Source organism: Triplophysa dalaica, chromosome 1, assembly GCF_015846415.1.
Source record: "Triplophysa dalaica isolate WHDGS20190420 chromosome 1, ASM1584641v1, whole genome shotgun sequence".
In the NCBI taxonomy this organism is placed as follows: domain Eukaryota; kingdom Metazoa; phylum Chordata; class Actinopteri; order Cypriniformes; family Nemacheilidae; genus Triplophysa; species Triplophysa dalaica.
Genome location: NC_079542.1, coordinates 1,491,408 through 1,635,146, shown reverse-complemented (window position 1 = coordinate 1,635,146; position 143,739 = coordinate 1,491,408). Strand labels below are relative to the sequence as shown.

Here is a 143,739-nt window from a genome sequence, read left to right as displayed (position 1 = left end):
TGGTTGAATGTTTTTTTTAAACAACGAATAAAGAGTATCAACACAATACCGCTATCGTTGTTTAGTATCACGGTTATTGCCGGCACTGGTATATCGTGACCGGTGTTGGGTGTAACTGGTTACTAAGTAATCAGTTACTGTCATCGAATTACTTTTCCCTTGAAAAAGTAAAGTAAGGGATTAGTTCTCATTTTTTTACTTCTGATGTAATTGAACAAAATACTGTATGATCTATTCAATTGTAGAAATTACGTCAAAATGATAAGTCTAACTTTAAAATGTATCCTTTTCACATTTGTTATACTTAATTAATGTTAAGTTAATAAGAATAATGTATGCAGCTATTTAATATTTATTTGAATGAATTAAATAAGCCGTTTCATGTCTATCCTTGAATCAATTCTAATCAAGGTTGAAGTAGGATACAGAAAATAATTAGCAATAAGTAATTAAATACTTCTTAGAGAGAGTCATTTGTACAGTAATCTAATTACACCGTTCAATATGTAATTAGTAACCAGTAATTAGTTATTTTTTAGAGTAACTTGCCCAACACTGATTCTGACACCCCTCAGTGATTTTTGCACACTTAAAAAGACCAAATAAACGGTGACATTTTTCTAAAGATTCGAAACGGTACAACAACACCTTGTTATTGAAAAGTAATTCATCTTTTCTTCATATGTCTCGGTTAAAGGTTCTGGTAAATGTTGGGAGTCATTTCGATCCAGCTCGCAGTATTTTCGTGGCTCCGAGGAAAGGAGTGTACAGCTTCAGTTTCCACGTGGTGAAAGCTTACAACAGACAGACAATACAAGTGAGAGGATTCATCAGTTCTGCTTAAATATATCAGTTGTGCTGTGAATTAGTAAAACCCTTTTCATTTCAATAATGCCTTACCACTAAAAGTGGTTCTAGGCACGCAATCACAGGGGAACCACTTTAAACCATATCTTGTTGCTTCAATGGTTCAATATAGCAACTCAGTTATCCCAAAAGAACAAAATATGGTTCTATATAGCGCTTAAAGTGGTTCCCCTATGATGACGTGCCAAGAATCACTTTTATTGCTGCATAGCACCATGTAGTGTGATGACATCTATTTTATTTTTCTGGTTCTTCATCCAGGTGAGTCTAATTTTGAACAGTTGGCCGGTGATCTCAGCCTTCGCTGGCGATCAGGACGTCACGCGAGAGGCGGCGACTAACGCGGTATTGGTTACCATGGAGAGAGGAGACAAAGCTTACCTCAAACTGGAGAGAGGCAACCTGATGGGAGGCTGGAAATACTCCACATTCTCTGGCTTCCTTGTTTTTCCTTTATAGAGCGAATGTGAGAGACATGCATGCAGACAGACATAACAAATACTTGTTTATTAGTTATAGTCACACTGACGATGAAAAATCATCGTTACATTATTCAATATTCAAGCAGATTTGTGTAAAAACTGAAACTGATGAATTTTGTTGGACAATATGTCAAATAAATATTCTACGTTACTTTTTGGTTATTTTTTTGGATAACATTCTTTTCAGGTTTTATTTTTTTGCAACCAGAAATAATGTTCCGAAAACGTTGCAGACGGGTTTTTTTTTAAATAACCAGTAAATAGCGTTCCCTTACGTTTTGGTAATTTGTTTGAAACCATTTATGATTTATGTAAAATGAGATTCTCACTAGGCATTTTTGTCTTGATTTCAGGTAGAAATATCTGAACCTTCTTAAATCAAGACACACTTTCTCGAAAAGAAAAGTGAGCTTACACATTTAAACTTGTTTTATGAAAACTAAGAGAAGAATTATGTACATTTATGGTAAAAAACAAGTAACACTGTTCTCTATTTTATTTTGCTTTAAATATAAAATTCCTTAATTATTTGTGTTCACATTTTTATTTCTTTTAATAATTTATTTGATGTTTCATTACTTGTTCACTGCTAATTATTATAATGTTTAAAACATAAATTTTGTATCATTAAAACAATACAAGAATTTTGTAATACATCTCCATAAAAGGGAAGGAAGGAGTCGGGAACCGGAAGACATTCAAACGTTTAATATACACAATAACAGCCGGCGGCCCCTCATGGACGACCGCCGGCCAACAAAACATAAATACAAAACACTAGAACATAAATACATATACAAACACTTCGGGCCCGGACCTCTCTCTTCGACGGTCCGGTCGCTCGTTCCTTTTATATGCTCCCTATCTCCTACGTGATTCGAGGCCGGTGTGCGCACAACTGGCGCTCATTCACAATTACTCACCGGACTCGAACCACGGTCTCGACCCGCCTACTCTACTACATATTTATTGATATTAAAACACTGCTGTTTCATAAATTACTTACGGCTTGAAGTCAGAATTAGGGCATGTATATCCGCTCAGGCTTCGACTGGAGGTGACGTATTCCCCTTTTGAGAGGAGCTCCACTTGCCCCATCGGCTGCAGCCAGCCCCTATTGTGTGAACCGGACGTTGCGACCGGTTTTACCTCCGTATACTGACACGTTTCCTAGTGAAAAAAAAATTCAAAGGAGAAAAAGAGTGGGCGTGGCTTGTGTTTTTTACTGCGAAATGATAGGATGTGCAAATGCAGCTGTTGCATTGATTTTGAAATGAAGCTGGCAGCAGACAGAGCCACTGGGAGAGAGAGTCGCGCCAACTCCGTGGAGTCCAATGGAACAGTTTTCTCACAGCAATGGGGGTTCATGGAGGCTATCATTAGTTACCGGACGTTACTAGTAACGCATGTACCTGCGACTTAACAGACCAATTTAGGTAAACTTACAGCCCATTCAAAGACGAAAGCCATTTAATGAATAAAAAATGAAAGAAATAAAGCATTTAAAGAGAAAACATAACTTCCTGGAACTATAAACGCTGCAATATTTCATTATAATACGAATAATTTCACTGGGACTTTAATTCTTTCATTATTTTTCATTAAAAAAAACTAATTCTACATTGATTCAAGACATTTAAGATATTTTTAATAGAAACAAGACAGTGTTAAAGGTGTAAAAGGCCAAAATCATCATTTCAAATGAGGAATGTATATGTTATAGCTTAGATTATTGTAAATCTTATTTGTTTAATCCCTTATTGTTAAATAAGGGCAGTGTTGTCAAACTAAATTCCTGGAGGGCCACAGCTCTGCACAGTTGGGCTCCAACCAAATCCAACCCACACCTGTTTACAGGTGTTTAGTAATCCTGAAGATCTTGATTAGCTGAATCAGGTGTGTTTGATTAGGGTTGGAGCTAAACTGTGCAGAGCTGCGGACCTCGAGGAATTGAGTTTGACACCTGTACTTTAGGGGTTTCACAGTTCTTTCACAGTGATGACGCATGTGAACATTTTCTTTCTCGTCACACGCATCAATATTGGTTTGCACACGTGTGTCCATCTCCGCATGCTGTTCACTCTTGAGACACGTGTTGAATGGTCATGTTTCTGCCACACGCGATTTCTTCAAGACTGCAAGGTCAATAATTGTCAAAAAATGAATGGTCAAATATATGTACTATTATGTTAACATTTTATTGACTAAAAATGTGTTAAACACGTTCATCTCGAACGAAAACAATTTCGTTCAGAATCAGTTACTTAGGTCGGCTGACTCGATTTCCTTCTCATTCATTCCCGTAGCGTACAGTGCATTACTCTGTTGAAGCCCAGCGTCCATTGACTTCAATGGGGCTGCTTTAAACTGTTTTTTCAGTGCTTAGAAACAAGACGGTCATTGGATAATGCTGCGATTATGTCCCGCCCACGGACGCTCAGCGTCTCTGGGATGAATGGAGGAGTGGGCTGGCCCGGAATCCGAGCGTCTGCGTGATGATTGGAGGGTCTGTCATCTCTTTTTAATCCACTTTTATGTCCTAAAACGCTCGTTTTTTGTTGTCGACAGCTTATAAAAACGTATATATTTTTTTTTAGCTTGTTTGCTATACAATTTGTCACATATCAGCTTTTAGACATTGTTTTTTGTTTTGTTATAAATCATAAATGACAAGGAGGCGGCAGCTTCTCGCAATGCAAAGAGACGGTTGGTGTGGGCGTGGTCTTCAGATTATGACGCGTATCACTCTGTGTCTCCATTTCCAACTCAGTCCCATCACGGATTTTGCATGTGTAGTCGAAAGACAAACTGCTGCAACCTTCATCGTATATTTCACACAATTTCACACCACATTCATTGTTTCAGTTTAACATAATTCCCACATTTCCTCCCGTTGAGTTAAATATATATATATATATATATATATTAGATCGTTTGTTCATTAATTCATATAGTCTGAACTAGCCAGCTCGCAAACTGCACACGATGGCAGACAGTGCTAATATTGTCGACCTGATTTTGGCAAAGCCATTAGAAAGTCTTCCTTAGAGGAGAAACTTAGAATTAAACAGCGGGGCAGATCAACACCTAAGATTGATTTAGTGCAAAAGATAGGGAAAAGTAACAGGTCTTTTCAGCTCTCCTGCTATGACAAAGTTAGCTGGCTGACTGGAAGTGCTGTGAAAAAGAAAATGTACTGCTGGCCATGTCTCTTGATGAAACCATCTCATGGATGTGTTGTTTGGTCAAAATTGGGGTTTGGAGATCTGTCAAACTTTGACAGGGCATATAAAAGGCATGAAAACAGCAATGAACATGTGAGTGCATGTGCAAGATTAAGTTGCATGGGCAGGATCAGGGTTGAGCATGCAATCAATGAAGGTGCTCGCATTCAAGTGGCTAAACATAATGAAACTTTTAAACAAAACAGGGCCTTCCTAAACCGCCTTATTGATGTGACATCCTTGCTTGGCCGGCAGGAGCTGTCATTTAGGGTACATGATGAGAGTAGTGAATCATCCAACAAGGGGAATTACAGAGAGTTCACAGAAACATTAGCTATATATGAATCTGTCCTGTCCACACAATTCGAGTCCTCAACTGTGTTTTCTGGTATGTCACACACTATTCAAAATGACTTGATCTCTGCTCTTGCAGCCACCATTTCTGATCAGATCAGAGATGAAATTCAGGATGCTCCCTTTTTTGGATGGCAGGTGGATGAAACCACTGATATATCCTGCCGTGCCCAACTCTTTGTTCGTTATATGGATAGTGCAGGTAAAATTCAGGAGCGCTTCATTGGATTTTTTGATGTGACAGGGGGGCAAGATGATCAGTCCATTTTTTATGTTTTAAATGAGAACATTCAGGGCTACAATTTTAAGGATAAGCTTGTGGCACAGACCTATGATGGGGCTGCTGTCATGGCTTCAGCTCTCAATGGTCTGCAGGCCAAAGTGAAAGCAATAGCCCCCACTGCAATGTTTGTGCATTGCTATGCACACAGACTGAATCTGGTGCTGTCACAGGGGGCCAAATGCTTGCCTGAGTGCAGAATGTTTTTTGCATCACTCTCTGGGTTTGCCACATTTTTCTCAAAATCCACAAAGAGGACGTCTTTTCTGGAGTCTGCAGGCTGCTCAAGGTTGCCCAGAAACGCTCCTACTTGATGGAATTTCACATCACGGATTGTGAGCACTGTGGCAAACAATTATGATGGTATCCTGCAGACATTTGATAACATCATTGCAGATACGACAATGGATGATGATACACTGGATTGTGCCAAATGCTTCGTGAGGAAACTGGAGGATTTTGAGTTTGTGTTCATGTTGTACACATATGAACAAATCTTCTCTGAGACTGATGTGGTCTTTGATATTGTCCAGCAGAGAGCGATGGATGTTCTTTACTGCAAGAAAAGAGTCTCTTCTTTCATTTGTCAAAGAGAAGAGGTCAGAGGGGGCTTTCCAAGCTGTTTATTCCAAAGCAGCAGATCTCACATCAGACCCAAGAGATGAGCCCCTGAGAAAGCGCCGTCTGACCCAATTGCAGGATCCCCAAGAGCGCTACAGAAATCTGTACAAGGCAATCCTTGATAACCTCTTGGAGCAGATTCCTCAACGTTTTTCAAATTTGGAAAGTATGCTTTTCTTAGAATTAGTCAATCCAGGGAAATTTGATGACATGAGACCAGAGGAGGCCTTCCAAAGTGTCCTGAAAAGTTATGGCCATCACTTTGATTCAGGGAGACTGAGGTCTGAACTTCAAGTCCTGTATTCAGATCAGGACTTGCAGAGTAACAGGGGAAAGCTGTGTGATTACATGGTGTTCCTTAAAGACATGGAGTTGGACAGTGCTTTACAAACTGTTCTCATTAGTGGCAACAATTGGGTGTAGAAAGGAGCTTCTCCTGTTTAAAGCGGCTCAAGTCCTACACCCGTAACACAATGGGCCAATGGGTCCTTCTGGTTTCAGATGTAAACATGGGACACAAGCTCGGAGGGACGCACTTGTGCTCTCTTTGCTATTTTAAACTGTATAGAAATCTCAGGTTATAAAACCACTATAAACTGTGTATATTAATGCAGCAGGTTGGATCGATGGCAGAATTGTGTATTTTGATTATTGTGGAAAATAAACACATTAGGATGACCTTTATATTCTAGTGTTTGCCAGTTTGTATATTGAAACACGAGCTGAAAATTGTGTTTTCGTGTTAGATGACTGCGTATTAACAAATCATCGCCTTGAATTTATACCGTTCAGACATTTTGTTTTGCCAAAATTGAGTTGTCCACATTTTCTCATTCAATGACACCTTATTTACATCATGTGATGTTTTTACTTAACATTGTGTTCAATTTCATTCACTTTTTTAGAAAACAAAAAAAATTCAAAATGGAATGTGAAGTTCGATATCTCAAAACTGCTCACCATTCCGACAGAACCATGACGGTAGTATGAACAGATGTTTGATTAAAAAAACTATTAAATCAAACCACACTTGGGTTAATGAATGCTGTTCACGGTCAGTTCATGGTAAAGTGCCATTTCCCCCAAAAATGAAAATGTTATTTTTCGAACAAATGTCAACAAATGTAAATTCGTTGTAGTGTTGCCAAATTGTTGGTGTTGAATGGATTCTTGGATTTACTCTACATTGTGTATGAGTATGTGAACTGGAACACGTCCTACCATCAGTGTCTATTATTAAATGGGAAATGGGCCGAGCGTGACACGGTGCGATCTGTTCCATTGGGTTCCGGGTGACAGATGGAATGTTTGGATTTGGAGTGTTGGGAATGCCAGATTCCTGCTGACTACCCCACACACACACACACCGACACTTCCGATCGGCATCGGTTCTGTGCATTACACCGTAAAAAAACAACTTTCCAAATGTTCTCCCTACAAGGATAAATGAGTAACTTGAACAGCATTTTTAGTTAAAGGAGTCAAATGATTGTTTTGCATTTACTAAAATTTTTTGCCTAAACATGTTTCTAACAAATATTATTTTGTTGACAAGACTTAGATTCTCAAGTTCTTGGCCAAAATGCGTCAGAAAGTTTGCCCAACTTACAAAACTTACAAGTGTATTCTGAACAAACAATATTTCAAGAGTTTGAAAGTTCCCAAGATGCGTTGCAGCATGTTCAATTCGGTGTTTCTTATTTGTTTTTCTTTTAAAGATGAGTGGTTTAGTTCTTGCGGGCTGCATTTATTCTTTAATATCGTTGTTACTGTTTGTTATTTGTTGAGTTTAGAGTTATTTTAATGAATGATGGTTTTTGATGGTTACCATGGTTAAGATTTGTGTGTTTAATGACAAAGCTGGTAAATAAACAGTTATTTTTATCAAAGTTTGGATGTGTTTGATACAGAAAACATTTTCAACTGTAGTAAAAGACAAATACATTTGTTTATTTTTTATATTTAACAGTACGTAAAAAGTACTTGAAGTTTTCATTTGCTAATTTAAAAAATTTCATACACACCACAGAAATATATAAATTGCCTGAACAACAGTAATTGTTGCGACAATAAAATCTTTAAAAAAATGAAGACAATCAGCATTACATAAACAAACAAATTTAAGTTGCCCAAACAAAGTATCATTTCTTTGAAGAATTAAATAATATACGTTGAGTCGACACAAAAGTCTTACTGCATCAGGTTGCCTCATTTTTTTATGTTTGTTCAATTCTTTTACGGTGTACAGACCTACTGCTAAGAGTTTTCTTTTAAAACAAGTAAATGAACATAGAGGATCGAGGAACAAACCCATCAAGAACGCCACGGACACCTACAGTATACTGAGAAATCCATTGTTGAAATGTTAATTGTCTTACGTCGGATATCTTTCTTTCGAATCGAGTCACCCTTTAAAAGCTTAATACGGCACTCGAAAGAATCCACATCAAGGGACGAGGAGCTTCCGAGGAGGACGAAAGAGGATGTTTGTGAATGTCTCTCTTAGGGGTTAAAAGTGTCGTTGACGCTCGAGGGCGCAGTCGGGTGCCGTCGGCGAGATCTCTGGACAATATTCATGCAGTTTCCGTTGCCGATCTGAACTCCACAAACATTAGACATGTTGATGCGGACGCCGTCTATGAAAAGACAAAAGATATAAACTTGAATTTACTGTAAAACAAACCATAATAGCAAAATTCCTTATTTTAGCACGTTCAATATATTACACAATATGGAATATCCCCCAAAATATTTCTGTTACTATTAAATGATCATTCGATGATCCTTTTATCTTTTTATGTCATGCTTTACGCTTACTGACCTGGTGTTGATGTTTGACGCTGTAAAAAACACGAAAAAAATAAAACACAAGGTTACACACTCAATAACATATCGTTGTTTTTTGGTGATTCGTTTTTTTTCAGACCTGCAGGGTTTTCAGAAGTTTTTTCTCCCTACTAGCAGTCGGATGAGAACGAGATTCTGTGAAACAAAAAACATCGTATACAAGTGTTTGAACAAATCATGAAACACTGTGTCTTGTGGGTTACGGACCTGGTTTTCTGGACTCTCTGTTGTGATCCGCCGTGGTTTCCTAATGAAGAAAGACATTCATCTTCTCTTACTAACGTCAATAGCTGCAGATTCACTTTTTATTTCATTGGATTGATCACGTGAACTATTTCTTTAACTGAATCGAATATTCAATATATGTGTAAATATTGCGTATTTAGCCTCAGTGTTATACAGAAGTAGTCGTTTAAATAAAACTGTTTTTTATCTGGTCACTTTCTTTGGACTGTAAAGAGGATATTTACCTGTTCGGGAGGAGCTCCTGTGACACAGGACAACACCTTTGGACCTCCTTCTAAAGGGCCACAAACCAAAAACATAAATCGCTTAACACTAACATTTCATTTAACGATAATATTTTCAAAATCGAAAAAGCAAATCTTTACTATAAGTCCAAATGATAGAAATCTGTGACTGTGAATGAGGGTTTGAGACGCACCGTTCGGATGTCTTGGAGTTATTTTGATTGATTTCAAACTAGAACAGACTTCTTCATCCTGCACATGCAAAGAGTGAATAAATTATCAAATGAATGTATAAAAATGAGAAAAACCCAAAGGTAGGTTCACAATATCTACAAATGAACTTTACACACTATTCATTTTTGTTGATTGGTATTTAGAAATAAGATTGTTGATCTTAAAGCAGATTCTCAACAAGGAAACCCAGAATGAAAGTTAAGGTTTCATACCAATTTCTTCAGGACGTCACCGACAGCTTTACTCACTTCACGCTTGTGCATCTCAAAGATCTTTTCAGTCTCATCAACACAATCTTAAACCAGAGACCGAGATAAATGAGTCAGAAAACAGACACTCAAAAACGGCCATATCTTAAACGTTTGACCCGTCTTCACCTTTGAAGGACGGCCTGGCGCTGGGCTCCTTAACCCAACACCTTTTCATGAGCTCAACAATATCAGCCAACCCGTCTGCCTGACTGCAGTCTAATGACAGGTCAGGTCTGTCCCCGCAAGGGACACGAAACCGCACCAGACTGGACGGAGCGTCTAGAGGACAAACGAGAAAAGACCATGATCACTAGTATACATCAGATTAGTCCAAACACACTAAGGTAGATCAGATCAGACCCAAACACCACCGTTAATCACTAACATAATCAGATCAGCTCATGAACACCAGCGTACATGAGATCAGATCATTAACACTAGAGTAGATGGATGGATGCTTACGGCTGTAAGGTTCCTGACCGGTGATGATAGACCACAGCAGCACACTGTAACTGGAGAAAAGAGATACAGATCACAACATGTTAAACAGATTGTAAAGCTGAAGTTTCGGAATGTTGTAGTTTCAGCACCCTTCTGAATACAAGCTGGGATTTCTGACCACTCATTGTTTTAAGGGTCATCATATTTATTATGGACCGACAGACAAAAAGTCACGACTCGTTTTGATACCTGTAAATGTCAGAGGCTTTAGATGGTTTGTAATTCAAAGACTCCAGTGCTTCAGGAGGCATGTAACTCAGGGTTCCACCCTCCATCTCGTCTTTCTTTCTGACACTTTTAGAAAAGCTATGAGCCAATCGGGACAAGCCAAAATCTGTCAGCTAAAGAGAAAATATGAGTAAAAAATAAATCGCCAGAACTGTTTCACACATCGCAGACTGGAGCGCCTATAAATATGTGATGCTGTTCAGGACACAACATGTACACTGTCACTCCATGTGTAAAACAGGCCGGGGTAACTCACCTTGGCATTAAGGCTGTCATCCAACAGCACGTTACTGGGCTTCAGGTCCAGGTGTAGGAGAGGAGGCGACAGCTGATGCAGGAAGTTCATTCCCAAACCAATCTGATGAATGATGCGGAAGGTGAGCGGCCAGCCGGGAGGTTCGCCCAAATACTGCAGGAGATCTGCTAGAGAGCCCCTCTCCATGAACTCCATCACCAGGCCGTAGCGACATGGGTTTTGTGTGCTGCCCAAGTTACCCTCGTACAAGCCGAAAACTCTGAGGACGTTGGGATTCCCACCCTGAAACATAAGACTTGCTTCTCTCTGAAGAGTTGACAAACATCTGACCAAAACAGGATGAACATGTGGGCTTAGTTGATATTTCGGTAACACACAATATTTGTTTAATTAATTTAAATAAAAACACACACGCAATACAGTTCCCTTTCGAGAGCGGTCACTTCGACATTGCGGAGACCGCATATGAAACTCCTCCTCTTTTTCACTTTTCCTGAAATCTTATAGGATAACGCCAGTAAAAAAACTGGCCAATTGTCGCAAGAATGCAACCGTATGCAAATACTGACGAATCCAGACAGTATAAATACAGTGCATGTGACGACAATCCTCAGAATCTTCTTTTTCACGCTGCCATCGTTGAAGACGCAACTGGATATTTTTCACCGCATCCGATGGCTTCATACTGTCGTCTTTGCGCGGGTCCCATTGACCCGCAGGATACGCACGAGCACTGCATTGCCTGCCTGGGCCTGGCTCATGCGGAGGCTGCATTCTGCGAGTCCGATTGCGCGCACTGTGCGGACCTGCCGGCGCGTGTCTTGAGAACTCGCAGGAACATCGCTCGTGGAAATATAGGGTCAAGGCTCACTGCCACCAACGAGTCGCTGGTGAGTCTACCCGCTCCAAGGGGGAGCGGCGACGACACGGCTCCGGGCCGCTGTCCTCTGCCGTCACCCCATTCCCCAGTCCTCTACGCCGACGAGAGTCTTCGTCCCCCGCCTTCCGTCTTGGGCGCCGTTTCCTTCGGCGCTGAGGAGGACGACGACTCCATGTCCATCTCGGCTTCAGACAAGGACTGGGCAGGGTCGGAGCGGGATCGCCCCGACCTAGAGAGCACCCCGGACCTCCACGAGGAGTTCATGAGGGTCCTCGAGAAGGCCGTCAGCGAGCTCGACATCACCTGGAGTTCACCTGAGGAGCCGGCAAAAAGTAAGCTCGACTCGTGGTACCTTCAGGCGGGCCGCCGTCAGGCCACATCAAAGAGGAGTGCGCCATTCTTTCCAGATGTCCACGAGCACGTGGTGAAATCGTGGTCTGCTCCTCAGTCGGCGCGCGTTCACGCCGCTACGCAATCCATGTTCGCCCACGTGGTCGGAGCGGAGGCCCACGGTTACGTGCGCATGCCACCCGTCGAGGAGACCCTCGCCGCTCATTTGTGCCCTTCTACCACCTCGCTGGGCTCGGACCCAGGCCTGCCGTCGAAGCCGTGCAGGTTTACCGCTCATCTCGCCGGTAAGGCTTACGCATCCGCCGGAGAAGCCGCTTCCGCCTTGCACGCAATGGCGGTGCTGCAGGTGTTCCAGGCTAAGATCCTTCAGTCGCTGGGTAGCGGCAGCCTGGAGGCGGACGCCACGAGGGATCTGAGGGCAGCGACCGACTTCGCTCTGATGGCAACGAAGCGGACCGCACAAGCTATCGGCCGATCCATGGGGTTCATGGTCGTCCTACACCGTCATCTCTGGCTTACGTTGGCGGACCTGAAAGACGCTGACCGTAAGTCTCTCCTCAACGCCCCGATCACTCCCTCCGGCCTCTTTGGTGACGTCGTGGAGTCGGTGGTGGAGCGCTTCGGGGAGACGCAAAAGCGCGCCAAGGCCATGAGTCACGTGCTCCCGCGACGCTCTTATCAACCGTCTCCTAGAGCCCGTTCTTCATCCGCGTCGCACTCCGCGCAGAGGCCGACCAAACAGCACGCTGCTTCCGCCCAGGCTTCTCGAGGTCGTGAGCCGGATGCACGGCCTAAACAATGGTCGGGCCCGCCTAAGAAGAGGTACGGGCCGAAGGGAGGACCGCAGAGAGGACCGCCGCGCCACGACGGCGGAGCGTCATCGTCTGCCAAGCCGTCATCCTGACGGACCTATAAAGAGGAGGAGAGAGTTTGTGAGCGTTCCGGTGGCCCCCAAACGCCGCTGTTTGCATCAGTTTTCCCCCGCGGTTGCGGGCGAACATTGCAATGTTGTAAATGTCTGTGTAAATGCAATAAAAACACATACCTGTTCACAAAAAGAGCTCTTTCCCCCTCACACGACCAATGCTGCGTTCCTTGCCCTGCCACGGTGCAGCGCGAAGCCGCAGTTAATCCCGACTATAACCAGCCTTCCCTCGTCCACGGTCTTTCCCGTGGGCGAGAGACGGCTGGAGTCTCACGCACGGGCTATTTCCCCGCCAGTGCAATTAGCCTCGCTGCACCAGCGTGCTTCCCTAAACGGTCCGCTGACGGTAACGCCCGAAGAGATTCGGCCATTATGTCTGTTTCTGGACGCGTGGAAGGCCATTCCGGACATTTCTCATTGGCTACTAAATGTGATAGAACACGGGTACACCCTGCAGTTCAGACGAAGACCTCCCCGCTTCAGCGGTGTGGTTCCGTCGCTTACGTCAGCGCAAAATGCGCCTGTGTTGAGGCAGGAAATCGGCAGCCTGCTCGCGAAAGGAGCGATCGAGCGTGTCCCTCCGAACGAGCGAGAAAGCGGGTTTTACAGCCGGTACTTTGTAGTGCCCAAGAGAGATGGTGGTCTGCGTCCGATTCTGGACTTGAGACCCGTCAACCGAGCCCTTCACAAGCGAGCGTTCAGAATGACAACTCTAAAACAGATCCTGGCACAAGTGCGTCCCGGGGACTGGTTTGCATCCGTGGATCTGAAGGATGCGTACTTTCATGTTCAGATAGCCAAGCGCCACCGAAAGTTTCTGCGATTCGCTTTCGCGGGTTCAGCGTACCAATTTGCCGTACTCCCGTTCGGACTGGCATTAGCACCGCGCACATTCTCGAAGTGCGTGGACGCGGCGCTTTCCCCTCTCAGAGCGAGCGGTATGCGCATTCTGAATTATCTGGACGACTGGTTAATTTTAGCCCACTCACGGGAGGCGCTATCCGGTCATACGCAAATGCTGCTTCGTCACTTGACATCCCTGGGGCTACGCGTGAACATGCAGAAAAGCAAGCTCACTCCGAGTCAGTCAATAACGTATCTGGGGGTATGTTTCGACTCAGTGGAGATGCGCGCTCGCCTCTCTCAAGAGCGGACGGAGTCCATCTCTTCAGCTCTACATCTGCTCAGGCCGGGTCGGTCTGTTCCACTGAGGGAGTTTCAGAGGCTTTTGGGTCTCATGGCGTCAGCCTCGGCGGTCTGCCACCTGGGTCTTCTGCACATGCGACCGCTACAGTTTTGGCTGAAGGCTCGTGTTCCATGGAAAGCATGGTCCTCGGGTCGAGTGCGAGTCCCGGTTACACTCAGTTGCCTCAGTGCCCTGAGCCCATGGCGCGACCCAAGCATGTTCAGTCGGGGAGTTCCCCTGGGGCTGGTTACGAGACGCATAGTCGTTACGACGGATGCGTCGTCCTCGGGATGGGGTGCAGTGTGCGAGGGCATGCCGGCATCCGGCCTTTGGACACAGTCACAGAGAAAATGGCATATAAATTGCTTGGAGCTGATGGCGGTGTCTCTAGCTCTCCATACTTTCCAGTCGAGACTGGAGAAGAAACATGTCCTGATTCGCACCGACAACATGTCCGTGGTTTCGTACATAAATCGCCAGGGAGGAGTCCGCTCAGGAACTCTTTTCAAACAGGCTGCGAGTCTCCTACTGTGGGCAGATCGGCATCTACTCTCTGTCAGGGCAGCGCATATCCCCGGTCGTCTGAACTGCGGAGCGGACATGCTTTCGAGGGAGGGTCTTCCGCACGGAGAATGGAGGCTTCATCCAGACTCAGTGCGGTCAATTTGGGAGCGCTTTGGGACGGCGGAAGTGGATTTATTCGCGACGAGCGAGAACGCGCACTGCCCGCTGTATTTCTCGCTGACCCATTCCCCCATGGGGAGCGACGCTCTGACGGTGCGATGGCCGAACGTTCGGCTTTACGCGTTTCCTCCGGTGAAGATTTTGCCCCTGGTGCTGTGCAAAATCAGAGAGGAGACGGCGACGGTGATCCTCGTCGCTCCGTTTTGGCCGAATCAACCGTGGTTTCCGGACCTAAGCGAATTGTTAACGGCACCGCCGTGGCGGATTCCCCTCAGGAGAGACCTGTTGTCCCAAGCGAACGGCACGATATTTCACCCCAGCCCGCAGCTGTGGAGTCTTCATGCCTGGCCTCTTCGGGGGTTTTAAATGCACTTCCTCAGCGTGTACTTGACACTATTTCGGAGTGTCGAGCGCCTTCCACCAGGCGTTTATACGCTCTCAAATGGGGGGTGTTTGTTAAATGGTGCAGTAATAACAATATCGACCCGATGTCCTGCCCCGTGTCTGATATTTTATGCTTCCTGCAGCACAGGCTGGACAGCGGCGGACTCCCGTCAACACTGAAGGTTTATGTGGCTGCTATCGCCTCGTTTCGTTCCCCGGTTGATGGGCAATCCATTGGAAGGCACATGCTGGTAGTCAGATTCCTCAGAGGAGCGAGGAGACTTTTTCCACCGCGATCCCCTTCGGTGCCGCCTTGGGACTTAGCGCTGGTGTTGAAGGCTCTCTCCTTTCCCCCATTCGAGCCTCTGGACGCGGCTTCCCTAAGAGAGCTCACTCTAAAAACCGTTCTCCTTCTTGCCCTTGCTTCGGCTAAGCGCATAGGGGATTTACAAGCGCTCTCAGTCGGCGCTGATTTCATTCGTTTTGGAACCGGCGACTGCAATGTCACTCTCCGGCCGAAATCGGGTTATGTGCCAAAGTCTATGTCTACCCCATTTAGAGCACAGGTCATTTCTTTGCCCGCTTTGTTTTCCGAGTCGTCAGACTCGCAGAATGCAAACGCTCCGAGAGCGGTCTGCCCGGTAAGGGTTTTGCGGGCTTACATTGATCGCACGGCCGGTTTTCGGCAGTCTGAACAGCTCTTCGTCTGCTATGGTGGGGGAACTAAAGGTCGGGCTGTTTCAAAGCAGAGGCTCTCTCACTGGGTGGTGGACGCTATTACCTTAGCGTATGAGAGTCAGGGACAGAACTGCCCATTCGGTATCAGAGCTCATTCGACTAGGGCTATCGCCTCTTCGTGGGCTTGGTCTAGGGGCACATCTATTCAGGACATATGCTGTGCGGCTGGCTGGTCTTCGCAGAACACTTTCGCCAGGTTCTACAGATTGGACGTGTCCTCTTTGTCGTCTCAAGTCCTCTCGGTGAGTGCTGATGACTCTTTATCTTCTACTTTATAATCCTTATGCTACACAGTGGTTGCCGCGTTGCTGTTTATGCTGTGCTTGGTGTACTTTTATATCTCTGTTATATCCGCCCGGGATACCGTGCTGGCTCTTACTGTTGTGGTGTCTGCCCTGTTTCAGCGCAGCCCGCTGCATTCGTTGGGTTTGGATATGCAAATTTGGCAGGAGCCCGATATAGCAGTTCATTGGCCGGTTCAGTGATTTAGCAGTTTATTGGCCGATTTAAGCCAATCAGCTGTTGACGCTTAGCGACCTCGTGAATGGTTAAAATAGTATGCTTCCCATGCTTGTGTGTTTTAACCCAGTTTTTCTGGCTGATTTTGCAAGCTCTCACGGCGGGATTGTACTACCGTTCCATATGCGGTCTCCGCAATGTCGAAGTGACCGCTCTCGAAAGGGAACGTCTCCGGTTACTTTCGTAACCTCGGTTCCCTGAGAAGCGGGAACGAGACATTGCGGAGAACGCCGTGTTCGCCGCTTATCACCGTGCAGGCGTTCTCTCGTAGATTCTGAGGATTGTCGTCACATGCACTGTATTTATACTGTCTGGATTCGTCAGTATTTGCATACGGTTGCATTCTTGCGACAATTGGCCAGTTTTTTTACTGGCGTTATCCTATAAGATTTCAGGAAAAGTGAAAAAGAGGAGGAGTTTCATATGCGGTCTCCGCAATGTCTCGTTCCCGCTTCTCAGGGAACCGAGGTTACGAAAGTAACCGGAGACGTTTTTTTTTAAATACAGGCGTCATATGACACGGCTAAAACAAATATTATGGTCTGTTTTAAATGTAATGCAATGTATTTATGGTTAATTGTATTTCCCACATACCACGCATGTTTGTATCTCCTCTTTGCCCCGCCTCATCTAACTCTTTAAAAATTTCTATCAATTATTTTGTAAACAACATGTATGTGAAAATATTTCAACATTATGAAATATTATAATATAAAATATTATTATAGCTATTTAGATCCAGTTCATTCAATTTGTGCTGTCCACCTCACGTGAACACAAGCGTGTGGTTTTACAGTAGAAACTCTCGTCATTATTTTAACTTTTGAATTGTTCAGTGATTATTTTCTAAACAACATTTCTGTGCCTAAAATGAAATTAAAATATTTCAGCATTATACACTATTATAATATAAAATATTATTAAAGCAATTTAGATTCAATTCAGTAAAATTTGACTTTATCCACCTCACGAAAGCACAAGCGTGTGGTTTTACAGTAGAAACATTATTTGAACTTTTTGTTGAGTATATGTCAAAAATCAACTCATCATTACCCGCCATTACTAAATAAAGATTTTATGGCAACATCTGTTCCCCATTTGGTGTGTCTGGCCCGGTAAATCTGTCCAAATCCACCGGCTCCGATCTTCCTCCAGCAGTCCAGATCTTCATCACGAATCGGATCATGTCTGATGCAGAACATGTCTGATCTTTAATTTATTTATCTTTAAACAAAAACGACCATGTTATACTGGAGGACATTGTCAAACAGTCGCAGTTTTTTCTCTAAGTTCCTTGTTAATGGCGACTGACATTGTGAAGTTTGTTTCACTTCTCCTTACACACGCACACACACACACACGCACACACACACGCATACACACACACACACACACACAGCGAGGAAGGATGACGTCATCCCCACACCTGATATACTCTACACATCTCTGGTGAAAAATACATGTTAATAAAATAAATAAATGTATATTCCAACATATTCACAGAGGGGATGGATAAATCGCTATAACATACATTCAAATATTTAATAGGTTATACTATATATTTTCCTAATTTAAAACAGGGATGTTTTCATAAACAAGTTTCACAAAATTTCTATAATGATGTATATTTAGGGTGGAGATTTAAGTTTGAGTTGGTATATAATATTTATATGGGTTGGTAATAGTTGTCGATGTGTTTACCTGTTGGTTTCAAGCGGAAGTAGTGGCTCTGACGTCAGTGGAAATTCCCACAGTTGCATCAGTCTGTGTAAAGCACGTATGATGTGACAAAACAGCATCTGAAATGTAATGTAAATCAAACTAATGCAACATAAAACGATGCTAATTTTACGTCGGCAACCCCGTGTGCTCGTGCACTTTAAAGTAAACCAAATTTGTAAATCTAATGGCGTAAAAGAATCCCGATGACCGTCCTTTCTGTTCATTACGGTAAACGATCGACACAGTAAACTTTCCCTCAGTTTCATTTTATCAGCAATGATACATACATACGTGATCAGAACAACGGAGAAAATCACTCTGGATCCACGGGGTCGGTATAAACGAAGAGAAGCGATTATAAGCCGATATCAAGCGAATGTGAAGTCAATCTGATCATTATTTTGCGCTCCGGAGTGTTTCAGACTGCGGAAGTCGGATCGCAGTAAACAAAAACAAGGCGCGTGAGGAGTTCACGCGATGTTGGTAAATACGCAACTTTACTCCCGCATTCCTTTATTTCTTTCGCTTCTCGTTTTTAAACATATCGAGATAATTCCCTTTGGTTATGAGCTTCTTCTCAGGATGTCAAACGATGAGATTTTGTTTTCGCCTTTATAACACGGTAACTAAAGTTGTTACTGTAAATCTGTTTTAAATATCGTGATCTGAGCGATTCAGAAACGGGTTTAGAAGAAAAAATAAATGATTAACAATAAACTAAATATTTGAGGACAAATGTGTTTTATATGTCACTTTTGTTATCGATCTTGATTATTTACATGATCGATATTGATCACGACTAATGCGGTTAATTTTAAGGTGGCAAAATATGAGGCGATATTTATTAACACGCTACAAGTATCTATCATGAAAATGATCTCGGTTTAATCGTGGTACACGTATAGGAACCGTGTTCGTTTGTAGTAACACCATATGCTAGTTATGGGTCGATATGATATATTCTGAGTGTTTGATAACATTTAGTGAATTATATACATAAAATATATTTCTTTGTGATAGCCCATATATTCTGCCTAAACATCAAACATTGCGGTACACAACTTATTTATGTATTTTGTCCTAACACAGCTATTGCAGAAATGTAGTGGTTTTGAAACCTTGACTCTTTCAAACCTTGAACAGGTATTCGGCCCATGGCTATAATGCTTTAAAGTCTGTTTTTAGCCACTGATCGTTATCATAATAAATATTTTGACCGAAAGTTAAGTACCTAGTGTGCTATTACAGACGTTCTGGTTATATTTGAGATGTTTATTTTCTGTTGTTTTTTTGGGGGTCGCTTGATACATTTGTGTTTTTTCCTCAGTGAGTTTGCTCTCTCATGGCCCTCTCAGCTCTTACAGCAGAAGGCTTGAGATCTCAGCGGATGGACGGCGAGACCGAAGAACAGCTGCTGGAGGATGAGTTTGCCTGTCCAGGTGTGTTGAGGGGGGCGCTGGGGTCCCTGCGGCCCACCGTTCAGCAGGTTTTTGGGGTGACGCTGAGCATCGAAGGAGAAGACGCGTTCTTACAGGATGGACAGATGTGGCTGCGTCTGCGCGGAGCCGGCAGAGACGTGCAGGCAGCAAAGGTGAACTGACACTTTCGGTTTCTCTTGGCGTAAATGGAAACACAACTTCATGGAACAATTAACACGCCGATGGAGATGTCAGTTGTGTTATTCTCAGATGTTTCTCCTAGAACTGCAGAACAGAAACAAAATGGTTGAAATGATATATGAATTAATAGAAATGTATATGTGTGCTCCTTCCATGACAAATGTTTGAGTTGGTGTTGAGATCTTTGAGATTTGTGCGCACTGCTTTCAGTTTGATGTCTTGGAGAAATAACCAAACCTCATTTATGGTTCGTATTTTCTCGCAGGAAGCCAGATCGACACGTCTGTTAATATTTTTTGGTGTAATCCAGCGATGCTCTTTGTTTTTGTAGGTTTTTGTGAAAGGTGTTGTGAATCAGGAGGTGCAGAAGGAGTTTCCGTTTCCTGAAGCTCTTTACTGCGTGTTCTGTGGCGCTGAAGGGCTGTTCATGGATTGCCTGATTAAAAACACCTCGGCACATTTAGTGGTAAGAACACGTCGTCATTATATGGGCTGATAGAATACTGTGTGTTATATATTTATATATCTGTTTTTTGTTGGACATTAAAACTCTTTGAACATCTCCACTCGAGCAGGAGGCAGAGTTGAAGTGTTGAGAGAGTTTCTTGAGTCATCTCAGTTGGGTTTTAATGCTTAGACTTAACTGACCTCACTCACATGGTGTATTAAAACTCTTACCGTAGAAATGGTGTGCTTCTTAACACTGTGAAAACCTTGAGACATTCCTGTTATCTGCACTTCTGAAGACAATACAACAGCTGACAGAACATTAAACAACAGCCACGAGAAAACATATCTATAAAATGACATGAATAATGAATATAAATGAGGTTATAACAGTTCATATGCACACGTATAAGAATCTATGAAGTTATATCTACCAATTTTTCAGTGTCTCTCTCAGGTAACACAAACTGTTATGAAAGTCAAATCTCAAGATTTCGAGGTCTGAGATAAGATATGTGACCCTGGACTACAATACCCGTCATAAGGATCAATATCTGGAAATTGAGATTTATACATCATCTGAAAGCTGAAGATATAAGCTTTCTATTGATGTATGGTTTGTTAGGATCAGACAATATTTGGCAACTATTTAAAACTAAATAGTCTAGAGAAAAATGGCCTTTAATGGTGTCCATAAGAGGTGCTGTAGCAGGCCGTTGTTAGGTGGAAACAGGTTTGTTATGGGCTCACCACTGTAATGACGTTGTGAAGAATAGACAAACCCAAAGTTGAAATTCTAAGCTCTACATAGATACCAAACTTGAGTGGGTCGCTCCCAAAGAGTTGTTTGTACACGTGTTTCTGGACATTTTTGTTAGCGATTTTGCTGCATCCACTCACAAAGGTCAAGTTTTGATATTTTTACGGTTAGAAATTTCCAAAGTATCTTCATGGAACATGATCTTTACTTAATGACCAAATGATTTTTGGCAATTATAGATTTTTGGAAAAATCTATAATTTTGACCCATACAGTGTTTTGTTGGTGTAAGATTATTACTTTTGTCAAGATAGAAGGTCGAAGAGTCTAGTCAATGGAACAGAAAAAAAGTTTCAGGCCTGGGGACCAAGAATGACACTGACACAGAAGTGTAGGTCAATCACACTTCAAAGTTTATTGAGTATATGTCCAATACTTATATTCATAAAAGAGAAAGTAAGATATGTCATGGAAAGATACCAGACCTCTTTTAATAATATTCACATGGTTAGTTCCTTGTTCTTAGAAATACCAGACCTCTATTAATATTGTTAGCAAAAGGCAACACAATTGTTCTTAGAACATTGAAACTTTCTGGAACATTCTGTTAGCTTCATGGCTTGGTTTGTGCTCTGACATGCACTGTTAACCGTAGGGACCTTATATAGAAAGGTGTGTGCCTTTCCAAATCATATCCAATCAACTTAATTTATCACAATGTTGACTCCAATCAAGTTGTAGAAACATCTCAAGAAAGGTCAATTTTGAGTGTCATGGCCAAGGCTGTGAATACTTATGTACATGTGCTTTTTTCGTTTTTGATTTTAAATACATTGCAAAGATTTCAAACAAACATCTTTCATGTTGTCATTATGGAGTATTGTTTGTATAATTTTGAGGAAAATAATGAATTTAAGGCTGTAACATAACAAAATGTGGGAAAGGTGAAGTGCTGTGATTGCTTTCCGGATGCACTGTATGTCCTAGGTACCTGTCAAGACTGTTTCACATCATTCCAAAAAAAAATGCATTTTCCAAAAAGTATTTCTTTGCATTATGTGACAAAACAACAAAACAACATTTGTGGCACTTTTTATGTGTCATTCAGGTTGGATCTCAAAGCTGTCTACTCATCACAGGACTGGAGGAACCGGTTGTAAAAGCATATTCGTTTATGACAGATCTGATAGAGAAGTATGAGAGCAGTCAGGGCCGGTGTTCCGATCATGGATCTGTGAACACGGAGGAGGCTATGGATTCACTTCAGCGCTTCAAGTCTCTGGTGGAAGGCCGGGAAGATCGGCACACCGTCAGCCTACTGGTGTTACCTGTGACTGTAAAAAAGGTTTTGCTGGACTTGGTGAAACAGTCTGGACGGGATGAAAAGCCAGGCCAGGAAGATCCGTCTCGAGTAGCGCAGAGGACTGAGACCGAAGTGATGTCGCATAAACGTCCGGTCGACCCGAACCGAACGATCGTGACACCTGGGATAACACATCACGGAGCAAATGGGACAGTATGGACAAGTGATGTCTCCAACGGTTTCATTCCTGTCTCACTGCGTACAACTGGCTCGGAGAGTCTGGAGGAAACCAAACGAGATGATGAATCTGGACACAGAGATGAATTCCAGCACCTTCTTAGGTTCTTCACAGTCATGGGTTTTACAGAAGAGGTGGTTAAGAGGGTCCTGGCTTGGACCGGCCTAAAAGAAGCCTCGCAGCTTCTGGATTTGATTCAACAAGAACAAGACAAAAGCGGCCTGCGCAGAGGAAACACCAAGACTCTGAGGAAAGACACTGATAAGAGCGCTTCAGAAGAACAGAACGCCAAACCAGATGATTTTGTCATGTTTTTTACAGAAGATGTGGATCAGAGGGTCGTGGCTCGCACAGGCCCAAATGAAGACTCGCAGCTTCTGGATTTGATTCAACAAGAACAAGACCAAAGTGGCCAGCGCAAAGGAAACACAGAGGCTCAGAATGAAGAAAATGACCTTCTTATATTCTTCACCCACATGGGTTTTACAGAAGAGGTGGTCCAGAGGGTCCTGGCTCGCACAGGCTTCAAAGATCCCTCGCAGCTTCTGGATTTGGTTCAACAAGAACAAGACAAAAGCGGCCTGCGCAGAGGAAACACTAAGACTCAGAGGAAAGACACTGATAAGAGCGCTTCAGAAGAACAGAACGCCAAACCAGATGATTTTGTCATGGGCGTGCTAAAGAAAGCAGCAGCCAACTGTGGATACACAGAAGAGGAAGTTGAGCAGGTGTACAGCAGTATGACTGGGCCGAACCCACATCAGCTTCTTATGGAGCTTCAAAAACCAGACAAAAGACCAGGCTGTGACACGACAGCGGATCCAAGGACCGGTGTGGAGGAGAACGCCATGACGAGGCGCGACTATATGCTGCAACCTCTCGTTTCAGTCAGAGGTCCACCGCAAACAACATACACCTCGAGACCTGGCCTTGAGAACTTAAACGTACGTGATGTCAGCCCCTACCAACAGCCCATGAATTCGCCCCTCCGACCTGTTGGGTCGCACACAAATCACAGCTTCCCTAAAGTACAGAAGATCTCCGGTGTCCAGCGACACGACATGCAGAGCAAACCGAGAGCGAGCCAAGCCCCTGCTTCAACCGGGGTGACGGGACGTCAGAGATTCATCGAGGGTCTCAAGACGCCCTTCAGACTACAGCTGTCGGACAACCCAGGTGATGATAAGCTGCGTCAGATCATCGTTGATGGAAGCAACGTTGCTATGAGGTAAAACACGCATAGAGAGGTTAAACAAATTTATATTGTAATCTATATTCTCTGTCAAAGACATGACAGGAAAACGTGTTGAAGTGAAGCTGGTTTGTGTGCAGTCATGGTTTGGGGGTGTTCTTCTCGTGTCGAGGCATCGCTCTGGCTGCACAGCACTTCTGGGGAAGAGGCCATCGCAAGATCACAGTGTTCGTCCCTCAGTGGAGACAAAAGAAAGACCCAAAGATTAAAGGTAAGACTTCATTATCCATGAAGCTATTCGCATGCCGAACGTCCATTCTAATCTGTCCTAGAGGCCTTCCATTGAGAACTGTAATGTTCATTCTTTTTAAGTTCACATGTTTTGTGAATGGTAAAGTTATCACTCGCTATACAGTTATAGTAGGAACATGGCAGTTTTTGACGCGTGTATGAGGATTTGACAGCAGTATGAATGTTGTGTGGGTGTAGAGCAGCATTACCTGACCGACCTGCAGGATCTGGGTTTACTGTCGTTCACTCCGTCCAGAGAGGTGGAGGGAAAAAGGATCAACTCGTACGATGACAGGTATTATCGTGTCTCACCTGCACACATCACAGTTTACCAGGGTAAAAGTTTTATTAATTCATGCTGAGTCGTGACACATTTATTCTATTCATTTTTTTATTTTATTTGAGTTAGCAATGGGTTGAATTGTAAGGACTTTGTTCAATTTATAGCGACCAATCTTGAGAGGTGACCAACACCATCATCGTTACAATGCTTGGAACTTATAAATGAAATGTTATACGGATTATATTTGCATATCATTTGTATACCATGACAAGAATCGCATTATAAACTAAAATAAATCAATTCATATAATTAGCATAGTGCTAGCACTGTATATTTTACTGCGAAGTAGGATAATAAAGGACCTGCTTTGAAATCTTTTTGTCATCAGTACTATCTCTCTCTTCTCACAGGTTTATGCTCAACTTGGCTCAGCAGACGAATGGCGTGATTGTGACCAATGACAACATGAGAGATCTTGTGGACGAATCGCCGGCGTGGAAAGACATCATCAAGAGAAGGTGGAAAGAAATGACAAAGTAACAGTTCTAATGCTGAACGCTGTGATGAAGGCATTGTTTTTTTTGTTCTTTAGTTTACTACAGTACGTGTTCGCCGGAGATCTGTTCATGTTACCAGATGATCCAATGGGCCGCGGCGGACCTCATCTCAATGACTTCCTACATACACACAACAGGTAAAATCATCACATGAGCATCTCTCCTCTTTCATCGGACAGCGTTGAAAAGAAATAAATATAACTGAACGTCTATGCTTTCTTGACAGCAGTTTACCTCCTCCTGGAAGTCACTCATTTGCTGGCGTGTCGTCGTCTCAATCCTCTCCCGCCCCGCGTGCTCACACTGAAGTCCTGCGGTATCGAGACTATACGCCAGGAGTTCACGGCAGAGTTCAGGGGACAGTCGCAGGTGAGCAGCGGGGTCAAAGCGAGCATGTGAGGGCGGACGAGGACACGTTGAAGATCAGACAGAGTTTGATGCAGATCTTTCCCGAGCAGAAGAGCGTCGTCAACATGACATTACAGCGCCACCCATCCATCAAAGACATCAACCGACTCACTAACTTCATATTGGAACAGCTGCAATAAACAGACAGTCACACAAACACATGACCAGAAAAAACATCCGTCTGTCATACGTCGAACTCTAAACAACTACGGCAGTGGATAAATGTGATCTCTCCACCCTATATTTCCTACATCATGTTATTGAAGCTGTATGAACGTGTGTTTGAGGTGTAAACTGTGGTTAACCAGGTTGAACATTATCCCAAATATTACTTTCGCGAGTTGAGTGTTTTCTCGTTTCGTACCATACGCCTCGTGATAGGGCTGTCACAATTATTAAACAATCCCCTCATTGTGACTATTTGACAGAATCGCAGTTATATCAGATAACCACTACAGGGAACCTATGCGTTTCTCCCGGAAAAGCATGCCCACGGCAAGGCGAAAGAAAGAGCCCGCCCACAAGCCAAGCAACATTCTTAATAAGATTTACCCCGTTACTATTGCGATAGTGACAGAAGTTGAGCTGTGTTTGTTTGCTCACTGCATTTCAGGTACAAAGATCGAGCAGTCCAAGCGCTATAAGATGGCAAACATGAACCGCATGTGGTCAGTCAAACTAAATCATACGTCCGTGTTTTGTTGGAAATCGGCACATATGTGCATAATGTAAACAATACAGCTGTATCTCTCTTTTATCAATTTAATTAAACGAAATACTCTATAACGAAAACGCCATATGCGATACTACTGTATAGGCACACTGAGATTGGCAGAAATTGAGTGTTAGTCCAGTTTTAAAGCGATTCCAGATTTTCTGCATTTATAACAGCGAGATGACATCATCCTTATATCTCCATTTATTTTATTTATTGTTAAGTCCCTCTATATGGAACGTTAGTAGTTATTTAAAGAATTTTCTGATTTTTAATGCATCTATATTTTATTTATTGACTAGATTAATTGTAATTTATCGTTATAATTGTCAAAGCCTTTAAACAGACTATTAATCGCCATGATATCAATTATTTGATGGACAATTAATCGCCAGCCAAATTTCATAATTGTGACAGCCCTACCTCATGATGGTTCATGTCCCACTATGCTCACCTTGCATCTCTGTTTATTATGGTTTATTACGATGGTTTCACTAGATAAGACCTTTATTCATGGTCTGTTATGGTTTAAAGCCTTTCAAGTCCACTATTTGGAGAAAAATCCTGTCTTGTTTTCATTAGAAACCTTCATTTCTTTTCCACTAAAGAAACAAATACATAAACATCTTGGATGACATGGGGGTGAGTGAATTATCATGAAAAATTATTTTGAAAGTGAACTACTCCTTGAATATAATCTGAAGAATACTGCAGAAAATGGCCCTTCTGGTCATCTCTTTTGGTCTCTGCTGTATATTAGATGAAATGTGACATATATTTAAAGATAATGTAATAAATCATGACGAACCTCTCAAATACCAAGGACCAGCATTTCCTTTGAATCATCAAAGTTATTTCTCCGTTATCATCCTTAACTTCAATTTCTCTAATAAATCAAATGAATTTCTTTGTATTACTCTCATGCGGGTGATTTTAGATTAAAACATTCTGGGAGACTACAGCTAACAAGATTAAGTGATATTTTTCATAATGTTTTTTTTGTATTTTTCAAATTTTTGTGTCAGTGAATCCCCTCCATTGACAAAATGTAAAGTTTATGTATATTCAACAAGCTTCAACACAATAAAAGCTTTAAGGTCTCTTTAAGATGTCTGTGTTTTGACCTCAAAAGGCGGAGTCTGGATTTTATTTTCATGTGAATTTATTTAAAATAATTGGACATATTTGACATTAAGAAAACACACATTTACATGTTCTTTATAATAATATTAACAAATGAGTGTTGACAATGTTAACCTATATATAAATCTACATTTACTTCTTGTACTCGCAACACTAAAATGACAAAATGTGAAATGCAAAGGTCTCTATGAATTAAAGCGTCTGACTAAATGAACGTAAAGGTGCAGAATCACAAAATCAAAAACAAGGTTTGCATTCAACTCTTCATCTTTCGAGGCCAACAGTCTGGTCACATGTGTCATTCAAGTTCGGTGTAAGGTCAAGAGACGGCTCTCTTTCCCGCACATGGTCTCTCTCACGAAACAGACTGCCATCTGTCTGAACCCTCCATGTGGCTTTGGTGCTCGCTGCCATCCCACGATGCAACAGCTCCTCATGTATCTGAGCAACAAAAGCAACGTCACACACGACTGATGATCATCGCGTCTCTTTACCTAAAACTGTGTGCGCACTATAACCTCACCTGCTGTAAGATGAGGGCCTGAATCTCAGCGTCATTCTCGATGCTTCTGTTTGATTTGACCTCAAACCTCACGATCTGTCTCCACTGTCCTGTAGAAACACACATTCGTTGTTCATGAACTAAACTTGAAAGCAAATATATATATAAGATGTAAGATACCTTGACTGCAGACAAAAGGAAGCAGCAGAGAGCACGCAGCGTCTTCAGTTCTACCCTGAGAATCAGCCAATCCACACGATTCATTCGCTCCATTTGCGTTAACCCGTCCGACAGAAGTGGAAGAGACAGCCGTCCCATCCGACCACATCCAAGAGTCCCGAAACAAGCCAATCCAGGTGTGAAGGTTTTCCGTTGTCAAGTTGATGATCTGATCGTGATCGTCAGCATTGCGTATGGTGGCCAGATCTGTGTAAAGTTCTCGACAGTACAGCTGAGCCTCACGCCACGTCCTCTGCTGATCGGAAACATGGATTAATCGGTTCGTCTCCGCTGTCAAAAGGAACACACACATTTTTATATGCAGTATACATTTCATTGCATGGAAAAGATGGTTAAATATCAAGTCATAGTTCACTCAAAAACAACAATTCTGACATCACTGGACTTTCATTGTATGGAAGCGAAACCACCAAAACATTTCTCAAAATATCTTGATAAATTGTATTTATGTCAGAAGGCAAAACCACATTTATAATCAATCTAAGGTGATATTGTACGGAAAGGCTTTTTCACCAATAAATATTTTTTTCAAAACTTATTCAAGATACAATCAAACTTTACAAGCAGGTGTGTTCTCGTTTTTCCTGTATAAATATCATTTCTCACCGTGATAGCAAACACAGCTCAAATTAACATGACAAGGAATGTCGTTCCAAATTATATTGTTCCCATATTTTATCAGCACACCACACTCCTCACGGCCTCCAGCATTGTTGGGTTCTCCAGAGTTCCACTCGGTCAATGTTAAGTTCTGGTTCTGGTAAGACCATCGCCAGGTGTTGAAGTCAACGTACAATCCCAGCCAGACTTTTGATGCGACATTACTGGCAGACATCATTTCTCGGAAGTTCTCCCAATCGATTTCATTGTGAAAAGTAGCCAAGTGCAGATGATTCTGTCGACAGAAAGCTTGAGCTTCATCCCAGTTTTTGTTGGTCTGGATCAAAATATACCGACCGTGAAAGCCTCGTGAACATAAGACTCCTACAGAGAGACAAATTCACGTTATTGGCTTACAATAAAAAAGGCTAAATATCGGAGAGTATTCGAGTATAAAACAGCTCATTTTTGTATAGCATTCAAGGGGATCCGAGTTGAAATCCTGACATAATGAAAAAGTTTCCTTCAGAGTCTGAATTGGAAGGCAGGGGCGTCGCTAGGCCCCTTTTGCTGGGGCATGTGCCCCAGTATTCATGTTTTAGTACAAACTTTTCCGATCTTCATCGTGTAAACGTGGCTTCTATGAGTCTAAGATGCATACAGTACCTGACAGTAGAAAAAGTTTCAAAGGCACACACACCACCAACATTTTGCTAACTTCCCTTAAATACCTAGATCAAAATACCACACGACAACAATTTACATTGTAAATGACTCTGTGCTGGATCTGATCCGGCCACAAATGGCCATTTACATGAAGACACACCCTCATCAGCAAGCAGAATATCTTTAAACCCTCAAACCTATGTTATGATCTCTACTGCTGTGGAAATGAGACAGAATATGCATAAGAAGATTCTTTGTTCATAAAAGATAAGGTCTAATCCAGTTCATGGGTGAGCTTGGAAGTGCTCTGAGTTCAGTTGGAGAGAAAGAGGAGAGGGGGAGAAGAGAACAGATGTGGAGGTGTTGATGGTAATAATTATTTATTGTCATGTGCTGTCTGAGATGGAGATGACCCTGTGGGGAGTTTTTTGTATTTGATGAAGTTCTGTGTTTCTCTGGATGGGGTGCACTTTTGGTGTGGACATCTTGGCACCAGCCTTACAGACCAAACTAAAGTAAGTTTCGAAATAATATCTATTCTCTTATTTTGACTTGATCATTAATAGCCCCTGTAGACGGACATCAGAATTTTTTTGCACAAGGCATGAAAATGGAATCAGAAAGGGAAAATGGGAAATGTCTTAGGAAACTTTCGTCAAGTCTGTAAAATTGGATTGTTGCTTAGAAAAACATCTGTGTTCTGTTTCAGAAATGAAATGAATATTTGATTTACTAGCTAGTTTGGCAGTACCCATGGCTGAGATAACTATGTGCTAATATACGCAGTACAGTTTGAAAAAATTAACCAACTTGGCTTCGAAACCAGAAAATATTATTTTTTTGCTCATAAAATATGTTCTTGGAGCCATAAAATAACTGGTTTCTTGAAATATTATCATTGTAAATTCTTGAAAAGATGTAATTATTCATTGGTATCATTGGTTAACGATTGGAGTCGAGAGAGAAACTAATCTCTCTGCTTTCATCATTCCATACAGTGCATGCAACCATGTTAATTAAGTTTATGTTAGGAATGTTAAAGATACTTCAATATTTTTAAATAGATAAATGTTGACCTTCCCCAGTTTTGTTGCACTGTATAGGAATAGTGGTTTAAGCGAGCAAAGTCTTTATAGTGCATCATGTTACATACTTACACATAGCAGGTTTTTTAAGAAAAAAGTGATAATAATAAATACAGGATAATCCAAGGCTAGTTGCGCATTAAAATCCTTTTAGCTGTGGTTTATCCTGCTTACAGTATACCATGGTTATTTGCCAAAAGTTAAGATAATATCATTATCCCTTATTGCACGGCTAGCTGGGAATTATCCCGCTTATATCATGATTTTTTGCCTAATTTAAACATTTAATGATGTTTACAGTGTGATTTTAGATCAAACAGGTGAAAACGACGCTTATTTTGTCAGTTCATTTGAAATGTTATCAAATTGACTGGAGCTACCAGTGCGTTAGAGGCTTTAAATGGGCACCTTCCAGCCAATCAGAATCCAGTATTCAAACAGACCATGGTCTAATACATATTATTACTCTCAAGGTCACTGTGCATTAGAAGTAATAGATATAAATCAATATAACAGGATTTTAAATGCCGACGGTAACCATGTAGGATAAGCTATTCTGAATAAGTGAGTTTTGAGTTAAGCTTTAAATAGATGGAAAAAAAATTGGGACGTGTGCCCCAGGTGAGCTTCAGGTCTAGCAATGCCCTGCAGGAAGGCATCAAGGCCCGTCTGAATCCAAATTCTTTGTCTTTCTGTCTCATGAGATAGCTACATCTGGTGGATTTTTGAAGGCAGAATAGATGTATCCTGTGCTGCCGTTTATATCCCACAATGCTATGAGTGTACGTGTGTGAGGAGGGTGATTGGTCGAGCAGGAACTATTACATATAAATGCAAGTTTCTTTTCACTCTCAATAACTTTCGTTGGCATTTCTAGCGAGACTTTCCAAATATGTGATTCATTGGTTTTTGCACAAATTCTCTATATTTAAAGTCCCAGTGAAATCAAAAATAACAATCCACAAACATAAGGATGTGAGCTTTCAAATAAGTTATGAACTCTAGAACTCACCAAGCAGAAGCGATATCTGAAACAGACGGTCTTCCATCTTCATCAGCTGTTGAATTTTTGAGAATGTGGTTTATATCTCAAAATCAAGTCTCGCATAATCACAATGACTGTGTGTTCGCAGATGCTATTTATTTTACAGTGATGATTTTAGGTTGTGTCGAAACCAAACCATGAGGAAATATCAACACAAGATCAAATGTTTTATAATACATACAGGATTGAAGTAGATTTCTCCTTCAGACTAAAGTCTTAATAAACAAACTTAAATAAATACACAGAAAAGAAACTATAATTCGATTGACTGTTTGTATACTTCAATTATTAAACGTGCGACACAATCATCTGTAACTGTGAAGTCAACTTACCAGTAATATTGGTGAAAGCTGAAGAGCCCTGATGATGTTCGATGTCTTCTAGGTATAAATGAAGTTAAGAGTGAGTCAAAAGTTGTGTATTTTGGACAACCTTCTATGCAAAGCACTCTTCCGGTTGGAATAACATGAAGTCACGGATGGAGTGATGCCATCAGCCAGACAGCACAGAACATCATTCAAAGTGATGTTCTTTATGCAAATACAACCAAAAACCCATGAAAATGTGCAGCGTCTACAGAGGAGTTCTCAGAGGGGACTGGTAGAACTGGTAGAACAAGACCTCATGGTGCCCCCCATGCACAAACCTAACCAACACGCAACAATCCACTCAATGAAAAATGTATATACTAAAAGATTTTATAAGAATGAAACTCAGCAATGTACAATATACTTTTTTTACAAGAATTACACATTAACTCAACACTTTTGTAGAATAGAACACAAAAACAACTCTTATTTTTAACAAGTAGGTCTACTGTAGTTAAGGGGGAACTTGCTTTCGGTTATATTGTTACATTTCTGGTTTTGATGTAATGAGCAAAATCAACTCAACTCAACTTAATTTATATAGAAAAAATATTTTTTTTGAGAAAAAAAAAACTCAGGAGAGCCCAGGCTCAACCAGAGGATTCCAGTTCCCCTCTGGCAAAAGCTTCCCATTCTCCATACTCCCATCAGGTCATGACATGAACTGCATACTGCGGTAACCTTGGAACAATGAGACAAGACTGGCTGAGAGTAGAGTACTGTTCTGCACTCTTGGGTGCAACAAGTACATCAGTTGTTACTGGAAGTCTACCTGGTTCCAGTTGATCTAAATAATGCAGCCTAAACCCAAAAAAATAATATTATGGAAGTGTAGTGTATGCAAGAAACTGACAGAGTGTGTCTGCCTCCCGGACAGTGCAGGTGAGACTATTCTAAAGTTTAGGTGCTAGATAGGAAAAGGATCTAGCACCTGCACTTGATTTTGAAATCCTACGTATTACCAACTGACAGGATGCCTGAGAGCCTAATGCACGTTGAGGACTGTAATACAATAGAAGTTCGCTCAAATACTGCGGAGCTAAACCATGTAGGGCTTTATAGGTAATAAGCAAGATCTTAAAGTTAATGCGATGCTTTATAGGTAAAGTGCAAATCCAAGGTTGACAGAACCGGGCTAATATGCTCAAACCTTTTTGTATGTGTAAGAACTCGAGCTGCCACGTTTTGAACCAGTTGGAGTTTTTGTAATAGGCCTGCAGGGCAACCACCTAAAAGTGCATTACAGTTATCTAGTCTTGATGTCATGAATGCATGAATTAACTTCTCTGCATCTGACAGTGACAGCATAGGACGTAGTTTAGACATATTCTTAAGATGGAAAAATGCAATTTTACAGGTGTTGACGACATGGCTCTCAAATGACAGAGTACTATCGAATAGAACGTCAATATTCTTAGCTGACGATGAGGGTTTTATGGAGCATCCATCAATAGTCAAGCAGTATTCTTGATTGTAACGTACGGCGGTTTTCGGTCGAATAAGTAACACTTCTGTTTTGTCCGAGTTCAGTTATAAGAAATTGTTACTCATCCAGTTTTTCAACTATGCATTCCATTATTCGATGTGTTTCATGAGGCTTCGAGGAAAAGGTAAAGTTGAGTATCATCAGCATATCAGGGAAAGCTAATCCCGTGTAGCTTTACTATATCTTCTTGAGGCAGCATGCATAATGCAAAAAGCAGAGGCCATTAGACTGAGCCCTGTGGTACACCGTACTGGACTTGTGATTTGCGTGACACCTCATTGTTTGTTGCTAGAAATTGAAAATGGTCAGATAAACAAGACTCAAACCATTTCAATTCTATTTCGTTAATGCCGATGTAATTTTCGAGTCTATGTAGGAGTATGCTGTGGTCAATGGTTTCAAATGCAGCACTAAGGTCTAGCAGCAACGTCAGACATTAGTTAATACTACTAAGAAGAGAAGCATCTCTTTCAGTAGTTTTGTAGGTATAGAGTCTAGCATGCATGTTGTTGATTTAGATGATCTTATGATTTTAGAGAGTTCATCGTGATCTACTGTAGAAAATAATTGCAATTTCTCCTTAGGGGTGCTGTAGTTAGTTTGTTCAGCGGGTTTCACTTGTGGTTGCATTGTTATAATTTTTTTCTCTAATATTTTGGATTTTACTTGTGAAGCAGTTCCTTAATTCATCACTCCACCAATACTGCATTGCTATCGGTCACAGAGGCACTGCGGCTAGCCAAGGCAGAATCTAAATCCTCTGTCCTGATTCTGCTAGACCTATCTGCAGCATTTTACAACTGTCAATCAGCAGATACTGCTAGCAACCCTGTCATCTCCCATCATACGGGCACATGGCTTCTCGTACCACTGTTATGCTGATGACACCCAGATCTATATCTCGTTTCACCGAGATGATACCACAGTACCACTGTAGCAGCTTGCATCACAGCATACCAATCAAACAGGGGTGGAGCCCCTAAAAAATAAATTAATCTTTGGCCACCCCCCGGCCCCCCACCACCGCTTTGCCGGCAACTTTTTTGCAGAACCATTTCTGTACACAGTTGTTCCCATATGGACGTATTTCAACAGTGCACCTCAAACAAGTACTTCTCTACCCAAAATGAGGTGGCATACACTTTGTTTGTAATACACTCAACTTCAATTTCAACCACCAACACAATTACAATAGAAGAAGTAGTGTTGTTGTTGTTCACGTGTGCTCCAATGGATTTTGAGCGTGCAGTAGGAGGACTGCCTATTTCCCACTGCGAGAGAAGAGGTCACAGGTAAGTTAACAAGAAGAATTAATTTTATTCACTTTGTTTGAAATGTTTCTTGTCTTAATGTTTGTATATTTTGGCTGTATGCTGAAGTTGAAACAGACATGGTAAAGTTTGCTAAATTTATTTAGGCTGTTAACTTAGCAGTATGAAAGTTGTCATTTAAAAGAGTGTTGTAGAAGGCCATTAAAAGTAAATTCAACTTTCAGTGCTGATTTAGCTTAAAGGGGTCTTATGGCGGAAATACTTGTTTTTCTGTGTCTTTGGTGTGATAAAAGTTGCCCATGCATGTATAAGACACGTAAAATTTTGCAAAAATTTAAGTTCTATCTAAAAGTGAATGCATCCCAGACCTGCCTGAAACGCCTCCTGTACCACACCCCCACACATGTATGTCACTGTAGGGTTCAGCTTGTGGGTAAGGAAGACAACGAGGTTGGCGAGACATAAGTTTATTAGAGATTCTGCAAATTATAGAGTCCAAAACAATAAATTAACTTTGTGTCGAATTCTCCAGCACACCGTCACTTCCTGGTTAGCAATCCCTTTAGTCTCTTGTCTTCAGTCTGTATCTCTCCCTCTTTCTGTCTATTGGTTGCTTTCCTTATATCTGGTCTTTCCGCGCCCTCACTGCAATTAAATACAGGTGTTGATTATTTGCACGTGCTCACCTCACTCAACACTCTCTCTCCTGCCGCAGACCTCGCAAAACCATGCCCCCCTTGCCACAGTCACTTTGTGGTGTGATTTGACTAAGACCGCCCAAATGTGTACGCAAGTAAGGTGGGTGGTCTTTGTAAATCTCATAGTACCGTCGCCGGCGCAGCCTGATGTTCCAAATATGGTAAGAGGCAATACATTTATGCAGTATTCCACCAATCACTACGCACTAGTGACCTGACCAATCATAGCAAACCTCGCTTTTCAGAGCCATGAGCTTTGTTAAATATCTGCGCGTTTCAGAGAATATGGAAGGTATGTGTAAAATGCAACGTTTTTTAACCTTAAATCGTGTATGCACATTATATTACATCTAAAACAAACCATAATATTCGTTTTAGCCGAGTCAAATGACCGTTTTAATGTTGATAGTCTGTCTGTGTCATATCCTTGAAAGGGAATAAAAACGTTTTGTTGGCAGTTGGCAGCCAAATGATAATATACAAAGTATTGCAAAGGAATATTTTTGAAATGCTTGCCCATAATGTTAAGGTTACTATATTTTGGTTTTGCACCTCTGAGGTAAAAAGAAGAGGAAAATGACTATACTTCATCAGTCAGGGTAGTAAGCCGAGTAATGAGAGGAGGGAAAGTGGTGTGCAGAGGGAGATGCAGGATGACAGTGATGAGACAGAGTTAGACAGTGAAGGAGAGCGCTCATCTGTTGCTCCTCATGGAAATGAACATATAGGTACAGTACACCACCTGTCTCATTACCTGAAGTACTTACAGGATTCTGCCTTCAACAGCAGATGTGCAATTTACTTTTAAAAGCAATATCAATGGGGGGGGATAAATTAGCTTAAAATCTGGCATGCTGAGACCAAGATATATGTTTTTGAACTGATGGCATCAAAACTGTATGGTGTCGCAAAGGTGAGGAATACAAAGAAAATGTATGGTGCCTACAGTGAAACAGGGTGGTGACAGTGTCCTTATGTGGGGCTGCATGAGTGCTGCTGGTGTCGGGGAGCTGCATTTCATTGATGACATCATGAATTCACAAATGTACTGCTCTATACTGAAAGAGAAGATGCTACCATCACTCCGTGCCCTTGGTCGTCGTGCACTTTTTCCAACATGACAATGATCCTAAATACACATCTAAGGCCACTGATGGATTTCTGAAGAAGAACAGGGTGGAAGTGATTCAATGGCCAAGTATGTCTCCTGATCTGAACCCAATCCAACATCTATGAGGAATTCTGAAGTTGAGCATCACTCTCCATCCAGCATCCAGTCTCTTAAAGAGGGCAAAATGTCACCAATTTGTTCTTTCCATGTATAAAAGACTTGGTGCTGTCATTAAAAATCATGGAGGCCATACAAAGTACTAGATGTAGTAGTGATCTAAGTAATATTATAAACCAGATGTTTTATTAAACTTTGTGTTCACTGAGATATTGTTTAACATGTTACTTTTCAAAGGGGGTGTACTCATTTACGCTGAGCACTGTACATGTATCATAAATACTGCCCAGCCCTGTCCACAGCTGAGAAAGAAGTTTGCATTTAAAGGTGTCCTAACTGTGTCTGAATTCGCCCCTTTCTCCTAAACAGTGCTCTATATCGGGTGTCCGCCAATTTGTAGTGTTGTCCGAATTCAAGAACAACTCATTCCCTGCGTTCCAATTCGCCTACTTATGTCGGTATATTAGGTTCTTTGGAGTGCATGGCAAAAGAGATTATGTTCTCTCTCAATTTATCTCTGAGATTAAAACATGGATGTCTGATCATTTTCTCTGTTTGAACAGTGACGAGACTGAAATGATGCTCATTGGTTCACTTCACAGTTACATAAAGCTGAGCCTTTAGCCCCTGAATGTGGATGACTCTGTTTTACAGTTTTAAACTAAATAAAAAAATTTGGTAGTGACATTTGATGCAAACCAAACATTTGGTCTATACATGTTCAGAATACAGTTAAAGTATCTTATTTTCATCTCAGAAATATTGTCAGATTACGTCCCATCATGCTGTCATTTTCTGTAGCTGAAAAGTGAATTTACAAATTTGTTTCTCTCGGATTGATTATTGCAATGCATTGTTGGCTGGAGCATCAAAAGCTACCTTTAGCAAAGTACAGTTGGTACAAAACTCTGCTGCTCGCTTCCTGACTAGGACCAGCGCAACTGTTCACATTACACCTGTTTTGGAAACCTTGGCTTCCTGTCATGTTACGAATTGATTTTTAAATCCTTCTGTTGACACACAAGGCCTTAAATGATTTGGCTCCACGATATTTGCCTGATCTTTTGGTACCCTACACTCCAGCATGAAACCTCCGTTCTACTGTAGCTGGTCTTTTAATGGTCCCAGCAACTCACTTAAAATCTATGAGTGACGGGGCTTTTTCCTCTCTGGCCCAAAAGCTATGGAATACTCTTCCCTCTGCGATAAGAAATGCAGAATCTCTACTTTTTTTAGATTAGCTTTTATGTGAGGTATGTGACTGCCTTTTTTGATTTATTGTTTAGTGAAATTGCTTGTTTCTCTTTTTGTCTTTTATCTTGTTGTTATTGATTTCTAGTATAGGTTGATTTTTTGTCACTACTTTGACCTATGTAAAGCGCTTTGAGATGCTTATTTTAAAGGCGCTATATAATATAAAGTTATTATTATTTTTGGCCTGCATGCGGTCTACTGTGAAGATCGAGTCCCCCCTCGAATTAGGTCCCCTTAAGGACCCCGAGTGATTCTATTGGCTGAAAGAACGTCTATTTGGAATATTGAAAATTACTTTACGATACATGTCACAAGAACTTGTATGGAGCTAAAATTACCATTAACATCTTTTACATTAAGTGTTTGCCATGGTAGTATGTTTATGAGGCTATAAGTAGTGAAATCAAACAACTCTCGTTCTTACTGTTTTATTAAGCTTATTAAGAACTACGTAGTTAGCTAGCGCTTGCGGAAAAAAATAGCCCTAGCACTTACCGAACACTCACAAAAATGTGAATTTTTATACCAGTCGGGGTCCTATCGGGGACCGAATTCGAGGGGGGGCTCGATACCTCATGAAACCGCACTAGAGCAGGCCCCACACAACTTACAACCCAGAAGTCCTTGAGAACGTCCAATCACAGAATGGATTGGAGGAATGTCGTGGATGTCAGACGTATGACATACACGTATAAACATGAAGGACACATTTTTAAATGTATGTTTTGATCAAATTCTGAATTCATCTCTTATTCACATTATTAGTTAAAGCCAGCTATTCAAGAATAAAAAACTTTGAATGCAGTGTATTTTCTTTCTTGAGGAAATAAGCTATGTTTCGTTGTAGATTTATATCTAGTTGTCTTTGGGCTCTGTAATGGTGAACAACACAGCTTCTGTATTAGAGAGAAATATAAACAACAACATTTATGCATATTAAGAACACAATATGCACATTAAGTATAGTGTATACTAATAAATAAACAATGAATTCTGATTTTGGGTGTAAAGAAGATGTACACCCGCTCACTCATATTTCAGATGATACAACATGAATCAACCTTCTTATTAGAAGCTGGAGTAAAGTGACCAAATGTACGTTTCTCCACTTGTCTTCGTTCTTGTTGGCAGTTAGTTTCTACATTTTGATAATAAACTGATTCAATGAATGCTATATACACTATAGTGTTTCATTTTGAATATATTAATTAACTGTTTAAACTTAATCAATGTAATAGTAAATAAACGTGGCAAACATTTGTTGTGTTCTCTTTATTATAAATAAATAATGTGAAAATGAACTTTATCATTTTACAAAACAATCCATAAAGCCACACAGGTACACAGCCATTGTGAGAGAGAGAGATCCGCCAACGGAAGTCTAAAACGCTGTTGTGCCACGTGATTCATGAAGGCTTCAGATAGATCCAGGAAGTTATGTTTTCTCTTTAAATTCTTTATTTCTTTCATTTTTATTCAATAACTGGCAGTCGTCTTTAAATGGGTTAAAAGTTTAGCTCAGTTGGTCTGGTTAGTCGCAGCTTCATGCATAACTTGTAATTTCCGGAAACTATTGACACTTATTGGAGTCAACAGAGAAGACGCGACTCTCTCTCTCAACGGCTCTGCACAGGTCTTTACATTAAATTTGTACAATGAAAAAGATGTGTAAACGTTAGGCGTTTTGATGAATGCCCGTGACTGTACTGTCAGACGCAGGATATATTACATCAGTATCCGAAATTGTTCATTCGACTTCATTTCTTCCCCATATAGTTTATACTGTTTAGCGTTCGCTGTATAGGGATTATGAGCGAACTCAGACGCAGCTATAGAGTATTGATGACGTATGAGGCGGACAAGAGACGCTCAGAGGACACAGTCGGTCTAGAATGGATAACATGTTCAGTCATTTAAAAGTGAAACTTTGACTCAGAAGTTTATCATAGATTAAGTCATTTATGGTCAAGGCTGAAATTCACAGAATTGAACAGTGAAAGAGACCTTTAGTTCAGATGACAGTAAATATACATCAAAACGTATTCTCTTGCAGTTAATATCTATCTAGCAGGAATTACAGTTAATGACATAAAATAAACTGACTACAATGCAGCATTTGTCCCAAATGTAAACTAAAGCTCATCAGCATTATGACAACACCAACAGAACATACACATTGATAAATACCAGCACAACCGCATAACACACAGTCTCGCGGGAATACTTGATTTCCCACGATCTTATTCGTATGTTTTGTTATGATATGACGTTTCCCCAATGACGTCAGGTTTAGGGGCGGGGTTTGCGGAGCCATTTATCATTGCTTTGCCAACTCGTGAAACTAGCATTTTTCGCTAAATTTGCATTTGCTAAACAGGAGAAAATCTCATCCTTATTTCATCTTCATTAAATAACATAAAATAGTGATTTATTTTGATATTTATATATCATTATCTAGTCCTGCGTAAAGCACGAACTAGAAATCCTCCGTTTCAGCAATATAGAGTTCATCAAAATGTGAGTTCTTACATCATTTACTCACCATCACGTCATGTCACCCTCAAATAAATGGGCTGTTTTAACTTTTTACTAAGTTATTTGTAGTCATTACATGTTATAATTGTAACAAATCTGTTCCCTGCCACCAGAGATCGCCACACACCACATTGACTGTTTCACTGTGGACTCCATTTCCCAAGATTCCCTCTGATGAAACCAATAATAAATGAAAAGGTTTGGTTAATGTTGCCATGGTGAATTTGATGTTTTTTATGAAAATTACACTTTTTATCATCATTTGTACAACAAGGTTTTACATGTAAAAAGTCAACAGTGTGAAGTTTTGTTGTTGTGTTTAAATGTTGTTTTATGATGTCATGAGGTCGGAGTCGACAGCCTTGTGGTTAGTGCTCTGACATATGGAGCTGTGGTGCTCTGGGTGACCCGAGTTTGAGTCCCGGCTCAAGAGCCTGTCCTGACCCCTTCCACTTCGTTTCTTGTCCTCTCATTGTAACTGTACTAAAAATAAAGGTAAAATTACTACATTTGAATAATTATTGTTTTATTGTTTGTGCAGTTGTTTTGAATTATTTAAATAGTTGTAGCTAAAAAAATCAATTTCACTATCAACAGGTTTCTGAATGTGTTTATTTTATTATATTGAAGATTAGATTTAACTTTATAGTTATTGTGTGAAGTACAAAGACAACAAAATGCAGTGAGCCTCTAATCAAAAGTGTCAACAAGCCCATCACTAAAATAAAAATAATATCATTTAGAAAATGTCTCATGCACTCACATGCAGAAATTCACAAAAACTCTTTATTGTTTTTTTCCTCAAATTTCTCTTCTTGGGGTCTCATCCTGAGATGATAAACTCATAAAATGAATCAAACATCATGTACATGTGCAGGAACAGAAATGAGGAAAACAAGACTGGTGAACAGAAGAAAGAGTCACACATTATTAAACACCGCACATCATTTGTTTGGTCTGTCAATTATGGTAAAAGAGTGATTTGCTTTAAACTCGTTTGTTTACATCATCAGTTCAAACGAGTTACACCTCTCACCTCTTATGTCAGAACTAAACACACATCATCATCATCATCGTCTTACATTTGATTCTTACAGACACATTTCTGTCCACTCGAATGAATAATTCATGACAGTGTTTAAAATCAACACAACTCTCACATGTCAACAGAGACAAAAGAGATGAAGTGATGATACTCTCCTGTAGCTCAGTGGTAAGAACGTGTGGTCCCAGTGATTGCACAAACTAAGATACAAATATAAATATATAGCGTAAAGCAATGAGCGTCTGGCATTAATGTCAATGAAGTGATGAAATCTGAGTTTGGGGAATTAATAATAAATAATAAGTGCTTCCTAATGCTGTGTTCCTGACATCTCGAGATAAGGTTATTTCCCAGTATAATATACATTATTTATTTATATATATCCTCATTGGAGGATGAGCCCACCTTATATTGAAAACCTAAGGCTTCGCCATGACTCTGCCACAAGACCAAGAATAGACATGACATGATGAGGCAGAATCATGACAAGGTGGTCACCCTGCTCCATCAACGTTTCCTTGATTGAAGGCCACAACGTTTCCAGAATGCTCAATGGTGACCCAGCGTCCCAGGAACACCCCCTCCATGCCATACCACCTCTATCCCTGGTGGCAGGGGCGTCCTTCTCCCTGAGTCGTGCCTAAGCGTGACCGCATACCACCTGTCTCTACCTTGCTGCCCAGATGGGATCCACAAGCTGTTCTAATCCAGAGCCATTTTCTGTTTTTTTTTGGTAGTTTAGTCAACTAATGCAACTAAAAACATGGCACATCATTAAACACACGTGGTTTGTTTGATCTGTAAGAGTGTTTAGCTCATTTGTTGGAAGAGAAACAAAAATCTGTTTTTCTAAACTCTGACAACTTTGAGATAACTAGCAAAAGATGAAACAAACACTTATGAAAACAAATATCAGTTTGTTTTTAACACTGCATTTGAATGTATTCACTTTATCACAATTATTGAGACTTTCTAAATATAAAGTTCAATATTATGGGCATTTAAAAGAAGAGGAATGATAGATCATGAATCGCAGATATGTAATTCTGTTCTGTGTGTTCATAGAGATGTGATTTGTGAAGCAGTTGGTGACGTAAGTGTCTGCTGACACTCTTTGAATGATATTTTCATGTCAGTCAGTCATCCACACGTCAACAACATGTTAATGAAAGTTCAGAGAGATCTTGTAGCTGCAGACGTACGGACGGCGCTTGACATCATGAGGACTCTTTTAGTTCTTCTGCTCTTATCAGGTCAGTTTCACAAATGTCAAATTTATCATGAACATGTTTGATGTAATATAAGCTGTTTTCATGAATGTGGAGTGAAGTAACACATGTTCTGTGTGTGTTTCAGCTGTGTTAGATGTCTTGTTCTCACAGAGGTTTATCTATGTGAGTTCGACTATGACCTGGTATGAAGCTCAGAGATACTGCACAGAAATGTACACCGATTTAGCCACAATTACAGACATGACCGATGAAGATGAGGTGATGAGCTATACAGGAGGAACTGGAAAGGTTTGGATTGGACTGTATCGGGTGAATAATGTCTCTCCATGGATCTGGTCTGATCAGAGCAACTTCTTATTTAACCGATGGGCTGCTGGACAGCCAAACAATGATGAGACCTATCAAACCTGCGTTGCTACGACAATTGATGGATGGCAGGATGTGTTATGTACAGAGCCGTACACTTTTCTTTGCCACAGTGGTGAGTATCGAGCTTGTGTTTCAGTGTAAGAAAATCAATTCCTTTAATAAAGTTGAATGTTTGATCGTTTTGTAATGCATTCAGAATGTTTTTGTGTGAACTGTGACTGAAGAACAGAAGATCTTCATTAGCTTTGTTATACATTCTTCTCCCGCAGGTGCAGCCCCTCTCACTGTTCCTCCCACTGCTCCTCCCACAGCTCCTCCCACTGCTGCTCCTCCCACAGCTCCTCCCACTGCTGCTCCTTCCACTGCTCCTTCCACTGCTCCTCCCACAGCTCCTCCCACTGCTTTTCCCATTGCTCCTTCCACTGCTCCTCCCACAGCTCCTCCCACTGCTGCTCCTTCCACTGCTCCTCCCACAGCTCCTCCCACTGCTGCTCCTCCCACAGCTCCTCCCACAGCTCCTCCCACTGCTTCTCCCATTGCTCCTTCCACTGCTCCTCCCACAGCTCCTCCCACTGCTTTTCCCATTGCTCCTTCCACTGCTCCTCCCACAGCTCCTCCCACTGCTGCTCCTTCCACTGCTCCTCCCACAGCTCCTCCCACTGCTGCTCCTCCCACAGCTCCTCCCACAGCTCCTCCCACTGCTTCTCCCATTGCTCCTTCCACTGCTCCTCCCACAGCTCCTCCCACTGATGCTCCTCCTCTCGCTGCTCCTCCCACAGCTCCTCCCACTGCTGCTCCTCCCACAGCTCCTCCCACTGCTGCTCCAACCGCTGCTCCTCCCACTTCTTCTCCCACAGCCGCTCCTCCCACTGCTCCTCCCACAGTGTCTCCCACTGCTGCTCCTCCCACTTCTTCTCCCACCGCTGCTCCTCCCACAGAGAAGAAGAGACAGGTGTTGAGAGTGGAAGTGAAATCAGATGAGAACGTGAACGATCCTGAAGTGAAGAAGAAAGTTCTGGAGAAGGTGAATGATGTTTGAACGTGTTTCTTCATGTTTATTGCTGATAGATAATGGAGTTCATGATGCTGATTTAAAGTGATGTAAGTCTGATGATGATGGTGATGATGATGTTCAGATCCAGCACGCCCTGAACATGAAGGGCTTGGAAGGCAACGTCACGCTGTCATGGAGAAATCAATCCGATGGGAATGTCTTCCAGAAGAAGCAGAAGAATAAAGAGACTCAGCACACCTGCCATTGAACTACAGCAGCAGCTGCTTCTTTGTTTTCATGTCTTGACATCTTTTCTTCTGTGTTTAAATCATCAATATTTCATTTAGTTGGATGCGATGAATCTTCATGTCTCTTCATGTCACACAAGCAGATTTCAGTTTGACTCTCATTTCACTGCATATCTTCCCGCATGCGCTGAACTGTGCTGACTTCATAAACTCATTATGATTCTCCCTGATTCATAAGTTTGTTAATGATATATTTATTAGACTTTAGATTTAGATTTGAATCTTGGAGTGTGGGACTGATTTAACTCACATCACATGTGTTTAAGATGATATTGATCAGATTCATGTTTCTTATGTCATGCTGACCTCTGCTTGTGATCTGTGAGAACTGGCGTGAATGATCTTCACAAATGTGTCTTGTCTACTTAAACTCTGAGTAAATTCAACGTGAGATACTATTAAGTGGTGTAAGCTTGTTTTACAGCATCTTTACAAAGAAACTGAATAATGTAGAAATCAAACACTGCTTCTTCACTGTATGGATTAAAAACACTGATTTAAAATAAAGAGACAAAACTTCTTAAAGGCGGGGTAACCGAGTTCCGAATTACGCTTAAAGGCGGGCATACACTGTGCGATTTCAGCGAAGTTCTTGTTAAATACTAACTCACTGTATGAGTAAACCGTATGCAAAGTATATATCAAGCTCACGATTTATGTGCTCTCACTGTGCGGTCTGTTTTCCCTCTACGACTTGCTGCTCTCTCACTGTGCGGTCTGATTTCCCTCTACGACTTGCTGCTCTCTCACTGTGCGTGTGAAAAACATGTGAGAACTCTGATCACCAGGAGTGGTTGTTTGCTTCATGCTTGCCACAAAGAAACGCTCAGCCTTGGCCCAGGTGCGCCGCCAGGAATTTTGGGCCCCATGACAAAAATTCAAATTGGGCCCCCTCTGTGCAGCTGTTGTCACCACATCTCTAGGACCAAACTGTATCATCAAAAGCTTCACATAACTGTAATTAAAGGCATCTTGCTTCTTTTATTTCAATACTAGTACAAGCACAATATTTACTGCTGGTCATTTGTACATGTCTATTATAAAGTTCACTATTTGATGCAAGATTAAAAGCAACCATAAAAAATGTGCTGAAGGCTATCTTTTACAGTCTCGTAAAATTTGACAAAATGGAAAATTCTCTAGACAAAATTATTATTAAATATTATGATAATTATTATTGAAAGATTAAAAAAAAAAAAAAACGAACAAACTTAAATATATATTCACTTTTCCATCAAAATAAATTAACATCATCCTCTCAAAACAATAAGAACAGCAGATTTTTTAATTTAGCTGCACATATATGCCAACAAGAAAATAAAGTCGACATGTGAAATGGAATTTCCACACCAGAGTTATTATAGTGCTAAGCGTTTCCCTGCACTGATTAAATGGTGATTAAATGTAGGCTAACACTAGTCTGTTGCTCACTTTCACTTTGGACATTAAGCCAACAGGTAAATACCACTCACAGACTATGGTCTACACACCTTTCTTGGTGAAAAACTGGGTAACAGTTAGACACCCTTTCCTGTGTCTTTCCTCTTTCTCTCTTTTCTCTTTCCTCTCTTTTCTCTCTCTCTCTTTCCTCTCTCTCTCTTTTCTCTCTGTCTCTTTTCTCTCTCTCTCTTTCCTCTCTCTCTCTCTCTCTCTCTCTCTCTCTGTCTCTCTCTCTCTCTCTCTCTCGCTCTCTCTGTCTCTCTCTGTCTCTCTCTCTCTGTCTCTCTCTCTCTCTCTCTCTCTCTCTCTGTCTCTCTCTCTCTCTGTCTCTCTCTCTCTCTCTCTCTCTCTCTCTCTCTCTCTTGGTGCATGCTGGGAGTTTGGGGGGAATGTGAGCGTCTCACGGGTGAGAGGAGCGTTTCTGGGGTAGTTTTCCTATACTATTCTCGTGTTCTTTTTTTTCTTTTTATTTTGTTGGTGTTGTTTGTTAGTTAAAGGTTTAATTTGAATAATTTAGACTTTGAGGAAAAATAGTTGCCAGGTAAAAGTTTGTCTCGTGTCTGGCGGAGGGCAGATGGAAGTTCCATCTGGGTCGCTCTGCCATGGAGTCAGGTGTGTGCCTGACGCTAGTGTGACAGTCGAGGACGTGCTAGTCGCTATCGGAGAACAAATTGGATTCGAAAATATTGTATCCGCTTCTAGGATGAACAAGACCGTGGTGGTGTTCCTAAAGGATCAAAGTGTTGTGAGTGAAATCATCGTGAGCGGAATTTGGGTAAGTGGAGCGTTTGTTATTGTTTCACCTTTGGTGTCGCAGTCGTCAAGAGTGAACATTTCGAATTGTCCACCATATATACCCAATTCATGCATTGAAAATGAACTGCAGAGATTCGGGAAAATAGTAAGTGGAATGACTTTAATTCCACTCGGGTGTAAAACGGAAGTTTTAAAACATGTGCTGTCTTTTAGGCGGCAGTGTTTTATGGTTCTAGAATCGCCGACGTTAGACATCTCGTTTCGGGTTAAACATGAAGACAAATCGTATATGATCTATGCGAATACCAATCATTTGAAATGTTTTAAGTGCGGTAATGTCGGGCATAAAAAAATGGATTGCCCACAAAAAACACAAGCCGAGGACAATACCAATAAAACAAATGAAAGTGAACAGGCGGTTGAGGGTGAAGAGGAGAATGCGGATAAAAGTATAGAAACTGAGACAAATGAAAGTGGAAAAGAACAAAGTGAATTGAACACTCATGAACAAAACGAACGTAGCACTACTGAAAATATAGGCCAAAAGGAATCGGCTGAAAATGAATCGGCTGAAAATGAATCAGGGAAGAAAAAAGGAAAAAAAAAGAATTGTGGGGGAGAAAATAAGAAGAGGAGTTGCAAAGAGGCAGGGACTAGTGACGCGAAAAAAGCTCTTCTTGAAAGTTTGGTTGAATTTGACACTGTTGAAAATCGACTCGATATACCCCTGTCTCAGCTCTCTGAAAGCACTGATGTGAATGAAGAGATGGCTGATGATGATTGTATTTCTGAAATGTCAGATATTCCCTCCAATTATGATGAGAATGAGTTGTATACTGTAAAAGAGATAAATGATTTCCTTGATGAAACATTTGGAAGAAAAGTCGAAGTAAAAGATTTTTTTCCTGATGTGAAAAAGTTTTTGGCTTCAGTGATTAAAATACAAAAGGCTGTCGGATATGAAGAGCTAAGCAGTAGAAAGAGATTCTGATTGAAGTAAATGGTAACAAACTTGAGAAAAGAAAAAGTTCCTTTAATTTCTGTATAGTTGAGTCATGAAGGAGGCACATTTGGTGAATTATTTATCACTTTTCGTCTTGTTTTCGCTTTCTCCCCTTTTTCTTACCTCCTTTTTCATGGAGAGCCTTAGAATAGGATCTATTTATATCAATGGGGGAAGAGATTGTAGGAAAAGAGCTTGTTTAAATGAATATATACAAAATAAAAATATTGATATAACATTTATACAAGAGACACATAGTGATGTGAAAATTGAAGTGGATTGGAAAATGGGGTGGAGAAGCGATTTATATATGAGTCATGGTTCAAATGTTAGTGGAGGAGTTGCTATTTTATTTTCAAAGACGATTGATATAACTAATGTGTCTGTTAATGAAATAGAAAGAGGAAGAATTTTGGCTGTTCAAACAAGTATAAATGGGTTGGTTTTTGTTTTTATTAATATTTATGCATCAAATAATGGAGCAGAGAGGATACACGGTTTAAAAAAATTATTTAGTTACTTAAAACAAAATTGTGATGAAAATATATGGTTGATCTTAGGCGGTGATTGGAACTGTACAGAAAACTTTACTTTAGACAGAAATGGGGAAGAACCTCACCCCTCTTCTGCCAAATGTTTACAGGATGTTATTAGTAATTCTAATTTAGTTGATGTATGGAGGCAGCAACACCCTACAGTTAAGCAGTATACGTGGGAAAAGGTTTCTCATGATCATATTAGTACTGCCAGATTAGACCGATTCTATGTTAGTACAAGTAAAAGTAATAGAATTTTAAAATCTACAATTTGTTCTAATGGGTTTTCTGATCATCATTTATGTTTAATTGATATAAATGTAAAAAAAGTCATAGCTATTACTGGCATTTTAATGTGAAATTGCTACAAGATGTGCTTTTTTGTGAAAAGTTTAATGTGTTTTGGATGGAGTGGAAAAACAGAAAAGTAATTATGAGGATATTGTTCAGTGGTGGGATATAGGAAAAGCACAAATTAGAATATTTTGTCAAAATTATATATATAGCACAAATGGTAGGATCAAAAAAACTGTTTCTGAATTAGAAAAAGAGATAAAACAGATTGAAAGTGAATTAATTGTTGGTGATGTTGAGATAGTTGGAAAGCTGGAAGAAAAGAAAAGAGTTTTAGCTTCTTTATTTCACGAGAAAGCAAAGGTGGCTTTAATTAGAGCTCGCTTTGCATTTGTGAGAGAAATAGATGCACCTAGGTCCTTCTTTTTTAATCTTGAGAAGAAAGAAAGAGGAAAAAAAAATGATGTTGCATTTGAAAGATTTAAATGGGAATGTGATCTCAGATCCAAAGGAAATGAGAAAAATTGCTTTGGACTTTTACAAAGACTTATTTGCAGAAGGACAATGTGATAAGGGATGCAGTGAGGAATTACATAAAGACTTATTGACTCTCTCCGATGAACAGAGTAAACAGCTAGACTCTGGCCTTCAGTTAAAAGAACTGTCTGAAGCTGTTCAGAAACTCTCAACTGGAAAAACTCCTGGTATCGATGGACTGCCGTCTGAGTTCTATAAACAGTTCTGGAACCAACTGAAAGACGATTTTTATGAAGTTTTTAATTATTATTATCAAAAACATGAATTGCCTACTAGTTGTAAACGAGCAGTTTTATCTTTATTACCCATAAAAGGTGATCTTGGTATGTTAAAAAATTGGAGACCTGTGGCTGTGTTATGTACAGATTACAAAATTTTGGCAAAGTGTCTTGCTAATAGATTGAAACCTTTTTTAGAATATATGGTCAACGAATATCAGACATATTGCATTCCTAATCGAACAATAATGGACAATCTGTTTCTTGTAAGAGACATAATAGACATTACAAATTTGAACAGTGAAAATGTTGGCATTTTTGCAATTGACCAGGAGAAAGTGTTTGACTGAGTCAACCATTTTTACTTGTTTAAAACGCTTGAAGCTTTTGGTGTTGGTCAGAGTTTAATTTCATGGATTCAAATGCTGTATAAGGACGCTTCTGTTATGTTGAAAGTGGGTGGTGGGCTCAGTAGGCCTGTTGCAGTGTTGAGAGGAATTAGACAAGGATGCCCGCTTTCAGGGATGTTGTATTCATTGGCCATTGAACCCCTTCTTTGCAAGTTAAGGAAAACACTCCAAGGAATTACAGTTGAGAAACCTATTAAGCTTCTGGAATATGCTGACGATGTTACAATTTTTATTAAGAATGAACGAGATGTGTCTGTTTTAAATAAAAACACTGAAAATCTATGAAAATGCGTCAACAGCCAGAGTGAATTGGGAAAAGTGTGAAGGTTTCTTTTGTGGACAAAGTCAAAATCCACCAGTGCTCCCAGGTGGCGTCAAATGGAGTAAAGATGGCTTTAAATGTTTAGGGGTTTATTTAGGGACCGAAACATTTAAGACAAAAAATTGGGAAGGAATGGTGGCGAAGATGTGTAGCCGGTTGTCTAAGTGGTCGTGGGTGCTACCACAGCTATCCTATAGGGGAAGAGTTTTGGTGACCAACAATCTAGCAGCTTCGGCACTGTGGCACAAAATGAATGTCTTGGACCCGCCAGATGACATCATTCAGGAATTGCAGAAAAGATTGGTGGATTTTTTCTGGACTGGACAACATTGGACTAAAGCTGCTGTACTTTTCCTGCCAGTGAATGAAGGTGGACAAGGGTTAATAGACATTAAAAGCAGAATCAAAACCTTCAGGTTGCAAGCGGCACAGAAGTTGCTGTATTCAAAGAGGTGCTGGACTGATACTGCAAAAGCCCTGTTACACAAAGTTGATGTTTTTAAATACGATCTACAGCTGTTTTTAATGAATCTGACAGAAATGGACTTAAAAGACACTTCTGCTTTTTATAAAACGATGCTGAAAACATGGACATCAAATTTTCAAGTGGAAAGGAACTGGTCTGACTCTGAATTCGGGATAGAAGAAGAACCTCTTTTTCATAATCCCTTATTTCAGGCAAGAGTGCTTAATTCAAAAAGCCTTCAAAAAACAATGGCAAGAGCTGGATGCACTAGGATAAAGGATTTGAAGCATCATGACGGGTGGAAAAGTGCAGAGGAAATGAGTGATCTGACAGGAATCAAGTCCGTCAGATTTATGAAACAGGTAATGGATGCGTTTTATTCATCTCTCCCTTATGCCTATCACCGGAATCCAGGAGAAGGGATTTTGAATGAAGAGGAGGAAGAGGAGAATTTTCCTGATCTTCCTGTTTCAGCTCGTGTGGAAGAAGAACCACAAGAGGAATCAATCCTCACTTTTAAGACTCCAGAGATACATGGTTTTAAAGAGGCTTCGAAGAAAAGTTTGTATCTGAATTGCGTTAAAGTCGCTCATCAGTCAGTTCTGAAGAACTGCAGAGAAACAAAGTGGACAGAAGTGCTAGGGCCAGACTCTTCTCCTAGAGGATGCTGGAGGTCATTGTATAAATCTCCCATTGAAAAACGAACTGCAGACCTGCAATGGAGAATTATACATTGGGCAGTAGCTACAAACAGACACGTGGCGCATATTGATCCCACGGTAGAAAAGAAATGTCCTTTCTGTGATTTAGAAGAATCAACTGATCATTTGTTTTTATATTGCTCTAGACTGAGAGGGGTTTTTCAGACATTAAAAACCTGGATTGAAGAATTAGGCGAAGAGTTTAATGACACTGTTTTCATTTATGGACTGAAGTATAAGGTTTCTGGAAAGAAAAGCATAATAAATTTTTTAATAGCGGAGACAAAAATGGCAATATGGGTAACAAGGAAAAGAATGATAAAAGATGATGTTTTAGTTGACCCAGAGAGAATGTTAAGAGGGTTTGTGACTTCAAGGATCAGAGCGGAGTTTTTTTTTTTTAAATTGACTAAAAATCTGGTTGTTTTTATGGAAACATGGGGTTTAAGTGAAGTCTTGTGTTCTATAGATAATGAGGAAGACCTAATTCTAAATTGTTAAATACGTTAGTAGGTTATTTTTTTTTTTAGATATGTTGTGTAGCAATATATTCTTTGTATTTTTATTGTCTTTTTTATTTTTGGAGTGATTTGATATTTGTTTGTGATTTTGTGACAAATGGTTGTTAAAATTGTGGAGGAAAAAACCATACCCAAAATGTAAAAAAAAAAAAAAAACATTTTGTACAAATAAATAGATTCAAACGTCTCTCTCTCTCTCTGTGTTCCCCGTAGATCAATACTTGATAATATCTCTTTGGTTTGTGATGTTTTGGATGTCTCCAAGTTGTTAAAGTTAGATTGTGGGTTAATTTCTCTAGATCAAGAGAAAGCCTTTGATCGTGTTGAGCACTGTTATTTGTGGAGGGTTCTAGAGGGTTTGGGTTTTGTAACAATTTTATAAATTGTATTAAAGTTCTTTATAGTGACGTGGAGAGTATTCTTAAGGTGAACGGTGGTTTATGTGCTCCTTTTAGTGTTCATAGAGGTGTTAGGCAGGGGTGTTCGCTGTCTGGTATGCTTTATTCTTTGGCAATAGAACCACTGCTACAGCAAATAAGAGCCAAACTGCATGGTATATGCTTGCCAAGTTGTGAAAATAATCTTATAGTGTCAGCTTATGCTGACGATATAATAGTTATGATTAACAGGCAAAGTGATATTCAGGTCTTATCAAGATTACTTAAAACTTTTAATGGTCTGTCTTCTGCGAGGGTAAACTGGAGTAAAAGTGAAACGTTATTGTTAGGTAAGTGGGAACTTGGAAAGCCAGAACTTCCTGAAGGTTTAGTTTGGGGAAAATGTGGTTTTAAATACTTAGGAGTGTTTTTGGGTGATGAGTTAACAGTACAAAAAAATTGGGAAGGGGTTATTGAAAAAGTGAAAGGTCGTCTGAATAAATGGAAATGTTTAGTGCCAAAGATGTCATACAGAGGTCGTATTTTAATTATTAATAATTTGGTTGCATCTTCATTGTGGCACAGGTTCGCCTGTGTTGACCCTCCTGTACAACTGTTAACAAAAATCCAGGCTATTCTGGTAGATTTCTTTTGGGATAAATTGCATTGGGTCCCACAGAATGTGTTGTTCCTGCCAAAGGAAGAGGGTGGACATGGATTAATACATCTTCAAAGTAGGATAGCAACCTTTCGGTTGCAGTTTGTACAGAAACTGTTAGTTGGCTCTGATGACCTTAAATGGTGTGCTGTTGCATATGAGATTTTACATAATCTTGAGAGTTTGGGACTGGATAAGGCTCTCTTTCTTATGGACCCATTGAAACTGAACACTTCTGGCGTACCAGTGTTTTACAGAAACATTTTTAAGGCTTGGAGTCTTTTCTTTTTTAAAGAAGCAGAGGGCCCACTGTCACTTCATTGGCTACTGGAAGAACCTTTAATTCATGGATCACGTCGGGATGTGTCTGCAAGTGGACTTTTTCCAGGACTTAGCAAGAAACTCATTGACTGTAAAGTCACCAGCTTGGGAAAGTTAGTGGAAAAGCTGGATGTGATTTTGAGAAGGAGGAGGCAATGGCTCAATGCTTGGGTTTTAGATCAATTCGTCTGGTTGCACAGTTATTAACAAAATGGTCGTCAACTCTTAATGCAACAGAAAGGACCTTGCTGACTGAGTACAGTGACGGCCTCTGCAACCCAAATCCTAAAGACTCTTTTCCTTGTTTGTGTTTTTCTTTGAATTTGGAAGGAGCTTCCGGAGTCTTTCTCGAAGGTTTTGAATCCATGTGTTTAGACTTCCTTTTGAGCACTGGGAAGGTTTTATACAAGTGTTGTGTAATACATTTTAACAAAAAAAGTTTAAATGAGAAAATTGATACTCCATGGCGGGGGTATTTTAAGTTGAATACGGATAAAAAGCCTGAGTGGAGAGCATTATTAAACCACCGTTGACTAAAAAAACTGGGGATTTACAGTGGAGAGTCCTTCATGGTGCTGTAGCTGTCAATGCTTTTATTTCAATCTTAAATCCAGAGATTGATGCGGGTTGTCCTTTTTGTACTGAGAGAGAAACTATATTTCATGCATTTGTCAACTGTACTAGATTGGAACCTTTATTCTTGTATTTGGGTAGCATTTTCAGAAATTGTAATGAATCCTTTTATATGGTGTTATTTATTTTTGGGTTTAAATATGTCAAGAAGAAAAGTTTTTTTTGTCAATTTCTGAATTTTGTTCTAGGCCAAGCAAAACTGGCTATCTATGTAAGTAGAAAGAAAAAAGTGGAATACGATTCGGAACAGAATCTAGTTACCTTGTTCTTGAACATGGTTCGAGCGAGAATACTGATTGATTTTAAATACTACAAACAGATGGATGATCTTGTTGCCTTTGAGGAAATTTGGTGTTACAATGAGGCGTTGTTTACTGTTGTTGAAGGTGATTTGGTTTTTATATATTTGTGAGTTTGTTTGGTTTTCTTTATAAATGAGTATTGTAATTTAACTGAGTTGTGAATAATATTTGTAATAAAGGATTGCAAAATTCAAATTCTCTCTCTCTCACTCTCTTTTTATCTCACTCCATCTCTCTCACTCTCTCTCTTTCTCACTCTTTCTCTCTCTCTCTGTCTCTCTCTCTCTCTCTCTCTCTCTTTCCTCTCTCTCTCTCTCTCTCTCTCTCTCTTTTCTCTCTCTCTCTTTTCTCTCTCTCTCTCTCTCTCTTTTCTCTCACTCTCTTTCCTCATTCTTTTCTCTCTTTCTCTTTCCTCTCACTCTCTTTTCTCTCTCTCTCTTTTCTCTCACTCTCTTTCCTCTCTCTTTTCTCTCTTTCTCTTTTCTCTCTCTCTCTTTTCTCTCTCTCTCTTTTCTCTCTCTCTCTCTTTTCTCTCACTCTCTTTCCTCTCTCTCTCTTTTCTCTCTTTCTCTTTTCTCTCTCTCTCTTTCCTCTCTCTCTCTCTCTCTCTCTCTCTCTCTTTTCTCTCTCTCTTTTCTCTCTTTCTCTTTTCTCTCTCTCTTTCCTCTCTCTCTCTTTTCTCTCCTTCTCTTTTTTCCATCTTTCTCTTTCCTCTCTCTCTCTTTTCTCTCTTTTCTCTCTTTCTCTTTCCTCTCTCTCTCTTTTCTCTCTTTCTCTTTCCTCTCTCTCTCTTTTCTCTCTCTCTCTCTTTTCTCTCTTTCTCTTTTCTCTCTTTCTCTTTTTGAAAACCAGGTTTTGATTTAACGTTACTAGGCAACATTGTATTCACTGTAGTTCTGGCGCATCTACTGACTGCAACTAAACAGTCACTGAGAGGGTTAAGACCGGACCAAACCATTTCATGCAGATACAGGGGTGGTCGGTCAATATGGATGTTTACTTTTTGGTCATTCAGGATTTTGTACTTTTACTGCCAAAAACAAAGAGATCATTAATTGTATTATTATTATATATATATTGAATGATGATGGTTTAATAATTATATGTTAGTTTTTACCTATTTTGGAATTTTCCTAATTTTTACCCCCTATACGGCGCCCCTCCCTTGGCCATCCTCGCAGTTCTGTGTGTCGAACGCCTAAAAAAAGAGACGTCGGTGTAAACGTATGCGCAGGTGGTTTGGAAGACGCGGCTAATGTGCTTTAAGTATTTTGCAACTCAAACATGAGGTAAGCAACAGAGCTTTACGTTTTATGGCGATGAAAGATTATGCGTTTGAATGGATTGTTGGGCATCGTAAGATCTTCAAGTTAAATATAATCCATTCACAGTACATACAATCTTGTATTTTTACCCAGACTATCACGAAACATCATACATACTGTAGCCTAACTACTTACAAAATTATACTAAAAAATATTAACGCTTCACTTGTATGTTTAATACTAACGTGTATTTCACTCTTTTCATGAGCTGATATCACTGTGCAATTTCTGGTCTTGAAATTGTGCATGTTTTAATGTAGAAGGATGATATGAAGGGCTTTCAGGGCCTTCTAAGACTCCACACATCACAAAGAAGGACACTCAAGCCATTAGCCCCAAGGACAGGCATTTTGTTACACTTCGGGTCCCGGCAACAGGTTTGCACAAAAATCTATTCACAAATTGAGACCTCATTTACTCTCCTTTCAACTAGAACATTGACATCACGCATCATTTATCCATCTGTACATCCCAGCATCACTATTGTAAGGATTAGTTTATCATTTCAGATTTTATATTCACCTTCACAGGTGAAACCTTCAACTCTTTAAGTTTCTAGAATCGGATTGGGAGCACAACACTGAGCAGAATTGTTATGGAGACTTGTTCAGCCCTAACTTCTGTACTACGTGAAAAATACTTGAGGGTATAGAACTGTAATGGTCACACATTTATAAATATACATCTTTTTATAGTAATATTATTATGTAGGTGCCTGAAGTCCTGCTGTTGTATTGAAGGCATGAGATAGTTGTTAGTATGCACTGGTTACTTGTAATTGTAGAAAGTAAAATACTTATTTCTGTTCCAGAGAAACTGAGAAGTTTGAGCCTAATGATTATGGTATAATAATAAAAGACTATAGACTAAAATTACTGATCATTATGCTGATCATCATGAGTACAATTTGAGTTTCACAGACACCAAACACAGAATCTGAGGGGAAGGCCATGGCAAAAGACTTCGCTGTTAGATTTGATTAGTATTGTGAAGTTGTTAAGCTCACTGAATACATTCCTGGCTAGATAGTTGGAGGAAGGGTTTCCCTCTGGTTATATGGGGCGGATTCCTTCTAAGCTAAACATTCTTTGTCTTACCTGCTATACCTTATTTTGTCATGCTGTCAACCCATGGACATATGAAACCATCCAGAGGTGTTTTTGTACCTATATAAAGGCTTGTAGTTTCTAAAATAAATGAGTTCAAAAGCTGGATGCCTCTGTGTCTAGTTCTTGTGCTCTCAGATCTGCAGAAGAATTCTCTCACAACATCCAAACTATTTCTGATTTTATTTTAAGGGTAATTCAAAACACAGAAAGAAACTTAGTGTTCGAAAGGAACTTAAAGTTTAACAGCTGACAAGTGGCACTTTCCCCACTGCACAGAATTTTTAGGACAACTTTAGGCCTGGATCCAAACAAAGTAGTATGCATTGTCTTTGCATGTCGTGTCTACACAACTTTTTATGTGCCACCTGTCTACGTGGATTATGAGAATGCCAACCATCAGTTTTTTGAAGGAGCATGGAGGACTGAGGAAGCACTACAGACTGCATCATCGGGAAGGGCAAGAAACCCTCCAATGGAAGCAAAGAAGCAACGAGACACACTTTGCCAATTCTTTGTTTCATCTGCAGTGTTTCGTGGCAAGAGGATATGGTGTAGTATGGTGGTTGTTATTTAAAGACAATCTATTTTTGTTTCCAGTTATAAATAAATTGAAAAAAATTCCCAGCAATTTGAATTAAAAAAGTGATTTTATTCCAAATAAAATACATACTTCAACTGTATTTTCCCTTAAATGTGAACAAAAGTTTCCTTAAACTGACAAAGGTTGCTTTTTCCAACAAACTGAAACTTGTATTTACATATCAAAAACCTTTAATTCAAATGAACTGCACTGAAATATTGAATGGCCTGATATTGTACTGGCACTGGTGTATCGAACCTTGTCTGAACTGACGGTGAAGCCACATATGGTGGTGACACAGACTTGCCTGATCTGCCTCTTGAGCATCATTTAACAGGTTCATTATATTCCTTTTAAGTCTGACCTGGAGTGCGTGGTCTGTAATATTTCTTAGCTCACTTGCTACTTGTAGTCCAAACACCTCCAGACAGTCATTGCTTGTAGCAGACAGAGTGAAATACACCTGTTGTAACACTGCAAGTTTTGCAGCCTCACGATTACTCTCGGTGGCTTTGATCTAGCTCTGGCCACCCGGGGTCTTTTAGAAGGGTCATCATGTATTGTGGTTTCTGCGGTTTCCCCTTGCAACGTGGTAGGGTCTGGCCAGCATGGAGACTGACTTGAAGTAGCAGAAGTAATTTCATACAATTGTTCGTTATCCCTGGTGGATAAGTCAAGCATGTGATTGTCCTCTGCTTGGCTGTCTTCTGTCTTGTGTGTCATATTCATGCTATAACAAACAGCACAGATAAAGACAAAAAGAAGAAAATTATTACCTTGTTGAGAAAATGCAAATACATGACCATTGTTAATAGCAACAAGCAATTCAGTTCACTAAATGATAATATTTGTTTTTAAAATGTCAAAAGTCTTTTTATGCAACACATGCTGAGTATAAATTAAGCCAAGGGACATAAACATGAACACAACAAATCTCAGTATTCAGATACTTCACATCAGTCACATTCAGAGTTGATTTGGTGGGTCTGTGTGTCACATGGGACTTTAAAGAGTCCAGGAGTGTGAGGATCCATTTTGCTCGGAGGTAAGGCCTTTCTGTGCACTGCCACGTGGGTTAGGCTTCAGAAGTTTGCCACACTGGGTTCTAAGTGATGCCACTCTGGAAAAGATATGTCATAACAATTACACCATGTAAAACGTTACTACTGGATCCTATTGTAACATTTCTATTGTGTCTTACCCAAAATGTGTTTTAAACCATCATCTTGTAATGAATAAATATGAGTTATTTAAATAAGAGCTATACACACAAGAGCTTTTTTTATGAACAACAGAACAAACACACACTTTAAATAAGTAGTGTACATTTCAAATCTGTGATTTCACTTGATCCAATCGGCTTACACATTTATATCACCTTTTAGCTTAACATATGAATGGGATATGTAATGTTAGTTTAATTGTATTGGTCCTATTTCTGCCTACACACAAACGGGCCAAGACTGAAGTTAACTTTCTAAAAAGAACTTACTAGGCAGCCTTAGCTCTGCAGCTATATCCTCTCAACATCCCTCTCTGGCATATCTGTCATGATACGGTGATACATGACATACATTTTGCTGCCATTTTTCGACAAGTCCTGCTGTGACACTGCCACAAAATAAACAGAAATAAAGTGCAGGTATTTAATGGGTGGGGTTCGTTGGAGTTAATTTTTGTTTATGGACTTTTTTGTTGTTGTTGAAAGCCTTTTATTTTGACATCATCCAGGAGATAAGAGGGGGTGTCCAGTTTGTTTGAAAGGGAGAGGCCTGATAAACCACCAGACAACAAAGGTGTTGGAAAATGGTCTGGGAAATCTCAATGATATTGTAATGATCAGAGACTTTGGCCAGGCACATGGACTGGGAAATGCCATTTTGTTTTTGAGGCTCCTTATCATGGGATTATGAGGTTTTCCTTTTTTGGAATCGTTTGTGGAATACTCTGGATTACCTGGGCGAGGCTTGATGAACTCCCTGAGATGCTTACATGGGTGAGAACTCCAGTTTTTGTGGATTCATCTCGTCTTTTGGAACTTTGAGATGTCTCTAATATTTTCAACTGGACTGATTTCATGGTATTTGATTGGAATGGTGATCTCATGTGTTTTTGTATTGTGTTTATCAAGCTTATGCATAACTGAAATCCGGTGCACTAATACAAGCAGTTGGTGATTTAATTCCATGTGTATGTTTAATGCTTTATAACATTTGTAGAATGCAATTTGATTACATCAATTTTACAGAACCCTGCGGTAACGTTAAAACTTAAATAATAGTAAGTGGAGATTGTTACATTGCTTCCATCACTTCAGTCCATGCCACACGACACAAAGCCATGGTTTGATTTTTGCGCAGTGAGAGAAAACATAACGAATTTGGACCAATCGGTTCGTAACTCGGTTTCAACACTGCGATACTATCACGAACAGCAACCAAAATTTCTGACATGTCAGAAATTCTTCCGACCTTCTGATTACCGGTCAGGAGATGGTAATTGGCTCTCGAATCCCACTGTACACTGGATGACAAACGACGTACAAGAAAGGATAAATTAGGCACAACTCAAAAGAGGAGTCGTCCGACTCAGAAATCCCCTCAAATTCGACGGAACATTCGAGAAAATTCGAGTCGGGCCGATTACCAAAACAACCTTGTAGCCAGTCAGCAGGAGGGTTTCACAGTACACAGGACGGTCATTAGCCGAGCCGAGCGCTGACGAAAGCGAAAGATTGGGTTAGGGGTGTGTCCGTTTTGGTGATTTGAACATCAACAACGCCTAAGAGAAATCAGACACCCCGCCTTTAAGTCAAGAGAAGTTTGTGATGTTGTATTTTTTGTTTAATTAACAACGAAGACAAAAACAGCAGCAGGTTTTTAGCCTGTACGTTACGTCTGTATGTTACGCAGCCGGAGAATAAGCCGACAAGTAACTGAACATATCAAAACAATAACAGCTGTGTAGTATTATCCTCACAAGATGGCGGCGACACCGCAACATGAACACAGGGCATGACATCAGCTTCACATTCTCTATAGACAACTGCCCACTGATAGGAGATTAATGAAACGCTCTTTCATGAAGCTTAGAGGCTTCGTTACGTCATCACAGTTTAGAAAACTTTAGCCACAAGGGGCAGCTGCTGACCTCAAAGTGAACTCGTGAATCAGAGCGTATTATGTAAAGCTCTTTGAATGAGCTCTGTGTGTGAAATGTGCTATATAAATACACAGATTTCTAATTATAGGCGTTTAAGTTGTACAATGTAGGTTTATACAACACAAATGACTCAATTATGTTTGCAGGAATCTAGTTGTCATCTCAAGATTTTTACATGACAGCAAATCCAGTCAAAGGTCTGTAGAGCCATTTAGGGTCAACCTTATGGCAATTATCTGGAGGCAAAACAATTGAAAAACTGCAGGCGGCCAATGCAAACAAGCACAAACTATGGGGTAAAACTGAAAGCCCAAAAACCATGGAGCAACCAATCATCAAAAATGTTCACGTTTGCAGCACACACTTCATATAATTTAAGATGAGATAAACTATTGTCTTTTGTCAATGAGGATTATTCTTCAAGTATGTGTCAAAATATATCCTATGGTTGCCCACCTAACAAGAAACTGGGGAACAAGTTAAGAAGTATTGTCTCACGTAAAGTTTAAGTGATAGTTCTACGAAGTATGAAAATTCTGTCATCATTTACTCTCCTATGAGTCGTTCCAAATGTGTAGAAATGTCTTTGTTCTGATGAACACGGAGAAAGATATTTGAAAGAATTCTTATAACCAGACAGATCTTGCCCCAAATTGACTTCCATACATTATATATGTTGTATGTATAAGAATGTAGGACAGCAGAGAGTTCTGGAGCACTTTTGACTACCATTGTATTATTTCCTGCTTTAGGAGTCGATGGGGGGGCAAAATCTGTCTGATGTCTCAAAAGCATGTGTCTTTTGCTTGTTTCAAGTAAAAATGTACTGAAATTTCATATTTTTAGTCTAAAAACAAGACTTATTTTCTTAGGTTATTTTGCTTGTAAAGAAAATGCATCTTGATTCAGTCCTTTTTAGCCATTTAAACTGGAAAACAAGACAAAATACCAAGTAAGAAAGTCATTTTGTGAAGAGCAACCATATTGCATTTACTTAGGAGTTTCTGTGTCAAACACGATATTCATGAGAGATTATTTGAAGGATTGTGCTGGTGTCTGCGTCATTATTGAACACCTCACCTCATCAACTCTATTCTAATGTGAGAAGCATTGTGTAGGTCATTATGGAAATGAGATGTTGCGCCTGTGTCCCTAAATGTGTGTCAGCAAATCACCTGCAGAAAGTTCCACTCCCATCTGCATTTATTTTTCATTGTGCTGTCATGCTTATTTGCCCTGTAAATCTGGCCCTAAACCTGCTCAATGACATTTAAATTAGCAAAAATTCCGTTGACAACTTTTTCAAAGTATTTAAAGTGCAGTACTCCCTAATGATGTTTCGGCATAAAATCTGCAGTGAAGTACAGGTCACCGCTGTCATTTAAAGACCCCAGAACCTATTTGGACTCAATATTCAGTTTCAAGAAATGATTTGACCGTCGTGAGATCAGTTCTGCTAAATCATTGCAAATTCTGGGAAGCCAAATTTGTTTATCCAAATCATATATGAAGACTCTCCGATGAGCACGGCAGGATTTTCCTACTGAAACGAACACTGGAAAGTTTCAGAGAGCAAACGAAAGATTGTAATACTCGTTACAACGATCATGAGAACATCATATCACAACTAAACATGACCCAAACATTTAGAGCAATGAACTTAAAATGATGAAGAATAACTATAAACCCTTGCGCCTGAATATTTCAATGATTTATGTTTCCAAAAAAATAGATTTTTCTCACTTTATTTGAGTTTTTAACAAACGTTTTAGAAAAAAAATTGATGTACTTCAAAATACATTTCTGTGGAGAATTGAGTTAATCTAATGGTCGACAGAGTTGGTCATGAATTCTTTCAACACTTTGTGTTATCACAACTTTAAATCACAAAGTTCATTGAACAAAAATACACATGTTTGAGAGACTTCACGACTCAATAACATGTAGAGAATGAGTTCAACGTCAGTCTATTGAGTTCAGCTTTCATTCAATCAACTCTGGGTTTCAATGGTCCATAAGAAAATGTCTTTATTCTGAGGTCATGACACAAAACATGATGAGAGGGATTATCAGGACGAGAAAACATAATCTTTCGTTGACTTGTGTTCATGAAATCAATCAATCAAAATAACATCAACACAAACATCATTTTATTTTTGCTTATCTGCTGTTGTCCTGGTACAGACCTCACAAGATCCTCATTTTCATGACACCCAATTTGATTTGTAAATTAGACTTGAAATAACAAGTAAAGTTGGTTTATCGGATGATGTTGATCACTGAAAATCATTTGACTTGTGATGAATCATATCATAAACAGTTTATCGCAGTGAATGACTGTCACTGACAATAGTTTTACTATCTTGCCATTAAATATGTTTGTGTTGCCATTCAACTTTCATTTCATTCATTTGAGAAGTTTGGGAAATGTTCTAAACATTCATCAGAAAATCAGACTGTGGTGACGTCATGATGAGGGTGGAAACAGTGACAGTCAAATGTCCAGAGGGATGTACTGATAGACTGCTAGAAGAGTGAAGAAGAGAGGAAGACTCTCACACTGAGTTTAATCTTCATCTGTAACTCCAGAGGTAAGTTCTGCTCATAACCCATAAGAATCTCAATCCTCTTATATTCTCCATTCTTATATTCATTCTGTCCAGCAGTGAGATGGACAAAATCATTCATCTGAGCTTAATTTCTGGTGTGTACACCTAACATCATCATCTCAACATTATACATGCTGTCAGTCATCTGCCATTCTAATCTTTAACACCGCTTTTAAAGAGAAAATTCAAATGATTTTTCAACAGGTCTTGTTTGTATTCCAGGTATTTCATCAGGTAATCAATTCTTTTGATTCTTCACATAGAAATTATAGAATGATGTAAAACTGTGAATCTGAATAGTCTGTTCACTCTGAACTCATTCGATAATCGAGCACTTCCGTTCAACTTCGTAACACAAATGAAGATAGTTTTGATGAGATCCGGGAGCTTTCAGTCTTAACTCATAGACTGCAACGTAACCATCATTCAAAGCATTGAAAGTGAGTAAAGACATCATTGAAATAGCCCATGTCACTCCAGCGCATCATCCTTAACTGTATGAAGTGACGAAAATACTTTTTGTGCGCAAACAAAACCAACAACTTACACGTGGTGTTGACATAGAACGGAAGCTCCTGCGTCTGCTCAACACGTCACGCATGCGTTGTGAACTCCGTCTGTGGGGGACAGAAAGCTCCTTAGAAACCTTATCAAAACGTTCTGCATTTGTGTTCCGAAGATGAACGGAGGTCCAGGGTTATCGTACAACTTCAGGGTGAGTAAATCATGAGAGAGTTTTCATTTTTGAGAATGGGTCCCCTTTAAACTAAGATCCGTTATAAAGTATCAGAAAGATACTTCAGTGACTACGTTTAAATGCGCAGCACTAATGCAGTTATTTCTATAACCAAAGTAAGGAATTAAATGCAGTAACAGGACGTGAGCAAACCTCTTTACTCCCGTGAACATGAACATTTTTTTAGTCTGATTTTTTGCTGCAATCCACAACACAAAAGATGATCTCAGAGACACTAGGTGTGTGTTACTGGATATCGTTTTAATTTATTCACGTCACATGTAAAACAGCGTTGTGTGGACGTATTTTATGGTTATTCAGTGCCTTGACGCATATAGAATTATGATGGAAAATGCCTCCGCAACAGTTGTGTTATCACGTTCGCACTGTCTTTGTATGAAGTTAAGGAGCAGAGGTTGCTGACAGCGAGTTGCGTCGATGATAAACTCCAGAATGTCATGATTACTACAAATGTGCGCTTAAATTGCGTGACGGAGGCACATTCGCACCTTGGTCAGAGCAGCATAAATGCGATTAAGGTGATTACATGAAACCAGTGTTGTGCTGCGAAATGCACCCCTGCCAGATTGTGCACCTCCTTCAATAACATGCAGTGGCGTTGTTAACCACCCCGCAATCGAGTAGGGCCCCTCATGCTTGGAGGGCCCCTAGTGACCACAAGTAGTAAAATCATTTGACGCTTGATTTAGACACTAAAATATACGCAATGAAACGTATCAAAGCGGAGCTCAAAAAGAAAAGAAAGCAAAAGAAAAGGAAAGAAATCTAAAACGTATTTAACGAATATAGCAAAACAATACTATGAAAAGAATCATGAAAAGAAGAATCTTGCACCTTTTACTTTCTTTAAAGGACATGTTTTCCTCCCTAAACCAAGAAGGTTTATTCTCATAACAAACCTGTAGAGAATGTTGTGGTGTTATGGGGTTCAACGTTAAAAACAAATCCAGTTTATATTTGTTTGTATGTAGGTCTCAATAATTCCATGAACTCAATGCTGCTGTGCAATTCAAACCAAGCCTCAGGTCTTGAGCTTGCTTAGGTTCCCCAAATGGTAAACACGCCCCTGATAACACGGTCTCTGATTGGCTTATTCTTAACCCCTTTAACTAACTGTTGTGTTAAACTGTTGTTTTGAGGGCAGTGTCGTGCCAGTGCCTTGTCATTTCTGCCTGATAATACCAATATATAAATGTGTGAGAATATTTTTCAGGGGGGTTTTGTGCTGCCGATGGTAAATTTTTTATGTGTACTTCATATTCAGTATGTTAAACTTAATAAACAAACAGTAAAAATTAAAATGAAACACAACTTTAACAAAAATGTACATTGTGTTATCAAGGTGCATGTAGACTAGTCAATGTACGTGAACAGTTGTTAAGCTGCTAGTTTATGTGCGTTGTGTGAATCAAACTGATAGAACACCTTCTGCGCTTTTGACGTGTGAAGAATGAATTCATAAGGACACAGTCGATCACTCCAAAACACCTGTGACACAATTCAGACAACAAAGTCACACTAGGATCTAAAAGTCTTATTTATGTTTGATGAGCTGAACAGATTCTGACATTCTCGATACACTTTCATCTTTCAAACATTAAAATGTTCTTTATACACATCTCCAGACTGACTAATCAAATATACATCTTTGAATATATATCTTCTAGAGAATTTAGCATTAAAAGGAACAGTTACACAGTCATCTACACATACCGTCTATGTAGCTGACAAAGCCATAGATGATGTAAGATATGGAGATGCATTCTGCTCCATGACAATAAGTGAAAGTAACCCTTGGTGGAGGTTGGATCTCTTGGAAATTTATGACATTAGTAGAGTGATCATCAGTGCTCATGAAGGCTATTTGTCTGAAGCCAGTGGAGCAGAGATTCGTATTGGAAACTCACTGGAGAACAATGGAAACAACAATCCCATGTAAAGTTATTCATGACATCACTTCAACACTTTTCATTGATTGATTGATTGAAACGCCTCTACAGAGATTCATTGATTTTCTCTCTTTCTGTCTAGATGTGTTGTAACACCTGATACTCTACCTGGTCACACCATCGGTTTCTCATGTCATGGGTTGGTGGGACGTTATGTAAATGTCGTCATGACTGGACATATAGTTCGTCTGACTCTGTGTGAGGTGGAGGTCTACGACACAGGTAACTTCTCAAACATTATTCTATATTTCTAGATAGTGCTAGAACAGTGGACTTGTTAGTGGCCAAGTCCACTATTGCTGATTTAAGTCAAAATTCTATTTTAACCAATAGGAGTCTATGACAGCCCTTCCTATATGTAGGAAAATGCTAAAATATGGGACAATCGTAGTGTTAGTCCACAATAGTCATGTGACCAAATAAAGGGTCTCTAGAACTCACTCCATAGCGCCAATAGCAATTTAAAAATTATATTAAATTGTAACTTTTGAACCAAGTGGTACAAGTCATCCCCCTTGTCATTGGCTCATATGATCTCTAGATGAACAGACTTGCAGCCATTTTGAAAATTGTCATGAATTGCAATATCTCATGAACGATATGTTCAAATTTGGTACATATTTTTGAATTAGGGAAATTTGGGAGAAAAACCTCCTCATTGTCTCTTCCTCGTATTAAACTAAACTGATTGTATATACCTGGCATAGCTGCAGCTTTGTGTATTGGTACATATCACTGCTTGCAGCTTTAAAATGGCTCCTCAGGAGCCTGGGTGCAAAGTAACAGCTGAGTGTGAATTACTAAACCACAAGTCTAGAGTAATTGTGCTTGTGGGTTCGAATCCCTCGAATTGTGCGTTTGTTGGGCTTACGTATAAAGTATAAATTCATTTTGACTCATTCTCTGTTTTACACATATGTTATATATCTTCAGTTTTTCCTGTTGTTGCTCTGTGCAAGTATGGCTGTGTGCTGCATGTTAGGGGCTTGGCCCCGTATAACATCTTGCAGCTATATTAACTGATCAATCATTCAAAATGTGTGATTTATAAGTCATTGATCAGAGAATTAACCTGTGCCATTTAAGGTTTAAAGTTGAGCTTTCTTGTTTTTAATAAGTTGATATTAATATTGATCTTAAAACAGTAATGAAGTATCATATTATTGGTTATTAGATTCAAATGGTTATTAGTTGATTCTCACAGATGTACTTATATATCGACACATTGACTGATCAACTCTCTTTGAATACATCTTTATTAGGTAATTTAGCATTTAATGGGACAGTTACACAGTCATCAATATATACCGGCCGTGTACCTCAGCATGCCATAGATGGTGTAAGATACGGACTAGATACTGGTACATACTGTGCTGCAACAGATTATCAAACTAGCCCGTGGTGGAGGTTGGATCTTTTGGATATTTATGAGATTACTACAGTGATCATCAGTGCCAGACCAGGGTGCTGTGAGGAACGAACCAATGGCGCAGAGATTCGTATTGGAAACTCACTGGACTACAACGGCAACAACAATCCCATGTAAATTATTCCAAATAAACAACTCTTTTGAGATTGATCAATTTAAATCAAAATGAATCTTTAGAGACTTTGATTTTCTTTCTCTAGATGTGCTGTAACTTCTGGTCTTCTAGCTGGTCACACCATCAGTTACTCATGTCATGGGATGGAGGGACGTTTTGTGAATGTGGTCATGACTGGACGTACAGCTTATATGACTTTGTGCGAAGTGGAGGTCTATGGAAAATGTAATTACTGAATGAATGAGTCATAACTCAGAGAATAGTTTTGTGTGACATTACATAACATTACATTAAGTGCAGTCCAGGTGAAACAGTCTATAGCTGTGTAGCCCATGTGTGTAGACACGTCGTATTCCTTTACAATGCAACACCACCATCCACTGGCCTGGCATGCCTAATACAGTGTTTTCATTCGTTTTCCCGGATCCGTGTGAATGCAGATCGTTTTGACAATGCTGTCGTGTGTATGTGAAACTGTTCATAAACACATCGGAAAACCTTCTGCGTTTATTATCGTGGTCTCACACCGTGTCTACACCTGACACAGCGCACAATAGAACGCATTAGAAGGGTCAGGGTTTAACGTGTATGTCATTGTTGAATTTGTGTTTCAGATCGTATAAGAAAACACTTTCTGAGACTGAAATTGTCCTCCAGTGGTGATGTATTAGCTGAGAGCGACAAAATCCTTCAACAAGTGAGAAAAAAAAGAGTCTTAAAATACAAAAATTAAAATGATGATTTAAAGGTGCCATTCTTGGGCTGTTTTCGAAGCTTTGATTTTGTGTTTAGGGTGTTTAACAATGGATGTTCATGTTTCTAGTTTCAAAAAATGCTTTATATTTCACATATTACAAGTCTTTTCTCCACCGCTGTCCCTATTCTCGTTGGTAAAGCTGACCGGGATTGACGTGATTGGTCGGTCCCCCTTTCAGTGCACGTATTCATAAACTTTGGCTTTCAGCAAAAACAATGCCGTCAAATTCACTTCATTAGTTAAAAACATGTGGATCCATCAAAGTGTAACGAATGTCTGCTAGTGCATGTGCAAACGTCAATCTTTGACGAACAGCTTTCACAGTCGATGTTAAAGTCATAAAGCTGTTATTTGAGGGTTGGTTGTCTTAGAATGTGTGTTACTGAACTCTTATAACCAGCTGTAGGACTGTGATGAAAGTGAAAGTAGTTTAGTGTGAAGCTCAGACAAATGTTTACAATCTCTGATAACCAAACACTACTCCTGTGGCTCTACCTCTTCTATAAGGAAGATCTCGCCCCTTTATTGGCGTATTCCTTTGGGCGGAGGTTATTAAAAGCACTCGGAATAGTGACATCATGTACCCGGGAAGTAGAGGGCTGTAGTCCGATCCAGCAGTTCTCTGTAGTCCTTGATAAGTGAATTCTGTTAATGACAATATCTCGCTTGGCACTGAACTTTGAGCTTTTGAGCTAATATCATTTTACAGATATTATTTGTGCTCTAACAGCAATATTACACACTAACTAAAGCTTGAAATGTGTAATCACAGTGAACGGCACCTTTAAGAGATTGTTTGTGTAAATACATGAGATGAGTGGTGATGAGAGAATGAGAAATGACATTTCAATTAATCTGCGGATTGAAATATTTGATGAATTTTAGCTGCGGTCTGTTCTGGGATTGAACATCTCTGATTTTAAACTGTCCTGGACACAACTACCCAAGACAGAAGAACAGAAGGATGAAGAGAGAGGCGAGTACACACTTTAAAATGTAGTGAAGTGACACCTTTAGCTCCTGTATTATGATGTAACTTCCTGCTTAAGTAACACAGCATCATTGGGTAAAAAACTGTAGTTATAACTGCATCCAGAAAGCATAATTCTGTCTGACATCCATCATTTAAATTAAACAACAGTTGTTTAATACAGTTGTGTATTTAACGAGAGAGATATGTCAAAGCTGTGCTGGGGGTGATTCAGGACCAAAATTGGGAAATACAGTTTTGAATAACAGAAAACAAAAATATAGAAAAAGAACAAATGTACTGGATAAACTTAAGAAAATAAACGCAAAAAAAAAATTCTGTTGGTCTTTACAATTAAGTGTGATAATAAAGAATATATATGATTTACTGAATCTATGTTTTGTTTACAGGTTCTTGTGTTAAACATCTTTAACCTGGTTCTGGATGTGGGGCGTGATTTCCACTGGGAACAAAGGGGACATGGCTCCTCATCTTTTCAAAATCCCGTTCGTGTCCCCACCACTTTCAATTTTTTTTGTTTAGATATTTAACTGCACGCCACCGTCGCACGGAGATGAAGGACCGAGTTCTCTGTCTGTGTCGATGCAGGCATCACATGATGGAATGGGGGAATTGCCCCCCCTCTTTCAAATTTGTTTGTTTTGATTTAAACCACATGCCATCATCGCCATGGAGATGAAGGACCAAGGAGTCTGGCTGTGTCAGTGCGGGCGTCACTTGCACACTTTACAAAAAAAACGAATTAAGTACATTTTGTTTATGACTGATATCAACAAAAACAACTGCCTTGAGCCCAATTAAGTTCTTGTTCTTTTAACAGTAGCTGTATTGTTTATTACATTTAAGGTTTAATAGAAATTTGGTTTTGCGTTAAACTGTTTTCTTATAATGGACAATTGAAATCGTTCTTTTAACAGCGGCTAGTGTTTTTGACAAGGCTTGACAGAAATGTCCTGGTCATGCTTGGGTATGTTAAACCTCGTTAAGCGTTAAAGAAAGTCATCTGGCTCATCTCCTACCGACCGCAGATTCTCAGTCAATACTTGCATTTTCCCCATTCTAGATATCGACTTTTGCTATAACTTTTCCTCCTCTTCTCAAACCAAAGCCTAGATGTACAGACTGAATCTTTATGCAAATGCTCGTTGATTTTATTCAGTGATTTCTATCATAGTTTTCTCTATTATTGATCTGGTGCCTAAATCCTCACTGAATTTGTGTTGTTAGTGTCATAGCCCAAGATATAGTTTGTAGAACAGCAGTAGTGTGTCATGGGCTCAATGTATTCATTATATTTAGCCCGTTTCATAGCATTTCCTTTTATAGCTATTATTTATTTCATTTTATGTTATACAAGAACTCTTTCTATTTACCTATCATTGTATTCAAACTTGTTTACTTTCTATATATTGTTCATATCTGTACTTTGCTTTAAAAGGATTTGGAAATATTGTAAATGTTAACAGTCATAATAAAGCTAAAAGTGAATCTGTGTGCAGTGTAGTTGTATGGATTTCTCCTCAAGAAATAAGCCGATTTGATTGTGCCGCTCATCATTTCAAACAGGTAAAGGGAAGCTGGTGCTAGACAGAGAGACCGTTCAAAATCTTAATAACTTTACACCAAACCAATTAATGATCATTAAACGTACCTACAGAAAATGTGCATGTCAAGACCATGTTAACAAATTTTGCAGGGAAAAGTTTTTTTTTTTTTTACTCGCCAACTCCCGTCACCCCACACATAAAACAAATATACATGATTATATAAGGTTGATAAGATGCATGTTTGTACCTCCTCTTTGCCCCTGCAATGTGCATGAAGCTAAGGGCTCTTGGACCCTGGGGAATCCCTGGGCGGAGTTAAGTAGTCGGAAACGTATGAATGATTGAAATATTATGAAATAAAACGACTGAAAACAAAAATCTATGTTATTTACAGCAAGATTTTCATATTAATTCGATAGTAGACGTCATTACTCCTCCAGGTGTGTGGCATCATCAACGAGACTGCTGATCCAACTTGGTTCAAATGAGTTAATACTATTTTGAGGAAACAGTCATAACTACGTTGTTAATTTCCCTAATGATCCATCATACTATGGTGGTCTGTTGCTGTTCGGGAAACGCACTCCTGCTCAGGGAAATACTTGCTGAAGTGTGCAGACAGCACTTGCCGCACTTTGCAGAAACCTTTTTTTTACCAAATTCAGAGATAACTATAATGAAATACAACTTTGCAGGAATTGTAGGCACTAGCTGAGGACGACTGATGTCTCCCTCTAGTAGATGACTATTGTCTCTCTCACTCTAGCAGCCGTTTGGCTCGGCGCCCCAGAGCCATGAACTTAAAATGATCTGGAATATATAGATTTGTATCATAGAAGAAAATGACTAATCGTTTCGCTAGAAGACACCCTCATTCATCGGCTGGTGCCACCTTTAGCCATTCAAAGCTGTGAAGAAAGACATTTGGGCGGCCTGGATGACATTACCTTTACATTTACGCATTTGGCAGATGCTTTTATCCAAAGCGACTTACATTGCTTTATCCTATACATTTATACATAGGTATTTGCAATCCCCTGGGATCGAACCCACAACCTTGCGTTGTTAACGCAACGCTCTTGCCACTGTGCTACAGGAAAGCTGACAGTGGCGGCCTAGTTCCCTGACCTGAGGAGAAGCACCAACAAGGAGCTGGAAGTCTGAAGGGTCTGGAGAGAACCGTATTGAAGGAACTGTCTCAATCTCTGGTCAAGTGTTCTCTGAAGTTATCAGGCATTATATGTGAAGACTCCGACCTTTTATCTTGGCAAAAAGAAGGTCGCAAAAAGTGTTGAATAAAAGGGTACGATTATTTATGAGCAACGTGTATGAGAGAAAATATTTATGTCGTAATAAGATTTATTTCATAATAATGACTTCAGTAATGTCTCACCGGACGCAACGCTATCATTTCAGAATCTAGATTTATGTAATCAAACCTATATACAGTAGCCTTTCCTCATCCATGTTTGGCAATTAATATTCATGAAGTGCAGAACTTACATCGAATGAGACCGTAGTGTGGGCGGAGCTGTCAGCCGCGACGTCTCAGAAATAGAAACCTTTTCCAGAAAAGAAACAGTCATTGCTCGTTGCTTCTGGTTGGGACAAAATTTTGTTGAATAAAATGGAAAACATAGCTTTTGTCGAGTATTGATGTAACACTCCATCGGTCCCCTAGTCTGTTTTCCCCATTTTTTCACCGGGATGTCCTTTTCCCACACGAGTCCGTCATGTCACAGGCCGGCTCATAGCCTGTGGCAAAAATGAGGGGACACGCACAACAAGGTATAGGCCAAAAAAGGTTGTCTTTATTGTAAACCCAAACTATTAACTTTAAACAAAGAAAAAGGAATGAGGTGTGATAATGTCATAATATAAAGTGTATGCAAAGTGCATGGATGTGTGAATCTGTGTGGGTGTGAACATGACTGAGTGGAAACTAAGTAAAACTACAAAGGAACAAACAAAACAGGATCATACCTGGAGGAGCAGAGCCAGAGACAGAGAGGTTAGTGAAGCAGTTTAAATACCCTGAGCCCAGGTGGCTCCAATCACTAACGACCCTCCTCTGCCTACAGGAGGAACCGCCCCTGCAAAGCAGAGGAGGGGCCGTGACAGTCATCATTGACTTTTGCACCTGCAACCCATTACCTGGACAATATATATTCTCACCTGCCCTTTTTTTATAGTCTGGTATTAATGTGAGATGGTGGTCTAGTGCAGTGGTTTTCAATCCTGAGCCTGGGGACCCACCACTCTACACATTTTGTATATCTCTTTTAAATGACACAGTTAGTTCAATTCATATATGTCTCACTTAATGAGCTGATGATTTGAATCAGGTGTGTTAGATAAGGGAGACATTGAAAATGTGCAGAGTGGTGGGTCCCCAGGCTCAGGATTGAAAACCACTGGTCTAGTGGGTTAAACCACTGAACTGGTAAATCAAAGGTTGCTGGTTCAATCCCAGCAGCCACCACCAGTGTGTCCTTGAGCAAGACACTTTACTCCATGTTGCTCCAGGGGGATTGTCCCTGTAAAAAGTGCACTGTAAGTCGCTTTGGATAAAAGCGTCTGCCAAATGACTAAATGGAAATGTAATGTGATGCTATGTTGGATGACCCTCTGTGTTCTTTGGACGTTTATTAGAAAACCCTGTTTGATCCCGTGGATGTTTTTGAATACCCAGTTTTTGTTCCTGTTATCACCTTTAGTTTATTAAATCTTTCACCTTTCCCAAGTTCCGTGTTAAATCGTCCCTTCCTCAGTGTGACATCACTACAGCTCTGGTGCCTTTGGTTAGGACACAGTGTTAGATTTGCTTCTGTGATGGGAATTTGCGAAAAATCTTTAACGTATCAAATCTTCAGTTATGACCTAAAATGAGAAACTGTAATAGGCCTCCTGGTCTCCATTACAAAGTGTAATAATGAAAAATACAACCAATATTTCATCAAATTGACTGAATTCTTGTTTTATTTACAGGTTTTTCTGTTAAACATCTTTAATCTGTGTCATTGTTCTTCCACTAGATCAAGAAAAGCAAGACAAGATGTTACAGAACCATGAGAGAACCCCATGTTTTGTGTGAAGAGAGGCAATTATGGCCCATATGGCCTTCCACACACTCTCTCCGGTCTCGTCTTTACCTAAACCTAACAACTATCTTACTAATTATTAATAAGCAACAAACTAAGAGTTTATTGGGGGAAAAGTCGTAGTTAATGGTTTCTTAATAGCATGAATTGCCCCATGTCATGAAATGGTGAGGGAACAAGGACAGAGGACCCAGGTGCAGACAGCGGGTAAGGGGATAACCTCTTACACACTCCCCACCATGAAAATGTGCAATAAAAACTCCTATAAAGGTGCAATAACCTCCTTACTATTTGACTCGGATGCACTATTGCTTTATGTCACTGCACTACCTCAGAGGATTAAGACTTTTATATTATTGTGTGTATATACACCTGTAGCATATACCATATCTATGTATGATAATGAAGTCTGCAGCTGTAGTTCAATGGCAGGTGTGCTGAGTCTCTTTATTCTTCTGCTTCTTCTGGAAGACATTCCCATCGGATTGATTTCTCCATGACAGCGTGACGTTGCCTTCCAAGCCCTTCATGTTCAGGATGTGCTGGATCTGAACATCATCATCACCATCATCATCAGACTTACATCACTTTAAATCAGCATCATGAACTCCATTATCTATCAGCAATAAACATGAAGAAACACATTCAAACATCATTCACCTTCTCCAGAACTTTCTTCTTCACTTCAGGATCGTTCACGTTCTCATCTGATTTCACTTCCACTCTCAACACCTGTCTCTTCTTCTCTGTGGGAGGAGCAGCGGTGGGAGAAAAATTAATAACAAAGCTAATGTAGCAGTTTCAGAAAGGAGGTTTAGTGAAAAATCTTGAGTATATCAACCATGAACTGAGGGAAACTCTGGGTTTTCCGTTTCAGATTGTGAGGTGTGTCAAACCTGAGAGAGCAGGGTAACCGAAGCCTGTTTCTAAAGGAGAGGTCACTTATACTCAGAGTCAGTAACTGTAGTAACTTGCACCTTGAAACTAACCTGGTTGGGAGCAGCTTTTCTTTGGTAAACCCAGAGTTAAATTGCAAGTGGCCAACCTCATTCATTCATTAAAGGGGGAATGAATTAAGACCTCAATTTTAACCCAAGCTTTTGTTATACAAGAAGGAATCGTATTCAAGTGTCAGAACTGAAAACACCCTTGTTACTGAGATAGCATCTGTTATTGACACCAGGCCTTGAGCTTAAAGTCAAAATACCAATTGTTTTGGTATTATTTCGGGTGCTAGGTCGTATCCATAAGTTACCGTGAGTCTCCTTTTTGTTTATTTATCTTGGAATCTCTCTTAACATTTGAGACCCGCGATCGCAGTGATCTTCTGTCCGGATCGTGATCACGAGTATGCTGACAGGTACGGTCATTTATCATTAAACACCATACAACTATAGGCGATACAAACTATGCGCAAAGCCTTGACATCACATCCGGGAAATAAGTCAGTTATGTGTACAAGAAAATTCACATAAGGCTCCAACGCAAGACTACGCAAACTGCTATGCAATCATAGCAGTGGACGTTTACTTCCAAGTCTTTAATGCGGCACACCCATAAAAATTGAGCGTTTGTCAAGCCCCTACAAAACGATCAAACATTTAACTTTATTAAAGAAAATCATTTTCTTACAGAAAACCACACGGTCGATACTCACCACTGTAGCAAACAAAAGAGAACTGTTCTGTACATGACTGATCATCCCATCCACCAGCTGTCGCAGCAACACAGAATTGAAAGGACCCATAATTGTTTGGCTGTCCAGCAGCCCATCGGTTAAATAAGAAGTTGCTCTGATCAGACCAGATCCATGGAGAGATAACATTCTTACGATACAGTCCAATCCAAACCTTTCCAGATCCCCCTGTATAGCTCCTCGCCTTATTTTCATCGGTCATGTCTGTAATTGTGGCTAAATCGGTGTACACTTCTGTGCAGTATCTCTGAGCTTCATACCAGGTCATAGTCGAACTCACATAGATAAACCTCTGTGAGAACAAGACATCTAACACAGCTGAAACACACACAGAACATGTGTTACTTCACTCCACATTCATGAAAACAGCTTATATTACATCAAACATGTTCATGATAAATTTGACATTTGTGAAACTGACCTGATAAGAGCAGAAGAACTAAAAGAGTCCTCATGATGTCAAGCGCCGTCCGTACGTCTGCAGCTACAAGATCTCTCTGAACTTTCATTAACATGTTGTTGACGTGTGCGTGATTGACTCATTTACATTTAGCTCTTATCCAAAGCGACATACAAATGTGGGAAACGATGGAAGCAAAAAGCATTAGTGCAATAAAAAGAAAACTGGTCTCTAAAGCCTACAACAGTAAACAGAGCTGAAAGAGCAGAAAAGAGATAGAACTCAGATCTGATCAGTCAGGTGTTGATGGATAAGATGTGTTTTCTTAAAGATGGCTACAGAATCTGCTGATCTAAAAGCAGTGGGCAGAACATTCCATAAATGTGGAACTGATCCCAAGAAGGTACGTGAGAGACATTTTTACACTGAAAATAGCATTCAAAGAGCTTCAGAATACATTCAAATAAAGTGTTAAAAATAAACTGATATTTTGTTTCATCTGTTGCCAGTGATCTCAAAGTTGTCAGTGTTTAGAAAAACAGATTTTTGTTTATTTTCCAACAAATGAGCTAAACACTCTTACAGATCAAACAAACCACGTGTGTTTAATGATGTGCCATGTTTTTAGTTGCTTTAGTTATGACTAAAGTCTTAAGACGTGACGCTACTTCTTTTTCTTTTTTGGTCACACTTCAGGATAGGGCTGTCATTGTTCCGCCCCATCTTGTCTTGCTTTTCTTGTTCTAGTGGCAATGTGGAGAGAGACAATTTGGCACTGATGGCCTTCCGTACTCTCCAGTCTCATCTTTGTCTCCGCCCTCTCGTTTCCTCATTATTGATTGTTAATGATTTCATGCCCCACACCTGTTCCCCTCTTCATTTGGTTCCCTTTATTATGCCCCTGTGTTGTCTGTCCAATGCTGGTTCATTGTGTGTGTGTCAATTGTATGGCGAGTCTAGTCTAGTCTAGTCTAGTCTAGTCTAGTCTAGTCAGTTGTAGTTCTTGTTAAATCTTTACTTTAGTTTTGTTTTAATGTTGTTAGTCTTAGTCCGGTCTTGTCTTGTTATTACTGTCTCCTGTTTTGTTAGGTTGCCCCTCGTGGGTTTCTGTTTTGTATTTATTATTAAAGTCTTGTGTTATGTATTTAAGCATCAAACTGCTTGGGGATAATGCATGTCCTCATTATCTTCAGCTGGCATGTTCACGTGAGAACGAAGCTTTGTGTCTGTCTGCAGATGTCGCTGTTTTAATGGCATTACTTAAGCATTTGCAAATAAACATACATTTTATCATTAGAAAAGTTGTAGATATATTAGTGCTTGACAAACAAAATTATGTTCTTAACCTTTTTATTATTTTAGCTAAGATTTGCATCCATAACACCAAAATAACATATCCTCATATATTAATTTCTGCCATACTGAACTTGATTTTGATTTTAAAACAATATTAAATATAAAAACAGAATAAGAAACTTGACAATCAAACTTTTTGTATTTGAATGCCCATTTTTATTTTCTGTGTTTGTTTGTATTTTTTTATTTCTTCTTATATATTTTGTATTATTATTTTAATGGTATATTGTTATTCATCTTTCTCTAATTTTGTATATTTCTTTATTTATATTGTGTAATTACGGTGCTTTTGTTACGTATGTTAATCTCTAATAAAAACATAAAAAAACATGAGATGTATCCTTCGGGCTCTCACTAAATCCTTGGTGTTTCGAGTCTGCCAAAAAAGACGGTTGCGTGATGATGTCAATTTTAACAATCATAGGTAGTGTATATGGTAAAAGTAAGGTTCGGGTGTGGGTTAGGGGTAAAGGTTTCGGAAGACTTGAAACACCAAGGATTTAGTGAGAACCGTGTCCTTGGTTGCTAGAGATAACCCACAATGCTTTGCGTGGGACCACGTCTGTTATTTGAAGAAATGGCAGCAGCTCCACATTCAATCAAATATGTGGTATTTAAATGTTAACAGTCACGTTTTTTTTTATTTTGGCAGGCATATGTAGTAAATAGGTTTAGTGATTTTTAAACCCTTTGAAACAGCAAGGCAACTTTTTTCTATTTGTTTCACTCTTTAGGCATTGTTTAGGGTAGAAAGTAACCAACTTTTTACCTCTTAAATCATGTCGAAATCATTTGACAGGTGTGTGGGTGCAACGTGTTGTCATAGCAACGTGGTACTTCCTTGTCATTGCACGCTCAGACGCTGTTTGGAAAGGCATCATATATCTGTGGAACAACTATAATGATCAGAAGCACTCCTATTGGCTGGTTGTTACATCAAAAGACGTAGTAAAGTCTGTTTTTTCCCGCTGCTTGAAGATTATGACACATTTTAAAACCTTGTCAGGAACACTTCAAACGATGCACAGACGGATTACTTTCAGAGATATTTATTACGTTTCAAAGATATATCTCAATAGATTAACTTTTTATTTTTTATTCTCTTTTTACTGGTAAATTGCATTGAGGTTGAATACATTAACTTCAATAACTCATGTACTGCACTGTACCTTTAATAACCACATTAACTCATCTACTGCACTGTAATTTTAATAGCTAATGTCTGTAACTAATGCACACTCAAGTCACTTGCACTATTGTATAGTCTATATTGTTATCTGTTCATAACCACCTGTACATTAATGTTCACAGTATATAGCCTTCTGTATATATTGTTCATAGTACATACCGACTGTCACATTTTCATAGTACATGCCCATTGTATAGTATTTTCCTAATATTGTATTCTGTATTTATTCACACTGTATATCCTGCACTTGCTAATTGCACTTCTGGTTAGACCTAAACTACATTTCGTTACACTGTACTTGTATATGTGTAATGACAATAAAGTTGAATCATCTAATCTAATCTAATTAAAAAAGCCCACATTTCAATGCATTGACCTTGAAAATAGAGATCTAGTTTGCAAAAGAGTTGAGAAATATTATGGTTTACTGACCTAACATCTCTTATTGCTGGTAAAAGATGACACTGTTGCCGGCCTATCCATAGAGATACAACATAAAATGCGCGTGTGCATAAGCGTGTTGGTGTTGTTTTTATTTTTAGAATAATAAAGAAATGTTATTCCAAAAGTTACATTTCATGAAGCTCAGTCTCAAATCATCATCTGCCTGCATCTCTGGTTCTCCTCACTTTTCTGATGATGTGTACAGGCCCTGTCAGGTTCAACCCTTAATCTTTATATACAGTGAAATCCTTCATTCCTATCAGTTGCCCAAAGGTCCTTTCACGATCCAGTCCTGTGACAGGTTTGGGTCAGGGAATGGTGTCTTCAAACACAGTACCATCATAAGTGTGACTGAAGATTGTTGACTCATGCAGATTCAGCTTCTTCAGTGCTAGTGATACTATAGGTGTCACACACCATCTAAGGTTGCGCTTACATTTGGCTTTAACATGCAATCTGCATCTGGATGTTGTCCACATACACATTTAAAAGACAAGTGTAACACGCCGTGTCCTGATAGTCTGAAGATCTGATCTGCTAGTTTGGATCATCGAGATCGCATGATAGTGCCAAATGTAAACGCACCCTAAGAGATGTAATCAAGACACATAATGCTCATTGACATGATCCTGACGACAGAATCTTTAGTTACCTCATATAATATTTATTGGATATAAAAACTATTACAAACTGGTGTTTTTAGAGACTGAAATACCACAAAGCTGAAAATGGCCAGTGAAAATAAAAAAGGTCTATTTTCTTCATGAAATATTTCAGAGTTCATAGTAAATAGTTCATCTTATAAAAAATCGCGTGCCCTCAAAGTTCAGCTAAAATCTGAAAAAGTACTGCAATGACTATGCGTCTTAGTTAGACGGCTTGGGCGGAGCATCAGTTAACTCCAACCCTTCAACTGTCAGTCTGCAGCCGGCTTAATTTCAAAATGCGACCGCTGTTTATATACAACCAATCAAATCACAGATCAAGACGAAAGCCACGCCTATTGTTTTTCTCATTTCACTCTTAATTTGCATATTAATACAGAAGTAAAAACGATCGCAACTTCTGGTTTACTGTGATCTGGTTGAAAATCGCTAATAATATGCGACGATTCAAGCTGGTTAAATGTCATTTCAATCGCAAAACATGTTTTAAACAGCAGGGGCCGCTGTGTTTACTACAAACATGAAAAACGTATGGCAAGCCGAATTAGCTTTTATCATTCGCATGATATAAATTTTTGATCGCAACAATTCAATTTTCACATGTAAATTCGTGATATCAACAATCACAACTTTTGAAACTAAATTTTACTAGTTAAATTGTTATTACTGATATCAAAAAATAGTAATTGTAACAAGTAGAAATTATATTATTGAAAATTGAATTGTTAATATCAGAAATTAATACCCTGAGAATGATTAAAGCTAATTCGGCTTATATTATTCGGCTAGAAACGTGAATATAGTGATATTTCTTTAAAATAAACAAAAGAGATTTTTTTTTCTTGTGTTTTGTAAGAGACGTTTGTATTCCTTTTTTAATCGATTTGGAATTTGTTTTAAAATTGCAGTTAAGTTTTGTTATTTGACATAACATTTTTATTTTACAAAGAAATGTGCACCATTTTGAAATAATAAATGGGCAGTTGTTCATTTCTAATTTGTCTCCAAACATTTTGTAAAAATAAACCGTTAATAAATCGTATCGTGAAATCAGTAACATGAATCGCATCACATCGTGAGCTGTAGGAATCTTTACATCCCTAACTAGGACTTCAAATTTCTATAGCACCGAAACGTCTCTAAGATGTCTGCTAAAGATCTGGAAAACATCTGATAAACGTCTCAGACAAGGAAGCTTGATATAGGCTAAATTCACCATCATAACCATGATTTAGATGTCTACAGGATATCTGTCGGAGCAGACGTCTCATAGTTGTATTGATGATAAGCAAACAGTAAAAAAAACATTTTGAAGATGTAAATACCGACATCTAAGAGACACCTTTATCCTCCCTGATTAAAGACTTTTTTTGCACAAAGACATTGTTCCTGCATTCATAATCCAAGAAGAAAGCTGATTTAAACCCAATCTGTCGAATCACTCTTACAATACTATCACCCCTGCCTGACCGACAACACGAAACTGTCCAGACCCAAATAATTATTTCCTTGAACTTTTATTAAAAAAAAAAAAGAAACATTTATGATTAAACAAAACAAGACTACCAGGCCAGAATGAAAGAAGACATATTAAAGAAAACAAAAGTTTACACTGAGTGCGTTTGTCCCCTCAAACGATAGAATAAAGAAACCAAAACACAATCAATATGCACTAATATAAAAGCACGACCTGTCCATTCATTCAGATGAAGACCTAACACTCTTAACATACACCACATTTACTGGTGTAGAAAAGCGTTCCACACACACACACACTTGTGATGAAACTTAGCGGAATGAAGAAAAGCAGTAAATACAGATGTGTGAGAGATTGATTCTTCCACTACTGTAAAACACTCATCAGCACTAACCAACGCTATATACATCAGACCCAGCGCGTGTGTGAGTGTGTGTGTGTGTGGAAGACACGGGAGGGCAAATAAAAGAGGATTGTGGGAAATTGATTTGGCAGTGCGTGTGTGTGTGATATCTAATGTCGCCTCTTCTTCTTGCTGCTAGGGGGCGGGGCTGATGACCGGCCCTTTCTCTTCCTGTTTGCGTTTGCCGTTTCCTCTACATCCTCGTACTGACTCTCTCGATCGGCTAGCACAAATAATGGATGAAAATCAACTTCAGGTAACATAAAATCGCTTCAAATAAATACTGTGTGTAATGTCAAAAAAAATCAAGCTCAAACTATAATTTTGATTTAAATGCGGGTCAAGCTGCAATCTGTAACTTTTGCTTCATTGTGCTTGTTGAAAACTGATCAAACTGATAATGTGCTTGTTTGATAACAGATTTTTAGTTTGGTAAAAAAATGTTACGGGTTACAGCTTTAAAACAAACGAAACACCATTAAAGATCAAATTCAGATGAGTTTCGTCCTGACCTTTCCGGGCCTCTTCCTCCAGCTCATCCCAATCTTTCCCACTCTCCTCCTCACTGCCGAGGGACGCGCTGTAATCTGAAATATCACAAACGTCAAATATCAAACTGTGCAAGATTTGACAGGGATGCAGGTGACAGAGACTGGCATAGTCAGATTGTTAACAAACCTGAAGCGCTGCTGTATTGTGTGTAAACTGCATTATTTAGCAATTTATCACCTTGTCGAAGATATCATAAATCCTTAGATTATTATTTACTTTTTCATCAGAGTTTTGTAAAAAATATTTTGTGATCATTGACTCCTCTTCCAGTTGTTACAAATGTGTATAATGTCTTCGTTCTGCTGAACACGGAGAAAGAGATTTGGAAGAATGCTCATCACTAGATTTCCCCCAATTGAGTCATATTAGGAAAAAATACTTTATCTTTTTTTATATTAAGTATTTTTCCAATGGGGAGTCAATGGGGGGCAAAATCTGTTTGGTTACAAATATTCTTCCAAATCTCTTTCTCCGTGTTCATCAGAACAAAGACATTTATACACATGCCTTCCTGTAGCTCAGTGGTAAGAGCATTGCGTTATCAATGCAAGGTCGTGGTCAGGGGATTGCACATAAACAAATGTGTAGGACAATGCAATGTCGCTTTGGATAAAAGCGTCTGTCAAATGCGTAAATGTAAATTTGTAACAACACGAAGAGGAATAAATGATGACACAATTTCATTCTTGGGTGAAGTGTCCCTTTAAAAGAAACCCTGAACCCATGATCCTGCATCTGTATGAAATGATGAGCCGTTACCCGAGTCTTCTGTTTCTGAGGAGTAATCTTCATCACTGTCCTCCTCCTCCTCCTCCTCTTCATCAGCTGAAGGGTTAAACGTCTCGTCCTCAATCTCCGACTCTGAATCTTCCTCGGCTCCGCTTCCCTGACACGTCAACAACAGAAATGCTCAAAAAAAAAAAAAAAAGTCTGCAGTTCTGTGAAAACCGTGCGAGTGTCACACAGTGTCGGTGGAGAGGTCTCACCTCGCTCTCAGGGTCCAGGAAGGACCAGCCGCCCTGCTCAAAGAACCCTTCGGGGTCATCAACAATAGTCTTCATGATCTTCGTCCAGTTCAAAGACTGAACGCCTTCTGTGTACTTGATGTCACACGAGCTGGAGACAGAACGATAGATTTTAGACCGTAGCCTTAGTTTGAATGTCACCTTATCGCTTGTAGTTATAAAACGCTTTAGCAATCCCGTAAGCACAGACTAAGGTTTCTTTATTTCAACGCTCTTAACCTCTTTCATCACGCATGTGTGCGCACTTAAAGCACAACATCTGTAGCGCTTGTGGGGCGGAGCTTACTTGAGCCATTCTTTGATTGGGTCGAGAGAATTGACGGGCACGGCATTGATCATAGTGACTTTTTTGTTGTAGTCCTTGTAAACGATGACGACGTCGAAGTTCTTCAGGTGAAACTGAACTCGCTCGAAATGAACCAACTCCAACTCGTCCAGGGTCACCACGAACGGAGGCTACAAGAGAGTGAGAGAGATGAGACAAAACCAGAGAGAGAGTGTGAGAGACAGAGAGATGAGACGGAACCAGAGACAGAGAGATGAGACGGAACCAGAGACAGAGAGATGAGACGGAACCAGAGACAGAGAGATGAGACGGAACCAGAGACAGAGAGATGAGACGGAAGCAGAGACAGAGAGATGAGACGGAACCAGAGACAGAGAGATGAGACGGAACCAGAGACAGAGAGATGAGACGGAACCAGAGACAGAGAGATGAGACGGAACCAGAGACGGAACAAGAGACAGAGAGATGAGACGGAACCAGAGACGGAACAAGAGACAGAGAGATGAGACGGAACCAGAGACGGAACCAGAGACAGAGACGGAACCAGAGACGGAACCAGAGACAGAGAGATGAGATGGAACCAGAGACGGAACCAGAGACAGAACCAGAGACAGAGACGGAACCAGAGACGGAACCAGAGACGGAACCAGAGACAGAGACGGAACCAGAGACAGAGACGGAACCAGAGACAGAGACGGAACCAGAGACGGAACCAGAGACAGAGACGGAACCAGAGACAGAGACGGAACCAGAGACAGAGACGGAACCAGAGACAGAAAATGGAACCAGAGACAGAGACGGAACCAGAACCAGAGACGGAACCAGAGACAGAGACAGAGACGGAACCAGAGACAGAGACGGAACCAGAGACAGAGACGGAACCAGAGACAGAGACGGAACCAGAGACAGAGACGGAACCAGAGACGGAACCAGAGACAGAGACGGAACCAGAGACAGAGACGGAACCAGAGACAGAGACGGAACCAGAGACAGAAAATGGAACCAGAGACAGAGACGGAACCAGAACCAGAGACGGAACCAGAGACAGAGACAGAGACGGAACCAGAGACAGAGACGGAACCAGAGACAGAGACGGAACCAGAGACAGAGACGGAGACGGAACCAGAGACAGAGACGGAGACGGAACCAGAGACAGAGACGGAACCAGAGACAGAGACGGAACCAGAGACAGAGACGGAACCAGAGACAGAGACGGAACCAGAGACAGAGACGGAACCAGAGACAGAGACGGAACCAGAGAGATAGAGAGTGTGAGAGACAGAGAGATGAGAGAGAGAGAGTGTGTGAGAGAGAGTGTGTGAGAGAGAGAGTGTGAGAGACAGAGAGATGAGACGGAACCAGAGACAGAGAGATGAGACGGAACCAGAGACAGAGAGATGAGACGGAACCAGAGACAGAGAGATGAGACGGAACCAGAGACAGAGAGATGAGACGGAAGCAGAGACAGAGAGATGAGACGGAAGCAGAGACAGAGAGATGAGACGGAACCAGAGACAGAGAGATGAGACGGAACCAGAGACGGAACAAGAGACAGAGAGATGAGACGGAACCAGAGACGGAACAAGAGACAGAGAGATTAGACGGAACCAGAGACGGAACCAGAGACAGAACCAGAGACAGAGACGGAACCAGAGACAGAGACGGAACCAGAGACAGAGACGGAACCAGAGACAGAGACGGAACCAGAGACAGAGACGGAACCAGAGACAGAGACGGAACCAGAGACAGAGACGGAACCAGAGACAGAGACGGAACCAGAGACAGAGACGGAACCAGAGACAGAGACGGAACCAGAGACAGAGACGGAACCAGAGACAGAGACGGAGACAGAGACGGAACCAGAGACAGAGACGGAACCAGAGACAGAAAATGGAACCAGAGACAGAGACGGAACCAGAGACAGAGACGGAGACGGAACCAGAGACGGAACCAGAGACAGAGACGGAGACGGAACCAGAGACGGAGACGGAACCAGAGACAGAGACGGAACCAGAGACAGAGACGGAACCAGAGACAGAGACGGAACCAGAGACAGAGACGGAACCAGAGACAGAGACGGAACCAGAGACAGAGACGGAACCAGAGACAGAGACGGAACCAGAGACAGAGACGGAACCAGAGATAGAGACGGAACCAGAGACAGAGACGGAACCAGAGACAGAGACGGAACCAGAGACAGAGACGGAACCAGAGACAGAGACGGAACCAGAGACGGAACCAGAGACAGAGACGGAACCAGAGACAGAGACGGAACCAGAGACAGAGACAGAGACGGAACCAGAGACAGAGACGGAACCAGAGACAGAGACGGAACCAGAGACAGAGACAGAGACGGAACCAGAGACAGAGACGGAACCAGAGACAGAAAATGGAACCAGAGACAGAGACGGAACCAGAGACAGAGACAGAGACGGAACCAGAGACAGAGACAGAGACGGAACCAGAGACAGAGACGGAACCAGAGACAGAGACGGAACCAGAGACAGAGACGGAACCAGAGACAGAGACGGAGACGGAACCAGAGACGGAGACGGAACCAGAGACAGAGACGGAACCAGAGACAGAGACGGAACCAGAGACAGAGACGGAACCAGAGACAGAGACGGAACCAGAGACAGAGACGGAACCAGAGACAGAGACGGAACCAGAGACAGAGACGGAACCAGAGACAGAGACGGAACCAGAGACAGAGACGGAACCAGAGACAGAGACGGAACCAGAGACAGAGACGGAACCAGAGACAGAGACGGAACCAGAGACAGAGACGGAACCAGAGACAGAAAATGGAACCAGAGACAGAGACGGAACCAGAGACAGAGACGGAGACGGAACCAGAGACGGAACCAGAGACAGAGACGGAGACGGAACCAGAGACAGAGACAGAGACGGAACCAGAGACAGAGACAGAGACGGAACCAGAGACAGAGACAGAGACGGAACCAGAGACAGAGACGGAACCAGAGACAGAGACGGAACCAGAGACAGAGACGGAACCAGAGACAGAGACGGAACCAGAGACAGAGACGGAACCAGAGACAGAGACGGAACCAGAGACGGAACCAGAGACAGAGACGGAACCAGAGACAGAGACGGAACCAGAGACAGAGACAGAGACGGAACCAGAGACAGAGACGGAACCAGAGACAGAGACGGAACCAGAGACAGAGACAGAGACGGAACCAGAGACAGAGACGGAACCAGAGACAGAGACGGAACCAGAGACAGAAAATGGAACCAGAGACAGAGACGGAACCAGAGACAGAGACGGAACCAGAGACAGAGACCAGAGACAGAGACGGAACCAGAGACAGAGACGGAACCAGAGACAGAGACGGAACCAGAGACAGAGACGGAGACGGAACCAGAGACAGAGACGGAACCAGAGACAGAGACGGAACCAGAGACAGAGACGGAACCAGAGACAGAGACGGAACCAGAGACAGAGACGGAACCAGAGACAGAGACGGAACCAGAGACAGAGACGGAACCAGAGACGGAACCAGAGACGGAACCAGAGACAGAGACAGAACCAGAGACATGGACGGAACCAGAGACATGGACGGAACCAGAGACAGAGACGGAACCAGAGACAGAGACGGAACCAGAGACAGAGACGGAGAGAGATGAGACAGAACCAGAGAGAGACGGAGAGAGATGAGACAGAACCAGAGAGAGACGGAGAGAGATGAGACGGAACCAGAGAGATAGAGAGTGTGAGAGACAGAGAGATGAGAGAGAGAGAGTGTGTGAGAGAGAGTGTGTGAGAGAGAGTGTGTGAGAGACAGAGAGATGAGACGGAACCAGAGACAGAGAGATGAGACGGAACCAGAGACAGAGAGATGAGACGGAACCAGAGACAGAGAGATGAGACGGAACCAGAGACAGAGAGATGAGACGGAACCAGAGACAGAGAGATGAGACGGAAGCAGAGACAGAGAGATGAGACGGAACCAGAGACGGAACAAGAGACAGAGAGATGAGACGGAACCAGAGACGGAACCAGAGACAGAACCAGAGACAGAGACGGAACCAGAGACGGAACCAGAGACAGAACCAGAGACAGAGACGGAACCAGAGACGGAACCAGAGACAGAGAGATGAGACGGAACCAGAGACGGAACCAGAGACAGAGACGGAACCAGAGACAGAGACGGAACCAGAGACAGAGACGGAACCAGAGACAGAGACGGAACCAGAGACAGAGACGGAACCAGAGACAGAGACGGAACCAGAGACAGAGACGGAACCAGAGACAGAGACGGAACCAGAGACAGAGACGGAACCAGAGACAGAGACGGAACCAGAGACAGAGACGGAACCAGAGACAGAGACGGAACCAGAGACAGAGACGGAACCAGAGACAGAGACGGAACCAGAGACAGAGACGGAACCAGAGACAGAGACGGAACCAGAGACATGGACGGAACCAGAGACATGGACGGAACCAGAGACAGAGACGGAACCAGAGACAGAGACGGAACCAGAGACAGAGAGAGATGAGACAGAACCAGAGAGAGACGGAGAGAGATGAGACGGAACCAGAGAGATAGAGAGTGTGAGAGACAGAGAGATGAGAGAGAGAGAGTGTGTGAGAGAGAGTGTGTGAGAGAGAGAGTGTGAGAGACAGAGAGATGAGAGAGAGAGTGTGAGAGAGAGAGAGAGAGAGTGTGTGAGAGAGAGAGTGTGAGAGAGAGAGAGAGTGTGTGAGAGAGAGAGTGTGAGAGACCGAGAGATGAGAGAGAGAGAGTGAGAGAGAGTGTGTGAGAGAGAGAGTGTGAGAGACAGAGAGATGAGAGAGAGTGTGTGAGAGAGAGTGTGAGAGACCGAGAGATGAGAGAGTGTGAGAGAGTGTGTGAGATAGAGAGTGTGAGAGACAGAGAGATGAGAGAGAGAGTGTGAGAGAGAGAGAGAGAGAGAGTGTGTGAGAGAGAGAGTGTGAGAGACCGAGAGATGAGAGAGTGAGAGAGAGTGTGTGAGAGACAGAGAGATGAGAGAGAGAGAGAGTGTGAGAGACGGAGAGATGAGAGAGAGAGAGTGAGAGAGAGTGTGTGAGAGAGAGAGTGTGAGAGACAGAGAGATGAGAGAGAGTGTGTGAGAGAGAGAGTGTGAGAGACCGAGACATGAGAGAGAGAGAGTGTGAGAGAGAGAGAGAGAGAGAGAGAGAGAGAGAGAGATGAGACTGAACCAGAGAGAGAGAGAGTGTGTGAGAGAGAGAGAGATGAGACGGACCCAGAGAGAGGTACTAGGGACGAGAGGGATGAGTGTTGAGTACAGGTGAAGCGTGTCTCACCCATTCGGTGACGTTACATAGAGCGCTGGACGTGGGCTGCAGCAGACAGGTGCTCCTGTAGGGGGCGCCCTGAAACCTACAACACCAACACCAGTCAAACCCTTCAGATACACATACAGCTGTGTGAGCAGAACCCAGCTCCGCTCTTCACACACACTCACCCGAGGTCTCGGAACGGAACCTCAAACTCCAGCTCCTCTTTGGTCAGCGATTCCACCTTCTCGATGAAGTTTTTAAAGGCGGACTTGAGTTTGTGTCTCATTTCTCGCTCCATCTGCTCGGCGTAGAGGTCGTCGCGGTCGTGCATGTGCTGATGTTTGCCCAGATCCGTGGTGATCTCGCCCACCTCCGTGTAGAACTGCACGTCCGTGTGTCGCTTCTTGCCGAACATGATAGCGTTCTTGAGGTGGAAGTGCAGGACGATGATCATCTCTCCGTCGCAGGGCTGGAAAACGGCGTGCTTGATGTTGTTGTACAGGATGTCCACCTTGTCGCCGCGCACCGACGTGAAGCGGAACCCTGGAGAGACAGACACGAGGAATCATTTGGAGAACATCACGTCAGCCATAAGGCAATATAAAAGAATGCGCTGACAGACCGTTGGTGTGCGCCTCCAGTGAGCCCTGCATCCTCTTCTGGGCGATGTTAGGCCTGATGTAGAGGTCTTTGAGTTTGGGGTTACTGCGGTTCAGGTTGATGACGAGCGAGTCCTGTTTCACGATGCCCTCTTTCTCCTTCTCCTCGGCCTCACGGGTCTTGTAGCGCTTCTGCACCTCCTTTATGATACGGAAGGCGTTCTGCAGGTTGGTGGACGGGACGGTGTGATCGCCGGGGGATTTCAGATTGGACGCTCGGTACGTACTGACGGAGAAACACAGGCAGAAATAAACAAAGTCACACCAGATATATGACAAGTACACAGAGAACAGTTCAGACAGATTATTGAAGAAATATTCTCTTTAACTCATACAGGTTTGACATTAGGTTAGTATCATTCTAATCCAGAACACAAAAGTGAACTAGCCCTGTAAAGCGTAAATCCTGCAGTTTGAAAGCTGAGCTCGTCTTACATCTCTTTGACAAACGTAGCCTCTGGATTGGGGAAGATGTTTCCTTCGTGACGTCCCAGCGAGCTGCCCGGTACAAAGAAGTTTATCCTCAGGTACGTGTAGTCTCCTTCAACAGACATACTGATGTTCTGCACGCACACACACACACAGGCAGACGGACACGCACACAGGCAGACGGACACGCACACAGGCAGACGGACACGCACACAGGCAGACGGACACGCACGCACACACGCAGATGGGCACGCACGCACACACGCAGACGGACACGCAGACGGGCACGCACACACGCAGATGGGCACAGACAGATACGCACAGACGCGCACACACACAGACACAAGCACAGAAGTTCAGTGTTGTGTTTTGAAGACAAAACAGAGTGACGGGTCAATAAATCAGCCAACTGATATCTGCCATTTATGATCAATAACTGAAGATAAATACTGAAAATAAACTTGTTCTCAGGCAAATGAAAAGTGATTCAGAGTTTTGTCTTACCTTGATGGTTGCGATGTGAAAAGGTGTTGCGATACCAAACACGGGCATGATGACAGTCTCGTATTTCTTATCAATGTAGATCTTCATATCTCTGATGTCCTTTTCCCGGGGCATCTGGGACACGTTTTTATACGACACGTTTGACTTGCGTGCTCTGGGAAGGGTGACACAGGGTTATGTTTCACGTCTAGGTTGCTATGGTGTCTATTACAACCTAAGATATTAGCAATGACACTTTAAAAGACAACAAAAGAAATGACATACTTCTGAATCTGCTGTCCTCCCTTCTGCTCCGTCAGACGACGCTTGGCCTCCTCGTTCATCTGATTGGCCAGTTCTTTCTGATGGGCCCGCCTCTTCTCCTCTGCCGTCATCTCGTTCTAACCAATCAGTGGGCAGCGAGCAAACAATATTCAGAGCGATGTTACTTGCACTTCTTATAAATGTAAAAAGGGAAAGAGCACATACTCTTGTTCTGTCTGTCAGCAGGGCGGCGCCGCGGGCTCCTTTACCCAACAGCTCCTCTGCGTTATCTTCATCCTCCTCGTCATCATCTTCATCGTCATTCTGTAGAAGCACACAGTCGATTCCTTTAAATTCAACACTAACAGAAAATGTAAAACGGCACAAAATCCTATGAACATACAGACGGATTGAAATACCTTAAGGAAAATTCCCACGTTTTTGATCTTCTTTTTGACAGGTGTGAGAACAGTGGCTTGATCTTCCTGTGACACACAACACGAGTTAAAGGAAAAGAAACTGCAGACAGAGCTCGGCTGAAACTATAATGCCTCTCTCTCACCTCATTGATCTGTACCGTGTCTCCAATGAAGAGCGCATATTTCTTCTGCTCGTCCTTCTTTCCCTCTTTGTTGATCATATCAGAAAATCCCAGACTGACACTGAAGACCATTCCTACACACACAACAGTTGTCAAACACATAGCGATGTAACTGCTCTCCGTTAGCCGGTTGAAAATCGATTATAATATGTGATGATTCTTGCCAGTTGAGAGAGAAGCCACTGTCTGCAGGTCAAGGAGGACCTACATGAGTTACTCCGCGCCACAGGAAAGCTTACGGATTTACATGTTAAGTCAATGCAAAGATTCGATGGGACATCATGCGGCGCAATTTGCTCAAATGAGGCGGTGCGAATGACACAGCATACGCGTATCGGGTGATTTGCACGAATTGAAAAATCGGAACTTTGACGAAAATTCATGCCGTGTTAGCCAATCAGGAGTTTACTCTAGTAGTGATGAGATTATGACGTAGCGAGCGGAGTCAGAAATCCGAAACAACAAATGAGGACAAAATCATCGCTGCTGTATGTGGATACCCGGAGCTGTACGATAAATCTTTTATCGAAACTGGAATAAAAAGGAACTTACTTGGAAGAAAGTGAATGAGGAGGTCGGACAATCTAGCAAATAATAAAAACGCTCTTTACCCAATTTGAGCTATATACACACACAAGACTGGAGCTGCCTGGCAGAAGACCCTCCCGTGATGCAAATTCCGTTTGTTGTGAAGCGAATTTCACACACGAATGAAGCGAGTAAACTCAAAATGTTGTAGCGTGATTTATTTGTGCAAGTCGCTGTTAGAGGGAATGCTCTACGATTAAAACTTCCTGAGTTTATATTAACATTAACTCTTTCACTGCCATTGACGAGTTATCTTCATTAAAAAAAAAAAAACGCTTCACTGCCAAAGACGAGTTTTAACAGCAATCAGTGTTTGTACTGTTATACAGCAGGTGGTGCTATTACACACCTTTGGGAAAAAGTACAGAATCCCAGAACCTAGAAAGTATATGTTTTATAGGTTTCTAATGATTGTTCTGAGTGTAATCTTTGACAAAAACGTTAATTATCTCAGCTGTTTAATGAAAATGATGGATATTTAAAATAAATATATATATATTTGAAGAAACCCACCCACATCTAAGGAGTGATAAAAAAACGAACAAATGAAGATAGAAGAATACGGTGTCTTTTGTTTAAAAGCTGAGACTCTGTTCTTTTGTTGTTTGTCCATATATTCTTTACAGAAAATTTACTGTGAGCCATTAAAGTTGGGTGAAAATGTTAAAAAAACACCGGCTAAGGCTGGCAACTTTTTTTTAAAAGGCAGGCAGGGAATGAGTAAAGAGCGCAGCACATTCAAGGTCCCAAGTGAATACATTTAAGAGAAGGTTAGATTAAGTATATGCAAGATGTTATTGTTTTCAGGGAAGAAAAGAGTGTAAAAGAACAGGAAAGTAAGATACATACTGTATCTTAAGTGAAGTGACCAATGAAGTATTGCACATGGCCTCCTGAGCGTAAAGTTTGGCTTAAGGTAATCTTGCTTATTGGGTTTCTACTGCAATATCACGGTTAACATATCTGGAGATGTTTATATGAAAGAGTTGATGCCATGACACTTGTCATTTTCTACGAAATTCCATAAATAATAACATCTGAAGACGCTGAACTTTGATGTAAATATGAATAAATTAAATGTGTATCCTTAACAGAGAAGCTCACTATAGTGTAAACATGTTATGAAGGATATTCCTCCTTATAATGGCTTTAATGGGTGCGGCCTGATTTAAGCTCCAAATTTCCGTTACCTTTCCAACGTGATTAGGTATTATGGGAAGTTGGGAACGCGGACCTGGATCAAAACTGCCCCCAGAAAGTCCCTTCTTAAAACTCGGTAGGATAAGTCTTGCTAAGAAATGTACATTTGAATGAAAATTTCAAACTGGAAGTGTTTGACACCATGTAACCAGTTAGTGATGGATTCACTGTACTACTGCATTTGGGCAATTCCAATGTTGTGGATGTGACAAAAAATAAACATTTGTTAGGAAAACATAAACAAATGAGTCAGTATATTGCTAAGCATTTGTTGATGGAGTCTTTACATCAGTAAAATGTCAGTCTATGCAAAAGTTTTCTATTTAACAAAAGGCAAATAAACGTGCGTTATGGGAAACAAAGGACAGGGTTTTTGGGAGATTTCTGCAAATTTAAACGCACAAACCTGAACCAAAACGCCTCTTTACACAACATCAAATAGTTAATTTATTTTATTATTTGTACCATCTATGACTAACATGTCTCTTTATGGATGTGACAATCCTGAAAATCTGACTACGAAAAATCATGCACTATAAAACCATGTCATATTACTGTTGACATTTTCAAACAATTGGCCATTTCCTGTTTACCACTGCGTCTACGTGGTTACTTTGCAACAAAACAATGAAAAGGCTTGTGGAGGGAGCAACAGGGATAACCCCTCACTAGCCACACATCCATCTTCAGGGTTGAGATGTTATTTGAACCGCAATACACGTTTTGAACAGCAGGGGTCGCTGTGTTTAATGCAAACTTGGAAATGCTGATATTTCGTAAATGTAAGAAATCCAATCTTAGTTTGTTTAAATAAAAGAGACCTTTGTATTCACTTCTTATTTGCTCACTTCAAAATAAGTCCCCTTTGACTTTCAATAGTATATTTTCATTTCCTACAACTAGGACTGTGTTCGAAATCGCCCACTATACCCTAATTCAGTATTCCCTTACATCATTTTTTATCAACACTCACGTGTAGGTTGCCCCGATACCTCCAAGGTCAAAGAGCATACAGGTCAAATGACCATAAAACATGGCGGACGCAGCATGTACCAAATGTATTCAAACTACTGGTACCACTCATACTATAAAGAACATACTATTTTAACGGCTGATAGGTGGTCGATACTTAATTAAATCTAGTATGTAGTACCAGGTAAGGAATCGCACGCACCTCTTTTGAGTTTGTATTGATTTTTTGCGTTCAGGACGAGAGATCCTTCTCTGAACTCAATCCCCATGGCGAACCTGCAGCACAAAGCCTCGTGTTATTTATTGTGTTGATTCTTTACACCCCAAAACATATAATTTACACATACACACACCAGTACGAATGTTGTGACAAACTACAAGTTGCCGTCGTGACAAAGAAACTTTTCGTACCCAATGTTTTTGGTGAGCTTGTTGACCAGTTCTGGTTTCTCTTTCTTGACAAACTCCAGGACGGTGCTGTAGGCGTCACAGAGCTTCACACCTGCACGTCATAACACTCATTAAAATACACTTCACACACACACTCAATCACTCTCTTTATTGTGCTCACCGTGTTTCAGCTCTTTCAAGAGCTCCTCCTCCACCTGTAACAGAAAGTTGTAATTGTCCTGCATTTCCTGTGGCGGATCCACCATGAGCGTTCGCACCAGATTTGAGCAGTAGGACTTGTAACGGATGCCCATAGCACAAGTTATGGCTCCAAAGTGCATGGGATTCTTATCACTGAGAAAAAGCAGAACCGCTCACACTAAACATCATCATCAGATCTACTGAAGGTTGTTGTCGTGGTTACTTCAATACTCACCTGACCACACTGAATTTGAGGCTGTAGTTTCCTCCGCTCTGAATGATTGGTGGGTAGCACATCTCCACCGTGGAGGGGTCGACGCCGCCCAAATACTTCCTCTCCTCGATGGCCTTCTCCACAGATTCTGCCAGACGACTGTGTTTCATTTTCTGTTACAGACATCGGACGGTTAGTGGAGAAACACGGCTCTTTACGTCAAATCAAGTCTCTGAATTATTATTATCGGGTTTCATGTGCCATCTGTCAAAGCCGAAACAAACCTCGTCTGCGTCCACGATCTCCATCACCCGCTCCTTGAAGAACTTTGTGAAGACGTCACTGGTGATGGCGGCGGCCTTCTTCATGAGCGCCAACTCTCCGTCCTCCTTCACAGCCATAGTGTACGCTACAACCGTACTGATATCCACCTGACCAACACAACACAGGCGTATCACACGTAAATACGCAATCGTGTAGAGTTGATAAGTCAACTTTTTTTTGAAAACGCTTAATTGTTACAAGATTGCGATGTTGTTTCAAAAACCCACATGATCTCAATGATGAAAATCAACGATTCTCGTGTGTCTATTATCATCATTAGGTATCCAACACACCCTATCTAGGGCTGGGCAATATATCATGCGATTCTTCTGCTCGAAGTTTCTCAATAAATTTCGGTTAAATGCTGCCACATCCCAAAGCCAGAGGAAACTCAGAATATGGGCAACAGAAGAAAAACATTTAGTTCCAGGAAATGCCTGTGGTCATATTCCATCGCTGTTCTTCAAACCTTTTCGGGAATTTTCATGATAATAAAGTTGATTTATTGTAATGATGATAGACGAGTGTTGCTTTCTCAAACACACGTTATAATGACTCAATCTCGTCGTGATTTTAGATCGAGCAGTACTTCCTACTGGTCAAACAGCCGTAGTTCACGGAAGAGCTGTGCATAAAACACAGAATAGATTTAGACGTGTATAATTACCGTAAATCGCGATACATTTCACCAAGCCCTAACACTATCATTATTTCTGTGTCAATCGATCACAGAAGTCCTGGGGCCCGTTTCAGAAAGCAGGGTAAGTGCAAACTCAGAGTAAGTCAACCCCAGAAAACGGAATACTCAGGGTTTTTGGTTTCAGAACGCGAGGTATGTCAAACCCGCGACCACGGAGTAAGTCAAGCCCATTTCAGAAATCGAGGTATTTTATACTCCGAGTGAGTAACCAGAGTAACCTACTCCGTGAACCTAACCTGGTCGGGAGCAGGTTTTATTCCGCAAACCTAGGGTTTGTTACAATCTCCTCCCCCTTTTCGAAGTGAAAGCGAGCGGTGTTGAAATTACATACGTCATTTGTTTATTGATTCGTGTTCCTAATCGCGCTCAATTTAGTCACACAGAACTTAAAATGGCATGTCCGTTTATTTAGGAACCCATAGAAGAGGAAGCTGCATTAATTCGCAGAGAATTATATTTATGTCGGGAGAGAATTGTGATGCCCCGTTTGGATGTTTTATCTTAACTTTTAAGGCCAGTTTAAGAAGTATATTTAACATTTCCCAATCAGGCATCTTACTAGCAAGACCATTTTATTTCTTTAAAGTTTCCTGAATAAATGATGTTATTGTATTTCTACGACGGCGTTTTAGTGGCACGTTAAAAATAAAATAAATTCAAGATTACGAGATTAAAGTCGAAATGTTACGAGATTAAAGTCGAAATGTTACGAGAATAAACTCGTCGTAATACGTATTTTATTTTCGTGAAGGTTGTAGTTTAAGAGTTGAAGTTATGTTTGAGCACGTCATCTGAATCAGTGAGTTAATTCGTAGTTCATGTCAGATTTTTTCTTCTGAATATATTCAGTTTCCTACATAACGGCTGCAGTGTCCTTTTACTAATTATAACTCCGTGATGATGCGCCAAAATACAAAGAATTTCCTTATTGCTAAATCATAATCTAAAGTAGGATTTAACCAAATCCTCCACATCCATTGTTTCTAGAAATTCTGTTATTTTTCTCAAAATATTACGACTTTATTCTCGTAACATTTCGACTTTATTCTCGTAACATTTCGACTTTATTCTCGTAACATTTCGACTTTATTCTCGTAACATTTCGACTTTATTCTCGTAACATTTCGACTTTATTCTCGTAACATTTCGACCTTATATTTCGACTTTTTCTCGTAAAATTTCGACTTTATTCTCGTAACATTTTGACTTTATATTTCGACTTTATTCTCGTAACATTTTGACTTTATATTTCGACTTTATTCTCGTAACATTTCGACTTTATTCTCGAAATGTTTTTTTTTTTTTACGACGCCGTCGTATATTTCATATTCAGCTGCTGCCAAGATCTTTTTATTGCAAAAGGATAGCACCTACATGAGAGCGAGAGAGTTAAATATAATTCGCATTTTCACAGTTTCAACAAAATAAATATAAAAGTGATTGACATATAAACTGGCGCATTAACAAGTGAAGCACTTTTCTCCCATACCAACTCTCTTTCTTTTGCTGCTGCGGCTGTGTTGCTCTTTTTTTCTTAATATTCACCTTACGCTTGTAACAGTACCTTCAATTCGATTGGCGAGAAATGAACAGAGCGCTTTTTGTCACGTGCCGTTGCCATGGTGAATCGTGCTATCTTCACTCAATTGATAATGGCTTTTCATCGCCATGCTGAACGCGCGTAACCTAGAGTGAACTTACTCAGGGTTGATTGAACTAACTCAAATCAGCTGTTCTGAAACTGAAAACTCAGAGTAGCGATTCTCTGAGTAAATCAACTCAGAGTTCAGATTTTAACTCGGTGTTGGTTGAACTTCCTTATTGAAACGGGCCCCTGGGGATAAACACATGAGACACGCGTTTACAAGCTCCCAGTCTGTTTAGCGATTGTGTATTTCTTTAAAGACAGTCTGTAGATGTCAGGCAAATTGATCAATCTTTCTAAAGACCGTTAAATGCAAGTCTCGCCTTATGAATTTGTTTACTGTAGACATATTTCATATTCAAGTAAATTATTAATACTTTTTAAAAAGTTTAACTTTTGCCTTCAAAGTAAATCTTAAAAGTACCCGTGAACCGGAAGTTGCGATCGTTTTGAAGTTTTTGAAAAGGAATTTCAAAGTAGAAAAGTTGTGGGCGTGGCTTGCATCTTTCACTGCGAATTGATGAGAAGTAATAAAACAGCTTTTGCATTGATTTTGAAATGAAGCTGGCAGCGGACTGACAGTTGAAGGGGAGGAGTTAACAGATGCTCCGCCCAAGTCGTCTTTTGTCATTTCAGGGCGGAAGTGATTTTTAAGATTTGAATTGAAGATTATGAGGGCACATGAATTTTAAAAAGAGAACGACCCACAATTATAGACTAATTAATATGAAAACAGCAATATTTCATGATAAGAATTGTAATTTTTTATTTCACTGGGACTTTAACCACTTTTGATTACCAATGCTGGTATTCATTGTAGAAATTTTCGTACTATAGTTGCTGTAGGCCAACCGTGAAATATGTAATCATTTTCTGTCCTAAATAAACAGTTTTGGGGTCAGAACCTCTAGTAAATGTTTTATTACTTTAATTCGTCATTGAGAATCCTAAGCTCGATTTGAAGCAAACGAATCGTGATTCTCAATTTATCCAGAATTGTGCAGATCTACATTTTATGTTTTCTATCATTTCCTTGATGTGCTTGAAAAGCTAAAAAAAACTCATTTTGAAGACCGAGTGAATATATGTCAACAGCTTGTGATTTACAGTTATTTTTCCTACGAAAATTTATTTGATTTTTTCGAGATTGAGATGAAATAAAACTGGACAAAAAAAGTGTTTCACAAACATTGTGGCTCATTCCTAAAAGATACTTGAAGTGATTCACTCGTCACTGACCCGCTCCAGACCGTCGGCCGTGATCATGTCGCTCCAGCTCTTCATGTATTCTCCGGGGAACTTATCCTTGATGAACACGCCCACAGTCTTGCCTTCTTTACTGCCACGGATGGCTTCCATCATCTTCTCAAAGTTTGCCTTGTTGCTCTCGCTCTGTCAGGGTGAATGATGGAAACAAAAGTGTACCACGTTCACACGATTTGGTTAAACCAAACACTATCCACGATCCTGGGAGCGCACAGATACTCCTCCCCTAACAACAGCATCAGAACTTCACATTTACCGTTGCTAGGCAACACATATACAGTAAAACAAGCCAGTACCTTCTCCCTGACAAGCAGCGTGATGGGAGGAACTCCGTTGGCGTTCTCGTTGCCTTTGGTGACCACCACCTGCTTGAGGAACTCGACTTTCTTCTTACTAGCCAAGAACATGACCTTCGTCTCACAGAAGACCATTATAGTGTCTGTGAGCTCGTATCCAAACAGCCACGTCTGTGGGAACAAACAATGACACATGCATCACGTGTGGAGAGTTAAACACGCTCTGTGACGTGATCTTGTTGATGAATGTCGTTCACCTGAAGGGCTGTGGATTTGGCGTAGACGATTTCTTCATCAACGCCCACAGACACCACGATAGCATCCACCTTCCCAAACTCATCTTCGCCTTTCTGCGAAAAACACACAGCGTCATTGTCAATCTGATATGATGGCACACATAAATCTGCAATGCGTCTCGGAGACATATGTCAGACGTCATATAGACATCTATAAGATGTTTGTGATTTAGAATGGATGTACAACAGCTCTTTCTAGGATGTACCAGATGTTTTTACACAGCAGATACGTTACAGATCTCCAGGGCCCGTATTCATGAAAAATCTTAGCGCAAAGAGTTGCTCCTAGTGACAAAATTCTAAGAAAATTCTTAGAAATAGGGGCGTTTCCAAAAGACCCTATTAAAGAAAAAAGTCATTCATAAAACATCCTAACCCTTGAAAGAGTTCTTAAGTTATGTTAGGAGTAGCGAGAAGGACTTTTAAGAGACTTAAGAGTTTACTTAGCAGCAAAGAAATTGACAAAACACGAAAAGTGAGAAGAAATGTGTTGCAATGCATGACAATTTCAATATAACTTTAAAGGTTTATCAGATATTTTTATCTGTGTGTGACCAACTTTTGTTTATTTTGGTTTTCTTTTAAAGCTGATGCAATGCAAATTTTAAAAGCGCTGTAACATTAAATTAAATTGAATGACAGCGAGTTAATAAGACACAACACATTAGATTGTGCAGTTTGTGACAGATCCTATTAGAGACACACTATCATCTCCAAGACAGCGCAGCAATACCATAACGCCAGAAATAGAAGAATTCACTACATTTACATATCCAGCAACTACAGAAATGCAGCAATATGATTTGGTTCTGTCACAACCTTCTATGGGATCACACAAACAACAACAGAAACGTATTGTCACTGTTCATTTTCTACAAATACATTGACATTGACAGCAAAGTAAATAAAAAATTAAGAATATGTGTGTTCGTATGGTAAAACAGAAAAAAATGACATGTGCAATTTCAAACTAATGGCCCTATACTTAAGTGCTCTATTTTCCCTTCTTGGCCAGCCAACCAATCACAGTCTTCAAAATACGTAGCAACGGGGTCAGCCCCGCCTCCTTACTAAGATAAAAGTTTTGGTCTTTTCCTTGCTCATAGTTGCTCTCAGATTGGTCCTGAATCACTTTTAAGCTAAGACTCCTAAGTAGAAGTTTTTTATGTAAATTATGGGCTTCCTTAGAGGATTCTTAGACGCTTTAAGAATAGGAGCCCTGATCTTTAGGAGATGTATTACAGACGTAAAGACGTCTCCGAGACGTATTGCAGATGAGCAAACTAAATGCAGACGTCAAATAGACGTAAGCCAGATGGAGTGTCTAACAGCAAACTGTAAAAAAATCCTGGTTTTGAACCATACTACAGTAAATATAAAAGTTCACTACAGTTTATAGGACGGAATAGTGTAGTATACATTAATAAAGTGTTGAATATGCAACAACTTACTGAAGTAACGTTACATACAACAGCGTGGGAAATGTTCTCATGCATGTTCACGGTAAAAAAGTTTAGGCATACTATATCATAACAGTTAACGAGCAACAGTTAATAACTAACAACTACATACACATACAGGCTGTATAACAGAGTATTCATCTCAAATAAGTCATGTTAACGATTAATCCCTTTCAAGGCAATATTCTCCTCAGCCCTGCGATTTAACGCCTTAAGTTTTCAAGTAACGTTACAAGCCTTTTAAAACTACTTCATGTGAGCTAGCACACACACTAACATCAAAGTCAAACTTACGAGACGACAACCGTAAGACACACAACTAGACGCGAAAGTCTCTTTAATTTCCTGACGAGAAAACGCTCAATGATGATCGATGGGACGGCGAGAAAGCCGCTCGCGCTAACATGCTAACGCAGGCTAGCCGCCGATGCTAATCTCACATGACGTTATTAAAATCACCGCGAACATCACACGTAAGATTAAAATATCGAGCGAATCACAACTCGAGCTGTCAAATAAACACGAAGTCGTTAAATCGGGTGTTTATTTAACGGCTGTATGGAAACGAGGCCTGAAGTGTGCATGTGTTTGATTCTCCTCAGCATCTCATATAAACACATAATATCTGCTCGTATAAGAGTTTCTATGACATATAACACATGCTCGTGGTGTTCATGACACAGAACGAGAGCTCCGTACCTTCCAGTTGCCGTAGAATCGCTTGATGCGGCGGTAAAAGGCGTCTTTATCCAGATTCACCGCCATAATATCACATCAACACACACACACTCGCATACAATCAAACTGTTAAAGGAGCAGACACGCGCGCGCGCACACACACACACACTTACACACTCTCTGCACGTTTGATACAACAACAAACTCAATCCAAAAAAATAGCTCAATATACACGTATTTATATTAAAGTTGTCTTGATAAAAACACAAATATTTCTCATAAAATGTGTTGTTGAGTGTACGCGCTGTGTAGTCCGATGCAGAACGTCATGCGCGAATATATCATGTTGAAAACACGCATGTCTGATATTTAGCCCCTCCCTCCTACTTCACATTGTGCTTCTCGCCTATAAAACGTTCATATATTTCATTTATTTGTTTTTTATCGTATTGGTATATACTCTTATGTTAATTTATGTACTCATGTTTTTTAATTTCTTATAAATGATGTGCATTTGTCGAAGGTTACTATGCATTTATTTATGATGCCATTTTAAAAGTGCGTCTTACTGAAGAACGAATCGTTATTGTTGTCTTTGATTTATTATATTTGATTTGACCGGCGTGTCTCGTGAACGTCCGATGAATGCCTCGCTGAACTGATGTCAAAGATGTGTGAAATCCGTTAACTAACCATAAATAATATTTATTTATTTATTTGTTTGTTTGTTTAGAAGTCTATTATAGTCTTTGTTTGCTTGCGTTTCGCTCCCACGCATAAATTCCCGCCCCGACGGATACGTCACGCAACTTCCGCCAAATAAAATCCCACGTGAGGGGTCTTTTTCCCGCCTCGATGCGTACGTCACACAGCGCTCATGACTTTTTCCCGCCATCTCGTGTCATTGGAAAGCGCGCAACTGTGTCGGAACACGTGGGTGACAGATGAAGCGTCTTGTTTTAAATGATTTGTGACTAAATGATTTTTATCAGTCTAGTATTGTTTGAGGCTTTAATATCTGACGATCACACTCTGTGACTACAGACATACTGTCACTGTTTATTTATGAAACATACAATATCAATCAAATCATCTGACAAGATATATATTGACAAGACGAAACATAAACTCATCATACAGTAAACATCATAGTGTAAAACATGAACAATATGAAGGATTGGTCTACATTAAAAGAAAGTAACGCTGACAGAAGTTGTGATTAGGGCTCATTCATTAATAACATGCGTCTCATAAGTGTTGAGAAGTAACAGGGTTGACTGTTCCTCGGGTCATTCTTCACGTGTTATTAAACGACTTCTCCACTTTTTTGGAATTAGGCTCATTTTCTAACTCTCCCAGTGTTAATAAGTTGAGTTTAACCGTTTATGAACATTGTATCTGACAATGTAATATTGAAATATAATCATTTTAACTTACCTTTGCTCTTCCACCGAGATGTAACTACATGAATTTTGTAATATGACCAAAGAGTTTCGATATTTGTCCTATTTAAAACTCGACTCTTCTGTACTTCTATCGTGTGCCAAGACGGGCGGAAAACGAAACGTTGCGTTTTTTTTTTGCCGATATGATTATGAACTATTATAAGTACAGAAAAGAATCATGTTTGAAATCGGAAAAATATGAAAGCTCTTCGATCATTTTTGAACGCGATGCTATTTTTCTAATTGGATTCAACGATCTATGCTAAGCTATGCTAACAGTGCTAAAATGAGCTGAACAGACAACATTAAAACTCAAAGTATTAACTTCTGGGGGAGTTTGACATGAGCCTCTTTCCCAAAAAAGTGTTTTGTTCCTTTACATCAGACCTAAAAATATACGTATGGAGAATGAAGACAGAACACAAGCTATTTTTGTTGCATTTAATCTGTTACTCATTAAAATGTGCACATTTGCTAATATAGCAAAGAGTGAGGTTAAGACCAAAGCTTTTCTGCATGATTCAAGACAAAACACAACCTAACTTTAAAAGATCTACATATGAAGAGTTTGGTTACAAAATGAGAAATCGTTTTTTTTATTGTGCATTCTAATTAATAATCATACTGCAGTTGGTTTGTTTTGATGTATACACAATAAACACAAGAACATGAAAAACAGAGTTATCTCATTTTGGAACCAAACTCTTCATTTACACCCCATATGAAAATCAACCATGTTTTTTTGTGGTACAATTGTAGTAACCATTGATAACTTGGGCCAAACCCATTGTTTTACAACAGTTACCATCATTTACTAGTTTTTTTTCCTCAAAACCACGGTTAATTTGTGATAACCATTATTTTGCAACAGTAACCATGTTTTTCAATTTTAAGTGTAGTAAACCATGGTAAATTTTCATAAGGGACCATAAAAAGTTGCATCATAATTTGTGTTGTTTCCACTAATGAAGGACACAGAAGACCCTCATTTACATTGGTTTGTGTTTGTATCTTTCACGTTTCGCACACATCTCAGCTCATCTTAATAATAACAAAACGCATACATTCCAAAAACAACAGGAAATGAGAAAAGCAAATATACATAATGTCATATACTAATAGGCAGTTAATCAAAGTCAACACCAGTAAAAAATCTGTTTCCAGTTATTCACATGCCACAGCGTCAACAGTTGTATTCTAACCTAACGCTTTTGCAAGATAATAAAACACTTTAAAAATCACCATGGTAACCACAGTTCCCGAGGTTTTCAAATATAATCATTTGTACAGTTAGCGTTACTACAGTCAAATTAAATCACACGCACAGCGTCAGAAACGTGACGTTTTTGTAAAAGTATTTGGTCAGAACCTATAGTCACCATGATTCATTTCTGGAAGCCCTGATCAAACCCTTAAATAAACTAAAGTATAACATAACAGACACAAAAAATTATCTTTTTCTTTTGAAACAGTCTTTATCTTATTAGTTAATGTAACATTCGCACACCCACCCACGCACACGCACACGCACACACACACACACACACAAATTAGAACCATAAATTAGCATTAGCATCTGTTTCTGTGGGCCGCTATACATAGGTCGTCCGCCATATTGGAATGGTGTGAGCAGGTGTCATGAGGTATCGAGTCCCCCGTTTGACACCAGTCCCCTTTAGGACCCCGGCTGGTACAAAAATTCACATTTGAATGTTCGGTTAGTGCTTTGGCTAGCTTTGTTTCGAAAGTGCTAGCAAACTACGTAGTTCTATGCTATGCTAGTTGATATGTAAGCCCACTAAAAAGGTTAGAACGAGATTTGTTTGATTTCACTACCTATAGCCTCATTGGGTTCGCCAACTTTGTGAATTTGAAATACGGGACCAAATCAGATCTTTGCATTAGTGCTAATTAGCATATTGATGACGTCATCGCATCGTATTTGCGTTTAATCTCTAAATGGTTAGGCCTACATACAGAACTCTAAAGTATTATAATATTTTAATACAATATTTTGCGCAATAAAGCCGTTCTCATTTACATATTTTCTGTTTTTGTTTTCAGAAACAAAATCATTCTCAAGTGTCGTGATCGCTGCTTCAATCACAGGTTAGATCAGCGGAGCAGACAATTAAAAGCACATGCAAAGTCACGTACAGGACAAATCAGACAGGCATAAAATATGGGATGTCCCGTCTAATACGGGTGCGTTGACAACCCTTAGCCTCATATACACACTAGCATAGCAAACACTTAATGTAAAAGACGTTAATGATAATTTTAGCAAAGTTCTAGTGACATGCCTCGTCATGTTATTTTGTAAGAATTTGAATCAGGCGCTAAAAGAGTACCCAAATAGATGTTCTTTCAGCCAATAGAATCACTCGGGGTCCTAAAGGGGACTCAATTCGAGGGGGGACTCGATACCTCATGACACCGGTCGGTTAACACTCAAGATCAAGCTGTCTGCTCTGTATGATAATGAAAACCTGTTTATTGTCTTGTAAACTGAAACATTATACCTGCTACACTAACACATGATAAAAACCAAATGTCAACTGTGAGTGAAGTCTGTGGACTGTTCCAAGATGGCGGATACAGTGCGTGGAGCGCTTGAATGCGGCATCAAGTGTACACACGCGCGCTTGTGTTTCTGCTCTTGAGTTTGTTGTAATTAAGACTGGGCAATATATCAAATATTAGATGATATGCTGAAGACATCAAATGCTAGAATATCATGAAATGATTTTGACGTAACTGTATAAAATCTCAATGTCCTGAAGACGGCAATGGGAGTCCATGATCATTTAATCTCCGTCAAGAACGAACAATGGAGCATCATGGAAAAACTCAATTGGAGGTATATCACCCAGCCTTAGTTATAATGCACGTCTCATGTTGTTTATCTCATGTTGATGTTTGTGTACCTTTAAATGATCCAGTGAAACACACCGACACTGCAGATCACATTCACAGTTTACCTCATTATAAACCATGAGCATTTCAGATGCTTTTCAGCGTAAACTCGCATGGAAATCCCTGTTCGCCTTTCTCAGTATAAGAGTTTTTAAGACGCTCGACGATGCTTCAGATGACGTCGTGTTGTCATCAACCTAACGTTAGTCCAGCTGAAGTTGTTGAAGTTTCACTCCAGGTTACGGTGTGGTTCTGTCTGTCTGTCACGTGTTTATGTCACAGTGGTTGAGTTTTGTCCTCTGATGGCGCACCAGGCCATGAACACATCCCTGCAGATGAAAACAAACAAACACTCATATGAGAAAAAGACGGAAGCACGGCAGGAAAACTACATCCTGTTTGACTATGGTACAGAACATTCAACCGGTTCATTTATGGAAGCAGAAAAATCTGTGACATCAGCTAAAAAAGAAGAATATTATTATGAAGAATGACTCATTTGTTCCTGGAAATACAGCGTGCTATGGGAACTCATAAACAAACACAGAACATCTCAATGCTTTTACTACTGAAATTGTGATCTTTTAAGACGAGATGAAATCAGAATGGACTCAAGACTCATTTTCCCCACTGGTGACACGTGTGCGACCCACTTTCTCAGTTGCTCGCACCAACTTACAATTTAGTCGCACCTTTTTAATAGTAATCATAATGAGCTTGCGTAACGACCTCAGTTGATGAATCATTCTGTTATTTTGTCGCTCTGTCTTTTAAAATAGTCAGCTATAGACCGCTTCATATTTGCGGTTTTACACTTCCGAGTCCAATAAATCCAAAATGAATGCAAAGAAACGTTGAATTTTTTTACAGTTTTTATTATTTAGTTTACAAGTTATATATATCTGACACAAATCAATCCTCCTTTATTGCCCTCTTTGCAAAGTTGTAATTTTATTACAGCATAAAATTAGCTAGCTCAAAACTCAAAAGTAGGGATGTAACGATTCACTCGACTCACGATGCGATTCACGATAATTATCTCACAATACGATTTTCACGAATCACGATTCCTTTTTTACAATAAATTAGTTTACAAATTAGAAATGAACAAGTGCCCTTTTATTATTTCTCTTTTTGAATTAAAAAATATATTTAATGTCAAACAACAAACAAACATTATTTAATACAATTTAATCCAAAATTAAATAAAATGAATATGCATTACAAATGAAATAAGTAAATTCTCTTTAATATGAACAAAGACTGTGTTTATATTAAAGAGACAACTGTTATTTGTGATCGAAAGAGCACAGTCTTTGTGCTTTTCTTAGCTTGGATTTTTTTATGCTGTTATCAGCGTATCCACGTTTGCTGGCATAAGCTGAGATCTCTGTAAAGCGAGTTTGCAGTAAACACAGCGAGCCCTGCTGTTCCAAACATGTATCGCGATGGTTTAACATTTCAACCGACTTGAATCGTCACATATTTAAATGAGGTTTTAACGGGCTCATGGTGAATCATTACATCCCTACTCAAAAGTAGCTCAGAACTATACATTTCCCACACATTGTCATAAATAAAGTTTAAATACTAAATCTTACTAATCACTCTTGTTTAATGGTCAAAGCACGCGTGTGTTGTGAGGTGTTTTCAGTGAGTGATTTGATGGGTTCAGTCATTGAGTCTCCTGAGTTCAGTTTTTGACATCATAAGTTATTTCAACAAAATGGGCTCAAATGAGTCATTTCATTGCGAAAACTGTTCTTAAGACAAAATCTAAGATGGTACTTAAGAATGTTTGTGAGAGCGATTTTCAAACATTTCTTAAAACAATCTCTAATATTTTCTTAACATCATCCGTTATTTCGTAAGAATAAAATATATGGTTACACTCGCTTGCTCATGTGGTAACTGTAGATGTTTTATCATATAAACTTTATGTATGTTACAAGTACATCGCATACTTATATAGCACATATATATATATAAACTGGATTAGCATTAGCCTAAACGGCATTTACCACCACGTGTTAGCTAATATGTTAGCAATATACATATTAAAATACATTAAGAAAAAACTGTGTTACTACGGCATAATACTTGTGACTCTCTCCGTTTCGAGTCACTTTGTCCCAGAAAGGGATCATTATTATCATCTTATCATTATTAGATCAAAATAAATATTCCTTAATGGCAAGTAAACGTCAAATTAATAATTCTGGCGTGTGAAACAACCAAAATATACGTTTTAAACATCTTACCTTTTGAGACTTAAGACAACCGTTACGCTATTGTGATTTTAAGATGATATTTACAACCGCTTTTGTATAGAGAGTTCGGTTTCTTCTTCATTTATCCTGAGATCAATCTTGAGAACATTTTTAAATATAGTCTTAAAAACTTTCTTGTGGGCAATACGTAACATTCCTAACTTTTTTCTTAAATTTGAATATAAGAAATAACATGTCAGTCAATGTCATGTCAATCCGGCCCCAGATGAGAGTGGGCTGACTGAGGGGGGGAATAGACGGATGAATTAGTTTTGACATTTATTTCTCATCTACTCTTAATAAAAAATATAAATAGTCTAACTTAGCTCTGTATACTGTGTTAGGTTATATGAGACCAGTCTTCTTTTTTTGATTGCACTTATGCTTTTGTTGTACTTCTGCTGTCCCAATTGCTTCTATTGCCAACCCCACCTGTAAGTCGCTTTGGATAAAAGCGTCTGCTAAATGACTAAATGTAAATGTTATGTAAATGAGTTTAAATAAGATAATGCACCTACGTAGTATTTGACAGCAATTTTACGATTATCCAATAGGTAGCATTTTAACACTTTAGTGATGCGCGGATGGCGGTTATATCCGTGGGCGCTGTGGATGGATGATCCGCGGGTCGGGTAATAAAAAAAACATTCTGATTAATTGCGGGTGGGTCGCGGGTGTATGATATCATATACAATATTAACAAAAGTCCTCAAAAAATACGAACATGTTTTAAATGCATTTTTAATCAGGCGCTAATTTGCAGTAATTTAAAACAAATGCGCGCGTGGCGGCGGAAGATGACGGTCTATTTCTTAAAGCAGAAATGGAGGCAAAACGGATCTGAGAGAAATTTAAAAAGGGAGAATTATAAAACAAAAGGAAGGAAAGATAAGTACCATGTGGGAGCGTTTCAGCGAAGTGGTTTAACGAATCAAGTGCTGGGTATGTAATATGCAACGACAGTGAGACACTGTATGTATATGAAAGCCATAAGACTGGTACCTCTTATATGGTACATCACTCGAAAGATTAGATTGAAGCATTTACAGACAAAGACAGTGCTAGAAAATGTGCTGAGTAATTAAAGTAACGATCGGGTCCGGATATCTATATCAGAGAAAACTATACGTGCGTGCGGGCGGGCGGATAATTTATCGAAGCAGCGAGTGCGGGTGACATTTTAGCTTATCAGCGCATCTCTACTGTAGCCTACATGCTTTGAATTAGCAAAGAACATCGTTTGGTAAAGATGAGCGCGACAGGTGTTATGCTGAAAAACGCACCCCTGCCAGATTCTGCACCCCCTCATACCCACAATGGTTAGGGTGAGGATTAGGTGTTAGGGGAGGGGTTAGGATTAGGTGTGGAAAGGGGAGTGGTTAGAATTAGCCAATCAGACAGCATGTGTTTGAAGGGGGTGCTTAATCTGGCAGGGGTGCCTTTTTCGGCACAACACCGGGAGCAGCAGTTCAAATTCGCAACAAAGTAACGTTATGTCTGCTGAAGCGCAAAGTCCTGCAGCAGCAGACGACTTGGTACCTAAAAGAAAAAGCAACGCTTATGTTTGGAATTATTTTGAAAGTCCGTGTCGACCTCGCGACACGATTGCTCACGCGTTTGAAATAAGCACACTCTACGACAAATTTTCACAATGGTAGGCCAAAATAACAGACGCCATACATAACTGTAATTGTTTACAGTGTGTTTGGGATCTTAAAAGTTTGAGGTTTTATTTATACTTGTTAATTAAGGTATTTAAGATACTGCTGTTATTCTCTTAATTTGTCATGACATTTTTGCATGACAACTTTATTTAAAAACATGACCACAGTGTAAGTGGTTTTAAATAAACAGTGGGATAACGTTTCAATAGTTTGTGATTTTGCTTGGTCTTTCTTTGATGCATGTTGTTAAAACCAACACAACAAAACCTAGTTTTTTTTAATAGTAGTCAAATCGCATTTTAATCGCAAATCGCAATTTTGGTCAGAAAAATCACAATTAGATTTTTTCTTCAAATCGTGCAGCCCTATTATTTTGAACCAATGTGCTGATGGACGATCTAACCACGACCCATTAGAATATTTCTAGAAGAGTAAGTCAGGTTTAGATTTTTTTACTTGTTGGTATTTGATATAAAACATGATGACATGTATCCGAACAATATGTCCAGAACCTCTGGTATAAAAGTAGGTCCACAACAATGAAGATCTGGTGACATATTTAACTGTGGACATGGGTTATTCTTTAATCCCTGTGTGCACCGAACCTATTTTGTGTTATTGCTGCCAAAAAAACTTTTTCATTCCATATGGCCGTAGACCCCAGTCCTGGTAGAAGTTCCAGTATGGCAGATTAATATGTTATATAAAATAGTTTCTTGAACAGTGTCCCAAACAACATGTGCTGATGGAGGTGCAGTTTTCCTTTATTTTCATTAAATACTTTCTGACCCCAAAATTCAACTGATTACTGCAATTTTCCATCTGTGATCTGTGAAGAGTCTTTGGCCACTCAAATTCTTCTCATAGTTGTGCATTTAGACAATATAGACAATCTCCAGTCCATTGAAACTTCTTGATCATTGCCCTGATGTTGGAAATGACATTGTTTATTGTTTTAAGCATTTCCTTAAAGCCATTTTGTATTTTGTGAAGCTCAACAGAACTATATTATTTGGTCTTATTCATTGTGTTAAATGATTAACAGGGTTTGGGATTTGTGTTACTTATATTTATTATCCTGTGCAACTAGAAATCATAACTGGACAACATCACCTTGGTGTGCTAAGAAAATGTAAATATCTATGAGAATATACTTGGGATGTATTTTACTCATTAGAATTTCTAGGGTACCAATAATTGTGGCCTGGGTGTGTAAGAAAAAATATTCTCAATGTGATATTCCCCCACTTCAAATTGTTTTACTTTAATGAAATGTTGGAATATTGTAGATTTTTAAAATAAAAGATCAAAAGGAGAAACAATGCAGATTCATTTGTAAAGCCTTCTTTGCTCATATTTACTAAGGGTGCCAATAATGGTGAGCAGGACTGTACGTAAACTTGTTGTTGGATGCTCCACGAACCAAAGTAGGACCTTAAAAATCACAAAATATTTACTCTTTAATAGACGCGTAAAACACTGGTAGTACCGGTGACACCGGGAGGCGAAGATGAGGCCTGTGCGCATGAAGCATTTTACTTTCAGCGATATTTGCAAACAGCAATTGCTTGAATTAACGCTGGGTTCAATATCTTTCTTAATAAAAACACACAAAACTGCAAAAAATAACAATGGCATGAATGAGAAACGAATAAAAGAAAAGTACAAAACGGAAATATACATAAATGGGAAGGTTATACTCAGTGTTCCTTGACAGAAAGGCCTCCGCCATCATCTTGTCACTGAGCTTACGGAGCTAAAACTCAGATTAATGATGATTTTTATTTATGTACACTCTTAGTGTGTGTGTGTGTGTGTGTGTGTGTGTGTGTGTACCTGCAATGCGTGGCCACACACTCATTACTGCAGTACTCTCTGTCCCAATCTTTACTGTGGATGGGAGGGTTGTTACAGCCGGCACGAATGCACACACTGGGAGCGTCTGATGGACTCACGTCTGGACCCGGAGAAACGTTTAACTCCACCTCCATCTGAAAAACAATCACGTGCATGCACTGTCACATGACCTCACCAATAACTCTTCCCCATCATATTTATCCAGCGAATGAGTAAAAACTGAATCTTCTGAAATAAATCAGAACACATCAGGAGGCAGTAATCCCATCAAGTGTTGACAAAACTTTTGAACTCACCCCTTCTTCACCCGCCTCCTGAGTTGCCGACGGTGACAAAGCCGCCACAATGGTGGTGGGCCGGGGCTCCTCCCCTGCAATCAGTGTGGCATCAGGAGTGGTCACTATGATGGGTGTGCTCACATCCGCCTGCACGAGGGCGGGGACTATCTTGATTTTCAAAGGAGGTGGTGGGGGCGCCGCTGCGGTCACTTGTCCCGTGCAGGCACCCCCTCGCGGTTTAGCCTGGAGAGGGGGCGGGGCCTGGGAATGTACCATCTGCTGTAGACGAGGGGGTGGGGGGGTGTTCTGCATCTGTTGGAGGGGGGGAGGTTGGCGAGCGGTCGGAGGCGAGGACTGCGCCTGTTTGGGAACGACTATTTTAGTAACAATGGGCGGGGCAGAGGACGTTGCGGCGGGTTTGTGCGCCCCCGTGCGCGAGCGTGTGGTGACCTGCGGCAGGTCTATGATGATGTTGGACGTGCAGATGTTGGTGATGGTGTTGTTGTCCGGGGCGAACTGTGGGATGCGAGATGAGCGCGTCGGGGTCGGCGTGGGTTCGGGGGCTGCAGGAGGAGATGGAGGTGCAGCATCTAACACTTCAATAGTTGCCTGCTGTAAACAAAAACATCAGTAGACATCAGCTCATACCGAGGAGGTTTGGATGACCAGTTCATATTTATAACAAATAATTCATAATAATCTCTTACATTCATGTGGTGATCGTCATTATCGCCAAAAGAACATCATTACCCTTGATCAATAAAATCACTTAAATTCTTTGTGTTATACAGCGTTCACACCAAACGTGAGAAATCGCTTTCCACGCTCTTTATTACTTGCTGGAAATGTTTCTTATTTTCGCGTGAGTGACGCGAAAACACTTTGCGGCAATTCATAGCTCGGGTTGAACATTTTCAACATGCGTGGAAGAATGCCTCAAACGCGCTGCCCGATTCGCGTCATTCGCACCGCCTGCCATTGACTGTGTATGTAATTTACTCACACGAAACACTCAATTCGCATTTGGTGTGAACACAGCATTAGATATTCCGTTTCACTTTTGCACTAGTCGCATTAAACGAAGCGTTCCAAACTGTAAACCATCACTTTGTTCTTTCCTTTCATCTATGGCTGTGATCGCAGCAAGAGCAGCGTTTCATTTTTATTATAAACATACATTTCCAAATAAAATCCTCCAGATACTTATTTACGCAGTGGTTATCACTAATGTACATCTGATGGTAGATATATAATTGGGCTGTTCAATGATCATTTGCATTCAGAATAAAAGTTTGTTTACACATAATATTCACTAGCGATCAAAAGTGTAGGATCACTCTTTATTCATATTTTATTATACCCATCAAAACCATGAAATAACACAAATAACAAAAATTTCTGAACTGTGACGCATGATGTCCCAGAATGCACTTCAGATGTCGTCTGACCTCACACACATGCACGAGCAGCACTGACCTTTGACATCTGACCGGCTTTATAAGCTGCCAGCATTTTCAGATATTCCCTCTTGGCGGCTTCTGTCTTCCTCTTGTACACCTGAAGAAGTTCAAGCAAACAAAATCAAGACCTCAACGACATCTCGTCCAGAGCACGTTGTTCTTCATGAAGGGTGCGTCTACCTGTTTCTGCTCCTCCCCCAAACTATCCCACATGGAGGCGACGATCTTCGACACCTCTCCGAATGTGGCGTTGGGATTCTGCCCCTTGATGGCGGCCTGCGTGTCCCTGAAGAACAGCGCGTACGCCGACACCGGCTTCTGTGGCTCGTTTGGGTCTTTCTTCTTCTTGCCCTTTTTCCCTCCTCCTCCCGCACCTTTCCTCAGAGGAGCGGAGGATGCCGGAGCTACAGGCGGATCCGACCGAGAGGGCGAGAGAGAGACCACGGAGAGAGAGACGGGTGAATCCACCAGCAAGCTCTTCTGAGCCGGATGGGGGGGAAACAGAGGGGAGACACGGCAGAAATGTCACACCACACATTTAAGGGGCACGGCCAACAACAGAACCAAAAACATACGACACCCACTTGTCTGAAATCGTCCACGTCATCGTCCTGCAGCGAATCAGACGGCGAGCCGGCGTCAGACGGCAGCTGGTCAGGCGACCGTGTGCGCGGCAGAATGGGGCCGCCACCTAGACTCAACCCGAGCTGGGCGCTCAGTTCCGATTGGTCGATAGTGGTCAGCTGGTTGTGCCCCAACAGGCCGTGGTTCATGTCACCCAGAGAGACGTCAATGGTCATCGGCGAAGAGCTACTGAACTGCGAACCAAGAGGATGGCTGAGATCCTGCGGAGAGAGAACACCACATCAAAAGACAAATCTAACACTGCGGGGATTGTCGTATGGAGTCTGACTGAAGTGGTACCATTCCCAGGGTGGATCCGAGCATGGGTCCGGCCCCCTGCTGACTCATCAGACCGAGATGCTCCAGGCCCTGCGAGGGCGCATTCACAAATGTGGAGGCGAAAGAAGGATCGTTCCCGCCGACCACGGCGTTCCCCGGCACGCCGGACGATGGACCAGCATCACCCAGCTCTCCGAAGTGAGAAACGCCCAGCGAAGAGTCGGGGTCCAGAGATATGGGCGGGATCTCAAACTCCTCATCGCCCAGGTTGGGTGTGTGAAACGGCTACGGGGACATCAACATGTTAGGACCACATTAGAGTCATATCACGAACAGTGTGTGTGTGTTACCTCTGCTGATGAGAGAAAGTGATGACCCTCTCCGCTGATGGTCAGGTAGTTCTCACCGCCTCCCGGGAACTGATCGACACAAACACACAATCACATGAGGCACTACACAATCTTCACTCACACGTGCAGTTTGCAACATACACATAATCATCCGATACTGTCCGGTTCTCGTATCTGACATTTGAATGTCAACACATTTCAGTCGCGCGTGTTGGTGTTGTGCGTTCCTGTCACCTTCTGAACGGCGTCGAACCCGTTAAACGCCTGAGCGTCCAGAAACTCCGGCTCATCGGACCGCCCGGTTCCGTCCGATAAATCCGAGTAAAAATTCAGATCCATCACGACCGACAGTAGATTTCCGAGCTACACATCTGTCAAACGCTCCTCTAGATCCGGGCCTGACGCGCACTGCGGTCGCGATCAGATATTACCTTCGCAACACTTCCAACAATACATATTGTGCAAAGACGACGTGAAGCGCAAACTCAGTCCCGTCCGATCACAACGGCTCCGATCTAAGTCGATTGGAATGACAGCACGTGGAAAACGCGCAGCAGCGAAAGAGCGTCGAAGACGTGAGTCGCGCTTCTGTCCGGTCGCGAGCTCGAATCTGTGGATGCGGGACTTCGGGACGACTCGTCGAGGGGAGTTCAAGCATCTCATCAAGCTCATATTTCACGAGTGGGTTGTGTCAGACACGGGAAAGAAAACTTTCTCAACGCCACGAACGCGATTAAACCGCAAACCAGTGCAGACAGGAATGCTTTATTAACGCGAATCACTTCGGGACCCCCGCCACTCGACATAATGGTACGACCCGGGGCCTTTGGAGGAGAATTTTATAGTCGTCCAAATGACGATGACATAGTAAACATGTGTTGTCGTCGTTTAAAAAACATGACGTGTTTAATCCCTTTATGTAAATGAAATTATCTGTCAATATATAGCATTTTAACAGTCGTCTTTTAACTTAAATGCAGATGACACGGCCGACCTTTGCTTCGCCGTGACGTTGAGTGCTCATTTAAAGTGACAGGAGTGCGTTGGGACTGAAAGCAGATTTGTAAATTGGGAGATGTGTGAGTTTCACTGGTGTGTGTGTGTGTGTGTGTGTGTGTGTGGGGTTCTACACACATGAACCAGTTCTACTGCCGACGGCGTCTTCTTACCTCCATTCCGCCCTGTCAGCCACACGACTCTTCTCTCTGAATGTAAATGTCCGATCAAGAGGCGATTCTTGCGGAACAACAGCAAACATCTCACCAATCCTGGCACCTGAACTTCCGGGTGGCGTAGATGAGCGGCAGTGACGCAACGGCTCGCCCCACCCTCACGAATGTCGTCGGTGACGCGTCGCCGCCATATTGGGAAGGTCGAGACTGACCGATAAAAGCATTTTCATGCGACAGTTTTAAAACTACTTATAATATTAAACGCAAGACATTGAAAATGAATAAGTGATGTATTGAATTATGAAATTACAAAGTGATTTGGCTTATTGTCTTCATTAATAATTGAAGTGTTCCTTTGCAATTGATTTATTGTGCTTATTTATAGTAATATCAATTAAACTGAAGTTAAGTGAAAGTAACTAAAAAAAATAGTTTAGCTACACAATACAACGAGAAATGTGGAGTTATCCGTTTTGTTTTTGTAAATAAACTCTTCAATTGTTGACTCAGAACATTCAAGGTAGAATTCACAAAGTACTAAATCATTAAACATATTCTTAAAATATTTAACATTTACATTTGGTCATTTAGCAGATGGGAAACAATGGAAACAATTGGATAACCAAAAAAAGTATAAGTTCAATTAAAAAGATTATATAAATCTTTGTGATCTTTTAAACCACATTTTTAAGTCAATGTTTCTGTCATTCACTTTGAAAATAATCTTCTGTTATTATTATTATTATATATAAACCAGTGCTATTTGGCTCATTGTGGCATTGCTGCTAAAATGTTTTCCAGACAGATTGTTCAACAAGATTTCTATTTGTTCGTTTTATTTGTGATAAAAACAGCAGATGACACTTGGGATCTCCAACGAAAAAAACAATTTGTTTTACAAAATCAGCAGCAATCACTGCACATAGACATACAAGCCATCGTTGAAAAAGTAAAAAATAAAAGCATAATATAAATATCCTCCACTACATCTGAGAACTCAAACTCGCACAAATAAGGCAAAGCTCCAAAACTACGATCATTTGAGGAATTGAGGATATGCAAAGCAGTGTTTCAGATGAGAAAACCAATGAAAACGTGTCTGTACATTTAAAACCATCTGAGCGATGAATGGATAAATTATTGGTCTGAAACAGGATGAATGTCAAACAGCTATTGCTACCGCATTGTCTAACATGTCGATTCTCAATCCCAAATTCTCCATGCAGAACATATGAAACAAGAGGGACCGCGTACACAACACACACCAACATTATTTAAAGAAACAGTTCACGCTAAACCCAAAACCTTTTTCTCATCCTCGCGTCACTCCAATATTCATTTCTTTACTCTTAATTACTCCGTTCAGGTCTCGTGAAAGAAAAGTTTTGTTCTGGAGTGGTGTGAGGTCAAGTAAATGATAAAACATGTCGGGTGAACTAATCCTCTAACACGCTGCTCAACCATAAACACAACTCTCCTGAAAACACACACACACACACACTCCATGCCGCATTAAAAGCTTAAACCCTGAGTCAGTCTGTGGAACACTCTCTCTCTCTCTCTCTCGCTCTCGCTCTCGCTCTCTCATTCTCTCTCTCCCTCTCTATGATCCAATGGTCAAGTTTATCCCCAAAGAGCCACGCTTCTATTTTCACGACACAAGAGGATGTAAGTGCTCGTGCACGAACAGACACACACACATATTGCCAAATATGGAAAATCAAACACTGTTCTTGGTCATACTAAAATCTCTGTCTCTTGACAGTCAATGATAATAAAAACAAATGTTAACCGAAACCAAAATAAAAGTGTTGTTGGCCACTTTTCATTTTGTAATACTCGCTCATCTCGGCAGATTTCAGGCAGAGGATTTAGTCACACTCAGGAGTAGATGGTGATGACCTCACTTCCTCCACCCCTGACCAACAGGACGCGCTCCAGCCCCTCAGTTAAGACCTCCAGAAACTCCATATCTGTGAGACCCCCAGAGTAAAGAAATATAATCATTTCATAGAAAACCTCTCTTTAAAACGAGAATTCTATTCAGGACCTCTTTAAATCAAGTCAATGTCAAAGGATACAGTTCTCATCTCCATCCGGGTTCTTAGGGGGTCCGGGCATGTTGAGGAGGACCAGCCGAGCATCATGGGATTTATTGACTATAACCTCATTGAGTTTTACAGCGGTGTGCATGCGGCGTACATTAGAATGGTCTCTGAAACACACAAATCAGACGATAAATACCATGCACAACTGACCGAAACCAACTTAACAGTGACGGCGGCAAGTACACAGACAATTTTTAGCTTCAGTTGTTAAATACAGATAAAAAAACATCATTCATTTTGATCATTTATTCGTAAATGCGATGCTATTGCAGGTATTTTGACCGGAAGGGAGGGGTTTGGAGCAGACCAATCACAGCGCTTGCGGTCCGTGTTGCATTGACTCGCAGTTACATTCTTGGAGTGTTGCACGTCAGACCTAATCTATAACCAATGCGCCATTTTTTGTTTATACTTGAGCGTCATTGTCCGCGTCGACAGGCCATGGCCACCAGGTGTCAGTGTGCACAGGCGTGTTGCTTGTGTAACCAAGACAAGAGCCGAAGAAGCGGTTGGTTGTTTACGCAGTTTGAGACGCATTAAGCAGTGACGGCGGTAAGTTTTTTTAGACCGATCACAGCACTTACACGACTTAACATTCTTGGAGAGGTGCGCGTTAGGCTACGCCGTAGTTCTGACGCAGAAGTAAAAAGCGCAATTGAGTGGTGTAACTCACGGACGTATGTTCAGCATGTCTCTGAAGCCCTCTGGCGTGCTGCAGCAGGAAGCCGTGTTGGTTTGAGTGTTGCTCAGCATCTGAAGGGCTTTGTCTTTTGTCCAGGTCATGTGAACGCGCTTGTGCTCCACACTCTTCTCGGCGCCGTCTGTGTCATCGTCATCATCTGAGCCGATGCTTGTCAGCCGCAGCATAGAGTTCCTGTCTTTAACCAGCTGTGCCTACGCACACAAACACAAAACCTTCACGAAAACTCAATCACAGCACGTCTGCTGTTCAACTCAAGACTGGACGTGAATCTCCTGCATCTTTGGAGAATCTAGTTGAGCAGAATGTAAAAGCGTTCTCCGCTGCACTTTACACACATGCTACTGACCGCTAGCGGCTAAACCTGTGGTTTCAGATACAATGTAGACGCAAAAACTCACTATACACAAAAACACAAGCTCTCTCTCTATAACAGGACGTTCAAGAAGCTACAACGTATGAATGAATGCTTGGACTCACGTCGTCAAAACTCCAGCGAACTCGCTTTAAAGTGGAGATAAAAAGAGACGTGAGGTCCTGAAGTTCATAGGATTCGCAGTTACATGAACATCACGTCGCTCACCTCTTTCTCACGATCAGATTTGGACAGACGCATCTGGCGAAGCATTTGAGATCTCTGCTCCATCATCAGCGTCCTCTCGTACGTGTAGGCGCTGATATCGCTGTTGTGCTGGAGAGATAGACAGTCACATGTCACAAGATTAGACGCTCAACAGTACGTGTGCGTGCATTGAATCAGATGATTACCATCTCCACCACCTCCACCTCGGCATCTATACGCAGATGATAGAGGAAGGTGGCCAGGTCCTTCTTCATCTGAATGGAGTTGTCCTCCATTTGTGCCACGGTGAAGATCCGCATCCCGCACTTGCGCCACACCTGACACAAACAACCTCATTAGCATAGCCAGGTGACAGACAGCGGGAGAGCGAGACGGGTCTTTAACGCGCACCTTGTGTTGTCGGAGCAGGAAGGGCAAGAGCATGAGCATCCCGCCGTCGTGAACGATCCACCACACGTCGATGTAGCCCTCCGTCCACACCTCACTGTTGCTTGGAAACAGAGAGATGTTTTTCGGCACGAGCAGAGCCAGATGGGCCGTGGTGGTGACTCGCACCGTGTCTGGAGAAACAAATGAACTTCATGACTCATCGTACCTTATTGTTTCGTGTACAACTAGAACGAAAACAAAGATTCATTATAACATGTGAACACGCTCAACTTCAAAACAACAGAAGAGAGAGAACAATCGTTTATAAAACAAGATCTGGATTCTAAGGGAGGTGTGATCATACACAATGTGTTGAATGTGGAAACTCACTGATGAAGGTTTTCCAGCTCTGTGGATCTTCGCTCTGTCTCCAGGCAAGAGGCCAGCCCATAACCACCGTGTTCTGACGCATGCCGCCCAATCCACTGGACTGAATCATGTGACTGATTCCCTCGCGATGCTTCTGTGCCACGATACACTGCACGAAACCCTTCACGCGCTCCTTCTCCATCAGATGCTTCAGAGTCTACAGACGCACAGAGAGACAGATCTACAGCATAAAGCAGTGGTCACGCATGAATTTTCACATGCATGGGCGGGAACAGGATATGACACGTTTCACTGTTTAAACTTTACCAAACGCTCCTGTTTCTATTGCCGCCGCAAACCAAGCCGTTTTTCTGTTTATCTGGTTTTTCTAATCTTTTTAAGTTGTGTTGTACAAAACGGGATGATGCGACAATGCTGCAATGAGAGAATTTCTTTTACAGAGAGGTCACGCTATGATGCTTTGAACTTCTTTTGGTCTCACACACTCATGTGACGCAAATTTGCAGGTTTGAGTTCACCAAACTTGAACTTTGCCAAGCAGCAAAATATTTCCATGAGACCGGTTTCTCCAGAAGGGGGTTTTCTCTCCATTTATTTCAGGGCTTGACATTAAACATCGTCACGTGGTTGTCCTTTTTTATCTTTGGATGAGTCATTTTTGTACTCAAGTACTTGCACTGATGTCCGACGAGTCGTCCAAAGATACATTTTAATTTATTTCATTTGATCTCTCAATATGATAGTTTGGGATCTAGATTGGTCCAGTTTCCTTTTTGTCTGCTTTGGCCGCCTGTATTTGGTTATAGGCCTACTCTCTGTGACTGCTATTAAACAAAGGCAAGCAGTTATAAATATTAGTGTAAAGGCTGTAAGTTTATTCACATTGACTAACTGTAGTATACAGTGTTTATCAATTTATTACAAGGGCACTGCAATTTTCAATAGCAAATACTATAGTACAATACTCTACACTGTTCAGTTTAACAGGACTTTTATTCTGACGAGTCTTCAGGAAGACGCTTGAGTTTTTGTAGATATCTTCACTCACACATAGTATTTTCCCTACTATGGATCTGCCCGGTGACTGACATTCTTTCTAATCTCTCTTATCTTCCACACTGCGGCTGTGGTTTTTCTTCTCTGATCTGAGACATCCGTCACTCTGGATATATTTCTACTGTATGTATACGTCGTGATGACAGTGTGTTCGGCAGAACAGACCTGCTCTGCAGCGAGGGCCTCGCCGTACGTCTGCAGGAAGTTTCCTGTTATGACTGTTCCCACGATGGTCAAACCTTTTCCCGCTTTCAGCTGAGAGGCGAACGTCAGTAAACGTGGAGATTTGACGTGAGCGTCTTCATCCAACTTCAGCAGGACCAGCAGCTGAGGCCTGTGAGGAGAGCGGAGCGTAATGCGTGAGATTCCTGGAGCTCCACGTGTTGTTTGCCTGTGTGTGTATGTGTACCTCCAGTTTTTGGTGTGTGGTGGTCCTTCCTCCAGTCTCAGCAGAGCGAATCGAGCGGCACTAAGAGAGAGACCCCTGATGCCGTCGCCCCACTCCTTCTCTGCTCTAATACACACACACACATACAAAGCACTTTAGGCCAACATATCTCAGAATTCACTAATACGAGCAGGAATAAAAGGTTTCATCGGTCAGTGTGTTGCAGGATGAGCACTAAACGAGTAAGATGTTTAATGACTCGTATGAATAACCCCGGAGCGAAGATCAGTGTTCAGAGACCCATGGCAACATACCCGTGATACTCAATGTACTTGTAGATCATTCCGGCGATCAGTATGGCAACGATGGCGTAGTACCACGATGATATGAACATGAGAGCCAGGCAGATGGTCATTCCTAGAAATGACAAAGACCTGAGACCGAATGGAAATGAGATCATCATCATCAGACATACTCAGAGGTTTTAGAGAAATTGCAGTCATTTCAATATTACACAACAGAAGAGATGTGGTTTCATTTAATATGGAACGTGTGTTTGTGTGCATGTTTGTGCTTGTGTGTCTGTGCCTGTCTATGTTTGTGCCTGTGTGTGTTTGTGCGAGTGCGTGTCTGTGTGAGTGTGTGCATGCATTTGTTTGTGTGCGCGTTTGTGTGAGTGCATTGTGTGCACATTTGTGTGTGTGCGCATTTGTGTATGTACGTGTTTGTGTGAGTGCGATTGTGCACGTTTGTATGTGCGCCTGTGTATGTTTGTGTGTGTTTGTGCATGTGTGTGTGTGTGTTTTACCAGTGGTAATATAAAAACCGCGGTCTCCAGTTTGGAGTTCTGAGGAGCGTCTGGAGAGCACAAGCCAAATTCACAAACAGGTAACACATCAAGAAAAACCTACAGCCAGAGAGAAACACTGATGATGAGTAACAACACACACACTTTAGAATGTGCTCATCACTCCGTGTGTTCTTGATTCATGTTTATAATGTGACGTCAGCTGTGTCGTAACCTACTTTACTATCGAGACATGTCCTTAAAACAGCACATACACATAAACAACATGAAACATTCACTGCAGCGGGTGTTTAAGCGTGTCGTCATCAGTCAATCATTTCTTTAAAACGGCAGATCAACAAAGACAATCTTAAAAACCTTTTGTTTGTTACGTCACAAGCATGTTGTTACACTTACATCAACTTGGATTATGTAGTCCAAACTGGCCGTGAACGATTTGCATATTCATGAATCTGTGAATGTCAATGAAGCTCTGGTGCAGAGTCACATTCAACGGTTTTCAGTCATTCAGAAATGACGTTCACATGAACAAACTTTTGAAATGTCATTTTGATGATCAAGGATGAGTTTTAAAGGGACAGTTCACCTAAACACATTCTGTCATCATTTACTCACACTCAAGTTGATCCGAACACGTATGAATTGCTTTGTTATGCTGAACACAAAGAAAGATATTTGGAAGAATGTTTGCAACTGACATTTCTGGGACATCACTGACTAGCATAGTACCTCAAATTAAAATTGTTTTCTTTTCCAAAGTCCTTCAAATATCTAATTTTGTGTTTAACAGAACAATAAATGAATACAATCATTGTTTCTACACCGGTAGTGAATGATGTCCCAGAACTGAAAATGGCAAACACTCTCTCAAATATCTTTCTTTGTGTTCAACAGAACAATGATATTTATACAGATTTGGAACAACTTGAGGATGAGCGACGCATGAGCCAACTTTCATTTTATGGTGAACTGTCCCTTTAAGAGATGAAAAAAATCAAACACAGGAAGTCTTTTAAATCAATCAGGTAACAGAAGCTGAATTCAACACACACTGATTGTTCACATTCTCTCCCAGACAATATACACTATAGACAACACACACACACACTTACATTGAGAGTATTGGAGCAACCAGATCCAGTGAAGCGATGAGGATTCCCAGTTCAGCCAGTACAGCTGTGAGTAAGAGAGCCCATGTGGGTTCTCCATTCGCCTTCCCGTGACCAAACACCTGCAGCGACGAACACATCAAAACAAACACACAACACCTCATTTAAAACAGACACAGGACACATACACCATTTATCATTTTATTTTTATTTTTTAATTCCAATAAAAGACTTCAATGTTCTGAAGAAGAGAAACAGCCGTCTGAGCGCGGCTCCTGATAGATCCTGAACACTAACTGGAAGATGTTTGGCGCTCTCACCCGCAGGAAAGGAATGATGTTGTCTTTAGCGATGGCCTGCAGCAGCCGAGGCACTCCTGTCAGCGACTGCAGCCCTGCGCCGCACGTGGAGAAGAAAGAACCGATGACAATGACCCACGACGACGGCCATGACAACGTGCCCACCACAAGATTTCCTTTCACAGAGTCGCCAAACCTAACAGACACATTCACAGAGAGAGAAACCGTCAGACCTCCCCTAAAAAGAACAGAGCTAACGGACTGATGAGACTCACTTGTCCCGGAGCACAACTCCCTCCACGCAGGCTCCGAACAACACCACACAGCTGAGATCTGATGAAGCTCACATTCAGGAAACGCATTGCACAGACAGAGAAGCTCATGGATGCTTTGGAGACGCACTGTGTAAGGATACAGACCACAGACGTGGTGAGGATGGCCAGAATGGTCCCGATGGGAATAGACCGCTGAGCGTCCTTCAGATCTCCAGACCTGTTGGAGCCGGCCATGATTCCTGACGCACGGACACAAACACAATCTGATCAAATAACCGCTCTCACTTTGCTCCTGGGTCATCCGTCTCAAGTGCATTGTGGGATGTAGTACACATTATAAAAACCACAGAAAGTGAGGATTACCAGGTACAGAAGCACACATGCAGAAACATACAAACACGCAACAGACACACGCACACAACCACACACAAACATACAGACACGCACACAGACACACGCACACAAACACGCCTGCGCACAAGCATAGACACACACAGACACACACACAAGCACAAACATGCATGCGCACAGAGACACACAGAGAGTGAGGATTACCTGTCACAGAAGGAAAGAATATTCCCACCAACAGCGTGAAGGAGGTGGTGATGTCAGCAAACACGTACGGGTGCCTACTGGACTCCGCAAGAGCGTGGGTGCTGGGATGAGAGACTCGCTCTGTGACGTCACCTTTACTGGAGTATGAACTCCAGATGTTCTCTGAACACATGGACAGAGCAAACACTAGTCACATGACGTCTGAACGCAGCTGACTGAGCAGGAACACGAATGTGCAAATGTGTTTACCTGCCATCCTGCCGCTAGCCAGTCCAGGGATTCCCTGTATCTGTGTGAAGTTATTATGGAGGAAATACTCATCGCACGTGGCGTTGAACTCCCCACCCATACAGAACTGCGACCACAGCGCTGTCGTCTTCTCTGCTGACGGGGAAAGAGGCGGAGCCTCGCTGACATTGAACGTGCCGCTGGTGGACATGTTGACAGGCACCGTCGGATCTCGCTGCGTTTTAGCACACGGGCTGTTGTTCAGTTTGAGCTGAGAGATGCTTCGTTCCCCCAACATACAAACACTGCAAATGAAGCATATGTCACACCCTCGAAGAGACGGAAATACAGTAAAGCTGAAACACAAATCTATACCCCAGTGAAACCACTTCTGAAATGAGGAAAAAATGGAGGGCGGGACTTCATTTTAACAAACGACAGCTGATTGGATCAAGACTTGCATCGTTCCTCCTGACCAGAAGTGAAGAGAGGTCTTTCCAGAAGAGGAGGAGCTTAACGTGTTTGTTTAAAGATTACAAGTGCAAATCAATTTGTAAAAATTATAATGTGCACGGATAAATTATTTATCATAAATACTTCACCACTGCGTAAAACAATTAGAACAATCCTTTTTAATTCCATGCCGACTTTCATGCCGACTAAATCACGTTGTAAATCAACAATACGTGTATCATCTAATGGACACAGAAAAAGATGAGCTCTGTCATGACCTAACTTCCCGTTTTCACAGGAAATGTGTCCACACAGCACAGAAACCGCTAGAATGGCCACCACAAAGTGAAATAAAAGACTCACGGGAAATCCGGCGGCTTGAAGGCGGACACCAGCGCTCCGGTGTAGATGGACAGAATGGAAATAATAACGCACGCCAGAAAAACTGACGCCAGCTTGTTGACGTATTTGACTCCCACGAACACCAGCAGCGACATCAACACCAAGAAGATGGAGCCGTAGATGCGCATGTTATTCAACATGGCTGCCCCGCCATCTTGACCGTTAGAATCAAAGATGGCGGCCCCAGGAGCGATGTACAACTATAAAGAGCGAAACGAACAAACGTTAAAGTGCACTTAAGCTATTTGTCTCTCGTTAAATGAAATATGCATAAACGTTTGATGTGTTCTAGTGTTGCATAAAGCAAATGTGTGCATACAGAATCTGTGAATACATTCTGACTCGAGCTTAAACAGAGAGGAAATCTGATGGAGATGACGGTGATGAAGATGAAGTGACTCGCACCAGTAAAATCTCGATGGCACCGAGGATGTACATGGACCCAGCGAAGGTCGTACCCAAATAGAAACATGAGCCCACAGCCCCCCCAAACTCCGGACCCAGAGAACGGGAGATCATAAAATACGACCCCCCCGCTGGAGGACAGGAGACAGAAAGAGAGAAAGTGTTAGTCACTCACGATGTTAAAGGAGTAGTTCACTTTCAAAAGAAATGTTCATGCTCATTTACTCACCCTCATGTCATCCAAGATGTTTATGTGTTTGTTTCTTTAGTGGAAAAGAAAAGAACATTCTGAATCCATGGTCTGTTTGAATACTGGATTCTGATTGGTTGGAAGGTTAAAACCCTTTAATGCACAGGTAGCTCCAGTAAGTTTCATTACATTTGAAATTTAACTGACAAAATCACTGTTATCATAACCGGCTTGATTTAAAATTTTACTGATAATATCAATAAAAGTTTCACGTTTGACGTAGGCGGGAGTACAGAGTCAGTGTTTACAAGTTGAACTTGCAAGTTTTCAACGCAATTATATGCATATACAGTTTTATTATATTTAGAAAAAGACAGATCGTTTCACTAGATAAGACCTTTATTCATAGTCATTTAAATGAGGGATAATCCACAGCTAACTGTGCGTTAAATGTAAGACGTGGAGGCGAAGAACCTACCGACATTTAAATCCTTTAATGCATGGCTAGCTGTGGATTGTCCTGCTTATACCAAGTTAAAGCTTTTAGATGATTACAGTGTCATTTTAGATCAAACAGGTGAAAACAACGGTCATTTTCTCAGTTCATTTAAAATTTTACCCGCGCATTAAAGGCTTTTAACCTTCCTGCCAATCAGAATCCATTATTCAAACAGACCATGGTTTAAACCCCTTTGAAGCTGCACTGAAACTGTCATTTTGACCTTCAAACGTTTGGAGTCCAATGAAGTCACTATATGGAGAAAAATCCTGTCATGTTTTCATCAAAAACCTTCTTTTCTTTTCCACTAAAGAAACAAACACATAAACATCTTGGCCACGGCGGGGTGAGTTAATGATCATGAACATTTCTTCCGAAAGTGAACTATTCTTAACATGACCGCAGCAGAACCAGAAGTGGGTTTGGGACAGAAGTGCGGTCTTCAAATATCACATCTAACAAATTAAACACAAAGTGACAGTTCTCCAGTCAAGTGATCAGAAAAGAGAAAGTAGAGAGCGAAGCGTTACCTGGCACGACTCCGTTAGTAGCTATGGCACTCATTGAGATGGCTGTCAACATCGTCTGTTCACACACAAACACGTGCAGAGTATTTAACAAACCATGACCTTTGATTTGTTTATACATACAGAAAACTCAACTTCATCTTGAACGAGATCAATACTCTAGCATGTTCTACGTGCAACAAAAAAAGTCTCACACAACAGCAGCATATGAAGACGATGCACAGCGCCTGCAGGACCCCGGCTGTCCCCACGACCCACGTCAGCCTGAGGAAGAGAATCACTCCAAAGATGTTCTGCAGGCAGGGCAGATAGACGCCCATGAAGGTGCCCATCTGAGGAGACTGACAGCAAACACAAGCCCCCTTTGATACACACATTGATAATCACATTTATCCTCATAAGCTTCTTTATAATCAACACAGCAACATTGTGGCAATGCATTCTGGGATTGCTGTTTTGTATCGTTAAATGAAGACATTTACATTTAGGTATTTGGCAGACATACATAAGCGACTTAAATTGGTTTATCCTATACATTTTACATAGGTATCTGCAATCCCCAGGGACCGAACCCACAACCTTAACGCAATGCTCTTACCACTGAACTACAGGAAAGACCACACCTGATGTCTCACAGATCTTCTGGATTTGTGTCACAGTGTGTTATTGTGAAATAGTGTGTTTGTGTGTGTTACCTTCCTGGCCTTGCGTTTCTCGCCAATGTTCTCCGCCTCCTCGTGCTCTCTGGCGCCCTGCGTGAGGTTTGTGTAGTTGGCCAGACGACTGAGCAGAGATGACACTTTGGGACGAGTGTCCATCTCTTCCTACACAGAGAGAGAGATACGGGTGAAAACTGACACTACATTCAGCTAAAAAACATGACAAGATAAAGTGAGATGATGGTGTGCATGGGGAACATTTAGATGATAGTTTGAGCCACATCACATTTGATGTTTCTCTGTCGGGAGACTGAGTGGAGAAACATTCAAGAGGTGTAAGTGCAAACCTCAAAGAGAGCGAGATTCCTGTCGTAGAAATCATCATCATCATCATCCACAGCGTGAGAGTTATTGATGTAAACGCTGGACAGCTTCACGTCACCTGACACACACACACACACACACACACACACACACAAAGAGTTTTGACATGTGAAGTGTTGAAACATCATTATTGACAATAACTGTGACATTAAAGCAGCCGTTCTTTGGCTATTTTCAACAATGGATGTTCATGTTTCTAGTTTCAAAAAACGCTGCCTCGTTGTTGGTCGTTGCCAAATTTTTTTTTAGCAATAAACAGTAACAATGGCGTCAACTTTACTTCATCAGTTAAACACATGCGGATCCATCGAAGATTTGGATAATTAAACAAGCAGATTGACCGGGAAACATTTGGAAGCAGGACTTCAGAGGATGTTTCATTAAAGTGTTTAAGAGGTAAGCGCACACACACACATCAGTGTATTATACAGCACAGTTTTCACAGTTGATGTTAAAGTCATGAAGCTGTTATTAGACCTCGCCCCTTTTTTGGTGTAGTCCTTTGGGCGGGGGTTATTAAAAGCACTCGGAATAGTGACATCATGTACCCGGGAAGTAGAGGGCTGTAGTCCGATCCAGCAGTTCTCTGTAGTCCTTGATAAGTGAATTCTGTTAATGACAATATCTCGCTTGGCACTGAACTTTGAGCTTTTGAGCTAATATCATTTTACAGATATTATTTGTGCTCTAACAGCAACGTTACACACTAACTAAAGCTTGAAATGTGGAATCACAGTGAACAGTAACTTTGAGACCTGTGATTATTGATATTGTGTTTGGCACTTTTACATCCCTTTTAAATATAGTTAAGAGTCTTTGTCTCCCTACACTCGTATTTTCAGAGCGATTCATTAGGCAAAAAAACACTGAATGTGACAGACAGCATTACAGTTCACGTTGTGAACGTTTTTATAGTTCTTGTACAATTGCGCGGTGCTAATTATTGAGAAAATATTTATTTTTGTATTTTTTATTTCTAGTGTCACATGACCATCAGTAACACCCTGAACACACACAATTTCACTTCCTTAACCAAACACACAGGGCCATCTTCCTGTGACACAGAAACCTCAAACCACCGCACCCATTAACACTGTTCCCCCCACACACGCACACACACAACATAAATCCACATACAGGCAATTATTATGTTCCAAAAAATTGTGTGTGTGGTTGTCAGAATGCTGCGACTAATCTTGAGAGGAACTTCCTGTTACACATGATGATGTTGCACTATATGTGTGTGTCGGCTGAGATAAAAAAAAAGATTAAAGCAGCACTGTGAAAACTCACCGTGTTCCACGCTGCTGCGTTCCGACGTGTCAGCCCCTGCAGACGTGGTGTGCCCTCCGGACGCTTCACTGTACGCCTCGCTCCGATACACGCTCTCCCTGGAGCCGAATCGAACCCTGCCGCTGGACCGCAAGCTGACGTCCGGCGATGTGTCTGGGAGATCCTCGGCTTTGATGGGCGTTACGGTGAAGCGCACGGACGATGCCGTGGCCTCCCGCGCCGCAGGCTGCTGCTGAGGTTCCGCCAGTGTGAAGGTTCAAGGATCTCGAGGCGACGGCCTGTCAACGATCAGCTGAGGATGCGTGGCGGCGAGGTTGAGGGCTGGCACATCGCCATGGAGATGGCAGAGTGAAGCTAAAAAGGGTGCGAATGAATCGGTAGTTAACAGACTACAGACATCTGGTTCGAGGTTGACATAAATCGTCAAGATTCAATGAAATTTAGTGCTCGTTGATGCTGAGGAATTTGTATAGAGGTAGCCTGGAATTCTTGGGAGTTCACAAGTTTGACAAATTATACAGCAAATGTTTCCGATTACTTATACCATCTTGTGTCTCGTGAACCTGGTTTCTGTCTAGTCAGCAAAGGCTTTAGTAGAACAGGACATTCCCAACCATCTGACTCATGAGAAATAGACGTTCCGTCTACTCTTATCCAAAACAAAACAACCCTGACGGACACAGACTCTGGTCGATAGCATATGCAACAATCTAAATTGGAAAAGAGGAATGACAAACCACAGAAAGTCACATAGAGAACAAATATAAGAAAATATCAGGCTTCTAATGGTGACTTGTTTACATGGTTCTAGCTGGTTACAAACCAGTTTAGATCAGTGACCGGCTGAAGGACCCATTGGTCAAGATGGTTTAGACAGCAAACCAGAGCCATTGAGAGAGTTCTGCCAACGGAAGTCCAAAACGCTGGAGCGTCACTTGATTCATGGAGCCTTCAGATAGTTCCAGGAACTTATGTTTTCTCTTTAATACTTTATTTCCTTATTCATTAAATGGCTTTCGTCTTTAAATGGGTTGTAAGTTTACATCAGTTGCTCCGTTTAGTCGCAGCTCCATGTGTTACTAGTAACTTCCGGGAACTATTGAGAGCCTTCAATGCTGTGAATAAACTGTTCCACTGGAGTCAACGGAATTGACGCGACTCTCTCTCTTAATGGCTCTGCAGCAAACCAACTAATACTTCATCCAGAGAGTTTATCAAACACTGTCTGCATTATTAAATTAAATCTATGAACATAGTGGAGCAAAATAAACAGATCAAATCTGCTAAATGACTGACAGACAGGCGATCTTTTAACTCTCTGACAGCTGTCAATCACTTCGCCTTTTAAAATCATACAGGCAGATAAAGTGTATAAAGACGTCCTTGATCTCTAGATACTGACGATAAAAACCCTTCAGACTAGATCGGTGACTAAAGTGACCAGAAATGTTGTCTCGTTAGACCGATCAAACGGTTTTGAGATCGCAATCCCTTAAACGACGATTGGCTAACCGGCTCGCGAGCTTCTAATACCACACAGTGTTATAAAAGTACCACAGCGCGTGAATATGGCCATTATTCAGCATCATAACCTAGCCCGTACAAAGCTGCATTATATTGTCATTGTAGTGTATTTAGTAAGGCCAGAATCCCGCACTAGATCATCCTGCGACACTTTGAAGCGTGCTCGAGCTCACGCGGAGCTGCGCAGCACGATCGCACTTTTACTTTAAAGCATCGCGAGAACTACGCGTTTGGGCGGTACTCTCGCGATTTTTCGATGTCACACGCCGATTGAGCTGCTCATCTGCAAGTCCAACGCACCTTTTCTGTCAAACACACAAACACACACCTGAGTGTCTCCATTAAGCCAGTTACAACCACACAGGCGCACACTGGGTAACTAGACAAATGGACCACGTTGGCGAATAAACTATAAATCGGGTCTCCTCAGCGCACATGCGGAGATGTTTGTGAATAAAAGAGCGCGCGCAAGTAAACCAGTATAAACCAGCCTCCTCGTTTAAACGCGATCGCCGCCGTCGTCAGATTTGTATGAGTTCAGAAGTCTATTCACCTCCGGACTGCGGTTGCTGGCCCTCCGGTTGCCGGTTCGACCGTTCGGCCCGTTTATCTGCTCCGGGATCGAACTAAATCAAAACGTAGAACTGTCTGGGGAGGTCTACGCGCACCCGACAAGGCGCGTTCCGTCACGTCACAGCGACGTGCATTGTGGGAAACCTAGTTCCGTTATTGTAGTTCAGGATGTTCAGGAAAACCTTCAAAAAACACACGCTTTTGATTTGTTTTTTATTATCTTTAATAATTCAAAGACAGCGGTGGCGTTAAAAGCCCCGAAACAAGACATTTTATTTTACATGAAGGTTCGTGGTAGGCTGAAAAAAACACATTGGACTTTCTCCAAAAGATGGCACACTTAAAAAAAAGCATGAAAGACACAATTCTAATGGATAAAAAAGGCCCATAGTCGTGTTTAGAGCACAGGTCGTGGTTGTTGTGTCAACAGCAGCCCGAAGCGTTTCTTAATGGTCACGCGATGTCTGGAGAACTTGTCGTCGGGAGAGAAGCGGGCCGGGTGGGCCGAACTCGTGGGCTGCCCCGACGGGTCCACTTTCTGCACGGACAGAAGAGAAACACGATTCAAAATGGTTGAATATCACGGTACTTATTGACCGGATCCTGAACCGTGCCAATATCCAATATCTGGCCAATCACCTATATCTGGCGTAAATATAGTCACAAGTCAGTACTCTAGTATCGCACGATATTATCACGGAGCCCTTGTAGCGGCACGGTATGAATGTGTGTGATAACCGTACAGAACTTTGTTTACAGTAGATAAATGAGCAGTCGTATCCGGACTCACCTTCAGAGTGTAAACTCTGTCGCCACTCTCATTCAGATAAAACTGCAGAAACATCGCGTCGCTCTCACTGTCACACACGAGATTACAATGTAAATAATAGCGTAAAATACTAATCCAAACCAACAACAAATTTATAAATACCACAGCAACTTACAATCACACGTGTACAGACGAACACACTGCTGACCGGATGTGTGGCTACGACGCAGAGGATTGTGGGAAATTGAGTTCTTTTTAAGCTTTCGACTGAAGTGTTAAGAACGACTGCCACCTATCCTATGTTAAAAAAAACAATATGATGAATATAAAAGCACTATTTTTGCGTAATAAAATAAATTATACATAATGTCTACCATCAATAATTTTTGAATATCAGTATTTTGTTGTATCGTCACGAGGACTTTGTTTGTTTGTTTTTGAACTGGTTCCGTTTGAAATTCTTATTTATTTGTTGGATCTCAGCAGCGTGTCTATCCGCGTCTGAAAAGGTTTGTTTAACCTTCGTGTTTTATTATTTTAAATCCTTTCTGCATTATTTACTAGATTGCACAATGCTGTATATATAAAACAAACAGTGTCATATCAAATCATTTGAGTCGAATCCTAAACCAAACCCGTTTACAATGAGAAGAAGTTTTAAAGAGAAGCTATTTATCATATTCATCATACTGATTTTTATTTTGTGTATAATCATTATTGGTAATCATTAACTACAATGTCACGCGGTTGATTTGGTATAAATGGTTTGAAGATCAGACATGATGCTGATGCTGCAGTCGAGTTGAACTTTTTAATGTCTTCATTTTACTTCTAATACTTTAGTTCATAAAATGCCGCACCACTGAAATGCTGTTAAATTAATTAAAACTTTATAGACGGCTTAATTCATCTTAACAACATAAACAAACGTTACTGCGCACGCGCACTTTTGTGTGACCCCCCTCAACTCAACTTCCGGTTCACATTCCCAAACAATAGAGCGCGTGAAGATTATTTATAATAACAATAAAAAAACGAAAAGAATCCTTTCTTTGCTAAACTTGTCTCTACATATTTTGAATTTAGACTGGGATGCCATGCTCAACCGCTAGTGTTCTTTAAATGCGACCGAACTACAAGACCCGTACAACAAATTGTTTATTTAATAAAAACAAAATTCATCGAATAATTTATTTAATACAAGGATTATAAATTAAAATACAAATGAATATTAACATAAATTAATTAAAATCTAAATGGTTATATTATTACACACTAGCAAAACACAAACCGAAAGTTAACTGGGGCATGGGCGCGCTCGCGGTCCAATGAAACGGTCTATACTGTAATTCACTTTGAACTGCAATAAATATATGTGCTGGTGCCATAATAAAGTATTATAATAGTAAAAAAAATGTAGCTATCCAAATACATTTTATTTATTTGTTTCTTTGCACATCAAAGGTTTTTAAGAGAATAAAACGATTTCCTTTTGTCACTATAGAGAATCGTTTGTGCAACTGTGTTGGGTCAAACATGTTCTTAAATATAATCTAAAACTGTGTAGACGTTTGTCCATGTTTTATCCAACCATGAGTTGAAACCCGTGGTTTTTGCTACCGTGTTTTTCTTAATGTTTAAACTTTCTGTCTTTAGATGGCAAACTTTCAGTCACTGAAGACGTCTGAAGAAGGTGTAGCTCCATCATCTTTACTGGAGCAGTCACTTGAAGACCTGGCGTCAGGGGTGTCTTTTCCATCTCTCTCACATCTCAGATCTCCTGACAGTACTGAGGATGAAGAGGCCGTCCCGTGGATGCACCTGACCTCAGATCATCTGGCTGTATCTCTAGCGAACACTCTGGAGGTTTTCACTGACGTTCCTCTCCATCAATCTGAAGCTCTATCAGAAACATGTGAAGAGACGCTCAGTGATTTCATTGCTGCGTGTTTCCCTGAGTTCTTTCAGCCTTCTGATCAGACACATGACATCATACCTGTCAACACGTCCCACTTTTACTCAGGACATCAGGAGGCGAAGCACGGACACTCCATCCCAACGGCTCCATCCATCAGAGATCCCCATTCATGGCTTCCAAATCCCCCGGCTCACCCGACCCCACAGCGCCCCGCTGTGATGCTCGATGTGACCCGCGCCAACACCCCTCACTTCATTTGTGTACCTCAACCAAACCCCACATCATCTCAACTACACATCGACTACACTCCTTTAGGAGCCAATCACAGCTGTCCAATGCATGGAGCCATCCCTCTGTACCCCTTCTCTCCCTCACGTGTGTTTCCATCTCATCTGTCTGTTGTGACCTCAAATCCAGCTGCTCAGCAACCATGGGAATCCCTCGACAGAGATAAGTCCTGGCGCACACACGTGATGACATCAGCAGGATCACTTCATGAGAACTTCAGCGTGTGGCAGAGGTTCTGTGAAACAGCCAAAGAGTTTTACTCCAACAGTCCTCATGTCCAAGCTCTCACTTGTTTCTTCATGTGAGCACACAGACACAACCCAGACTTCTTCTCTCCAAAGACATTTTATTTAAAGGGACACTTCACACAAACGTGAAAAATCTGTCATCATCTGTCATCTCTCCTTCGATTTGTTTGAAATGTGTATTAATGTCTTTGTTTTGATGAACACGGAGAAAGATATTTGGAAGAATGCTTATAACCAGACAGATTTTGACTCCCATAGTAGGTAAAAAACAATAGTCCTCAAAAGTGCCCCAGAACTGTTTGATGCCATACATTATTTAAAATATCTTCTTTTGAAAATGATTAAGTATTTTTTCCTACTATGGGAGTCAATGGGGGCAAAATCTGTCTGGTTTAAGCTTTCTTCCAAATATCTTTCTCTGTAAAGTATCACTTTAATTTCATAAAACAGCATTCGGAAATCTGTATTTCACTGTCTTAAGTTTATATGTACAATCAAATTTCAATTTGTTATCTTTAAGGGGCGTTTCACATTTGGCCTCTTTTGCACACGCAAGTTTGTTTTAAAGACGTTTTAGACGCGTGGCAGGTGCGCGCATATATGGAGCATTTTTCTAAGCGTGTCGACGCCCCATTGAGATGGAAATATTTCAACTTTTTTACATGCGAATTGAGATGCAAAATGTGAATAATGCTGGGTTCACAACAAATGCGAACATCGTAATAATAGTAAAAGTGGCATTTGTGAATGATATGTTGTGATACAGCGGTGTCAACTGTGTTTGTTGTCTCTCTCCTCCGCAGTCATGAAATCGACTCCCTCACGGTTCTTCATTCAGGCTATCGGTTTGATGCTGCGGTGAAAATGGCCATACACAAGTGGGATAAAAAATCACTGTCTGAACGAGAAAAATATTACACGTCCGCTAAGATGTGAGACGGAAATCTCATTAACCTGTCGTCATCAACGGTACGTGTCCTCTCACGTGAGCTCTGTCACTCATGGGATTTGTCATTTCAGGTTTATCAAGTTAGAAGAAGAGGAGAGGAGGTTCATTCAGCACCGCTTCCAGACAAACAAACCCAGAGGTCAGCATTCAGGGCTGCGGGAGAATCCAGAGGTCAAGGACAGGTCAGAGGTCAGTGAGGGGTCAATAAGGTGAACACTGAAGAACGTTTGCGGCACCTCTTCAGCCAGAGAGACTTAATTCTATCGGCTTCCAATTCAACTTAGCCGTAGAGACTGAGAAATGGGAAAGTTCTTTACATGTCACAGCGCATTTATTTTCCATCTGACTGATTAACACACAGAATAGAAAGGAAACGGAAGTAAACTTTTATGACCCAACTCAACTTCCGGTACACATTTACAAACAATAGAGTGCCTTTAAATTGTTTCTGAAAACAATTCAAAGAAACCGAGAAGAAGGGTCACTTGGCTAAACTTGTCTCGCCAATATTTTAAATTTAGACTGTGATACTAAACTCAACCACTAGATGACAGTGTACCATATGGTTTCTTCAAATGCGACTTAACTACAGGACCCATTCAACAAATTGTTTATTTAATAAAATCAACATTTAACAAAATGTTACCAATAATTTATGTAACACAAGGATTATAAAGTGAATTAAAGCTGCAAGCAGCCTTTAAGCGGGTTTCGAGTATTTATGCCATTCAATGGAGCAGTGCATCCACGAACAGTGTAAGGGGTCAGACCCCAACGAACCCACGACGGATCAAACTCCCACCAACACAGAAAAATTATAGAAATTATCAGTATCAGCTCAAAGAAGCGTTGCATGCTTACACACTCATGACTAGCTGTTTTCTCTCAATAAAACAACAAAATAAACTAATTCAAAGTTGGTTGGTGTCAGGTAATGGTATCATAAAATACTGCCTGCAGGTATAGCCTTTATCCCCTAGCAGGATTCCATCATAGTCACCTATATAATAGAAAAATGCAGTTCTGTTAGGCCCAAAAAGGCCCAAAATTAGTAATCCAGTTAGTTTGTAAAGTCTATTTGACTTGCCACGTCCAAATAATGTGCATAATTCTCTGAAGATACTTGAGTCGTGAACAGAGCCTGGCCATTTCGCCACCAGATTTAGAATGTGGAACATAGTCACACACCATCTAAGAGATTTGTTGTATAAATGAATACATTCCCTTGAATAATTATCAAACTAAATGTTATGAATGTTTACTGGCATGGTCATTTCATAATCTTTATGATCAATTATAATGTACCTGCAATAGAGAATTTTGAAATTGCTTAAAAAAATCAAAGAACTAGTTAGCAAAAGTCAGTTTTAAACACCATCACCGATAACTCGTGAACCGTTTGTGTGACATCAATGGATCAAGAGGCAAAGTTGTTCAGAATGAAGAGGAGGACTATTAAATGATATCATTAGTTTGTGTAAGTGTCAAATGTCATGTGATACACAATTGTTTAAGATATGAGATACACGTCAATTTTGCCATTTTTACTGTTTTAGCGCCACCTAGTGTCCAAACTCTACCTTCTTTTGTACGTGACCTCGGAGTGATGGTCTACACATATCAACTGAGCCCCATGATGATATGTTAAGCCCTTCTGGATTTATGGCCATTTTAATGTGATAGGATCCGCCCATTTTAAGTTTTGGCGTCCCTAAGCAACGGTGAAAAGAAATTTCAACTTTTTTTCAATGATTATTTACATTCACACTCCACAGAAGTCATCTGCATTGGTTTGGTTCCGATTGGTTGAAAAACCAAGGACTAGTTCGCGAAAGTAGGTTTTGACATCATCAGCGATAACTCACAAACCGTTTGATTGACAGAAGCGTGTCCAGAGGCAAAGTTGTTCAGAATGAGAAGAGCTATCATATGATACCAATAGTTTCTGTATATGTCAAATGTCACGTGATACAGAATTGATTAAGCACTCCAAAAGCGTTATTTCGTCCCCCTGTGGCCGAATGAGTTCATGTTTCTTACAGACCTTCAGGACCATGAGGCAAATAAGCCCAGCAAGTGTCGTTTTTATCGGCGTCAGTTAACCCTGTCTAATGAGTGCTCACATTTAATTGACCGATGGCAGACATGTTTTTTGAGATACGCCAAAGTCCTTTTATACAGTCAAGGTTCATGACACAAAGACACACCATACCAAATAATATGTCGATCGGGCAAACGGTTGGATAGTTATAGCCCTTTTCGAGTTTGTTACTATTATAGCGCCACCTAGTGGTCAAACACCGAGTTTTTTTTATTGTGACCCCGGACTGAGGTTCTACACATATGTTCTAAGCCCCGTATAGATATCTCAAACCGTTCTCTAGTTATAGCCATTTTAATGAAATAGGCTACTTCCGGGTTTGACGTTTTGATGCCCCCTAGCGACCCTGAATCGAAATTTCGACTTTTTTTCAATGAATATTTACATTCACACTCTACAGAATTTATCAGCGTTGGTTTGGTTCCGATCGGGCAAAAATCCAGGGACTAGTTCATTTTTAATTTTTTTCATAAAATGCTAATTAGCGGGAAAATTTGCATACCGGAAATGAAATCGGAGATATACGTTTTTTAAGTTTTGAGCCAATGATTACACTGATATAAAACACTTGGGTGTGCGACAAGCGGTTTAGGAGTAACGAGCCCGAACGCGTTCAGCATCGCTGTAGCGCCACCTATAGGCCGATATGGCTGGGTCACTGTATCTGAGTAGCCTGCACAGATACAACCAACTGACCAAGCCTCAAGTTTCTACGACTTACGGTTTGGGCTGGGCGACCGGTTCTATGGCGGAAAAATAATAATAATAATAAGAATTAAAGCTGCAAGCAGCATTTAGCGGGTTCGAGCAGTCTAAGGCCTCTATTGGCCTTGCCATTGTCAACTAGGCTCAGGAATGGCACCGTAACAAATCCACAACGAATGACACTCTTCCACACCAAGAAATATGACAGAAACGGTCGGTAACTTTTAATACAGACCATGCATGCTTACACTCGTATGCAAAAACGGGCGTAAACCGATAATACCTAAGGGACGAGTGCAATGAACCAATTCTCATGTCTCTACGATGATTTGTTGCAGAGATATAGATCTGGCTAAACGGTTGCTAAGCTAACCTGTTCGGTTGCCATGGGTGTGGAATAGCACCTGTCAATTAATAACACATCAAACCACAAGTCAAACGAACCAAGCCCCGTGTCTCTATAATATTCTACTGCAGAGACGTAGGTCTGGCTAGACGGTAGCACAAAAATTAATCTGTTTGGTTGCTAAGGGTGTGGCTTGGCAGCTGTCAATTGATAAAGAACGAAGCCATTAGCAAAACAGAGCAACTCCTGTGTCTCTAAAACATTCTATTGCACATATATAGGTCTTTTTTGTTAATACAATGCACATTCTTCAAAATAGCTCATTTTGTGTTCTGAAAAATTGATTAAAAAAAATAAGACCAATTTAAGTAGATAATTGATTCACATTCATGGTCTGCAACAATATTCCAGAAGACCTTGCCATTTAACTGATGCTTATTTGGTTGAGTCTGGTGACTCTGAAGGCCATTGGAGTACAGTGAGCTCATTGTCATGTTCAAGAAACCAGTTTGAGATCATTAGAGCTTTCTGACATGGTCCATTTTTTACTGCTGGAAGTAGCCATCAAAACATGGACATGGTTGGCAACAATCCTCAGGTGGTATGTGTTATCTAATATATCCCATACCATATATCCAATTGTTTCTCCATTTTGATGCTCGGTTTGAACTTCAGCAAGTGTGTTTACCACGTCTAGATGCCAAAATGGATTGAGTTTATGCTATGTGACTGGCTGATTAGCAATTTGATTAGCAAATGATATATTTATTAAAGACAGGTTTAAAATAGTAATTTAAATGTATGATATTTCACCTTTTTGACTGTTGTGAAGGAATGCCTCTTCCGATAAGAATCACATGTTGCATGCTTGTTCAGTGTCATAATATGTGTAATAGTACTTAATGGCAATTCAGTTGGATTATTTATTAAGGAGTGGCGACCTTCACCGTACTCGGTTTACGCTAATATAATAAAGGACCCTGTTATGGTCACAAAACAAAAAAAACTCAACATGTTTTTGATGATTATTGACCTAGAGAGTCCAGAGAAATGCACTGTGGTGGAAATTTTGAAATTCTTTGAAAATCCTTAAACAAGTTTGCAAAAGTAGGTTTTTTACATCATGCCAATAACTCACAAACCTTCTGATAGACGTCAATGGTTCAAGAGGCAAAGTTGTTATGAATGATGAGTTCTATCGTTTGATATCAATAGTTTGTGTATTAGTCAAATGTCACGTGACACACAGTTGTCTAGGCCACCAAAAGACATGTACATTTAGCCATTTTTACTGTTATAGCGCCAACTAGTGTCCAAACGCCACGTTATTTTGTATGTGACATCGTAGTGGTGGTCTTCACATATTTTCTGAGCCCCTTGCTGATATGTTAAACCGTTCTGGATATATGCCCATTTAAATGTGATAGGCTCCACCCATTTTAAGTTTTGGCGTCCCTAAGCAATGGTGAAAGGAAATTTCTACTTTTTTTCAATGATTATTTACAGTCACACTCCACAGAAGTCTTCTGCATTCTTTTGGTTCCGATCGGTCGAAAATCCAACGACTAGTTTGCGAAGGTAGGTTTTTGACCTCATCAGCGATAACTCACAAACTATTCGATTGACAGAAGTTGTTCCAGAGGCAAAGTTGCTCAGAAAGAAGAGTACTATCATATGATACCAATAGTTTCTGTATATGTCAAATGTCACGTGATACACAATTGTTTAAGCACTCCTAAAGCGTTATTTCGCCCCCCGGTGGCCGAATGAGTTCACATTTCTTACAGACCTTAAAGATCATGAGACGAATAAGCCCAGCGAGCGTCGTTTTGTTCGGCCTCCGTTAACCCGGTCTAATAAGTGCTCAAACTTCATTGGCCAATGGCGGCCATGTTTTTTAAAATACGCCAATGTCCTTTTAGATATTCATGTAGAATGAGACAAAGACACACCATACCAACTAATAAGTCAATCGGGCAAACTGTTGCGTAGTTATGGCCATTTTCTAGCTCATTCAAATTATAGCGCCACCTAGTGGCCAAACGCAGCATTTTTTTTACTGTGACCCCGGATTGAGGGTCTACACATATGTTCCAAGCCCCATGAAGATATCTCAAACAGTTAAGGAGTTATGGCCATTTTAGTTCAATATGTTACTTCCGTTTTGGACATTTTTGCGCCCTCTAGCGATGGGGGATGAAAATTTCAACTTTTTTTTAATAATTATTCATATTCACACTCCACAGAACTCATCAGCGTTGGTTTGGTTCCAATAGGGCAAAAATCCAGGGACTAGTTCATTTTTTATTTTTTTCATAAAATGCTAATTAGCGAAAAAATTTGCATACCGGAAATGAATTCGGAGACATACATTTTTTAAGTTTTGAGCCAGTGATTACTCTGATATAAAATACTTGGGTGTGCAACAAACGATTTAGGAGTAACATGCGTAAACGCGTTTTTTATCGCTGTAGCGCCACCTATGGGTCGATTTGGCTAGCTCCGTGTATCTGAGTAGCGACAAGGACTACTACCATCTGACCAAGTCTCAGCCCTGTCGGCCTTACGGTTTGGGCTGCAGTATCAGTTCTAGGGAAGAAGTATAATAATAATAATAAAACCAACAAATACAATAGGTTTCTAGCCCTTCGGGCTCGAACCCTAATTAAAGCTGCAAGCAGCATTTAGCGGGTTCGAGCAGTCTAAGGCCTCTATTGGCCTTGCCATTGTCAACTAGGCTCAGGAATGGCACCGTAACAAATCCACAACGAATGACACTCTTCCACACCAAGAAATATGACAGAAACGGTCGGTAACTTTTAATACAGACCATGCATGCTTACACTCGTATGCAAAAACGGGCGTAAACCGATAATACCTAAGGGACGAGTGCAATGAACCAATTCTCATGTCTCTACGATGATTTGTTGCAGAGATATAGATCTTGCTAAACGGTTGCTAAGCTAACCTGTTCGGTTGCCATGGGTGTGGAATAGCACCTGTCAATTAATAACACATCAAACCACAAGTCAAACGAACCAAGCCCCTTGTCTCTATAATATTCTACTGCAGAGATGTAGGTCTGGCTAGACGGTTGCAAAAAATAATCTGTTTGGTTGCTAAGGGTGTGGCTTGGCAGCTGTCAATTGATAAAGAACGAAGCCATAAGCAAAACAAAGCAACTCCTGTGTCTCTAAAACATTCCATGCACATATATAGGTCTTTTTTGTTAATACAATGCACATTCTTCAAAATAGCTCATTTTGTGTTCTGAAAAATTGATTAAAAAAAATAAGACCAATTTAAATAGATAATTGATTCACATTCATGGTCTGCAACAATATTCCAGAAGACCTTGCCATTTAACTGATGCTTATTTGGTTGAGTCTGGTGACTCTGAAGGCCATTGGAGTACAGTGAGCTCATTGTCATGTTCAAGAAACCAGTTTGAGATCATTTGAGCTTTCTGACATGGTCCATTTTTTACTGCTGGAAGTAGCCATCAAAACATGGACTTGGTTGGCAACAATCCTCAGGTGGTATGTGTTATCTAATATATCCCATACCATATATCCAACTGTTTCTCCATTTTGATGCTCGGTTTGAACTTCAGCAAGTGTGTTTACCACGTCTAGAAGCCAAAATGGATTGAGTTTATGCTATGTGACTGGCTGATTAGCAATTTGATTAGCAAATGATGTATTTATTAAAGACAAGTTTAAAATAGTAATTTTAAATGTATGATATTTCACCTTTTTGACTGTTGTGAAGGCATGCCTCTTCCGATAAGAATCACATGTTGCATGCTTGTTTTTTGTCATAATATGTATAATAGTACTTAATGGCAAGTCAGTTGGATTAATTATTAAGGAGTAGCGACCTTCACCGTACTCGTTTCACGCTAATATAATAAAGGACCCTGTTATGGTCACAAAACAAAAAAACTCAACATGTTTTTGATGATTATTGACCTAGAGAGTCCAGAGAAATGTACTGTGGTGGAAATTTTGTAATTGCTTGAAAATCCTTGAACAAGTTTGCAAAAGTAGTTTTTTTACATCATCACCAATAACTCACAAACCATTTGATAGACATCAATGGTTCAAGAGGCAAAGTTGTTATGAATGAGGAGATCTATCGTTTGATATCAATAGTTTGTTTATTAGTCAAATGTCACGTGACACACCGTTGTCTAGGCCACCAAAAGACATGTACATTTAGCCATTTTTAATATTATAGCGCCACCTAGTGTCCAAACGCCACGTTATTTTGTATGTGACCTCGGAGTGATGGTCTACATATATTTCCCGAGGCATATGATGATATGTTTAGCTGTTCTGGATATAAGGCCATTTAAATGTGATAGGCTCCACCCATTCTTTTATTTTGGCGCCCCTAAGCAACCGTGAAAGGAAATTTCTACTTTTTTTCAATAAGTATTTACAAACACTTCCCACAGAAGTCATCTGCATTGTTGTGGTTCCGATCGGTCGAAAATCCAACGACTAGTTTGCGAAGGTAGGTTTTTGACCTCATCAGCGATTATTCACAAACTGTTCGATTGACAGAAGTTGTTCCAGAGGCAAAGTTGCTCAGAATGAAGAGTACTATCATATGATACCAATAGTTTCTGTATATGTCAAATGTCACGTGATACACAATTGTTAAAGCACTCCTAAAGCGTTATTTCGCCCCCCGGTGGCCGAATGAGTTCACATTTCTTACAGACCTTAAAGACCATGAGACGAATAAGCCCAGCGAGCGTCGTTTTGTTCGGCCTCCGTTAACCCGGTCTAATAAGTGCTCAAACTTCATTGGCCAATGGCGGCCATGTTTTTTAGGATACGCCAATGTCCTTTTAGATATTCATGTAGAATGAGACAAAGACACACCATACCAAATAATAAGTCAATCGGGCAAACTGTTGCGTAGTTATAGCCATTTTCTAGCTCATTCAAATTATAGCGCCACCTAGTGGCCAAACGCCGCATTTTTTTTATTGTGACCCCGGATTGAGGGTGTACACATATGTTAAAAGCCCCATGAAGATATCTCAAACAGTTAAGGAGTTATGGCCATTTTAGTTCAATATGTTACTTCCGTTTTGGACATTTTTGCACCCTCTAGCGATGGGGGATGAAAATTTCAACTTTTTTTTAATAATTATTCATATTCACACTCCACAGAACTCATCAGCGTTGGTTTGGTTCCAATAGGGCAAAAATCCAGGGACTAGTTCATTTTTAATTTTTTTCATAAAATGCTAATTAGCGAAAAAATTTGCATACCGGAAATGAAATCAGAGATATACGTTTTTTAAGTTTTGAGCCAGTGATTACACTGATATAAGACACATGGGTGTGCGAAAAACGGTTTAGGAGTAACAAGCGTTAACGCGTTCGGCATCGCTGTAGCGCCACCTATGGGCCGATTTGGCTGGTTCCGTGTATCTGAGTAGCGACAAGGACTACAACCATCTGACCAAGTCTCAGCCCTGTCGGCCTTACGGTTTGGGCTGCAGTATCAGTTCTAGGGAAGAAGTATAATAATAATAATAAAACTAACAAATACAATAGGTTTCTAGCCCTTCGGGCTCGAACCCTAATTAAAGCTGCAAGCAGCCTTTAAGCGGGTTTCGAGTATTTATGCCATTCAATGGAGCAGTGCATCCACGAACAGTGTAAGGGGTCAGACCCCAACGAACCCACGACGGATCAAACTCCCACCAACACAGAAAAATTATAGAAATTATCAGTATCAGCTCAAAGAAGCGTTGCATGCTTACACACTCATGACTAGCTGTTTTCTCTCAATAAAACAACAAAATAAACTAATTCAAAGTTGGTTGGTGTCAGGTAATGGTATCATAAAATACTGCCTGCAGGCATAGCCTTTATCCCCTAGCAGGATTCCATCATAGTCACCTATATAATAGAAAAATGCAGTTCTGTTAAGCCCAAAATTAGTAATCCAGTTAGTTTGTAAAGACTATTTGACTTGCCACGTCCAAATAATGTGCATAACTCTCTGAAGATACTTGAGTCGTGAACAGAGCCTGGCCATTTC

General features: G+C 40.8%; 8 protein-coding genes and 1 long non-coding RNA gene across 23 annotated transcripts in view; 3 read left to right on the top strand and 6 right to left on the bottom strand.

Annotated features, from left to right (window-relative positions):
- The window catches only part of si:dkeyp-74b6.2 (cerebellin-1), a 4,595-nt gene extending 3,095 nt beyond the window's left edge, over positions 1-1,500 (top strand). Inside the window, exons 2-3 of the mRNA XM_056768099.1 lie at positions 698-817; positions 1,129-1,500. Coding sequence (XP_056624077.1) covers positions 698-817; positions 1,129-1,326 — 318 coding nt within the window. The 3' untranslated portion in view covers positions 1,327-1,500. The remainder of the gene's footprint in view (positions 1-697; positions 818-1,128) is intronic.
- Positions 1,501-7,757: 6,257 nt separating this feature from the next.
- Positions 7,758-18,434, bottom strand: ripk3 (receptor-interacting serine-threonine kinase 3). 6 transcript variants are annotated; one of them, XM_056767002.1, is made up of 14 exons: positions 18,296-18,434; positions 17,984-18,081; positions 17,336-17,506; positions 10,616-10,940; positions 10,321-10,472; positions 10,093-10,142; positions 9,757-9,909; positions 9,592-9,674; positions 9,340-9,397; positions 9,146-9,195; positions 8,883-8,922; positions 8,755-8,810; positions 8,650-8,668; positions 7,758-8,464 (listed from the first exon to the last, which is right to left on the bottom strand). In XM_056767002.1, exons 3-14 carry the CDS (start codon positions 17,482-17,484, stop codon positions 8,331-8,333), a joined length of 1,269 nt encoding a protein of 422 aa, XP_056622980.1. In that variant the 5' UTR covers positions 17,485-17,506; positions 17,984-18,081; positions 18,296-18,434; the 3' UTR covers positions 7,758-8,330. The 6 variants fall into 6 exon arrangements, with proteins under 6 accessions (XP_056622980.1, XP_056622811.1, XP_056622971.1 ...); XM_056766833.1 differs by having other exon boundaries at positions 17,336-17,470; XM_056766993.1 differs by having other exon boundaries at positions 17,336-17,470; positions 17,984-18,046; positions 18,296-18,431.
- Positions 18,036-26,923, top strand: khnyn (KH and NYN domain containing). 5 transcript variants are annotated; one of them, XM_056765441.1, is made up of 9 exons: positions 18,036-18,088; positions 19,332-19,595; positions 19,955-20,089; positions 21,938-23,598; positions 23,703-23,833; positions 24,052-24,148; positions 24,547-24,654; positions 24,729-24,830; positions 24,920-26,923. In XM_056765441.1, the coding sequence occupies exons 2-9, from the start codon at positions 19,347-19,349 to the stop codon at positions 25,239-25,241; spliced, it is 2,805 nt and encodes a 934-aa protein (XP_056621419.1). In that variant the 5' UTR covers positions 18,036-18,088; positions 19,332-19,346; the 3' UTR covers positions 25,242-26,923. The 5 variants fall into 5 exon arrangements, with proteins under 5 accessions (XP_056621419.1, XP_056621326.1, XP_056621471.1 ...); XM_056765348.1 differs by lacking the exon at positions 18,036-18,088 and adding an exon at positions 18,099-18,335; XM_056765493.1 differs by lacking the exon at positions 18,036-18,088 and adding an exon at positions 18,347-18,487 and having other exon boundaries at positions 24,923-26,923.
- A 269-nt stretch (positions 26,924-27,192) lies between these two features.
- Positions 27,193-31,101, bottom strand: LOC130429248 (uncharacterized). Its single transcript, XM_056757706.1, has 5 exons — positions 31,065-31,101; positions 28,308-28,685; positions 27,642-27,971; positions 27,483-27,571; positions 27,193-27,400 (listed from the first exon to the last, which is right to left on the bottom strand). The coding sequence occupies exons 1-5, from the start codon at positions 31,099-31,101 to the stop codon at positions 27,224-27,226; spliced, it is 1,011 nt and encodes a 336-aa protein (XP_056613684.1). The 3' UTR covers positions 27,193-27,223.
- Positions 31,102-72,671: 41,570 nt separating this feature from the next.
- On the bottom strand, positions 72,672-76,093 carry LOC130437600 (uncharacterized). The gene is made up of 2 exons (XR_008909210.1): positions 73,472-76,093; positions 72,672-73,359 (listed from the first exon to the last, which is right to left on the bottom strand). It is a non-coding gene; the product is annotated as an uncharacterized LOC130437600 (long non-coding RNA).
- Positions 76,094-80,059: 3,966 nt separating this feature from the next.
- On the bottom strand, positions 80,060-101,037 carry LOC130434349 (FACT complex subunit SPT16-like). The gene is made up of 23 exons (XM_056764499.1): positions 100,279-101,037; positions 98,081-98,173; positions 97,824-97,994; positions 97,501-97,653; positions 93,877-94,023; positions 93,614-93,765; positions 93,359-93,531; positions 93,199-93,289; positions 92,990-93,063; positions 89,989-90,101; positions 89,846-89,911; positions 89,652-89,750; positions 89,448-89,563; positions 89,184-89,337; positions 88,686-88,813; positions 88,214-88,476; positions 87,777-88,134; positions 87,616-87,691; positions 82,305-82,474; positions 81,980-82,109; positions 81,753-81,879; positions 80,954-81,028; positions 80,060-80,664 (listed from the first exon to the last, which is right to left on the bottom strand). The coding sequence occupies exons 1-23, from the start codon at positions 100,342-100,344 to the stop codon at positions 80,552-80,554; spliced, it is 3,108 nt and encodes a 1,035-aa protein (XP_056620477.1). The 5' UTR covers positions 100,345-101,037; the 3' UTR covers positions 80,060-80,551.
- Positions 101,038-102,129: 1,092 nt separating this feature from the next.
- LOC130435181 (TOX high mobility group box family member 4-B-like) lies at positions 102,130-115,071 on the bottom strand. 5 transcript variants are annotated; one of them, XM_056765951.1, is made up of 9 exons: positions 114,570-115,071; positions 113,401-113,469; positions 113,072-113,335; positions 112,732-112,992; positions 112,328-112,627; positions 112,164-112,244; positions 110,706-111,299; positions 110,389-110,543; positions 102,130-104,947 (listed from the first exon to the last, which is right to left on the bottom strand). In XM_056765951.1, exons 1-9 carry the CDS (start codon positions 114,573-114,575, stop codon positions 104,890-104,892), a joined length of 1,788 nt encoding a protein of 595 aa, XP_056621929.1. In that variant the 5' UTR covers positions 114,576-115,071; the 3' UTR covers positions 102,130-104,889. The 5 variants fall into 5 exon arrangements, with proteins under 5 accessions (XP_056621929.1, XP_056621768.1, XP_056621853.1 ...); XM_056765790.1 differs by lacking the exon at positions 114,570-115,071 and adding an exon at positions 113,635-114,525 and having other exon boundaries at positions 110,706-111,296; XM_056765875.1 differs by lacking the exon at positions 114,570-115,071 and adding an exon at positions 113,635-114,525 and having other exon boundaries at positions 110,706-111,296; positions 112,328-112,624.
- Positions 115,072-115,391: 320 nt separating this feature from the next.
- Positions 115,392-128,501, bottom strand: LOC130434500 (solute carrier family 12 member 6-like). Of its 2 annotated transcripts, XM_056764735.1 has the most exons (25): positions 128,253-128,501; positions 126,923-127,017; positions 126,612-126,740; positions 126,111-126,257; positions 125,920-125,974; positions 124,701-124,831; positions 124,257-124,495; positions 123,462-123,745; positions 123,213-123,374; positions 122,798-122,896; positions 122,658-122,715; positions 122,404-122,578; positions 122,087-122,205; positions 120,975-121,073; positions 120,481-120,600; positions 120,188-120,292; positions 119,944-120,112; positions 118,723-118,918; positions 118,354-118,523; positions 118,149-118,280; positions 117,964-118,071; positions 117,861-117,884; positions 117,354-117,574; positions 116,654-116,787; positions 115,392-116,545 (listed from the first exon to the last, which is right to left on the bottom strand). In XM_056764735.1, exons 3-25 carry the CDS (start codon positions 126,732-126,734, stop codon positions 116,454-116,456), a joined length of 3,162 nt encoding a protein of 1,053 aa, XP_056620713.1. In that variant the 5' UTR covers positions 126,735-126,740; positions 126,923-127,017; positions 128,253-128,501; the 3' UTR covers positions 115,392-116,453. The 2 variants fall into 2 exon arrangements, with proteins under 2 accessions (XP_056620713.1, XP_056620783.1); XM_056764805.1 differs by lacking the exon at positions 117,861-117,884.
- Positions 128,502-131,345: 2,844 nt separating this feature from the next.
- LOC130436556 (uncharacterized) lies at positions 131,346-134,849 on the top strand. The gene is made up of 4 exons (XM_056767353.1): positions 131,346-131,627; positions 132,775-133,625; positions 134,376-134,504; positions 134,593-134,849. Exons 2-4 carry the CDS (start codon positions 132,775-132,777, stop codon positions 134,732-134,734), a joined length of 1,122 nt encoding a protein of 373 aa, XP_056623331.1. The 5' UTR covers positions 131,346-131,627; the 3' UTR covers positions 134,735-134,849.
- The last annotated feature ends 8,890 nt before the right edge of the window (positions 134,850-143,739 follow it).

Excerpts from the sequence above, each read along its gene's own strand:
- ripk3 (XM_056766833.1), bottom strand. The coding sequence starts at position 18,081 with ATGCTGTTTTGTCACATCATACGTGCTTTACACAGACTGATGCAACTG. Across the intron at positions 9,675-9,756 it reads CGCCAGGCCGTCCTTCAAAG|ATTGTGTTGATGAGACTGAA; the intron begins GTGAAGACGGGT and ends CTCTGGTTTAAG. Across the intron at positions 9,398-9,591 it reads GTGACGTCCTGAAGAAATTG|GATGAAGAAGTCTGTTCTAG; the intron begins GTATGAAACCTT and ends TTGCATGTGCAG.
- khnyn (XM_056765441.1), top strand. The coding sequence starts at position 19,347 with ATGGCCCTCTCAGCTCTTACAGCAGAAGGCTTGAGATCTCAGCGGATG. Across the intron at positions 20,090-21,937 it reads ACACCTCGGCACATTTAGTG|GTTGGATCTCAAAGCTGTCT; the intron begins GTAAGAACACGT and ends TGTGTCATTCAG. Across the intron at positions 23,834-24,051 it reads GAAAGACCCAAAGATTAAAG|AGCAGCATTACCTGACCGAC; the intron begins GTAAGACTTCAT and ends GTGTGGGTGTAG.
- LOC130429248 (XM_056757706.1), bottom strand. The coding sequence starts at position 31,101 with ATGGAAGACCGTCTGTTTCAGATATCGCTTCTGCTTG. Across the intron at positions 27,972-28,307 it reads GAGCTGTGTTTGCTATCACG|CGGAGACGAACCGATTAATC; the intron begins GTGAGAAATGAT and ends TCCTTTTGACAG. Across the intron at positions 27,401-27,482 it reads AGGCCCTCATCTTACAGCAG|ATACATGAGGAGCTGTTGCA; the intron begins GTGAGGTTATAG and ends TTTGTTGCTCAG.
- LOC130434349 (XM_056764499.1), bottom strand. The coding sequence starts at position 100,344 with ATGGCGGTGAATCTGGATAAAGACGCCTTTTACCGCCGCATCAAGCGA. Across the intron at positions 93,766-93,876 it reads AGATCGTGGACGCAGACGAG|AAAATGAAACACAGTCGTCT; the intron begins GTTTGTTTCGGC and ends TGTCTGTAACAG. Across the intron at positions 88,135-88,213 it reads ACTGGAGGCGCACACCAACG|GGTTCCGCTTCACGTCGGTG; the intron begins GTCTGTCAGCGC and ends CTGTCTCTCCAG.
- LOC130435181 (XM_056765619.1), bottom strand. The coding sequence starts at position 113,739 with ATGGATCTGAATTTTTACTCGGATTTATCGGACGGAACCGGGCGGTCC. Across the intron at positions 113,470-113,634 it reads GGTTCGACGCCGTTCAGAAG|TTCCCGGGAGGCGGTGAGAA; the intron begins GTGACAGGAACG and ends TGTGTCGATCAG. Across the intron at positions 110,544-110,705 it reads AGGAGGCGGGTGAAGAAGGG|ATGGAGGTGGAGTTAAACGT; the intron begins GTGAGTTCAAAA and ends ATTGTTTTTCAG.
- LOC130434500 (XM_056764735.1), bottom strand. The coding sequence starts at position 126,734 with ATGGACACTCGTCCCAAAGTGTCATCTCTGCTCAGTCGTCTGGCCAAC. Across the intron at positions 122,206-122,403 it reads ACATCATTCCTTTCCTGCGG|GTGTTTGGTCACGGGAAGGC; the intron begins GTGAGAGCGCCA and ends TCGTCGCTGCAG. Across the intron at positions 117,575-117,860 it reads TTCGCTGGAGTTTTGACGAC|GCACAGCTGGTTAAAGACAG; the intron begins GTGAGTCCAAGC and ends TTGTGTGCGTAG.
- LOC130436556 (XM_056767353.1), top strand. The coding sequence starts at position 132,775 with ATGGCAAACTTTCAGTCACTGAAGACGTCTGAAGAAGGTGTAGCTCCA. Across the intron at positions 133,626-134,375 it reads GCTCTCACTTGTTTCTTCAT|TCATGAAATCGACTCCCTCA; the intron begins GTGAGCACACAG and ends TCTCCTCCGCAG. Across the intron at positions 134,505-134,592 it reads TATTACACGTCCGCTAAGAT|GTTTATCAAGTTAGAAGAAG; the intron begins GTGAGACGGAAA and ends TTGTCATTTCAG.